The sequence below is a fragment of the Leiobunum rupestre genome, chromosome 4, assembly GCF_980474605.1.
Source record: "Leiobunum rupestre chromosome 4, qqLeiRupe1.1.hap1, whole genome shotgun sequence".
NCBI lineage: Eukaryota > Metazoa > Arthropoda > Arachnida > Opiliones > Sclerosomatidae > Leiobunum > Leiobunum rupestre.
Window position 1 is genome coordinate 42,806,545 of NC_143387.1, and position 127,400 is coordinate 42,933,944.

The window sequence follows — 127,400 nt, forward strand, 5'->3', positions numbered from 1 at the left end:
CGACATTTATTAATTTACATAAACAATAATGGCGTTCACTTTCTTTAATTATAAATAATTATAACCTAATTGTTGCTTCAAAATTTATTCGAACTTTTTTTTTCCATTGGAAAATCTTAAACACGTCATTTTGATTTTCATTATTGTATCGCGTGCAATTTCTTTAAGCTTTTAATACTAGGTGGTTTTTTTTCGCTTGTCCGAGGACAAAAAGTGTAAACTTTTTACCCTAAAACGTTTTATTCGCCTGTTCTCGGGGTAAGATTTACCCGGTCCCGAATTTTGTTCGATTGTACCAGAGCTCTAAGGTTACACTTTTTACTCCTCCTCGAAAGGAGGTGTAGAGGGAGTAATCTAGCTTTGTCGTCTGCTTAAAAGAAAACATGACTCGTTTAGACCTCTTCGCATGAGGTAAGCTTTTTGTAAATAACCTTTAACCTTTAACTACTTCCTTCTTACTCCAACTCGGTTTTTTTTCGTCAAGATAGAATTGGAGTAAAATGACGTCATAGGGCTACACTTTTTAACCTGCTCAAAAAACCGAGAACAGGCGGGAAAAAAACCACCTATTGATTATTAATAATCGGTAAAAGAATTAGGTATTGAAGTATTCCTCCAAAAAAATTAAACAAAATCGCCTCAGACCTTTTTCAGACTAGGCTATATGTAAACTAATGTTTCTTTCATACATATTTCGGTATAAAAAGTTAACTTTCGTTTATTAAACGAAGACTATGCTTAGGTTTTAGGCGCCATCTGAAAAGGGTTTCAGGAATAGTCTTTTGGTTATCCTCGAGGAGTGTCGGCCATTTCAATTCGCAATACATCCAGGCTGCTATGCTAAACAATAATAAACGAACCGCGCTCTTGGTAAATTTTTAAGCATCGCTCACTTATATTTATAGCCAATTAAAAGTAAGTTTAAAAAAAAGCATAAAGAAAATCTAATTTATAGTATTTTAGTCGGAAACCCACCAATATTGAGACGTTTTGGTTCCGAGTGCTTGAAACGTTATTTTTGCTTTTCCAGTTCAGAGAGAAGCATTTTACGTCATAAGTGTGTTTTGAAAGCGGGTGGCCCCCAGGATGGGCAACCAATTTGAAAACGTTTAGATACGCGGTTGAACAATATCTTCATCTCGCAACATGAAGGTTAGTGTTAAGATTAATAACTTTCCCAAGTCACGCTATTCACGACGCAGCTGGCCCCTCGAATCTGCCATCTTCATAATGATCTTGAAAAGGTAAGCGATGTTTAACACGTTCTTCGTAGTTTCCCCTGAAAAAGGCCCTAATTACTTATTGGTCGGACGAAATATTCCACAAAGAATTGCGACAATTAGTATTTGCCTTAAAATCAAGAATAAAATCAGAATTGTTTTTAATTCATATAACCCAACCTTTTTATCTTCAGAGATCGTAATGCGTGTTTTTCGACGTGTTAAGTTCGAGTTCGGTCAATTCCAAAAGTCGGTGGGGTAAAAATTACAACTTTCGATTTAGTTTACCCTCGCTTCTGCAATAGAAAATGTATATCAGCAGAAGTAATAGCAGACTAAACCGGAAATACAATCTCAGTATAATACCCCCGATTTTCGAAATCGAACTATTTTCCGACGATTTTCAATTTTGTAACTTAACTTTATGATAATTTATTCCAATTATCTTAACAATGCTTCGAAATTTAATTTAAAAGTAAGGTTTAAGCGTATGATTTTTTTACGTTTTTTTATCATATTATCAAGTCTTATGTTTTTTTATGTTATTTACATTTCAGTCAACTATTCCTTGGACAGCTATTCTAAAGCGAAATAAAACTTTTTTCTAAAGCGAAGTATCATCTTTTTTCTAAAGGGAAATTAACTTTTACTTAAAGATAAATAATATCCCTTTTCTGTAAAGCAAAATAAACGTTTTCTATAAAATGAAATAAATGTTTTCTATAAAACGAAATAAGCTATTATTAAATAAAATTTTCTCTAAAGATAAATACACCTTTTCTCTAAAGCGAAATCACCTTTTTCTGTAAAAATTTACGTTAAAGCAACTTCTTGTCGCGTGGATAATTCATATTCAAAGTAAGAAAAATTATTAAAATTAAATTAAACAAATCATTTTAGTTTAATACGAAGTTAAACGGAACTATTTTCAAGTTCAGACCTGAACATGTTTACACCTTTTTAGTTTTATATTTGAGTAATTAGTTAATTTGTAGAATTGATTTATTCTTCAAGTATAAAGAGGTGAGAGATTTAAAAATTAAATGTGAAACATCCCCTTTTTCAATGAAATAAAATAGGTTATTACAATCATTATATAAAATATCTAATTTTGTTTGCTCGAATACAATGAAGTATTAATTTTTCTTGTATAAAACCTTACTGCAGAAAGTCCTTTTATTTTGTTGGTGGTTTTACTTGTCGGCCACTTCTAGTTTCAGTAAAGGTTCATTCAAACTATCCAACTTTAGTCAGCTGACAAGCCGCCCGATTTTTGTCTGACCGACAAGTCCGGTAATGTGAATGCTTCACCTGATAAGATTTTTGTCTGGGAAGCTTCCGACTTTGAATCGGGAAGACAGGCGATTAAAATCAGGCAGACTAGCGAGTCAGGTGGCAGCAGCCAATAGAAACCGAGAAAAAGTGACTTCAATGCGATCACGTGTGAAATCGGACGACGTTAAATTTAGGTTTTAGTTTATAAACTTTTCGACGTATTGATCCTTGTGTGGATAAAGTTTGATAGTAAAAGAAACCGTAAGTTTTATAACTATTTCTTTCCCTTTTAAATTATAACAGAAATAATCTAATTGTTCGTTCTTTTTTCACCCTTTGTTTCTTTACGATCAAAACAATACCTAATAAAGCAATTTTCTTTTTGTCATCAGACTCCATATTTACTCTCACTCAAAACAATAAATTTAACCAGCCACAATATTGAGCCGAAGCCAACATTCCCAAATCAGAAAAACAATCTGACAGCTTCTACCTAAATTTCCATTCTCTGATTGGTTAATGATATATAAACGACCTCATGCGTCTAACGTTCGAGCTAAACTACCCGACAATACGCATCCAACACCAAGCTGACGAGTTGGATAGTATGAACGCGAAAGCTGACCTGACTAGTCGGGCTGACTAGTCAGACAGACATAGTCAGGTGACTAAAGTTGGATAGTGTGAATGCGGCTTAAATATGCACTAAACATTTTATGAGCCGCTTTCAAATGGTGGTCGCCATCTTTTCGGGTAACCTTTTTTAAACCCCCTCCCAAAATGGGATGAGAATAAAATTGAAGGTGACCTTGGGAGGGCCAATTTTTTATCATCACAGGCAGAATATGATGAATTAACCAGAGATTAAAATAATTAAAAACCACTGTTGTACAATTGACGACGACGCTGGTGTTGGCGTCGAAACGGCCGTAGCTGTGTTTTTTAATAAAACCTTTTAATTGTACAACAGTGGTTTTTAATTATTTTAATCTCTTAATAATGTACAAGAACTGTCCTTTTATTAGTTTAGATGAATTAACCAGACAATAATTAAAAGTAAATGATTCAATTATTTGAAAGACATTAAAAAAAACCTGTACTACAACCAGTGACGTAGCTGATATCTAACCCACAGGTCGATAGGTAATTTGGGACCCCTGAAACCTGTGCGCATTGCGGGGTCTGCAGGGGCCCTATTTACGCCCCTGGTTGCAAGAGAACTAAGCTACTGCATCAACAAGTCTATCCAGCTTTAATATAAGTTTCAGATCGAATGTGTTCGTGTGTTTGATCGCGCTCGTCAATAACCCGAACCAAAAAGGCTGGGGCAACTCAGGTTATCGCTTGACGTTTCTTGCCCTAACAGTTTCAGAGATATATAATTCTTCCTTTTCTGGGCCCCAATTGCCCAAACTGATATTCCGATCGCGATCATATTTATTAATTAATGATTTCAATTTCTTGCTTTAACGATTTTGGAGATAGCTAATGCCCAACTTTGTGTGCCCCAAATTGCAGAAATTGCGACCGCGAGGTCTAATCATTTACTATCTATTAATGCATCTTTTACGTTTATCACCTTAATGGTTTCGAAGACATATCACGACCAATTTTTTGGGCCCAAATTGATATTCTGTCGCCAGGTATCGTCTTTTCCTATTTATTAATGCAATATTTTCTTTTCTTGTCTTAACTTTTTCGTTTTGTGTGCACTCATTTCCTATCTATTAATGCATAATTTACATTTATCGCCCTATATGGTTTCGGATATTTTTAAGGCCCTATTTTGTTGGACCACTGATATTGCGCCGGCAGGCCTTTTTTTTATCAACATCTCAATCGCAAACACTGTACAAGAAATAGTGTGACTGGCTGAGAAATTTGAAGTTCGCCGAAATTGCATGGTGGAATTAGGTATGGCAGGTAGAGTGATTTTGGAAGAGGCATTGATAGGTTGGCCCGATTAATAGTCATGGAAAGTGTTGAAAATTATAACGACGACGACAACGCCGTCACATAACTACGCTTCGGGTAAAACGATAGTTCCACTCTGAATAGAGTACGATGTGAAACTAAAAACGCACTTAGCGGATATATAAGCCAACTACAAGGGTATCATTAGCACGTGATATAGTTTACCCAAATACAAGGGGGAAGGAAGTATAATTTTCCAACTAAACGTAATTCTGTTGGTTCTCTAAAGGCCCATTTTGTTGTGTTAAGCCTTATTTAAAATTTATAAAAAATTAAACATTCATTTCCTCCAAAAACCAAAAATTGCACTTCATTTTACATACATTGGCCCAAAAATTGAACAAAAAATACCAGGAGCTACTTTTACCGAAATTATTTTTCGCAACCAAAACAACCCTAGGTGGCACTGCAACGCTTTGCTTCCTACGATAAATTAGAAAAGCGAGAGCGTCGCGATAGGATCGCTGGGGTCCCTGCTTATGACTTTCAACACTGCCCGTAGAATGTCGTTCTCTTCGTATGCACGTATAGATTTAATCTTTGTCGAAGATTTTTGAACACATTGGTAAGGATGTCCGCCAACTGGTCTACACTTAATACGTATGTACAAAAAAAAGTAGACATAAACCGAAAGTCTTTAATTTGAGACTTTCCGCCCCCCCCCCCTTGACAATGGTTTCTAGTTACCTGGCTCTTAAAAATATTACTTCTTGGCAATTTCTTTGAAGATGTTTTATTGAAGCGTCTATTATATTATGTATAATAAAATAAATTATTTCTGAGGATTTTGGAACCTTAAAGGCTATTTTGAACAATAGCCCCGCCACATGTTTTCCACAATTTAGTTCCACCTTACCAACGTACTTATTAAGGGGATCTTAATGGTGCAAAAGTTATTAAGCAATAATGAATTTTAAAGATGTACGAACCGAACGGTTCGGGGCGTAGAATTCACTCCGCGGCGAAGAGAGCTCGCCGTCGGGTGGTTTTTGCCCTTTCGAAAATCAGCCTTTCTTTATTTGTTTGGAGTGGTAACAGCACCAGTAGGACCACAATATTCGTGAAATATGCTGCTGTAGTACACGTGGGGTCTAAGGATTTGTATAAAGGGTTATAATGACGGTGGGCTACTATACAGATAGGAAAGAAACATTTCACAAACCGTATTCATTTTCCGCTAACCATGTCCGATACCGGGTCTTCGCGTAGTTCCGAAGATATGCTGTTAATTCTGGCGACGAGGAGAGTGATTATAAGCGTTATTTAACACAATATAAGTATAATTATAAAGTCTTTAATCAGTATGAAATCCACGATCTGGCCAAGGATCCGTTAAAATTAATCGAGTGGCTGCAAAGCCTCAACCTAATTGCGAAAGATGTAACTTGTCCCAAGTGCGACGACTAAATGGTTCTTACCAAACATAGGAATACCACCGATATTATTATTATTATTATTGAGTGGGGTGGCAAGCCAAACACTTTGACCTAAGGTCCATTGTGCATCCCCAAACTGGGTGACTTAAATAAGTCCTATTTCCGACATAAAGCTTAAAATCTGCCCGGCCGTGATATTAGAGACGGCATACGTCTCCAACCGATGCATACCCAAATGCTCAAACCTCTGGGCTGCATAGTAATCGCAGCTACAGAGTACATGTGAGGCAGTTTCCTCCTCAGCTAGACAAGCTCTGCAAATCGGGTCATCACTGACCCCAATAAGCGTTAAATGTCTGTTTAGATGGCAGTGGCCTGTAAGTAGGCCAGTCACAATCCTAATACTGGACCTAGAGAGCGAGAGTAATTCTCTGGCTCTCTCCCTAGAAGGGCCAAGAGTGAACTCTTTGGCCTGCCTTTGACCCTCAATTTCAGACCATTGTCTGAGTTGACGATCTGACATAAACTTGGAGATCAAGCCGCGTACAAGTCCTCGGGAGATGGGGAGAGCAGGTTCTGGACCAATGAACCCAGCCCTCGCACCTTCCTTGGCCAAGGCGTCGGCCCTTTCGTTCCCAAGATGCCCCTTATGCCCAGGTACCCAACAAAGTTGAACTTTATTGTGCAACCCAAGAGTGCAGAGGAGATCTAAGCAGCTAAAAACCAGTTTAGAAAGAATACTATACTGGCTGAGAGCTCTAAGAGCAGCCTGGCTATCTGAATAAATCTGGATAACCTTCCCATGATACCCCTGATGTAAACAGTAAGCAACACAGGAGCAAATGGCAAAAATTTCAGCCTGGAATACACTAGTGTGTATCCCTAGGCTTTCATAAAAGCCAAAATTATTAGTAAGGCAATACATCCCCGCACCAGTGCCATAGTGGGTCTTAGACCCATCAGTGAACCAGACGATCTCTCCTCTGGTACCGAGGGTCAAGTGACTCCACTCCGCACGGCTAGGGAAGTTGACCTCAAAAGGTTTACTAAAGTGGAGTTTAGTAACCATCAGATCAGAACCCATTGTTAAAATCGGCATCTGATTGGAAATATCTCGGAAGAGCTTGGTGTGGCTATGCTCCCAATTATTAGCCTTCCACCAGCCATTTTGGTTAAGCCTATAGGCACCTAAAAGGGCAGTTTCCTCAATAAAAAGGTGGAGAGGAAGCATATTCAGGAGTATTTCCAGAGAAGCGCTTGGGGCTGTTCTCATGGCTCCTGTAATGCCGACACAAGCCAGCCTTTGCAGAGTGCGCAGATCAAACTGCACAGTCCTTAAAGTAACCCTTGGCCACCAGACCACAGCTGCATAAGACAGGATAGGTCTGATGATCATGGTGTACAGCCAGTACACAGCCCTGGGGCTTAAGCCCCAGGTCTTGCTAACTGCACTTCTAGTTCTCCAAAATAACATTTTGCCCCTCTTGACTATGTAGTCAAGGTGTGGTTTCCATGTTAGTTTGCTATTCAGGATGACCCCGAGGTACTTCACCTCGGTGCTCTCCACTAGGTCCTTTCCAAATAAGGAAATACCCTCAAACATACCTTTTATCCTTCTACGAGTAAAAGGAACCAAGACAGTTTTATTAGGATTAACCATGAGGTTGACCTCCCTGCACCAGCTCTCAACTGATGCTAGGGCCCTCCTCATTACGTCCTTCACTGTTACCGGGAATTTCCCAGTAATGATGATAGCAATATCATCGGCGTAACCGAAACAGCGGCATCCTCCCCTGTTCAACCTCCGAACGAGTTCATCCACCACCAGGCACCACAGAAGGGGAGAAAGAACGCCCCCCTGTGGGCAACCACGACTGGTGGAGACCATAAGGGAGTCACCCAGCAAGGAGGATGTCACTTTCCGGTCAGTTAACATAGATTTTATCCAAAGGCACAATGTGTCATTGATACCAAACCTTTTCGCAGCCTTAAGTATAACTGCGCTGGAGACCTTATCAAAGGCTCCCTCAATATCAAGAAAAACTGCTAACGCAATTTCCTTGTGCTCAATTGCTTTTTCCAGGCAGCTGCTGATACCATGCAGGGCGGTCTCAGTAGACCTGCCCTTCTGGTAGGCATGCTGCGCAGCCGACAGAGGAGAGTTGCAAAGAACCTCCTCTCTAATATAGTTGTGCTAGGTAAATGCCCTAGAGCAATACAAGCCCTGTAGATTCTCAGCAGTAGAGGGCATAGAATGTCACTGCCCTCCTGTAAGAGGATAGGAAAAATCCCATCCGGTCCCGGGGACTTATAGGGTTTAAATGACTTTACAGCCCATATAAGTCTGGAATGCGTGACGACCTTATTCGCCACTGCCCAATCTTCCCTTTTGGTTCGATTGATCCTCAAAGGGCGAGTGTCAGTGTTACCATTGCTCGTGAGCTTAGAGTCCGGAAAGTGTACATCTAACATATGTGTCAGAGTGTCCTTACCGGACGTGGAAAAACTACCATCTTTCAACTTAATGGTGTCAAGATGCTTAGTATTATCGTGTGCCAAAATTTTCATTAATTTGGCCGTACTGGGAACATCCGCTATGTTCTCACAGAAGTCTCTCCATGAAGCCTTCTTGGCATCGCGGATAGACTTGTGGTAGGTGGTGAGGGTGCGTTTATAGGCATCCCAATCACCCCCCTTCTTTGCCCTATTGAAGAGCCTACGAGTTTCTTTGCGCAGCCTGCCAATCTCGTTGTTCCACCAAGGCACCAGCTTTGGCCGGTTGGCAGGCTTTGCCGGACAGTTGCGGTGATAGGAGTCGATAATGGACTGTTGAACGCGTTCAACAGCTAAATCGAAATCCAACACCGATGACAGCCGTGGCTTATCACCCTTCAGGAAGAAATTTAAGTCTTCCCTGTAACCGGACCAATCTGTGCCCCTAGGGTTACGAATAGCGGTACAAGCCCATACAGGTTTTACCAGAATATTAAAGCAAATGTGTCTGTGATCCGACAAAGACGGTTCGTTAGACACATGCCAGTTCTTGATTTTATCTGCGACATTTACTGTACACAGTGTGAGATCAATGACCTCACTTCTGTTAGAAGTAACAAAAGTTGGTACATTGTTCTTATTCAAAATGTGAAGTCTGGTACTAATCAGATATTCCATTAAGTCGTTACCACGCTGGTTGCAGTCCGAGCTGCCCCAGATTTCGTGGTGCGCATTAGCATCGCAACCGATGACCAGCCTCCTCCCCGAACTCTCACAGTAGTTGACCAATCTGGTCACCCCCTGCGAGGGAGGGGGGAGAGCATCGTCGTATGGTAGGTATGCCGATGCCATAGTAACCTCCCCACCATCCGTGATGAGCTTTACCGTGGCAATATCCCTGGAGGTGTGCATCGAGAGCGGAAGGGCATGAATGCCCTTGCGTGTCAGTGCACAAGCCCTGGGTGTAGCAGAGTTATAATCATAGAATATATAACCTGCATTTTGGAGACCAAGTATCTTTCCATTGGCAGTCCATGGTTCCTGTATGAGAGCGACGTCGAAGCTCTCCTTTGCGAACCTCCTACAGAGAACTGCAGTGGCTGCCTTGCAGTGGTGCAAATTAATTTGCAGCACCTTTACACTCATCTTGGTTTAAGGTGAGCTCGGTTGCTGGCCTTAGATGTCTATTCAGACACAGTGGTGGTTGTGTTTGTGGAAACCCCAACACACCCACCGGTCCGAATTACATCCCTAGCCTGCCCCCCTGTTGCACCCTCCAGTGGTACAACCTCATTAATCTCGTCGGTGTCCGACAAAGCAAAGGCCTTTAGCTCCTCCACGAGAGTTTCTTCCATTGGAATGTCCTCTCCGGAGTCCCCGCCAGCCAGAGCCTCATCTTCCATCCTTGAGATCTCCAAAGCAGAGGGTTCGACTGAACCACCCTCCTTTACAGGATCCACCGGAGCTGTCGGGTCAGGTTCATGAAGTATCTTAAAGATACCACTGTCCAGACCCGTTAAGGCTCGGTGTCCTGCCTCCTTGATAGCCTTAACCGACTCTCCATCCACCTGGAAGATCCAGCGGATGGCAGTCGGCTCATCGGCTTTATTTACGACCTTCCAACATTGCGTATTTAGCGCGTTGTTGTAGGTCCTGAGTCTACGAAGGAGGACATTGCCATCCTTGGTGTAGACGTCCTTGGTGCGGAAGGCTACCTTGAAGGGTTTCGGTAGGTCGACGGCCTTCATTACTGAAAGCCGTGACCCCCGGAGACCAATTCCTTCTGGTCAAATCCTCCCACCAACCAATCCTCTGTAAACGCATCCTTACAGAGGTAGTGAATGGTGCCTCCAACCAGTTCCCGAGATGGTCTTCACAGGATAGCCTTCTTTAACGATGGCCATCTTTGTGCAGCTTAAGGTTTCACTATAGGTTTGGTCGTGAGACTTCACCTTTTTGGAAACCTGAGACTGGGAATCGGGGGAGCCATTTTCCCTGGAACGTTTTGAAAGTGATGGCGGGGGGGGGGGGGGGGTCGTCCTTACCAGAGACCTCCTCCTGCATCAATCTTTCCCTGCGGCGTCAATTCCGCTTTTGAGTTTTATTGAGGGGCTTATCCCCCTTGAACCCTTGCTTCAGCGACTGGTTCTTGCCAGAGGCAGACCCTTGAAGGCTAGGCCGGGTTCTTGTAGGGGAAAGTCCCCCATCAAGGTTAGAAACAGGGGGGTTAACATCCGAAGATGAACCCGCCTCTTGCTTTGGGTTGGGTCCTTTCGAACCCGCCCCTTGCTTTGGGGTGGGTCCTTTCGAACCCTCCCCTTGCTTTGGGTTGGGTCCTTTCGAACCCTCCCCTTGCTTTGGGTTGGGTCCTTTCGAACCCTCCCCTTGCTTTGGGTTGGGTCCTTTCGAACCCTCCCCTTGCTTTGGGTTGGGTCCTTTCGAACCCTCCCCTTGCTTTGGGTTGGGTCCTTTCGAACCCTCCCCTTGCTTTGGGTTGGGTCCTTTCGAACCCTCCCCTTGCTTTGGGTTGGGTCCTTTCGAACCCTCCCCTTGCTTTGGGTTGGGTCCTTTCGAACCCTCCCCTTGCTTAAGGCCGGGTTCTTTCGAACCCTTGCCCGGTTTTTGGTTTTTTTGTTTGTTTTTATTGTGCTTCCATATTTGGTCCCACGAGAAAAGAGGAAAGTAAAAAGTCACCGCCCTTAATCCTCTGTCCGGGCGGAAGGCTAAAATACAACGGGGTGTCGCCTGGTGCCCCGAGGGGATCGTTCACGATACCGTATTTACGCTTCCCCGGTACCACTCAGCCCTCAGCACGATACCTCACACCTTAGCTTAAGGAAGAAGCAGAGCCTTAGTTGGCCAGCATGAAGGGTTTCCCCTCCACCTGTTACTCCCTTCCACCACGAAGAGGTACAAGGTTGCAGTTTATGGAAGGGAATACCACCGATAAGTATGTTTAGCGTTGCAATAAAAGACGAAAAGTGCCGAAACAAAAGGAGTCCGTCAGCTGTCAAACCGAAGTTTCAATACGGGCTATTGTTTAAATATACCAAATTAAAGACCAAAATGTGATTTATCTCACTTTTCTGCCGCCACTGTGGACCTTTACCAAAAGTGGATCCACTTTTGCCTAAACCAATTGTCGCACATAATGTTGATGGACTGTGTTTCGTGCTACGGTGGAATTCGGTACATCGCATTAATTACTTTGGCGACGCCAATGACATTCTTGATGCCCTCGGTTCAGACGATGTTCTTCCCGGCTTCTGTTGTTGAGAGTGCAACAGATTGTTGCTTCTAGTTGGTCCAAGAGACCAAACCCATAAGACAAACGATCACAGACGTCGAACATCTGGGTTCTATGGTATTGTTCCTCTCAAGTACCGGAAGAAACGTTTGACAACATTCGAATCAGCAACCGTACGTGTAGCCATTGGGTGCTTGCGTCGTAAGCATACGTCATAACTAAGTCCTGCGTTGAAACGGCCGCCATGACATTAACTTGATGTCACAGATCACGAGGCCAAACGCCACATAATCCCGCGAAATAATACGGTTACCGCCATTTGTTCCTTAAAGGCCAACGTGTTCTGCTATTGGCCGACCACCAGGGTATTTGTTTGGAAGGTAAGTAAATTTAAAGGGTGACAGGCAGAAGAAAACCTAGGCCTTTAATGCCATGGCAGACCCATACACGTTACCATGGCAACGAACACAAGCCAGACCTACGAGCAAGCTACGGATTGAATGCCCAATAATTTCCCACAATTTTCAACATTCTTCGTAGCTGATAACTTTTTAGTCATTGCTTTGTGCCATTCCACGTGATCGACTCTTCTACCGGTCTTTGGAAAAAAGCAGAGGTGGGCAAAAAGTTGCGAGCGTTCGGAAAAATGAGCATATAGAGTTTTAAACACGGCTTGCTCAAGTGAGCGAGTACTCAAGGCAAACGAGTTTATTTTCTCTATCTCTAATTGAGAAGCCTCTGGGCGAGCGCCGAATAGTTCGCTCCGGCGTTGATGGCTGACGGCGCGCTGAGGGAGATTCTCCCCTCGACGGGTTAGTTCCCTCACTTTTAAGCGCTCACCGCGCGCTGAGCGAGATCTCCCGATCGTCGGAATAGCCCCCTCACTTTTAAGCGACGCGTTAGTACCCTCAGTAGAAAGCGCTGACGCAGCGTTGAGGGAAAATTACCGAGAGAAGGAATAGTTCGCTCAGATTTGAGCGCTAGCTACGAGCGGATTTTGATCATGGTGAGCGACGGTAAAGTTCGTTTACGCAAATCGCTCACAGCGCGGCGAGAAAAAATTTCAAAAATCAAACATTAAACTATTACTCGGCTATGGGTTTATTATTTACTTTTTTTATTAATAAAATGAAGGGTACTCTAAACGTCGGGAGTTAATGATATCTCCGATTGAATAAAATTCAAAGGTTCTTCCGAATTTATCCAACGATAAACTAGACTGCAAATATTCCGTTTAGTGTTAAAAGAGCTTTATTAAATATTAAAAGCCACAAATTATAACAATAAGCGCTAGTATACATTCTTTTGGTCTTGACAAACTTGGCAGGTGAAATGGGCTACGCGGTACGCGTTTCTTCATTTTTAGGGGATTGTGGCTCGCGCTACTTTAAAGGAAAATATTAGCGCGCTCTCAACTTAAATTAATGATCGGTACCATAAAAACAAGTGGACATTTACTAACCCCTAATCCAACTCATTTGTAAATCTCCAGAATTTAATAGACAGTTTTAGCAACTACCTACAGGGGCGGTGCCAGAAGATTCTTAGGTGTAGGCTAATAATGTTTATCATTTGTGGGCCCCCTGTTCCTCAATATTGGACTTAAAATTAAATTTTGCAAATTCAGGTAATTTATTTATTATTTGATATTAGTGCGGTTTTTAAAATTTTACAGTATTAACTATCATCACATATTTTATTTGAATTTAAAAATCGACTTGATGTGGCCCCGTCAGATCGATTTGTGGGCCCCTATTTGAACACAAAAGTAGGCTATAGCTCGGGTTGCCTACCCCTAACGCCGCTCCTGACTACCTACACCGGGATTTTATTCACAGTGAACGACGACAGAGTTCGTTTACGGTAAATCGCGAAGAGCAAACATTTCAAAAATTAAACTTCACATTTGACGGTATGAACAAGTTAATAATAAGATTATTTTTAATGTATATGTAAAATATAATACAATATCTTTGCATATAACCATCTTCGATTTTGTCCATTGTTTATGACATCGACAAAAATAACCATATCATCAAATGATCAAGCTAATTGCGAAGATTCACGGTTTTTAAATAATAATTTTTTTCAGAAAAAAAGGGAGGGGTTGGAATTAATATAATGGCCAGCCTGTGCCAATATTAAAACTGTTTTAGTTCCAAATTGAGGTAACTCGATTTACGCGAATTTTCTTTTTTGCCGTTTTTCAAACTTCCTTTACACTAAAAATATAAATATTACAAATAGCGGCCAATGTATAGTTACAAAGTTATCGATTATTTTCCATTTTTAAAAAGCATTACGTTATAATTTTTTTTCCAATTTAAATAATATTTTTTAGATACCTGGTTTTGAAACTAATAGCGTTCTTTTCGTTTTTATTTCACACCGAATTTTAGAAATAATAAAAATGTTTGAATAATTCTAATGTCTAGTTTGTGCGGGTAACAAAAATCAACAGTGAAGAAGCTGTCAACGATCACCGTCAAGCTCAGCATGTGGGGAGTGGGGACCCGCTGGCTGCCGGTGAGTATGAACAAGGAATAAGGGGGGTGGCATTACCAAGGTAACCTATTTAAAGTTACAATAGACAGTAGGCTATAATCACTATGCTGTAAACATCTGTGTCGCGCGAAAGCGATCCAAATGTAACGACTGACGATTACGATAAAAATTACATCATTCTTCCGAACTTCAAAAGGGCGTTATTTTATTTCTGGGGGGGGGGGGGATTTCTATTTGAACTTGTAATAACTTACACACAAATATTTTCTTTACATTTTTCTGTTTTTATTGCTTACGATGTTACACTTTATATACAATATTGGAAGTATTTCAATAATTGATACCTACAAAGATTCTCAAAAAAAATTGTGTGGATCGTGTCATTTTCGCCTAATTTGGTATGCATATGTTTCTTAACAATGAAACGAAACCAAAATTAGTTACAGACATACGCCAAACGAGGAGGCAATGAACACCGCTAATGCCCCACAATGGAACATTTTGAAAAAAAAAGGATCCACCGTGGAACTTCGTATGTCATTAGAAAGTGTTCATCTTGTAAAATACGGAAGCGAACTTAAAGCCTGAAACTGAATAAAAAAACTCAAGCCACAGTCGAAGTACTATAACTCCAAAACTATGGACTCGAAAAAATTAAACTTCGAAGGCGAGAAAAATTATGAACAGCTAAAGCAAAAAACACGAAAAAATTAAACTAAGGAAGGACCGAAATACGAATCGAAAGACGCAGACTTGAGAAAAGTCGACAAGAAACTGTAACGAAATGAGAAAGGAACCTACTATTTATACTATTATTGTAGAAAGGATTACGAAGCGAGGTATAAGTATAGGAAACTTCGAAATTGCCCTAGCATTGGCTAAGACCCAAGGGAGGGGCGACTCATTGGCGTCAGTTCGGAATTCTGGCGTTGACCCCCCGTCATATGACGTTAAGAAGTACACGCTATTGTTGAAATTGAAAACTGCGAGAATGAAGAAAATGGGTTCGATGCTAAATAGAAAAAACCCTCCATCGACTGTCCCCCTATTTTAATATTTTTGTCAGGTGCAGTAACGAGTAAGTGGCGCCCTTGCTGTCTGGAATGGGCAGTGTTGAAAAAAAAAAGCCCAAAGTGGGAAAAAAGGTTTGCAGAGCCAAATAGGATTTTATGAATCGGGCCAAGCCGCCAATTCAATGCTTTTGAATTAACTAATATTATTCTAATGTCTGAATATGTCGGCTATAGATTCCAAGGTTCAATAATATCTAATCGGCCCGATTAGTCGCAACTTAGTAAATAGTAACACAGAATAAATAAATATTGTAAATAAATGTAGTAAAAATAGCTAATAATACCATTAGTTAATAATATTGTTACATAAGTATGACACGTCTTATTCTTTATATGCAAAACGTTTACTGATAACTAGCCACAAGAGACACTCTATACAGGGTCTTTTTTTTTGCTCGGAAAAGTGTTTTTTTTCAAAAACTATTTATAGTACCGATTTCAAATTTGGAAGGTCAATTCTCTATACCGGGGGACATCAGTTTGAGAAATTTGAGCGTTTTCGGTAATGTTTTTCACCAATTTTGAAAAATTATTTTTCGACCACTAGGTGCGAGATAAAAAATTTCTATTATAAAGTTGTAGGCCGTCATCGAAAACCCTTAAAAATTGTTCACTCGACGAAAAACAATTTATTTATCAGTGAAAATTCGAGCTTGAAAAATTTACAAGTTGGTGAAGCCAAATTACGATTGTTTGAAACGATAATTGAAACCGAATTACCTAATCCAGTTGAAACTTTGGTTAAAAAAACGACCGGATTTAAAAAACACGAGGCTATAGGTCAATCCTAAACATGCATTGGGTATTTAAAGGAAAACTTTGGGAGATTATTATCAGTGTTTGATAATATTCCGAACTATGCCTCGTTATTCAGTAGCTGAGCGTACCGAGATAGTTGCCATTTACTATGGAGAAGCAGCGCAAAACCTTAGAAGAGTGACTGAAATCTTCGCAGAAAGACATCCAAATGGAGCACCATCTGTAAATACAGTAAGACGAGCAATTCACGATTTCAATCAATTTGGTAACTTGCAACCTAGGTTTCGCGGATTGGGTCAACCGGATTTAGACTTCGAGAACAATGTACTCGCGTACTTTGTGGCATATCCTCGTCACAGTTGCGCTAAAGCCGCTGCTGATTTGGGTTGTTCTGCAAATCGTGTGTGGAAAATTCTTCATAAGAATCGCTATCACCCATACAGAGCTACGCTCCACCAAGGACTAATTGACGGAGACCATCAAAGACGTTATGAATTTAGCAACTGGTTACTAAATGCTGTCCAAGAAGATAGACAATTTTTGCGCCATGTTTTGTTCTCCGACGAAGCGTCATTTTCTAGAGATGGGCCCTTTAATCATCAAAACAGCCATCTTTGGTCTGACATCAACCCACATTGGGGTTTTGAATATCATCACCAGGTTCAATTTGAACGGGTCAATGTTTGGGTTGGACTTGTTGGAAACCGTTTGTTTGGTCCCTTTTTCCTGCCGACGAACCTCAACGGCCAAAGGTATTTACATTTTCTACAGAACGAACTGAGTGACGCAATCGACGACCTTCCATTGGCTGAAAGACGTCAGTTGTGGTTTCAGCAAGATGGCGCCCCTCCGCATTTTTCCCGGCAAGTAACTGAGCACCTCAACAACGAGTTTCCTGAAAGGTGGATAGGGAGAAATGGTCCAGTGCATTGGCCAGCAAGGTCACCTGACCTAACACCGCTGGATTATTTTCTCTGGGGATTCGTTAAAGCAAAGGTATACGCCATGCCCATTGAAACTAGGGAGGAACTCATTAGACGAATAATCAGTGCTTGCCGAGACGTCACACCAGAAATGGTAGAGAAAGCGTTTGAGAACTTAATTGTCCGCGCACAAACCTGTGTTGCAGCCAATGGTGATATTATTGAAAATGTTTTGTAAAAATTTATGTGAATAAAATATCTGCATTTAAAAACCAAACGTGTACATTTTTTCAAGTGTGAAAACTCTACTACGTTTGTATTAGACTTGTTCCCTTTTCAATTATCGTTTCAAACAATCGTAATTTGGCTTCACCAACTTGTAAATTTTTCAAGCTCGAAGTTTCACTGATAAATAAGTTGTTTTTCGTCGAGTGAACAATTTTTAAGGGTTTTCGATGACGGCCTACAACTTTATAATAGAAATTTTTTATCTCGCACCTAGTGGTCGAAAAATAATTTTTCAAAATTGGTGAAAAACATTACCGAAAACGCTCAAATTTCTCAAACTGATGTCCCCCGGTATAGAAAATTGACCTTCCAAATTTGAAATCGGTACTATAAATAGTTTTTGAAAAAAAAACACTTTTCCGAGCAAAAAAAAAGACCCTGTATAGAGGGCTTCTCGTGTATGACGTGCCGTTTATCAGCATCTCGCTAGGGGCGATTTTTTACCGTGATGACGTCACTCTGTAAATAGCTTTTAGTGAATTATTTCCATTAAATTATGGATTTATGATATTACGTAGTATTTTTATTTTTATTGATTAACGTTTTCATGTTAGTCTATCCGTAGTCCAGAAAAATATACTTTGGAGCTAACGTTCCGTAGACGCGGCCCGAATATACATGGTTTTCTCCGTTTTCCTATATACTTATTTCGGTTTCAGAAGGGCTAGTTTTGATCTAGTCTATCTATGAAGCTATACGACTCATTTTTAGGGGGAGTTCAGTTTAGCGAAAAGTATATTTATATATGTATATTATAAGTCAAGCCTAAATTAGCGAGTGAATGCCTATTTCGGGGAAATATTTGGTTAGTCATGTCCCGCTGCGACTAAGAGACGTTTCCTATGAGTGGTCAACCTTTGCCTTTTCGTTAAGATGCCGAAAGAGACGCCTTCGTGTCTGGACTCCACCTGCGGGTCCCAAAATTGAAACGATTGGGATAGTTTGGAAAGGGGTTGAGGTTCCACCCCCCCCCCCCTCTTTTCAAGCTTCAAGTTGAAAGCCGATCGCTAAAACGTAAATACAGCAACTTAGTTTTACATATAGTTATTATTATTGTTACTAATTATTGATAATTTTTGTTTTTTTATTTCTTAGGACGATTTACAGAAAAATATTTTGATATTTTCTGTAACGAACAAGAACTCGCCCAAAGGCCAGACGAGCTGATGAATGCCAAGTTAAAGAACGGGGCAATGGAATTTGAACTCCAGTTGTATAAGGAGCAGTTGGACAATGCCAACAAAGCCCCCTAAGTGGCTGTAGCTGGTTGTTCTTGCGTAAAGGTCTCAAAAATTCAAAAACCAGAAGAAGCCAAATAATTGGCTAAAACCAAAACGGTCCTTTTCAGGACCACCTTCGTTTGGTCTAAAGACCATTAGACTGTGTGATTCTAAAATGCTGAACTATTGAAACTAAAATATATTCGCTGTTTTAATTGTTCCGTATTTTACAAGATGAACACTTTCTAATGACATACGAAGTTCCACGGTGGATCCTTTTTTTTTCAAAATGTTCCATTGTGGGGCATTAGCGGTGTTCATTGCCTCCTCGTTTGGCGTATGTCTGTAACTAATTCTGGTTTCGTTTCATTGTTAAGAAACATGTGCAAACCAAATTAGGCGAAAATGACACGATCCACACAATTTTTTTTGAGAATCTTTGTAGGTATCAAGCAAGAGCGAAGATTTAAATAAATATTGAAATACTTCCAATATTGTATATAAAAACAGAAAAATGTAAAGAAAATATTTGTGTGTAAGTTATTACAAGTTCAAATAGAAATCCCCCCCCCCCCCCCCAGAAATAAAATAACGCCCTTTTGAAGTTCGGAAGAATGATGTAATTTTTATCGTAATCGTCAGTCGTTACATTTGGATCGCTTTCGCGCGACACAGATGTTTACAGCATAGTGATTATAGCCTACTGTCTATTGTAACTTTAAATAGGTTACCTTGGTAATGCCACCCCCCTTATTCCTTGTTCATACTCACCGGCAGCCAGCGGGTCCCCACTCCCCACATGCTGAGATTGACGGTGATCGTTGACAGCTTCTTCACTGTTGATTTTTGTTACCCGCACAAACTAGACATTAGAATTATTCAAACATTTTTATTATTTCTAAAATTCGGTGTGAAATAAAAACGAAAGGAACGCTATTAGTTTCAAAACCAGGTATCTAAAAAATATTATTTAAATTGGAAAAAAAATTATAACGTAATGCTTTTTAAAAATGGAAAATAATCGATAACTTTGTAACTATACATTGGCCGCTATTTGTAATATTTATATTTTTAGTGTAAAGGAAGTTTGAAAAACGGCAAAAAAGAAAATTCGCGTAAATCGAGTTACCTCAATTTGGAACTAAAACAGTTTTAATATTGGCACAGGCTGGCCATTATATTAATTCCAACCCCTCCCTTTTTTTCTGAAAAAAATTATTATTTAAAAACCGTGAATCTTCGCAATTAGCTTGATCATTTGATGATATGGTTATTTTTGTCGATGTCATAAACAATGGACAAAATCGAAGATGGTTATATGCAAAGATATTGTATTATATTTTACATATACATTAAAAATAATCTTATTATTAACTTGTTCATACCGTCAAATGTGAAGTTTAATTTTTGAAATGTTTGCTCTTCGCGATTTACCGTAAACGAACTCTGTCGTCGTTCACTGTGAATAAAATCCCGGTGTAGGTAGTCAGGAGCGGCGTTAGGGGTAGGCAACCCGAGCTATAGCCTACTTTTGTGTTCAAATAGGGGCCCACAAATCGATCTGACGGGGCCACATCAAGTCGATTTTTAAATTCAAATAAAATATGTGATGATAGTTAATACTGTAAAATTTTAAAAACCGCACTAATATCAAATAATAAATAAATTACCTGAATTTGCAAAATTTAATTTTAAGTCCAATATTGAGGAACAGGGGGCCCACAAATGATAAACATTATTAGCCTACACCTAAGAATCTTCTGGCACCGCCCCTGTAGGTAGTTGCTAAAACTGTCTATTAAATTCTGGAGATTTACAAATGAGTTGGATTAGGGGTTAGTAAATGTCCACTTGTTTTTATGGTACCGATCATTAATTTAAGTTGAGAGCGCGCTAATATTTTCCTTTAAAGTAGCGCGAGCCACAATCCCCTAAAAATGAAGAAACGCGTACCGCGTAGCCCATTTCACCTGCCGAGTTTGTCAAGACCAAAAGAATGTATACTAGCGCTTATTGTTATAATTTGTGGCTTTTAATATTTAATAAAGCTCTTTTAACACTAAACGGAATATTTGCAGTCTAGTTTATCGTTGGATAAATTCGGAAGAACCTTTGAATTTTATTCAATCGGAGATATCATTAACTCCCGACGTTTAGAGTACCCTTCATTTTATTAATAAAAAAAGTAAATAATAAACCCATAGCCGAGTAATAGTTTAATGTTTGATTTTTGAAATTTTTTCTCGCCGCGCTGTGAGCGATTTGCGTAAACGAACTTTACCGTCGCTCACCGTGATCAAAATCCGCTCGTAGCTAGCGCTCAAATCTGAGCGAACTATTCCTTCTCTCGGTAATTTTCCCTCAACGCTGCGTCAGCGCTTTCTACTGAGGGTACTAACGCGTCGCTTAAAAGTGAGGGGGCTATTCCGACGATCGGGAGATCTCGCTCAGCGCGCGGTGAGCGCTTAAAAGTGAGGGAACTAACCCGTCGAGGGGGGAATCTCCCTCAGCGCGCCGTCAGCCATCAACGCCGGAGCGAACTATTCGGCGCTCGCCCAGAGGCTGCTCAATTTAGCCCTCTCGCTGAACAAGAGCAGCTGGAATTCGAATTTGAAGCGCTCGCTCATTACTGCAGGATTTTCAAAAACGAGTGCTCACTATTTTTGCCCACCTCTGGAAAAAAGTGGCATATCAAGTACGGTCTTCTTTAGTTTTGAACTATCTGAAAACAAAAAGTTCAAGAACGACTATTGTGGTTGGCTTTATCTGGAGAACCTGATAAACTTCTGGTCCCTATTCGAAATCTCCCCCCCTCCAAAGATCATTACCTGGTAAATCGGAGTGGTTTGCAGCGTCATTCGAATCTTTATCACCTTATGTGGTTGGCGCTATTAATAACGCGATGATTTAGCTTAAATGTACAATGACTTAATGGCGGTTTAAGCTTAGGCACACAATGGTCAATAAAAAAAATTTCAGAATTCTATCAAAATTTTATTTGATAGAGTAGAAAATATTCAAAAATTTACAACTGTAACACTTTCGGACTTATGATTTTACACAAATAACAGAAAACTATTCAATCAGTATATTTTAATTGTTACGAAGTATGATAAATTTAAGTAAGGTAGTTTTATAATTATTTGCGATATCAGTTTTCCATAATACCTAAAGTGCAAATAACTGGATATGAGTTTTAAACAAATAAAAGCTACATTTTAAAAGCCTTCTTGATATTTCCTTGAATCCAATTTGGTTTGAATAACTTCTAATTGGCGTTTCGCTTCACACTGGGGGAAATTCCTCATGTCATAATAGTTGTTGGCTATTTTCAAAAGCCTTAAAAAAATTTTAAAAGTTTATTGACAAAACACCATAAAAATTTAAGGTGAGGTAAAATGGCTTGTGTCTCTGACATTAAGAAAATTTTCAGGGAGGTACACATCCCAGATTCCCAGTGGCATTAAATGTACTTCAGTCCCAAGTGATGGTGCTTTGTTTGATAGCACCCCTCTCCTTTTAAATAATTGGGATCCTACAAATCCACTTAACACTACAACTAGCTTTTGTGCCCTCATTTGGTTGTTAGGGTTTGGAGCCCATATAATAAATATTTTATTTATTTTGCAAGAACCCTTTTCTACCAAGAAATCTTTGGTACAAATATCCAGCAGTCTTTGACCAAATTGGATTGAATTGAATTGAGTGGAGCCACTACTTAAATCAGTGGTTATATCATTTAACCAAACCAATCCTTGACACAATTGAAGCTGGTTGCAGTTTACAAACCAAAAGAAAATTAATATGCAACATACCATTCAGGTTTGATATCAGTCACTGTCCTGATGTAATTCTTTGTTGTTAAGACAAATTCATTATAGACCACCCATTCGGGTTTGTGATCCAAGCACGTTGATGGATGAAGTTGGACCACTTGATTATCTTTAATCGTCAGATAATGACCGGTTCGTTCTAAATGAGCTACTTGCATGAAGAAACCAGACACTATGGCTTTTCTTATGTTGACATAATAATCTTTGCTGGTGAATTCTGTCGAAGTCCTTCTTAAATTGAAGCGATCCATGATACGTGAAAGTTGTTGTCTGACATTATCAGCACTTTTCAATGAGCGGTAGTTGACGAAATTATCATAACACCATTGGGGATTATCATGGTCTAATTTTCAAAATCATTAATAAAAAACTAAATTAGAAACCAAATTTAAGAAATTATGATTGGCTTTTCATAAAATTTATGCTCAGAGAAACAAGTCCACACAGATATTCAGGTGACGAAAAATTTAACACATCATTGCTTAGAAATTAAATTTAACTATAAAAATAATGATAGGTACTAACTTTGTTTAAATGCGTGATACACATTTAGAAGGGTGAGATGATCCCCGTCTATGTGAGCGAAGAGCATCTTGGCTTCATCAGCAGCTTTCTTAGCTTCGTTAGGTCGAACAAAACACTGCGGAACTGATAGCATTGGATGGGGGGGTCGCAGCCATACACCAAGTAACAAAAATGGCGAGAACCAAAGAATGGTTCGACACCAGGAGAGGGAAAGAAAGGAGAAAACAGAAAAGAAGAGAGAGCAGCCGCGACCCCGCGTCCATCGTTCCTTAGTTCAAAATAAACACCACAATAATAGGCTCATAAAGCCCACGACAAGTTCATCAAAGTTTATACAAATTTAAGTAATTAATAGGGTTATATAATTCATATTTTAATGTGATTGGTCATTTCAAGTTTGACGATATATATTTCAGTGATTCCCAAAAATGGAGGTATTAGAGAATATTTTCTCTGTACGGTGAAATTTCACGGGCCCCTAAATTTTACCAACAGGTAAACTAATTTAAGCTCTATTTCATAAAGTTATGAAGTGCAGCAATATTTTTAAGCAGAATTTTAAAAAAATCAGGATTAAATTTTCCGATTTGTTAGGTCTCAATTCACAGATTAAGGTAGAGAAGTATTAAAATTTTAATGAAACCTTTAAAGTACAGTATTACAAACCAAGGTACGTCAGATTTTTTTATTTTTATTTTTTTTTGATACTTTAGATGATACTGAACATTTCTGTGACAAAATTATTTTGTGGAAATAAAAACACGCTGAGATATTAACTTTTTTTAAATTAACGTTTTCTAACCCCATTTCCCGTTAGTGGTATAGTAAGATACACAAAATATAGCGATTCTTTATAGGGTGGGGACCAAATACATTCTATTTTTTCTTGGTAATATGTCCTCTACGTCGCGATGCTAGATGGCCCATCGTGATTAGCAAGAATGGGGTTGGGGTGGCACTGTGTGTTCGGAGATAGGTGCTTTACCAAAATTTGCAGAGGGGCAAGTGGGCAGTATAATGAAAAACCGGTGTCCACAAGAATCGTAAAGAAGGACTTAAGGCTCACGCTAAAAAGGGACCTTCTTCCTTCTGGTCGAAGGAAAAGTTTAATCCCTGGGCACAGTAATGTTCCGCAGTTGCGCTAAATGTCATGGGGAAAATTGGTATTTGGTGTTTTTGAAGGCAGCAGCTACCTTGTACTCCCCTGATCCTTGACCACGTAAAACGTTTTTTTAGCATTTAACTTACGCAATTTTAAATTGGGAAATGCTTTACTTTTATTGCATATTTATTTCGTTTATGCCCATCGCGTATCCTACTTCACCTACAACAATTAAACGGGCCGAATTTTGGCAAAAAGAAATGCTGAACACTTTAATTTTACAAAATTAATATCTCAGCGTATTTTCATTTCCGCAAAATAATTTTGACACAGAAATGTTCGGTATTGCCCGAAGTATAAAAAAAAACCAAAAAAAAGACGGACGTGAATAGGTGTTGGTATTTTGCCTAAACTTGTTTCAAAACTTAACGAGTACCCAAGCTGCTGACCACAATTTGGGAATTACTGACCTTACTACTACTTTAAAATAGGTAAAAAAAAAACCCTAAATAAATACATTGAAAATGTTACCTTGTTAACAAATAGAGTAACTCACCCGAAAGCATAGCTGTTATAGAAAGTGCTTCGTTGGAACAATTGTAATCGCAAGATGCAATTAACATCTTTGCTAGTTGAGGATCTAAAGGAAATTCTGCCATGATGGCTCCCAGTTCCGTCAATTCCCCATTATCATCAAGTGCAACCAAATAATTTAGAAGTTCCAAGGCTCGCATGAGAGTTTCGGGAGCTATGAAGAATAATGAAAATGGAATTCAATACAGAAATTGTTTCGACGCTTTCATGCCTTAACACCAATTTTCAATAGGTGTTTCCGTAAAATATACAGGGTGTTAACTAAAAAACGATACAGGGCCAATAACTCAAAATTTGTTTTAGCTAGGAATTTGAAATTTTCAGGACACATAGAACATGAAGGGGGTCACTTTAAAACGGAAATTGGCAGGACTCATTTAAAATTTATCTCGAGAGCCATTAGAGATAAGAAGTTGGTTTCAATTAGAAGTGTTTTCCCATCACATTTGAGGTCTAAAAAGCTTTGATACCACTTAATTTGACCAATAACCATTCTAGGGAATTTAAACCAAAATAGGAAAAAGTCTGAATGTCTTTTAGCCGATGCAAACACCATGATGAAAGCCTTTCAAATTGGAACCATTTCTCCTCTCGAGACCTTGAACCATATGTCATCAGAATTTACAAATTCTAAAGACGCCATACCAGATGAGTATGTTTAGCAAATTTTGATACTCTAGCATGAGTATTATTCGAGTTATTAGCCGTTCAACCTGGTCTCTGGTACATTAATTTTATCACGACCTTCATGTTTTTGTAACAATTCTTTCGATTTGTTACTTTACACCTAAAATGTAAAGAGGAACACTTTTCTAATTAAAAACAAATTGGGATCCCTAATGGTTCTCGAGATAAATTTTAAAAGACCTTGAAGACATGGTCTGTTGTCTAGTCTGCACGTTTTATGTGTCCTGAAAGTTTAAAATTCCTAGCTTAAATACATTTGGAGCCTTGTATCGTTTTTCAGTTAACACGCTGTATAAAAATGTCTGAAGAATAAAAATGTTTCTCTTGCCATCACTAGCCCAAGTTAAAAATTAGTTGCTAAGCGAGCACAATTCTAGCACAGGCTTTAAATTTAAAATTCTTCGCGATTCAATGGAAACACTTATTTCAGTAAACTTTGTTCAATTACTTACACCCCCTAAATAAAAGTATCATAGCTATTTTTTTTTCTTCATCTTTACCATAACTTGGTGGATTTGCGAACTTACCTGGCGGGTCCATGAAATCGAAATGAACCAAATCATCAATTCCTAGTTTCTTTAGTTGTAAAACGACCGATCCCAAATTGGACCTCAAAATTTCTGGATACGTTTGGTCCTGCATTTCAGTTTTATAAGCTTTCTCCGTATATAACCTGAAACATTTGCCTGGTCTCGTTCTACCGGCTCTACCAGCTCTTTGTTGGGCACTTGCTTTACTAATTGGAGATACTAGAAGAGATTCTACTCGAATACGGGGATTATATACCTGCGAGAAGAAATTAAAGAGTTTTAGTACTTTACTAAAGATAAATAAATATAAAATCTTACTTTTTGTTTCGCAAAACCAGGATCTATTACAAAAACTACACCATCTATGGTTAAAGAGGTCTCTGCAATGTTAGTGGAAACAACAATTTTTCGTCCAATAGCTCCGTTAGGCCTGTTTGGAGGAGCGGCTTCGAATATACGCTGTTGTAAATTTGGTGGTAAGGTGGAATATAATGGGATGCATTTCAGCTCCCCAACATCGGGACCAAGATTATCAATTTCACGTTTAATTCTTTTACACGCTTCTTCAATTTCCTGCGTAATTGTAATAAATTTCAGAAAAAAAAGAACACATTTTCAACTGAATTTAGAAAAGAAAAGAGCTCTTTCTGAAACACACATACCTCTTGTCCAGTTAAAAACAACAAAACATCTCCTTCAGTTTCCTCACACATATGAATTTGAATCACAGTTCGTATAGCAGCTTCTAAATAATCCCGTTCAGGTTCTGGAGTGTAAAATATTTCTACAGGGTGAGTTCGCCCTGGGACATTCATCAGTGGTGCATGATCAAAATAATTCTACAATAAAAAACATTTTGCAAGTCTATAAGATAATTCTGATTATGCGCAATTTTTATTTACTTGAAATTTTCCCGCATCCAGTGTGGCGCTCATGACCACTATCTTAAGATCAGGTCTCTGAGTTACAACTTGTTTTAAAACACCCATTAAAATGTCTGTAGCTAGTGTTCTTTCATGAGCTTCATCCAATAATACTACTCCATAGCTTTCTAATAAAGGATCACTCATAGCTTCTCTCAATAACATACCATCAGTCATATACCTTTCAAATTAAAGGAAATAATTTAAAAAATGCTTGAAGAATCTACTATTATTTTTTCAAATTATTTACTTTAAAATAGTTTTTGCTGAAGAACAATCTTCAAAACGAATGCTATAGCCAACTTCCTGACCTAACATAACATCCATTTCTTCAGCTACTCTCGCTGCAACACTCATTGCAGCTACCCTACGGGGTTGAGTACAAGCAACCCCCTTTCTACCAGTTCGCCCTCTCAAGAATTCCACACACCATTGCGGAATCTAAATAAGGAGTTAAATTAATATCCCTTCACTTGACTGGAATCCTTTTTGAGCTACCTACCTGCGTAGTTTTGCCAGAGCCTGTTTCACCAACCAATACCAAAATTTGGTTTTTTCCAAGTAAATCCATGAACTTGTCTTTGTATTCCCATACAGGAAGGCCAATTCTTTTCCTAAAATGCTCATAATATCGAGGTGTATATGGTAGCATTGTGTAAGCATTAAGGTTTTGCATTGGCATTGGTGACAATGTCGATTGAGTTGTGCTAGATTTCCTTTCATCACGACTATCTCTATCATCTTTGCTGTGCGAATAGTCATTTGAACTGTTAAAATAAATAGAAAAACAAAAAGTTGATAATATCTTGAATCTTTAGTTGTATTATTCCATCTCTAATACAACAAGTACTAGCTACAGCTATAATACTATACGTTTTTAATACAGCTTTAATACAATTAGGGTAATCCAAGATGTGGACTACAGGCATAAACCTTGGATTAATAATACTCTTATTATTAATCCAAGTATAAACTCAGAACAAAGTCTACAGTCTACAAGGCTTAAAATACAATTGTGAAAGGCTTAGATTACCGTTTTTTACTAGATCCGTGGTCTCCAACGTCAATTCTGTGCCTCTTCGACATTTTAATCCAATCGCCAGAGAAATAATAAGGGTAATTTAAAAATTTGAAACTCTAGGGATCAAAATAAAAACTAGATGACATTTAAGAATTAATACTCATTTATAAATAACAAATTAACAACGCGGTTCGCCGCTCGCGTGTTAAAAGAGAGTGTCTACATCCACACCCCGTGGATCTAGCCAAAATTGCTACTCTCACACCCCGTGAACGTAGCACGGCGGGCTGCTTACACGGGGTGTGAACGTAGAACGATGCTGCAGCGACATCCCGTGGATATAGCTGAAGTTCTACGTCCACCCAAACGTTACCTGCTATAACTACCAAAGGCTAGAGTACCATCGTATTTCATTGCTTTTAGTGTCAGGTGGTAACACATTTAGTGTTTTCTATAATAAAAAATAATCAACTGTAATAAAATACATTTTTAAAAGGGAATCATTTAAACATTAACTAATTTCAATACATTTTTAAAAGGGAATCATTTAAACATTAACTAATTTCAATACATTTTTAAAAGGGAATCATTTAAACATTAACTAATTTCAATACATTTTTAAAAGGGAATCATTTAAACATATTAACTAATTTCAATATGAAAATTTATAACGTATGCCTACATAACAAAATAGTAATCCAAACTTAGTTCGTTTTCCTAATATAATATAATTAGTTATGCCATTTCTAATTAATTATAACGTATGCCTACATAACAAAATAGTAATCCAAACTTAGTTCGTTTTCCTTAATTAGTTAAAAACTAAAATAAGCAACTGTAATAAAAATACATTTTTAAAAGGGAATCATTTAAATACTTATTTTATAACATATTAACTAATTTCAATATGAAAATTTATAACGTATGCCTACATAACAAAATTATATAGTTGAAAATCAAATAAACAACATAACTTTCACACCCCGTGAACGTAGACAAATTGCTACGTCCACACCCCGTGAAACTCCGAAATTCGGTTTTTAATGCGTGAATTTTGCCATTTAATTTGCAATTAACTGATAATTTTTGGCAATACGAAGGAACAATAAGTATCTTCCTTAATTTTAATTTCGTATTTAATGCATTTTAAGGGTTTTTAGAATTAAATTGCGGGTTGCAGTAAACGTAAAAGGGAAATTAATAACTTCACACCCCGTGAACGTAGACAAATTGCTACGTCCACACCCCGTGAAACTCCGAAATTCGGTTTTTAATGCGTGAATTTTGCCATTTAATTTGCAATTAACTGATAATTTTTGGCAATACGAAGGAACAATAAGTATCTTCCTTAATTTTAATTTCGTATTTAATGCATTTAAAGGGTTTTTGGAATTAAATTGCGCGTTGCAGTAACCGTAAAAGGGAAATTAATAACTTCACACCCCGTGAACGTAGACAAATTGCTACGTCCACACCCCGTGAAACTCCGAAATTCGGTTTTTAATGCGTGAATTTTGCCATTTAATTTGCAATTAACTGATAATTTTTGGCAATACGAAGGAACAATAAGTATCTTCCTTAATTTTAATTTCGTATTTAATGCATTTAAAGGGTTTTTGGAATTAAATTGCGCGTTGCAGTAACCGTAAAAGGGAAATTAATAACTTCACACCCCGTGAACGTAGACAAATTGCTACGTCCACACCCCGTGAAACTCCGAAATTCGGTTTTTATTGCGTGAATTTTGCCATTTAATTTGCAATTAACTGATAATTTTTGGCAATACGAAGGAACAATAAGTATCTTCCTTAATTTTAATTTCGTATTTAATGCATTTAAAGGGTTTTTGGAATTAAATTGCGCGTTGCAGTAACCGTAAAAGGGAAATTAATAACTTCACACCCCGTGAACGTAGACAAATTGCTACGTCCACACCCCGTGAAACTCCGAAATTCGGTTTTTAATGCGTGAATTTTGACATTTAATTTGCCATTAACGGATAATGTTTGGCATCACGAAATTCCAGCAACTTATGAATTACTTCTCACGATTTTTGTATGTCCATTGGATATCATAAATAAAAATCGATTTGGATGTGTTTTTTATATATGAATGGGATATTATATGAATATCCATGTATTCTGGGGTCCCTCGGACATATTTGGATATCATTAGAACATCTGAAGGGGATTAGTGTTTGCTGGGTAATTATAGTTTTTTTTACATTTCTTTTATAATTTAATTTTATATATTTAATACATTTCATAACTGTTTGTATAAACCATCACTCATTGGTTGCCTGCAAAGCTCTTACGAAATAAATATTATTATTTCCCTTGGTATATAATGCTTCCGTATTCTTCAGAATATCTTAACTTTAACTACCGAAAGGCGACTAAACAGAACTAAATATAAAACAAATTACTGCTAGCTTATAAACAAGTTATTTCAAATTCCCGCCTAATAATTCAAAATTGTAGATTTCTCTAAATGTGAATTAAAGCCTCAATTAACTTAGCTTAGCATTCATAAACGAAATTTTGAGGCGCGTTAATGAAGTAGTTAAATTTATATACAAAGAAAAGCATTTAATCGTCAAATTAAGTTTAGGCGCGATTTTAAAATTTGAAATGTCGGCGGGAAATTTGAATTCGGGAAAATGTATGTGTTTAAAAACTATGATTAACGACTTAAATTGGCTTAATTTTTCGATATATTATCTAAATTAAACTCAAACTGGGATTAGTATCGATAAAAAACCGAAGATATTTAAATAAAAATAGTCTAAGCCCGAACTCGTATTTTTAACTTTTAACAACAAACATAACAGGATTAGAGGTTTTACAAATAAATATGTTCGATCCTCAAATATTTTCATTCTTCGCGTTTTAGAATTTTTACTTATTTTTTTAAATTTCGGTTATAGTTTCATCTCAAACAAGTAGACTAGACTGATTTATTTAGTTTTACATTCAATATTATTAATTTTAAAGCGGTTTAACCATTAGAATTCAAAATTCCCGCCAAATTTTCAAAATTTTCGTTTCGCGGGTTAGCTTAAATCTGCAATTAATAGAGTCTTAGGATCTCTAATTACCATAGTTAGTTGGGTTAGTTGGATAAAATTTCTATCGTTTCCGTAAATCGTGAAATTTCACCCTTTTCGACGGTAATAAATTTCTCTGGAAAATTTACTATTCCTTTAGATTCCAGCACTAAATAATATTAACTAAATAGTTTAGAGGCTAAACACGTACTTTGAGCGAAATTTCGCGTTTTATGAAAACGATAGAGAGGCTTCAAACTAGCCCAATTAATTTACAATTGAAGAAGTAACTATTTATAGTTGTTATATTATATTGGTAAATATAAATAATTGAAAACTAATTAACTTATTAAGTTAATATATGTATAACGCGTCAAGTATAATGACTACATGCACAGGGCCCCCAGAGGTCCTATATTTCCTATAAAATCCTATATTTTCAAAAATGTCCTATAACATCCTATATTTTTAGCAAAATCCCTAAAAAGTCCTATAAAATCCTATAATTTTGATATTTTGCCCATTTCAAATCCAACCACTCAGTTAAATGGCTAGATAAATTCCTATACAAAGTCACTCTAGTCTATACTTTTGTTATTGTTAACATGGTTAGCTACTAGTATATATTTGTGATGAAATGGTTCAATAGTTTCTATTTTTCAAGTGAAAATCAAAGATTTATTTCACTAAATATAGATTTTGTTTTTTAAATTCATAAAGTTAGTAAGTGAAATAACATATTTAGTCCTATAAAATCCTATAATTTGAAAAAATAGTCCTATATTTTTATAAATATAATCCTATAAAAAATTTTAATATTTGAGTGGGGGCCCTGCATGCATGCTACACGCGATTTATAGGTAATTGAAATTCGGTAAACAACAAAGTTTAATTATTACTGATTGCAAAAATAGATGCTGATTCAATGAGCTTGGTATGCATTGGAAACTGCGTGAACGTATCATTACAGCCAATTGTAATTGATGAATTAAATATTTCGGTATTATTGTAATCATTACTAATGATATGAAACGTAATCATTTTCCAAGATTAATTTTACACAATTCTTAATAAATTTAATAATCATTTTGGTTAAAATTCCTTGATATTTTATAATTATAATTAAAAAATAAATTATTTCTTTAGCAATACAAATTAATAATTTATAGATGAGCTGAAATAGCCGCAGTGGTATCTATCGTTTTCCTAAAACGCGAAATTTCGCTCAAAGTACGTGTATGCCAACTTCTCCTCGAGCAGCGAAATGCGGCAAAAGTGACACTTTTACAGGGGTTCTATAGCGAAGGCACTACTAAGCTAAACACTGGTGGTAAGCTTCACTCGACACGCTTATCCAATGCGTGAAGAACGAAATTACAGGCGTTTGTCCAATTTTTAAATGCTATTTTCTAGCAGATTAATTTTTTGTTTCTACTTCTTTAGCCTCTAAACTATTTAGTTAATATTATTTAGTGCTGGAATCTAAAGGAATAGTAAATTTTTCCACAGAAATTTATTACCGTCGAAAAGGGTGAAATTTCACGATTTACGGAAACGATAGAAATTTTATCCAACTAACCCAATTAACTATGGTAATTAGAGATCCTAAGACTCTATTAATTGCAGATTTAAGCTAACCCGCGAAACGAAAATTTTGAAAATTTGACGGGAATTTTGAATTCTAATGGTTAAACCGCTTTAAAATTAATAATATTGAATGTAAAACTAAATAAATCACGTCTAGTCTACTGGTTTGAGATGAAACTATAACCGAAATCTAAAAAAACTAAGTAAAAATTCTAAAACGCGAAGAATGAAAATATTTGAGGATCGAACATTTTTAATTGTAAAACCTCTAATCCTGTTATGTTTGTTGTTAAAAGTTCAAAATACGAGTTCGGGCTTAGACTATTTTTATTTAAATATCTTCGGTTTTTTATCGATACTAATCCCAGTTTGAGTTTAATTTAGATAATATATCGAAAAATTAAGCCAATTTAAGTCGTTAATCATAGTTTTTAAACACATACATTTTCCCGAATTCAAATTTCCCGCCGACATTTCAAATTTTAAAATCGCTCCTAAACTTAATTTGACGATTAAATGCTTTTCTTTGTATATAAATTTAACTACTTCATTAACGCGCCTCAAAATTTCGTTTATGAATGCTAAGCTAAGTTAATTGAGGCTTTAATTCACATTTAGAGAAATCTACAATTTTGAATTATTAGGCGGGAATTTGAAATAACTTGTTTATAAGCTAGCAGTAATTTGTTTTATATTTAGTTCTGTTTAGTCGCCTTTCGGTAGTTAAAGTTAAGATATTCTGAAGAATACGGAAGCATTATAAACAAAAATAAACAGTAATATTATAAATGAGGATTAATTAAAAATTTTAGAGATCCTTAAGCTTAAATTTAAATTATTTCATCAGGAAGAGCATACCATCGGGAAAATAATAATAAGTGTTTCTTCAAACATCATGTATATTTACATGAGCAATATGTAGTCCTTTCGGTTTTGTTCATCAACACGAACAAGCTGCTACAGTACCAGTCTTCAATATATTGAAAAACATCGATGTTTTGCCTTTATATAGGAACAAGTACTACCAGCAACTTTGACCCATATTGGGAGTAATTTCATCCATGGAAAATTCCAAGCCCTTCGTTATATATCACGGGTTAAACAAACCAAAGTTCTCTGATTTGTATTTGTCGTCATTTGTAACAGAGGCTAACGTTCTGATAGATAGTGGACTTATAATAGACGTTGTGCAAAAATGAAATGAAATATTTGGGTTTATTTGCGATACCCTGGCAAGGGCATTTATTTGTAAAGTGAAAGGCCATAATGGGTACTTTGGTTGCGACAAATGCATCCTGGCAGGGTTAAGACGTAGAAAATGGCACTGCTTCCCTTCAGTTGAATTTGAGTTACGAACTTACCTTAATTTTAGAAATAAATTTCAAGAAGGACAGCACCACGGATCTAGTATTTTGGAAAAACTAACTAACATTGAAAAAAAGGCCAACACCCGCTCCATATTGGTGCATGCTAAAACCAATTTAAATTATTTAACCTTAAGTGTAAATGTACGTATAACCGAACCTTTTGATGTTGCTGAAGCTTTTATATAACCATCCGCACGAATTAAGTAAAAATAGATGCTGCAATCTCATCAAATATGGAGTTTGTATCAATCAACGAATATCCTGTTCACCATGTTCAGTTTGACCAACGTAAACTTAATGACGACGAACCACCACCGAGAGAAATTATTTGTTGTCATTTAAATGGAAAAGAATTTTCTTTTGAAGTTGATTCTGGCTCTGAGGAGAAATACATTCGTATTCCAAACACGACAGGTATTGAGCCATTCTCAAAGACGTTAAGGTCAGTTACTGGGGAGTTTCTGGATGTATTAGGAAAAAGCACGGTCTATGTTGAATACGACAATAAAGAAGAAACATTACCACTTTTGGTTATACGCCACAATCAGGAAAATCTTTACGGAAGGACATGGTTATATTCCAAACTCGATGTGATACCATCTGTATTAAGAAAACACGAGCGTATTAACGTAGTAACAGCTCCACAACAACGTTTCTTAGTAGATATTCTTCACAAACAAACAGAATTATTCTCTGAAGTGTTAGGAGAACTAAAGGGTGTCAAAGTATGATTTTTGTTAAAAAAAGGATCTTATGCCAAAATTTTGTCACGCCAGGCCAATTCCGTATGAAGGAAGTTGTGGAAACAGAAATACGATGATTGGGATCTTTAGGTATCATCATCAAAAGTGTTTCACATTCAGCATTCGCTGCCGTTGCCAATAAGGGAGGAGGCTTCAAGTCCATTACCAGCAGAGTACGTGTTTATGGTGGAGTCTATCGACAATACGCACATACAACTTTTGGGAGAATCTACAAAAGATGATACCACATTGCAGCTGCATGACAGAAGGATGGCCTAGGAAATTCATGAATAGTAATCCTAAATTAATCCCATATCATTGCAGGCGTACTGATCTTTTCAACATCAACGAAATTAATTGTGATGGGAAACCAGGTAGTAATTCCTGACAAACATCGAAAAGAATTTATACAGGAATTACACAGCTCACATCAGGGTATAGTAGCCATGAAAGAGGTGGCTCGGTTAAAAGTATGGTGGCCAAACATAGATATTGACCTTGAAACAACTACAAAAGAATGTAAAGTATGCCAACATGTGCTTCAATGCCACCAGCAAGATACAAGGCTTGGCCGGAAGCAGAAGTTCCATGGCAGCGGGTGCATTGCTAATTTAATAAAGCTTCCCTTTATGATTGTAGTGCGAGTTAAATTAATTAAGACATTACACAATCCTATGGAAAGAAGCCAAATTAGTCCCTATCTTTAAGTCAATCTGGGAAAGATGAAAATCCCAACTCATATATATAGAGCTATCTCTATTCTACAATACTTATCAAAAATTCCTGAAAAAATAGCGAACGACCAACTGTTAACCTGTGATACAAAATGATATGCTTCATATGGTAATCAATCTGGTTTTATCCCTATGCTATCAACTATTTCATGTATAACCTAATTTATACGAGAACTTACAAAAAGAGTTAGATAGGAATAAATTTGTTAGTATTGTTTTTCTGGACTTATCAAAAGCTTTTGATTGTGTAAATCACAAGAAGTTTTTAAGTTTAATTAATTAATGTAATGTGTCTCCTGATGTCTCAAAATGGCTCAAATCATATTTATCAAATAGAAAGCAGGCTGTCAGTATAAACGGAATTAAATCTAATAAGATTATTATAATCTCAGGTGTCCGACAGGGAAGAATTCTTGGCCTCTTACTTTTTAATATCTATACTAAATCCTGTATAAATGTTTAAAATCCTCAACATCTTTCGAGTATGCGGATGATAATTCACTACTCGCCTCTGACGAGTTAGTTGATACTGCTCTATTGAAACTACAAGATGATTTTAAGTCTCTTGGTAAAGAACTCGATCAACTGAGTTTAAACCTAAGCTTAACAAAGACTGTATTAATTTTATTTTCTCCCTTAAAAAATACTGAAAAATTAAAAAGCATAACCCAGTTGATAAAATTAAATACTTATATATTTGGATGAAAATATGACTTGGAAACCCCATGTAGAATATACTATCGCGAAATTAAACCCAAGAAATCTGGTGCTTATACCAACTACTACACAACCTTAAACTCGAGTCAGCTATTCAAGTATATAATGTGATAATTCAACCAGTTTTTGACTATGGGTCAATCTTTTATAACATGTGTACGAATAGCCACTTAAAAAAACTTCAAACCAGTGTACCAAAATAATTCAACATAAAAGTAAATATGACTCTGCAACAACATCAATTAATGAATTGGGTTGGCTAACATTAAAACACCGTTACGACCTTAATTTACTTATAAGTATAAGGTTGACAATATTATTTTTCCAGACAATATTTTAGCTATCTTTAATGACGCTTGTTCACATATTTAGGAAAACAAATATGGAATAAATTACCAACCAAACTAAAAATTATTACTAGTCTGAACTATTGAAACTGAAATAACTAAATATGTAAAAAGTACTTGATTGCCCATTTCAGGTAATTTATATAGTAATTTAATATGTACGGGACCTCATTGTAAAATAGTTTTAAACTGAACTGAGATTTCCTTTTTGCCAAGGCAAATAAAGACATTATTATTATTATTTCGTAAGAGCTTTGCAGGCAACCAATAAGTCATAGTTTATACAAACAGTTATGAAATGTATTAAATATGTAAAATTAAATTATAAAATAAACGTAAAAAATAAAAACTATAATACTAATCCCCTTCAGATGTTCTAATAATATCCAAATATGTCCAAGGGACCCCAGAATATATGGATATTCAAAGAATATCCCGAACATATCTAAAAAACACTTCCAAATCCATTTTTATTTATGATATCATAAGGTCCTTATGATAGACTTATGATGATATCCAAAAATCGTGAGAAGTAATTCATTAGCTGCTGGAATTTAATCTGCTAAGTAGGCAATAAATTAAATTTACACTTGACTATAAACCTGATGAAGGTTACCAGCAGTCTGCAGTGAATGATGTAAAGAAAACAATATCAGAAAAAATGTATGATTTAAGGCCTTTAAAAAAAGTTTTAAAAGAAAAAAAATAAATACATGACTTTATAAATTTTAAATACAATTCATTTACAGGAACTAAGCAAAATGCACGTTCAAACATGAATTTCTGGTATTAATGAATTGGTAGGGATAGTTAGAGGATATTGTAAGGATAGGGGAAAGTAAGATAAAACCTTTAAGAGCGTGTACCAGTGAATATAATACCATTAGAGGTAGTCAATATCAAAAAAAAAAAAACATATGGCACCATGTGGGAAAAAACTACTGTTATTTTTGTAAGGGGGATCCAATATAATTTAGTGATAGGATGGGAACCGTGTAAATACCTTAAAGAATAAGTGACTCAGGAATGTCATCAAGAGGTGTAATGTCTCCAGTTAAAATGGCATTCCACAACTGACGATTATCTATTGACATGTGTTTCCCCACCAATGTAATTGTAAAAGTAGCGTATTACAGTTTTTAGGAAAAATTGAGGATCTGAGGATCTCTGCAGATCCGCATAAAAAATAAACCAATTTGAAATCCTCAAAAAGTATATTACTAAATATTTTTACTTTAAACTTAATAAATAAAGACCAATTTGAAGTAAAGCATAGGGTTCATAATAAAACATAAGATTTAACCAGAGAGATTAAGATTTATTCATTGGTATAAGGTATATTTACAACTGTGCCAAATATATATATAAACAATTGTAAAAAACTAGTCCAAGTTTTTTATTATACCATACACATTTATTTTTTGGGATTTTAATTCCTTATCCAATAGTAGAAAGTTGTTGGTTGCAATCTCAGTGTCTGGAAATTCATCATGGGGAAAAAACTTGGACATCACCTGCTTGAACACCTCAGAAGTTGTGCAGATACCGTATGGCCAAATGGGGTAGTAAAAGTACATAAGTATGAGCTAGCATTGGTTATAAGTCATTCTACTTGCCAGAAGGCGTTTTTGGCCGAGGGGTAAGACAGTCTCAGATAATCTGTACACTGAGTTCGTGCATTTAACACTGTTAGAGGTACATATTTTCAAGAGTTCGCGAGTTCCATTTAGCACTGTCAAAGGTACGGCAGTGTACACCGAGTTCGCAGAGTGTCTTACCCCTCGTATTTGGTATCCAAGACAGAAAAAAATTACCTTCCATGTAAATGTGTGAAGATCAGTTGGGCAGTGTTGATTAGCCAGGTATGTTGTCTTATGGCCGGATTCAATTTTTGTCGATCAAGGCCAATGCCTATGCCTCCCTTCGGATGTACCCAGTCGGTTGGGCCTTGCACTGAGGTAATTATCTTACTGGGAGTTTTCCGATTCGATCAAAAACTTACGGGTATAATTGGTGTATAATTTCCGTTAGGTCTTCCTGCATTGATGCGTCTTTGGTAATTGTTTCATGTAGATGGAGGGATATACAGTCGTAATAGTGATTTCTTTATCAGCTGTACTAGTTTGAGAATTTCCCAGTGATATGGCACCCAGTATCAGGGTCATACTGCTTGTAGTAACATAAAAGTATTAAACACTTAGTTTTCGCAAAGGAGGCACACTGAATCTCTGCTGCACATAGTATTGGAACACTGACCGGTAAATGCTATAATTCTGCATGTTGGCTGCTTAAGAGTTGGTTTGACAGTGATGTAATTTATTATTTTACCTTTTATTCTAGTTACTTAATTTAACTGTGCTTGATAGCTTAAATACATTATACTTTAATAATAACATAAGATTATTCTTTTACCTTCTCTTCTGGTTACAATTACATGTCTGTTCTTTTTTCATACTTCTTTCGCCCCATCTGGTGGCTTAATATACAACAGCCGGGTAAAGCAACATAGGGATGAGAGTTAAATTGTTAACTTGTGAGCCTGAATCCAATTTAAATGAAATTTTCTCGTTATAAATATAAATTGGTTCATAACACTCATCAGAGATGACTAAAGATGCATTTCCTGGTAATTTGTGTGGAGAGCCATTATAGTATGCAGTGATAGGTCTGAGTATTCTATATCCTGTACTACAGAAGGGGTTTCCCAAAAATTAGAGTACCCATATCGGTGATCCTAGTTGTAGGGTGGAGGTTGGCAAAGGTTGTTCCACATCCAGGTTGGTGACAGACAAACGGTGTTCCGTATCCTCTGCGGTATATGTGGAAAAATAAGTTCAGTATCATACTTCAAATAATGCGATGATAATTCTTCGGCATTCCTTCAGTCTGAAGAGCTGCAAGAAATTGTGATGAATTAGATCGACACAGGCTTGCCCAGTGCCCTCGTTTTTACCGTTGTGACAGATGGAATCCGTGGCTGGGCATCTAGTCTGGCGAAAGTGCAGCAGTCCAGTTTGGGCAATGGTTGTGACGATTAGCTGGAGGGAGATATCTTGAAGGTCTTGATGGAGGAATGGTCTTCGTGAGTGTTGAAAACCGTGTCTAGTTCTGTAAGGATGGCACTATCCTCGCCCAGAGACGGAAGCTGGACCACACAGATGAACATTAGCTGGAGCTTGAGGGGTGTATTGTTGTCAAATGTGGTGTCCTCGGTTTAAAGCATTGACAGTGTCTGGAATAGAACTATGTGAAATAAAGTTATCTTAATTGTGTACGAGATCAGCGTGTGCAATAGCCGTTTCATCCTGTTAGCACATAGTTATTGCTTGAGCAAGGGCTAAATTCTGCTTGGCCCAAAGAGTTTTCCAAAGTTCAGAATGGTTAATGCCTGCAAGGATTTGGTAACGTACTAGTGAATCAAACAGTTGGGCGAAACCACAGTTCTTTGCTTGAGAATGTATATCAGCCAGGAAATCCCCAAATGGTTGGTGTTCAATTTGCTTTGTATGAAAAAATTTATATCGATAGTTATCAGCGTTGTTATATGGAGCATAATGGTAATCAAATAATAATAATAATAATAATAATAATAATATTAATAATAATAATGTCTTTATTTTGGATATCCCCTTCAGCGAACTGATTTCCAAGGGGGTCCAGAGCTATTTTACATTTACATTTATACATAAATAAAAAAAAATATTATTAAATTAAATGTTTTACAAAGTATACACACATTCAATTTGTGATAGTTGCGTTAATTCTTTTTTTAAACAAATTAGTTCCCTTGATCTCTTGTATAAATGAAGGAAGCTTTTTCCATAGTGTTATGCCTCTGCTCTTGAGGGAAATATTACGAAGTTTCGTATCTAGTTCTTCAACATAAAAAAATTACGCTGGCTACCTCTGGTTTTGTGATGATGAATTGAATTTGGTTTGTGAAAAAGTTCAGAAATATAGTCTGGGACCAGATCATTAAATATTAGGTACATAAAGACCGTAAGATGTAGATACCTTTGCTGATCAAGAGGAAGAATTGATAATTGGTTTCGGGCCGTAGTAGCGGAAGATCGTCGAGGCTAACCGTTAATAATTTTACATATATTATTTTGTTGTATTTGTAGTTTTTCTAGTTTATTTGATGAGGCAGAACCATAAAGCACATCACCATAGTCATAAATTGGTTGTATAATAGAATTAAATAGCATTTTTAACGTTGCTACATCACGGCTTGGTCGTAAAGATCGAATAATCCAAGACCTTTTATTTACTTTTTCATAAGTATTAATTATGTGTTGACCCCAAGTTAAATGTTCATCAAATTCTAAGCCGAGGTATTTAAATGTTGTCACCCTTTTTAGTGTAGAATTAGGGAGAGTCAGAAAACCGTCCAAGTCAAAAGAATTTTTCTTATGAAAGAGCATAAAGAATGATTTGGTAGAATTAAGTACTTGTTTTCTCTGGAACGGGTTTTCCTGTAGCTTAAGAAAATTATCATCGAGATTGTTAATTAAAAGTTGAGGGTCCGGGTAGAGGCACTAAGAGTCTGATCATCGGCGTAGAGTAGTAAGGTGCAATCCTGGGATATGGCCAAATGTACCCCATTAATATATATCGAGAAAAGTATTGGTCCCAGATACTTCCCTGAGGGACCCCATGGTTAATTGGAAGAAAAGTGGACGAGTGTTCTCCTATAGGTCTACTCTTTGCATTCTGCCCTTTAAGTATGATTCAATCCAGTTTAGCGATTCCTCAGAGAAACCAAGGTTTTTTAGTTCCGAAAGAAGTATTATGTGATTAACTGTATCGAAAGCCTTGAGGGGATAACGCTTGGGCGATAATTATCTGGATCCATAGAATCTCCTCCCTTATGAAGTGGAATCACCCGTCCAAGCTTCCATTCCTCAGGGTAGCTTGAGGTTTTAAAAGAATTGTTTATTATAGAAAGAAGAAAAGGGGCTAATATCGGACCCATTGCCTTCAATAATCTTGGGGGAATCAAATCACGACCAGTTGCTTTATTAGGGGCGATACGCTTCAGTAGTTTAATCACTGTCTGCATGTCAATTTCATTAAAGGTAAATGTTACATTGTTGCTTAGAATTGTGGTTGGGATACTTGTAGTAATTGTCAAGACTTGGTTTAACAGACATCTTTCCGCAACCGTAGTAAAATGTAAGAGGAGAGTATTTGTTATTTGTACGGGTGAAGTGTATAAGTTGCCACTTTGGTCCTTGATTTCAGTTTTGTTACTCTTTGATCTAGGCTTGGTGTGCCGATTCAAGATTTTCCAAGTTTTAGCATTATTTCCTTTGCTTTTATTAATTTCATTTTTAAAATATGATTTTTTAGCAGAACGTAGTTGGTTAGTCACTTGGTTTCGAAAGATTTTATAAAGATCATTATGTTGATTATTATCATTAGGATTTCTTCTGTGGCCATGGTGATTTCTTAGGTGCATTAGTTGCTTTATTTCGTCGTTGATCCACGGTGGGAGACCGACGTGCACCCGAATAGATCTTTGTGGAGCGCAAATATCTAAGGTGTCAGTTACTGCGGATTGAAGATTCCAACAGAGAGATTTAGATTTATCTTTGTTTTTTAGTTGACTTTGTAAGGTGACAACAAAGTTTTCAGGATTTATCAGCGATAAGTGCCGGGTCTTGACAAATTTAGTTGGTTGTTTAGATAGGGTAATTTTTCGAACGCAGTATACAGGTAAATGATCAGAGGCGCAGAAAGGAAGCACGCCACTATCAATGATTCGAGACGGGTGACTTATATAAATATGGTCGATTAATGTTCCGGATATTGGTCGTGTAACTTCTTTAATTACTTGTTTTAAAGTTGCAGTGGCTACTTAATTGGAGAACTTTAGTGTTGTTGGACTTAGATCGCGGTCTAAGGTCGCAATTGAAGTCTCCCAACAGGACAATTTCACCAGGAGCATTAGTTAAAAATGCAGCGTAGTTATCGTCTAAAGTAACAGGTTGCGGGTTGGTTAGATTGCCATAAGCCGTACGGCCAGCTGGGGCCAACAATATATAAAAATGTGCTACTTGCGTTCCTGGATCCTTAGTAGATAACCTTGAAACAGTCGCTTGTAGTCTTCCCATGCTGCTGCTGGATTCTTTGTCCCCAGGTTGAAGTATTCTGGGCCTCAGAATGTAGCAGACATAGCCATGTCAAAAGGCGGAGCTCCACGCTTGGTCAAGGTACAGAAAATGGAAAATGTTATTTGAGTGGAAAGTTTGGGAATTACTTCTGACAACATGAAGTTAAGTATAGGGTTCCTAATAAAAGATAGGATTTAATCTAGGAGCAGATCGCCAAGCTTTAGAGTGGCCTAGTAATCATGATTAAATCATTTCAATCACGATTTTATCTTTTCAATCTCGATTTCATATTCTAATTTTTAATATCAATGAACTTAATGAAATACCCCGTAAAATACTAAGACAAGTGATTTTCTAAGGGTTTAATAATAATTTTTCAGGTAAATATCGAGTAAATATACAATTTTTATCACAGCAAGACCCTAAATACATGTATCAATTATTGTATATAGATTTTAAATCGAAATTTAATCATTCCAATCGATATATAATCATTCTAATCGAGATTTAATTTTAATATATATATAAATATAATTATTTTAATATACTGTTAGAGTATTAATTTTTTACTTCGCAGTTGTTTGTAAACTTTTATACAAATACTTTAATTCAATATTAGGTATAGTTTTTAAATAAAACATCGTTATTAATTTCATTAAGTGCCATTAGCCACTCACAATAGAGTAATGTCAACTTAACTGAAAAAAGAATAAAAAATTTTCCCTGTACTCTATAGTGAGTGTTACCACTCTTCGCCACGGGGAGGCTGCACTTGGGAGAGCATAATACGAAGATTAATTAATCTCAAATCCTACTTTTTAAGTGAAGTAAAAACTGGGGTAAAAATAATCTCCTTTTATAATAAATTTAAGCAACTAAATAAATAAGCATTGAAATATAAAACCATTCCCAATGGATATAGAACTAAATTTACTGTACATAATCAAAATCATTGGCTAACTGTCACCAGAGTTACGAAAACCTAGCTCTAACATTTAAGATTAATTTGACCGTGATACACTTTAGGCTAATTATTTGCGACATATCACACTACAAAAATACTGGGTATCTTTCTTATCATATAAATGCATATCTTTACGTTTAACTCCAGTGCATTTAAGATGAAACCATTTTTTACACTTATTACATTCTACTAGTTTTTCCAGATATTCATAATGTTTGACAGTTGATTTAACTGATGGAATAAAAATTTGTCTACAATTATCAGTACAATAAAGCTCATATACGATGGGGTTAATCAATTGATTTTTACGTGGCCTAGTGTTTTTAATAATTTCTTCGGGTTTCTTTACTAACCTTCCTTCTAATAGACAATCTTTAACGAAAGCTCTTATGTCTTTTGGCTCAATAAATTTTGAGGACTTAGGGTCCAAACCAGCTGCTAAGCAATAAGCAAATGCCAATGAAAATGGGCCACAACCAGTGGCGTAGATAAGGCCCCCGCAGACCGCGCAGTGCGGGGGGGCCCCGGAGCTTTAGGGGCCCCCTAATTTCATATCAAAGTATATACTAGATACCGGATAAAATTCCGAATATAGTTTTGCGTGGGGGCCTCGCAGGTCTTAGCTACGCCACTGGCCACAACTATGTCCATCAGATTGACGATCAACTTGGACCACTTCCATAGATAAAGTTTCCTTTGGGCATTTTAAAATATTACATATTTGTTGCAAAAACTCGATTGGAAATATACTAGGTAATGAATTGTAAATCTTTATCTCCCCAATATCACACCCTATGGTGGAAACAGTTAGCCAATGTTGTTTTGAGCCACAATGTAAAACTTGGATCATATCCTTAGGAACAGTTTCGAAGCTTAAACCAAAACCATTCATAGTATCCTGAAAACAATTTTTGTCTGGGTAAGCTTCCTTTAATAATAAACTAAATGCATAAATAATCCTATTAGTATACCACTGTGTTTCACTATGTAATATTTCTATATCCTCTACCGTAAACTGAACTCCTTTTACAATTAAACTATCTATGTTGGTTTCACTGTCATCTAATAATCTAGGTTTCTTACCAATAGATCTGCTTATAGTTGAAACTGCCCGACGTTTATTTACATTAATTATTTCCTGAATAGGCTTTGGTTTAGCTGTATTTCTGCTTCTGGTCGAACCTTTTTTTGGTCTCCCCCTGGGGTTTTGAACTATAGGTATTTTAATTAATCTCTCTTGGATTGTAAGTGTGCGGCATTTGCTAATCCCAGAGGACAGTCTTAAGACTGTCCTCTGGGTTTAGCAAATGCTTGTCCTGTTCCATAGTCAATTGAACTATATTCCTCGAGTAAATAACTATCTACATTCCAAACTACATGGTTGTCAAAACCCCCCTGATAGCATTCATCGTGCTCTATTACAGAATTCTCTTCGCTCTCTAAATCCTTACCCTCCTCATCACAATCACTCCCACCATTATCTAAAGCTAGGTATGGTATGTCCTTATTTAGTTCTAAAGCTGTTTTAAGTTTCAAAAGTAGATCGAAAGTTTCAGAGTATTGTTTCATACCAGATCGAGAAGCTAAATTATGTATTTCATTAATAATAGGTTTTAATTTACTGAATTTTTCATTTTGTCCAAGTACTATATTCTTTCTAATTTTAGCAGGTTTCTTTGAAACGGAATAGATTGGGAAACTACTGTTATTTAATGCACTGCTAGTATTACTGTTATTGTTTTGCCATCTCTTACCAATGAGGTTTTCAGTAAACTCGGCCATTCCTAAATGTTTCCGAGCAAAAAATATATGCCTACATGGTAGCTGATTTTGATTATTAAATGAGCATGAGCATTCGTCTATCTGATTGGTCAATGTATATTCAACCCCCTTTTTACTTTTAACTGTAATTGGTTCATTGTTTTCGTGTAATGTGTAAGAATCAGCTGAATTTCCTGACTCTAACTGTTTAAAAACCATTCGCACAACTTCAGCTGAACAGCATGCCGCAATTTGTTTGTGAACAGTACTCTGTATATACCTAACATCTATAAATTTCTTAGTCTCCCTATAATTTTGATAACTTATGTCATCCTCAATGGCTTTGGTAAATTTAATTAAATCTTTAACTGTCTGTTCTAGCTTATTAGTGGACTTAAGAATTAGTTTTAATTTTTGATTATGACTCTCTAACCTATTATTAGTGTTATTACCCAAGTTTGGTTTGTCTTGACGAAATGCGTGAGCCCAATTTTCCTTGCAACTATCCCAATTCCTTAAAAAATATGAAAAAAAATCTTCGCTGGCAATCTCTTTTAAGCTACTTTTATGTTTGTCATAATTTTCTTTTTCACGTGCCATTAACGTACCCTCAAGATGTGTGATTAAGTTTTTCCTATCTTTATGATTACCTTGACTAACCCTTTCCTTAAAGACCTTTTTGACATGCCAAGAACAAAGATTAATTGTGGCTGCAGGAAAATGTTCTAAAACTACAGCTTTTTCTATTTGACATTTATCTAAAACTACTATTTTCGTGCCTGTTGCAGTAAATGGGTTATTTTTCACAAAAATTGATATACATTCCCCAATAAACTCTGTATTTTCCTGCCTAACAAAAAAATAGGCGACTGGCCTGCCTTTTGTAGATTGATCTTCACATAGTAAGACATACAGGGGATATCCTTCTACATTAACTTTATACGTGCCATCCATAAATAGAATATCATGAGACTGTTCACACAAATCGCGCATGCTTTTAGTCTGAATTATTAAACTTCTAAAATTCCCATCATCGTCCATATTTACTTCCCTCAAATCATTTTCTCCCAAGTCTTTCCCAAGTATGTCTATTAATATTTGGCCCTTACTTCTACCATTATTTTCTATGTTAGTTTTTAACTGTTTATGATTATAAATATCTTTCCTAAGTATATGTTTTCCACTATCTTTATTTAAACGCTCTTGAATAACTCTAACGGGAACCTTTGATTCTAACATATCATTTACTTTTTCTACTTCCTCTGCATTTAATTTTCTTTGCTTAGGGTTAAACTTAAACGATGTTTCATCTACAACGTGATTATGTTCTAAGCAAGCTGTATTAATGTAATATTTTTTATCTGCTCTGCGAGAAATGTTTATTTTCATAGGACAACCAGTGGAATTAAAGGTTTGATGCGGTCTAACACCGGTACTTTTACTAACAAGATTCTTCTCATCTCTCCAGTTGACGCATTTATAAGTTACTTTATCACACTCTCCCCCTTTCATAGTACTACGTACTTTTGATATTGAATGATAATTCTTTTTAGCCCACTCATCTAGCACAGTTTTAAGGCTATCTATTGTTTCAAAACAGGCACCCCTATATATAACCGAATCTTCAACACCACCTCCCCCATATAATGTAAAATTATTCTCTAAACTACAAGATCTCACTGTTTCACTAACTATGCAATCTGACGAAAACACTGGATAAGCTAAACTATCTGATGGAAACATAAAGCAACCCCGGCACTGAGAATAGAAGTAATAACAAATTACTGGCAGAAGAAAACCCACAACCGAAAGGTAGCTGAAAGAGATTAAAACCAAAAATATTAGTAAACCCAAAAGTGTAAGTACTTGCCAAAAAGAAGCAAAATCCAATCCGCAGGAAGGCGTTGATGCAGGGACTGTCCCACTGGCAGGCAACGGCTGAGGAGGTGCTGTGGCAGCGACTGTCCCTCTCTGAGAACCACTGGCAGGCACCGAACGAGGAGGTACTGTTGCCGACACTTGACCTTGAGGAGAAAGTGCTAAAAGAGGAAAAAAACGGGAGCCATAAGGGCTCGCTAGGGGAAGAGAACTGGACACACCACGGGGCTTGGACGAACGAACAGGTACAACTGACCAAGAGTCAGCGTACTTAGGAGAGAACTGACACGGAGGCTTAGGTTTAGGAGCAAGGGATACAGAAGCAGATGCTACCCGCTTAGAACGAGTAGACCTACTTGGGGGAGACGACACAAGACGTGGAAAGGGAGACAAAATTGACATGGGCAGGGGCCCATGCCAAGGAGAACAAGCAACGCCAGGAACGACCAGAGACTCCGCAACGCCAGGAACGACCAGAGACTCCGCAACGCTACAAGAAATACATGACTCGGCAATAGCCGGTACAGGATTACGTAGAATGGGTCCAAGGATGGCAGGTCCCATGTACCTAAAGGTAATATTAAGCCGTGGAAGCTCAACATTCTCCCTAGGCACACAGTGCTGCCAAGCTTGTTGGCATGTTCCCTCCATTACCAGGAGAGAACCCGCATTCAGCAATACATTGACACCAGAAGCACTTTTACCAATAGAACGTAGTTGAAAGGTTCTACTTACCCCAAAGGAGAGTGATGCAATGGTACTGTGGACACCACGCTCGTCGTCTGAATGCCATCCTACCGAGTCACCTCCATTCCTGTAGAGGTTGATGACAGCAGCATTGAATGAGACGCCAAGGCATTTTTCAACCAGAACCTTAAGGGAAAGCAATCCTTCTGGCCAAGAGTTATCAGCTTCATGATGAACCTTCCCATACCCATAGGGAAAGGAACCCCTATAGGCAACTCGACGAGGAACAGGCAAATGCAGCGAAAAATCTGCATTGAATTCTTTAGACAACAGTCTAAAAAAAGAAGAAGCTTCATTAGTCTCCATGAAATCAGGGTCCCATAGGACTGATGCTGGGGACATTCCTTTGGGAACGACCAAGGAAGTCCTACCAGGAACCAGCCCCCTGGGAGCAAGATGAGGACCAAGACAAAAAGCAGGCATATCTAATAAAAGCTAACTCCTACGCTCAAAATCCCAAACTAAACTCCTACGCTCAAAATCCCAAACTAAACTCCTACGCTCAAAATCCCAAACTAAACTCCTACGCTCAAAATCCCAAACTAAACTCCTACGCTCAAAATCCCAAACTAAACTCCTACGCTCAAAATCCCAAACTACACTCCTACGCTCAAAATCCCAAACTACACTCCTACGCTCAAAATCCCAAACTACACTCCTACGCTCAAAATCCCAAACTACACTCCTACGCTCAAAATCCCAAACTACACTCCTACGCTCAAAATCCCAAACTACACTCCTACGCTCAAAATCCCAAACTACACTCCTACGCTCAAAATCACTAACTACACTCCTACGCTCAAAATCACTAACTACACTCCTACGCTCAAAATCACTAACTACACTCCTACGCTCAAAATCACTAACTACACTCCTACGCTCAAAATCACTAACTAAACTTCTACACTACTATAAACGCAGTGCAAAAAAGCTCCAAAAACGCAGTGCAAAAAAGCACCAAAAACGCAGTGCAAAAAAGCACCAAAAAACTCCTTAGGCCAAAGTTGGAATAAATCTGAAAGATAACAATTTGAATCATTAGAAACTACAGATGTTACAAGAATTATTTATTAAATAAAAGTTTTCAAAAACATAAATTTTAGGAAATTACTTAAGTTTTATAAGAAATGGTATTAAGCAATACGTTTTAAAACCAGTAAAAAATTATATATAGACAATATTTTAACTATAAATGAAGGAAGCATGAAATACTCTTTCGAAAATCGCGAAAATGAAGTAGAGTTACCGAGTTTTGGAACTACGGTAACATGGACTAATTAACAACAGGGACGGTCCGGCCTGGGAAAAAGGTAAAAAGAACAAGCATCGACGCACTCTAGCGGTACTCGCGGGCATAAAAGGAAATGCTTGTATAGGCTGGTGATTCAAAATAACCGGGGGGGGGGGGGGGAGAGAAAATAGGGAAAGAAGCTTCCTTGGAATGCTTGGGCCTTGGAATTTAAAAGTTGAACCATGAGATTACCATGCGGTGCTAATATATTAGTCTTTTAAATTAATCGTCGTAAAAATTTAGAACGTCGAGCTTTTCCGATAGTACATATAGTAAAATATTCTGCTTACCGTCTGAAAGCAATTCCCAAATTTGTTACGGTAATTATTATCATCATAATATAATATTATTCATAAATATAAATGATTGTACCAAGGCTTAATAGTTGTTTACCTTTTTTTGATGATGAATAATTTCCGAGATAATTTCGAATCTATCTTAGAATCGGAGGTGGAAAAATATCATTTAACTATACCAATTATACTAAAATAATAACTATAATTATAGTTATTTAACGTGATAACATGGATGGTTATGAGAGACGTTTGGGGTTTCCTTTGTAAACAACAATCTGAAAATTCAAATCCCAACCGCTAAAACCGTTAAAAATCTGTTTCCTGTTTATGACGTTTGAATCACCAGGATAAAAAATATTTGCCAGGCAACGCTGCTGAACGCGTTAACACTTTTTTTGGGGTCTTTATAGGGAAATGTTATAGATCTGGACCGTCCCTGTTGTTAATTAGTCCATGACGGTAACGACTGGTCGTTAATGAGACCGATTTCAATGTTTTAAAAGGCAGAGTAACTAACCTAACTAGCCAAATCAGTTGAAAATTGGCTTAACAATCACGAAAGAAGGAAAACAAAACTGTTAAGGGGAAGAATGCTATTAAAACGGAGCGATTTACAAGAGGATTTAAAACGACCAAGTTGTTCGGTTCAAGGAAGAAAAAATTGCGGAGTGAAAATTAGCCTAAGTTGTAACTAGGAGTAGTAAACACAACACCCCTACCACTGTTTACTACTCCTAGGTTGTAAAGGGGACGGATATATTTGTTGTAAAACGTAAAGGACCTAGGGAGAGTAAATTATAATTAAATGCCGTTTTAATTTGACTACACGTGTCATGGGTTCCGCTACGCGGAAAGTGAACATTTGTCGTTCGAATAACGGGTTTCATTTGGTATTGTAGCGAGTTTATACGGATTTAAAAGGAATAAATAACATCCAAGTTAAAAATCACAATTCTGATTACGCAATAAAACATTCGAGAGTAAATTATAATTAAATGGCCGAATTAAAAGTTGAAGGGTTGAATTTATTAATTTTAAAACAAAAGAGATTAAAGGGTGTAAAAGGGCATATAGTATTATATAGAATTATAATTAAATACCCTAGTTTTAATTCGAATACACGTGGCGTGGGTTCCGCGCAAAGTAAACATTTGAATAAGCCGTTAGAAGAACGAGTTTTTAGCTTTGATACCGTAGCGAATTTAATGGATTTAAAGTACCGTAAATTAGAATTTAAATTTCTTTGTTTCGATTCAACTACACTGCGCCTCCTTACGCGATTGGTTAGACTTATTAATAATTATTAATCATGTAAAAGGGCATAGGCATAATAAAGGATGTAATTAGTAAATCAGAATTAAACGTCCTTTGTTTAATTCGAATACACGTGGCGTGGGTTCTGCGGAAATTAATAGTTTGGATTTATTCATTTTAAAACTACAAGGAGTTTTAAATATAAATAATTAAGGATGTAAAATGGCATAGACATAATAAAGGATGAAATTAGTAAATTATAATTAAACGTCTTTTGTTTAATTCGAATATATTACACGTGGCGTGAGTTCCGCGGAAATTAATCGTTTGGATTTATTCATTTTAAAACTACAAGGAGTTTTAAATATAAATAATTAAGGATGTAAAAAGGCATAGACATAATAAAGGATGAATTTAGTAAATTATAATTAAACGTCCTTTGTTTAATTCGAATATATTACACGTGGCGTGAGTTCCGCGGAAATTAATCGTTTGGATTTAATTATTTTTAACTCCTTGTGAGTTAAAATAATACCTAAATTATACAACCTAAGCTTACAGGCTATTTTAAAGTACCTATAAAAATTTAAAAGGGAATGGTATTAAAATATACATAGTTAAAAAAACCATTGTTAGAGAAGATTAAAAAATATACGTCTAACTTACTCAAATTCGGTCAAGAGAAGACAGAAACGTGGAAAAATATTTTTAAAGAAACGGCCAAACAATTAGAATTGAAAGAAGTTATTTCATTGGTCAATGCAAGGTCACGTGGTTGGGACTGTGAACGTAGCATACGAGCTAGATCCACGGGGTGTGGATGCAGCAAATTGACTACGCTCACGGGGTGTGGACGCAGAAAGTTGGCTACGTTCACGGGGTGTGAATCTAGACTCGGCCGTGTTAAAATTTTACCGGGAAACCAGGCGCACACAGGACGCTTCAATTGTTGCCTACGTTATTATCAAGGCCCGTGCGGCCTATTTTTCCACGATTATTTTTACGACATTTTAGTTCGCAAGGTTTCACCGCTTGGCGCGCTCCGAATCACTTCATTCTCCACCTTGATAGTTTAAAATGTTTTATTTCGCGGGTGATTTTGCAAGGTATTGAACCACATGTTGCAATGTGCAGAACGTTGGGAATTTTTTTATTCGAAAGCTTTGATGCTAGCAATCGTAAAGGAAGGTAATTTGATTTTAATTATGTTTTTTAATATGCTAATATGTTTATTTATTATTTTATTCTATAACGTTCTAACCTTATCGTTTTATCTAAACTAGAAATTATGGCATAACTATTATTTTAAAGCTTAAATATTCTACTAAAATATTACAACAAAGGCTTAACGTTAACTAATTTCAAAAATTGACTATTGCATAGGATTATAGGATATAACCAAACATGGTTGTATGTATTGTTCCAAATTGCAAAGCAAGTGAAAATTCAACCTATGGCAAGAAATCTAAGAAATTGAAGAAAAGTGGGGAGGATGAACCTGTAAGTGTCAGCTTCCATGCGTTTCCATGAGATTTTGAGACGAAAATGGGTGTCTGTGATATTTTCAACAAGCAACAGTGATGATGTATACAAATATTTACAAAAATTTGATCCCCCCAACCTGTCTACGCCACTAAAAATGTGTATAAATACTATTGTATCTTTATTTCTTTTTGTAGAAATAGCAAGCTCCTCAAACGCTGAAAAAATACCAAGGAGGGCAACTTCCATTTCACCCGAAGAACGAGATATGTTAGTCAAAGGGATGGCTAAAGATGTAAAAACTAAATTAACATCCGGTTTGCTAGGGACTCTTTCAAGAATGGAGAAAATAACTAAAACTGGTAATACTTTCATTTTATATTCAAACTTATTATTACCCATATTAATAATTCAAAATTGCACAATCGCTTTGATTGGAGGGTATATAGTTAAAGTTGCTGAAGAAAATTCTGAGTGCTGGGAGTGTCTGGACAAGCTAATACAGCCAGCCTCAGATTCACCTCTTCTTACTTTAATACGAGAGAAAGACAATGGGGGACTCAAGTATCCCAGCACACTGTTAATTAACTTGCTAGTAGAAGTCACGGCATTCATTAAACATTCCCTAGATATATTTCCTCGGGTCTACGTACTTAGTACATATTTAGAAGTCATTTATCCGTACTTTAAAAAACCATTAAGTTGTTCATGTGACAATGACAAAGTAACAAAATTGTTACTAGAGAAATATATTAGACCTCTTTTATATAATCACGCTCGTGATATATCTGATGTAATGGAGAAAAAGAAAGCGTCTAAAGGAAATCCTCTGTCGTGTAAAGTTAAGAAAGTTTAAAAGTTTAGTTTTTAACTGTTTAAAAGTAAAAATAAAAGTTTTAAAAGATCTCCTAATTATTCTGTCTCATAAAGTTAAAATTTTTGGTTTTAAAAAAAAACTAAAAATAAACTAAAATAGCTGTCAATTTACTAAATTTGTATAATTAAGTTTGTTTCAGCTGTATATTTTATCTTGCTTAATTTTCCTAATTTTAGTACAGCCAAATTTTCGAAATTTACAGAAGGCCCCTTATTTTACAATTTCAAGAAGAAGTGATTCAGAGCGCCATCTGTAGCAAACAAAATGAAAAAACAAGCCGTCGCGGTGCGTTATTGTATTCCCCTCTAATGGGAGCGTGCACGGGCCTTGATAATAACGTAGGCAACGCTTCAATAAAAGATACTTGGTTTGGTTTCTACCATTGAGTTGGGAATAAATAGAGGTACAACTAAATCTGGCTGGCGCAGGACCAATTTCGTTCAATATGGAGAATCTATCAACTATATCGTTCATCCGTGGCGGCATCTGTCTCTAGTGGTGGCAACTATATTGCAATAGAATTTTTGCGCGAATCATATAACTTTACAAAATATAGATGGCGCTACCGCCTAATTATAAAGATGAATTTCGTACAGTCTTCTCAGAACAGGTCCCACGTAACCATGGCAACCGAAATCGTAATTGTAATTCTAGCAGTATTATTCCCAATTCAATGGTTTCTACTCCCCTCTCCAAATTCATATGGGAAGGAGCTATTTCCGGTAAGGCAAATTTAAGCCAATTGTAGCCGCGTTTTTGCCCTCATGAGAATTTTGCGTCAGATAAGAAACGCGTCGGCTCACGTGTATAAGCACGGCCAACTTTGATTTCTCGCACATCTCTCTCGCTACAGCGGCCAATCTCATTCGTTGACGTTTCTGCAAAAGATGTGTATGACGTCAGCGCCCCTAGCGGATTATTATTTTTAGTATAGTTTTTACATAGGAGACAATATAACCACCTAGCGCGGCGCTGACCTCCTACACATTATAGTACAGTTTATAGGGGGAAAATCCTTGCTCGCGGAATTTCGACGAATGTGTTGGCCGTAGTAGCGCGAACAGCGCGTGATCAAAGTTGGCCGTGGTATAAGGAACATACTAATGTCAATTTTCGATAATATATTTTAAGGTAAAATATATAATATTACTAAAACTAAGTATAATAAGATAATATTGTTATTATTATCATCCTCTTATGGTATAAATAATTAAAATTATATGTAATATTTTTAAAACACCGGGCCATTTTAAAGCTTCTCATGGAGGCAGAGTTAATTCATTTCGTAAAAATTATCTTTTGGAAAAAGATGAAAACTCATTCATTTAGAACTAAACATATTACTTTTGCAGTACGGTATGCAACAAGTGTTTCCTTTTAACCAGGTAACGTTTTTGGCATGTTAAGGCTTAGCAAAAAACCGATGTTACGTTCGAGAAAGTTTCCAGCTTTCTAATATTTCAACAAGCACTATATAAATAATAACTTATGAGTCCTGGCTGTCGGAAATATTACTTCTTGGCAATTTCTGGGATGATGTTTTATTTAAGCAAAGAGTATAAAAACTACGTAACCTAGAGATATAATGACGGTCGAAAGCAGTAAAGGAAGTTGTAGCGACCGGGGGGGAAGGCACTCAGTGAATTTGCGCTTCAAATTTCGGTACCGCAGCGCCACTACGGCAGTATTTAGTACAATAAATAATAAAACCGGAGAAAAATGGCAGTTACGGTGTTGCGGAGGTGCTAAATTTGGCATTTTGGATATTTAATTGTCTAATATCTGTCAATTCAAAAAAAGTGACAGTAATTGGTTACTGTTTCGTGATTTTTTTAGTTAGAATTTGTGGATTCGTTGTTTCGGTGTTTATTTTCAAAAAGTGAAGAATAAGTCGTTTGTTCTCTAACGTTGCCAAGTCCTAAAGCTAACCAATTCCTTAAGGAATTTTCCAGAATGTTGAACTAAATCAAAATGATTGCCACTTAAAACTGCCGTAGTGGCGCTGCGGTACCGATATTTGAAGTGCAAATTCACTGAGTGACTTCCCCCCCGGTTGCTACAACTTCCTTTACTGCTTTCGACCGTCATTATATCTCTAGGTTACGTAGTTTTTATACTCTTTGATTTAAGCGCCTTATTACCAACAACAGGAATCCATAACGCTACTTGGAATGAATAACGGATTTGATTCCCCGCCGTTGTGACGGAACATAACAGGCGGAGTTTATATGCCGCAAGGCATTTCACGTCACCGAATTTTACGTCGTTTAAGGCGGTATAAACGTTTTTGGCCCCACCCAGAATGTTCCGCCACAAAATACCATAGGGGATATGGGGAGATATTCATTCCAAGTAGCGTTATGGATTCCTGCCAACAAATATCGTAGTCACCCATATAAATAAATATTGCAAAGTGTTATTGATTCGTCGGGGCCGTTTTCATTTCCTCTAACACCAGAGTTCAACGAATTTAGCTCGCACTACATAACACAATGTTTCAAAGAGCAGAAATTTTGTCAAAAATTAAAAAATGATCCGTTACAAGTAATATTTACATTTTTGTAATAAGGAAATAATGGAGATTGACGTAAAGTATTTAGATGTGACCCCTAGCAGCGAATTCACCTTCCCTGAAGGAACCATGGACACTTCTCGCGTAGCCTTCTACAACACTATCGTAAAAGAACGACTCATGTTTCGGGGAATTTTTTTCGTGCGCTAAAAGTAGAAGGGATGTCACGTGTTCAAGCAAATTTTCCGGGGCAAGTCACGAGAGCTTTACGTCACTAACGAACGTGTGACATTATATCAAAGATAATTTTAACTCGTACCCTAGATTCGAATACTGAGAGCTTTCCCATTGACGGTTTTGTTACGAAGCGTTTACCCTTTTCCGGCACGTGACCTCAGAAAAATCGGGCTCCATCGGTTGCGGTAAGGCGCAAACCATGGAGCGAATTTTTTCTGAGTTCCAGCGGGAAGTGGGTAAACGCTATCGGCAACGCGCGGGAGAGTGATTTCGAATCTAGGGTACGAGTTTCAATTATCTTTGATTATATACACGGTATTTTCCTGGGCGCGTCCATGTTTTATTTTCCCCTTTCAGCCCCATCCTAAATTACGGTAACCCAAAGAGTGGATGCTAGACTCCCCGCTGGGAGTAAAGGCAATGGTCGACGAGCAGGAGGTAAGTAAGAGTGGTAAAATAAAGGCGCGAAAAAGAGTGTATTGAAAAGAAAAAACCGCTATTATAATTCAAAATGCTCGAAAACGGAGGCACGTAGAATTTCTCACGTCACGTGACATTTTATTTGCCTCTGAAGTGAAAGCCAACGCGGCCTGGTGAGAAAATCGCGAACTAGCCCCATATGAGCTTCTACGGAACTTTAGCGTAAACTGAAAAGTGGCCCGAGAGGTGTCCTCGAGTAGTTCGCCCATGACGGAACATATTATGGAAGAAGCGAGCGAAGAACTAGAGAATTAAGAGTGCCTGACCATACCTTAGATATATAATAAAATAGACCCCCGATTTTACACCTAGCAGTTGTAAAAACTTCGGAAAGCGCCTTCTATTGGTGACAAGATTAAATAAGAAATTATATAATCAAACGTGATTTCACGAAGGTCACGGCTGTCGAGAAAATTATTCTTTGGTAATCTAATGAAGGTGCTACTTAATTTAAATTATGCAAATAAATATATTAATTCGTAGAAAATGAAAGGTAGACATATCGAAAATTATATTATTTTAAAATAAATAATGAAAATTAAATTAAAATAAATATTAAAATATAAATTTGAAATGTAAATAATATTTGACCGAGGCTTAAAAAGTAGGTTAATTGGTTTGAAATTTCAGAGCTCTAGAGCTAACCGTTCTAGAGTTTTTAGGAACGGCTAAAAAGGACAAACTTTAAGACTTATAGCTATAGTCCCCTAGGAGGGGTATTACAATCACCGTGTCTGTCGGTCTGTCTGGGCTGCGAACTCATTTTCGGAGCAAAGTGTAATCGCTGCGTACGCAGTTTCTTAGAATTGGGGAAAAGGTTTTTCCAAAAGCGCCCTCTTTTTGTCATTGGGTGTATTATAATTTTCTTTTGCGAATTGTTATTGTACGTGAAGAATCTTCGATGTTTGGCGCGTTTAGTTAGAAATCAGGCCCTGGACACAGAGTTGAAATTTCAAAGCTCTAGAGCTAACCGTTCTCGAGTTATTAGGAACAGCTAAAAAGGACAAACTTTAAGACTAAAGCCCAGTTCACACTATACAATTAATTGGGCCACTTAATTGAAACCAACTAATTGTAAGCAAGAAAATTTTAGTGTGAACAGAAAAAGTTGGAACAATGGTTACAATTTTTCTGTTCACACTACTGTTCAATTTTCTTGCTAAACACGAGTAGAAGAGTATAACATTTTTTCAACTAAAACTTAAAAACTAAATTTAATTTAAATTAATATTGAAAATATACAAAATGTGTATAATTAAGTATATTTCAATATCCATTCATCAATTAATAATAATAATATTTGTGGAAATTAATAAGGGGTGATCACCCTTACCTCCATGGACGTGTTTTCTTATCGGCTTTAAATGTGTGATACATTTTCATTAATGTGTGCGTTATAAGCCGGGAATTGTTAACGGTAAGGTGTTTTTGGTTTTTTCTATTACAATTTTCATTACCGTGGGTATATGGATTGACTTTTTATTGATTCCTAAGTATTAACTTGTTACTTATTTGGGTTATTATTATATATTTTTCTTGTTTGTTGATAATGTGGGGGATAATTCATGTCTACGATTTTTTATTTGCATTGATTTTTATCGGCTTCGTTGGGTTGTCGTCATGACCCCCGTAGTTTTTTATTAGTGCTTACACCAAGTGGTATGGTATTACTCTTAAGTACCCAAGACGCGCTGTTCTTTGGGACGTGTTCTCCCCCTTTTCGTGACGCCAGCACGTGAGGTGGTTCAGGGGGCCGTTGCGAGCGCGAAAAATCCTCGAGAAAATCGAAGAGAGAAAAATTTGAATTTTATTTCTGCTAGTGGCGCCCACTAGTGTGCCAAACGGGAATTAACGGGGCGGAGGGTTAGGCCCGAGGTTAGGCCGTTTCTCTTGTATAGGAGATTTTGGGGGAAAGAATATTCTAAACTAACCCCCTCTCCGCGAATCGAGCCGAGCCTCGGGAATCGAGAGGAAACTCGAGAGACATTCGTTTTTTTCTTCCCCTTCGGTTTTCTAGTAACCGAGCACTAAAGCGTAAGCCTACCGAGGCAATGGTTAGCATTCATTTTTTGTAGCAGGTAGAGGTAGTACTATTTTAGAGAGAAAGAGTTTGGCACACGGACAGGCATGGCCCCCATAGAACCCGTTCGAAGTTGGGTACTTACAAGGAGACATCCCGAAGTGTAACCCACCGATTTTGTTCAAACTCGGGGTATTGGTAGACCTTCATGTATCATGAAAAATCCTAAAGGGAATTTATTCAATGGACAACCCCCCCCCCCCCCTAGGAATCGGTCAGAATCCCATGTTATTTTCAATGGGAAAATTTCCATTTGTTGTTGTCAAAAACATTTTTCGTTGCCATGACAAAACGGTTGTCCATTGAATAAATTCCCTTTAGGATTTTTCAAGTTACATGAAGGTCTACCAATACCCCGTGTTTGAACAAAATCGGTGGGTTACACTTCGGGATGTCTCCTTGTTAGAGTAATACCACTTATGCTTTCACTTATAGTTTTGGTTTTCGCTTTAACTTTTGTTTTTCCATATAAATTTGATTGTTTAAGACCTATAATACAATTAGTTGGTTTTTCTCTATAAAATAGTATATTTTTCGTTTCGTGAGCGTTCTAATAATTTAAAATTTTGTATTTTCTATTTCTCATTTTGTTGCTTTGGTAATTTAATAACGTTTTGGGCCTAAAGTTGGTTTTTTGTTCTATTGATATTGGAAATTTGTTTAAGGCAATAACATTTGTAATATTTATAATTAAAATAAAAAATAATCTACTGGTTGGGATAGCACCGGGTAAACATTTGGAAATTGGTTTAATGCAATAACATTTGTAATATTTATAATTATAATAAAAAATAATCTACTGGTTGGGATAGCACCGTGTAAACATTTTTTTGGAGGACGCCTTTGAGGGCGAAATATCATTGAGTACCGTGTCCAGTAGTTAATACGCCCAAGGGCAAATTCTTCCGAGGATAAGTATATTTTGGCAAGCTTGCCAACTTGTTTTTCTCGACTTCCGAGCACGGGGACGTGGAGGGGGGTGTTCGAGGTGGAGAGGGAGGGAGGGAGGAAGGGGGTGGGGGTGACTGTTGTGGCTCCCCCTACCTCACGTGCTGACTCTTTGTTTCCCTTATCTCTTCTCTTGAGTTCCTTGCTAAGTTGCGCCCGTCCCGACCTTTAAACGTTTTTATCGGGTTAGTGTGAAATTCGTAGAAGGGGAGGTTTAATTGGGATTTTTAAGTAGTTCTCAGGACTTTTTGCTACGCGTGTTACGTTTTTGCTACGAGTATTAAAGCTAGTTTTTATATAAATATATAAAAGGTACAATACATATTACATACAAGTACTATACATTTGGTCAAATGGGAATTCGGTCGTATGGAAAAACTCATACAAGCGAATTACCATACGACCGAATTCCCATTCGGCCGAATCATATGATTTAGACGGATCTTAACCTATCCTAACCCAACGGTTTGAAAGAATTTTCGAATTGCCTCCAAAATTCGTCTGTTGCTGACGTCACCCAGATGAGCTACCAGTGATTTTCAATAGGATCTCATCTCAGTGACGTCACGATGTTCGTTAGCAACGAAGTTACCAACCTTAGCCCTTAGCAACCACAGCGTATCGAGGCAACCTTTTATAGCCTAAAATTAACTAACCTTGATCCTAACCTAACCTTACCTAAGCTCAACTAGAACTATAGCCTATACTATGTCTTTAGTGTCGGTTTGACTTATAAAACGTGCAATGTATTCTAAGTATTGGCGCCACCCCAACCCCATTCTTGCTATCACGATATAGCCGTCTAAAACGCAACCCAGAGGACAGTACCTAGCCAAACGCACCTAGTATTGTCCAATCCGATATTAATCCAACCTACTAAATCAGATATTACTTAATTCGGTTGAATGGGACCCCGCCAACATTCGTGCTATTTTTATAAATATATTGGATTGATTCGGTCGAATGGGAATTCGGTTGTATGGGATATAACCCTTTCAAAGCAAGTCAGTTATTAGATGTGTATGTTTTGAAGAGTTCCAGAAACATCAGGGTTTGATATAATTCCCAAAATGCCCCAACGCCGTGACACTAGGTGGTGGAGCGAGAAAAAAAGGTATTAATTTTTATAGAATTAGGTTTGATTCCATAATTATAGCATTGCACAATATGGTAGAAAACGGATAACCCGAGGAAGCCGCTGAGTGTTAATGGAAACTGTTGCAGTAGCTAGCTTAGGTGTAAGAAGGTCTGAACGGTTTGACGTAATTTGGAATGAAGCTGAAAGTTGGAAGAATCCTGCCATGTTCAGGTACAAGCAATGCCCTATTAACCCATGCCAAGGTCCCTAGGCTTCGAGCTTCTTTGGACCCCTAAACCCTTCAACATCCCCCTCCGAAATTGTGACGCGTGGGCCCCTGCTCTTGGTAGGCCCTATGTTTTAGCTTAATCAGTCTTATGGATAATGCGGCACTGGCTACCGGCTCTTAGCAGCGAACCTTTAAGTTTACGCAAACGGAAGATAATACCCAATGCTAGGTTTCCACTAGCACGCGTCATAATGTATTTTTCTTCACGTGCGTTAAAACTTTTGTACGTTCCAAAGTTGAATGACTCGCTTTACGCGCGCTAGTGGAAACCAAGGCTTACAGGAGACTAAAACATTGCGTCAATACTTCCATTACTGAAAGCGGAGCAACAGAAGCAAAAACCCTAACTGACAAGGAGACTACGCGAGGTGGTTATCACCGATTTTGTTAAAACTCGGGGGTTAGGAATACCTTATGGTAGTATGAAAATTCCCAAAGGGAAAAGTTGCAATGGGCTTTAGTTTTCCCCTGGCAACCAGGGGAAGGGTGTATCTCAGGATACTACCCTCCCTTCAACAAGTTCAGGTCGTGGGTTTGTCTTGGAAGAAACCGAGCCCATGTTGCTAGGGTCTGCCTCCGGCAGTACCCAGCATTAAAAGCCAGTGTCTACCAAAGACAGTACCCCGACGGAGGGAAGCAAGGTAAGTGCTTCCAATGCTCGTACTCGCAAGAGGAACAAGCGTCGAAAGACACTCAGGAAGTTGGCCGAAGACTCTTGAAAGGGTAACTCCTCTTCAAACAAGAGAACAAGAGAGTCGGATCAAGACTCTCCAAGCTCTCAACAACAGGCTCCCAAAAAGTCCAAGCCACTGAGCTTCAGTGAAGCTGTGGGTTCGATGCGGATGGCCATCATAAAAGAAGGCTTTCCCTCGAACTGCTTAACCGAGGCAGAAATGGGAACCATCCAGCGTGGAGTTCTGGAGAGGATAGACGGGATACCCTTGGGTAACCCTCTTCGTCAATTCCTGGTTTACCTGTGCAAGGATGACTTCACAGGTAAATGGTTAAGTCAGGAGTTCGACCGCAACGAACAGGTTCTCCAGGGAACAAGGCTTTTGGTAACAAAGGCCAGTGACCTGCCGAAAACTTTTAAGGTCGTTCTCCGAACAAGGGACGTCTGGACGAAGGACCCTAAAGTTCTTCTCAGGCGTTTTCAAACCTTCAACGGTGCGCTGAACACCAGCTGTTGGAAGGTGCTGGGCAAATCCGAAGAACAGGCTGCCATTCGTTGGATTTTTCTAATGGATGGTGAGTCGGTCAACGCCATCAAAGCGGCAGGATTTGCTGCTCAGACAGGTTTGGATAGGGGAATCTTTAAGATACTCAGTACCCCAAATCAAACTTCAGTCGTAAGTACTGTAGAGGGTGTGGTTAATCCTACACCTGTTAATGAATATGAGTCTCGGACGGTGAACCTTGGATTGCCAAGGGTAAAATCCTTGGTCTTAATAGTGCAGGTAATGTATTGCTTGTGTATTGGTACGCAAGGATTTCCGCTCTCAATCTATCACTCTAGGGATACTGCCGTGGTTAAAATCATTTCCCTACCGTTGATGGGAATGATGAACTCATGCTGGCATCTGCTTACTTTCCTTACGATGATGCTCTGCCCCCACCATCACAGGGGGTGACCAATCTGGTCAACCACTGAGCGGTCGGGAAAGAAACTCATTATAGGTTGTGATGCGAACGCTCATCATGTTATCTGGAGCAGCAGCAACTGCAAGTATCGTTGATCGTATGCAACATGCCATTATCGACTCCTACCACCGTAATTGTCCGGTGAAGTCTACCAACCAGCCAAGGCTAGTTCATTGGTGGAACCATGAGATTGGTAGGCTTCGCAAAGAGTCTAGGAGGCTTTTTAACAAAGCTAAGAGGTCGGGTGACTGGGTTGACTACAAGCACACCCTCACTGCATACCATAAGGCCATCCGCGAGGCCAATAGGGACTCGTGGAGGAATTTCTGTGAGAATATCTCTGATATTCCCAGTACGGCAAAGTTAACGAAAGTTATGGCCAACGATAAGACTAAACATCTTGACACTATTAAGTTGAAAGATGGTAGTCATTCTTCGTCGGGTAAGGAGACTTAACTCATATGTTAGATGCACACTTTCCTGACTCCAGAATTACTAACAGTACTGATTCTGACCACTTCCCATTAGGATTGCACGTACCAAAAGGGAAGACTGGGCGGTGGCGAATAAAATTGTCACGCACTCCAGACTTATTTGGGCAATAAAGTCTTTTAAGCCCTATAAGTCTCCGGGGCCGGATGGGATAATTCCCATTCTGTTGCAGGAGGGCATTGATATTATCTGCCCAATGTTGAGTAGAATCTATAGGGCTTGTATTGCCCTTGGATATATTCCTAGCACTTGGAAACTTTCTAGGGTGATCTTTATTCCGAAGCCAGGGAAATATAATTATCTCGAGGCTAAGGCCTTTAGGCCAATCAGTTTGACTTCCTTTTTTCTAAAGATTTTGGAGAAATTGGTAGACAATTATATTAGGGGGGAGGTTATTTCTCATACACCTCTCTCGACGGCTCAGAATGCCTACCAAGAGGGCAAATCAAATGAGACTGCCCTTCATGGCATAACTAACTGCATTGAAAGGGCTATTAACTTTAAGGAAATAGCGTTAGCAGTTTTCCTTGATATAGAGGGCGCTTTTGATAAGGTGTCCAGCGCAGTCATCATGAAGGCTGCAAAGCGCTTTGGCATTAATGACACTCTGTGTCTTTGGATCAAAGCTATGCTGACGAATCGTGTGGTGGTATCCTCCCTGCTTGGTGAATCCCTTATGGTCACCACCAGCCGTGGTTGCCCGCAAGGTGGTGTTCTATCACCTCTGCTGTGGTGCCTGGTTGTGGATGAACTTTTGGTGAGGCTAAACAGGGATGGGTGCCGCTGCTTCGGCTATGCCGACGATATCGCCATCATCTTTACGGGAAAGTTCCCCAACACTATTAGCGATTTAGTAAGAAGTGGAAAACTGGTGCAAGGAAGTTGATCTTACAGTTAATCCTAATAATACGGTTCTTGTTCCTTTTACTCGTAAAAGGTTGCAAAACTCTTTCAATGATATCTCCTTATTTGGGACTATTTTGAGTGAAAGCACGGAGGTGAAGTACCTTTGTGTTATTCTTGACAGCAAACTAACGTGGAAGCCTCACCTTGACTCTATAGTTAAGAGGGCTAAGATGGTACTTTGGAGAACCAGAAGTGCAGTTAGCAGGTCATGGGGACTTAGCCCTAAAGTGGTCTTCTGGCTGTACACCATGATCATCAGACCATTGCTCTCCTATGCTGCAGTGGTCTAGTGGCCTAGAGTCCGAATCAAGACTGTGCAGAGCGATCTGCGCACCCTACAAAGGCTGGCTTGTGTCAGCATCACAGGAGCTATGAGAACAGCCCCAAGTTCTTCTCTAGAAATTATCCTGAACATTCTTTCTCTTCATCTTTTCATAGAGGAAGCTGCTGCTATGGGAGCCTATAGGCTCAACCAGAATGGTTGGTGGAAGGCGAATATTTGGGATAATAGCCACACCAAGATCTACCGGGAAATTTCAAGTCAGCTACCTGTCTACCTAATGGGTTCTGATTTGATGGCTACGAAGTTACGTTTTAGTAAGCCTTTCAATACTTATTTTCCAAGCCGTACGGAGTGGGCCAATCATAGTACCCTCAGGACCAGAGGATAAATCGTCTGGTTTACCGATGGGTCTAAGACCCACCCTGGCTCTGGTTCGGGGATGTATTGTCTTACTAGCAATCTCGGCTTCTTTGAAAGCCTTGGTGTTAATGCTAGTGTTTTTCAGGCGGAAATTGTCGCTATTTGCTTCTGTGTTGACTTTTGTCATAAAAAGAAGCTTCATGGAAAGGTTATCCAAATTTATTCGGATAGTCAAGCCGCCCTCAAGGCTCTCAACCAGTTTCAGGTTTCTTCAAAACTGGTTTATAGCTGTTTGAATCTCCTCTCGGAGCTAGGCACCAACAATAAAGTTCAGCTCTATTGGGTTCCTGGCCATCGGGGGTACTATGGTAAAGAGAAAGCTGATGTCTTAGTCAAGAAGTGGGCAGAGGCTGGGTTCTTTGGTCCTGAACCTGCCGTTCCTATCCCCTCTAGCATAGTACGCGGCCTTATCTCTAAATCCATGACTGAACGTCAACTCAAGCTTTGGCTTGAGATGGATGGCCAAAGGCACGCTAAAGAGTTTATTTCGGGCCCCTCTAGGCAGAGAGCTAAGGAGCTGCTCTCGCTTTCCAAATCTAATATCAGGTTGGTCATTGGCTTACTAACAGGTCACTGTCTCCTTAACAGACATCTTTACCTGATTGGAATCAGTGATGATCCAATCTGTAGGACATGTCGGGCTGAGGAGGAAACCGCATCTCATGTGCTTTGTAGGTGCGATTACTACGCGGCCCAAAGATTCAAGCATCTTGGTATGCATCAGCTGGAAACTTCTGATTTCTATTATATGCCAGCCAAGAGGATTCTCCGGTTTGTGTCGGATATCGGGCTCTTTAAGTCTTAAGGTTTGGGGTTGCACAATGGACCTCTGGTCGAAGTGCGCGAACGGGCATGTCCATAGCCCTTCACCCCCTTTCACTAATAATAATAATAAGGGACGTCTCAAATAATCGAGGTTCCGACTGAGGGAAGGAGGTTACTAGTGCTGGAACACCGGAGTAAGGGACGCCTTGAGTCAGTTAAATAGTAATATTTAATAGTAATACTTGCAAAAAAGGAAAGGTTAGATAAATTAATTTATCAAAACTGCATTCATTTTATTAGAATTACATATAATAAAATAGAAACCAAAAAATGTTAATATAAAAGTAAAGCTTTAAAAATAGTACTATATCCAAGGTTCCCATCCGCTATAGGTTCTTCCTAAAATTTTTGGGTCTGTTGCTTGATTTATGAGACATAAAACCTGCAAAAATTTTAATTTGGTTTGTTAAGTGTGGGTCAGGAAAAGCAACATAGCTTCATATAGCCTGAAGTAAAGCGGATCTCAGACGATTTGGGTTTGAAAACATTTAAAAAATACTAACTTAGATTATATGAACCATTATAACATACCTGTTGTTTTGTGCTCAGATTTTCATCTCCGAGCTGGGCACGAACATCAGTTTGATAATCGCCTCTAGTGACTTTCAGTATTTTTTCCAAAAGTGGTGTGTTTTTAGATAATGAATAGTTTAATCTCAATTCTTCACTAAAATATAATAAAACACAATTATCCAAAGAAAAAATATTTCGAGCAGTGGCGAGTTGGCTTATGGAAAAGCCTACCCCACACCAAGGTTTCGGAAAAGTTGGCAAAGTTGTTTTGGTGAAATCAAAATTTTTCACTTTTGTTCTAAATACACAATTCTATAGTATAATTTATTTGCCCCAAAATACTTGCCAACTTCGAAATTTGGTTTCTTCCATTCCATAAAAATTAGTTCACTATACTCTTGTCTTTAGAAAAAATTTATATACCATGTAACAACTCTAGGATTGACACCATTTAATTTTCTGTGTGCGATTCCTATTTTTTCTTTTGCATATAAATTTTGACTCTCCTCTGCGTTTTCCAAGAGCTGATTTATCCTCTAAAAAATTTTAAAAACCAGCCTCAAAATACAGTTAAAAAATTATCTGCCACCTAATATAAATAACTCAAAATTACTAAACATTTAAAACTTACTTTCCATTCAGTTGTAGGTGCTTTAATAAATATTTCCATAATATCAATAAGGATATCTTGATTACTTCGTAAGCATTCAAAAGTATGAACCATTGTATTGTGAATTAAACCATTTACTCCAAATGAAGCCATCAAGTTAGTGAATTGTGGTGTTAATCGAAATGGTATTAATTCAGGAATAGGAAGTCTCTGTTAAAATAATAAAAATCACTGTTTTACAGTAAAATTAGAGAATGACAGTGCTGGATTTAAACAACTTGAGGCACAGTGCTAGGAGACATTTAAAAGCCTCAAATTATAGGGTAGAGGCCGAGGCTGAGGCCCCTCCTCTATGATATGAAGCCCTGTTCTGCTGCACCCTTAGTATAAGTAACTCCCGCACTGAAGACTGATGATTAACCTGTGTAGCTGAACCAAAAGCATGACCAAAATCAATTCCAATTTCTTCTCCTGTATCAGTGTTTAGCAAAGAATTACTCAAATGTCTATCACCAATGCCAAATATCCATTGCGATATACAAATAACAGAGTGATACTTGGCAAACTGAGTTCTTAGTCTCAAGAATGCATCTAATGAGGAACTTATTGACAAAAATATTCTCCTGAAATATGTTGCAATTAGTTTTTTTTTTACCTTGGGATGTAGCCTGGGATCCATTAAAAAATTGTAATTTTTGTAAAGTTTTTGATACACAATTTTCTAAACTAACTACAAAAAATGTGTACAAAATATGTTTGAATCCAAGGTTGCATCAGATTATCAATTTACAAATATTGAGGTATTATAGAGTTAATCAAGATAGATGGCTGAAACCCATAAGTGTAATAAACCCACTTCCGGAAAAAATATAATTTTGACAGACTGAAACTTATGGACATTTGAAAAGACTGTGAAATAGTCAAAATGTAGTGAGCTGATAAATTCTCAGTGATAATCAAGGAGAATTGAGATAGCACTATAAACTAAAATGCAACATGAGAACCACACAGATAATTAGCCCTATTAATCAGTTCATTCTCAACAAGTTTTTTAGTTGGCGCCATAAAACTCCACATTTTTAAAGTAGGCTTACTCCCGAAGTGGATTTACGCCAAATTTCTGATAGCATGTAATGAATAGAGCCTAATTAAAAAATTATCTACTCATTTCATGTTACAACAATCTTTGGGGAGGGCTGAAATTTTGATTTCGTAACCCTTTAGTGCAATCGAGAAATGGACCATAATATAATATAAAGTTTTGGTAAATTATCCATTTCTGGTTTCACGACTGGGTTGGCACCCGTTGATTAAGCCTTAAATACCTCGTGTTAAGATGAAAAAATTTGTAACCTGAACAAGTCAAAAGGGATAAATTCCTTTGCTGAGTTGTAAAAGCTGATGGTTTCTTTGTCAGTGCGGTATAAAAAGGATAATTCGAAATCATTTTTATTTTTCAATTGGCATTTTTCTAAATCCTTTCTAGCCCATTCACAAAATTTTGTCCTGATGTACGTTCTACAGAAGTCATAAAAATTTTCATTATTTGGTTTTAGCAAAAGTTAAAGTCAATGGCAGTATTAGGTAGGTTATGTTAATTTAAATGTTTTTATTTAAAAATATCAAAACCAATATCATGGATGGTAAAGTGGGCGATAGCATTTATCTCTGAATCAACAATAAACCGATTTTTTAAGAAATAATATTAGATTATATTAAGTTCAGTCCCTTATCTGCTTAATATGCAATACTGCAACTCACCGATCATATTCTTTCTCTTTCTCAGTAAGATAGTTTTCAATTAATACTTTCAAAGTCATTGTGTTATCCACCCATTGAATAAGACCAAAACTATCCAAATACAAAAAAAAATAATAAATAATTTTCATAAATATTAAAAATAGCAATATTTTAATACCGAGAGGTCAGTGGAATAACTTTATATGTATGGAGTTTTAAATCTTCTGAGGCACAATGTGAATCATTTATAAATATTCCATTCATTATTTCGAAACCTTTTTCTATCCTCTCATCCTGTCTGAGATCTTCACCAAACTTAACCAGAAACGGGTACTCTTTTTCATTATTCCCACAAATAACTATTTTTCGTGGAAGTTCAATTGAGCTTAAAATGTGAACCTTTGTAAATAAATATTATCGGTATTTTAATAATAAAATTGTTGTTGTTTTTCATTCTTAATATCATAATTAAACAAACATTTTCACCAAACCCAGCAATTTTAACATGATATTCCGGCATTGGTTTTGATTTCCCATTGTACTGACCTAATATTAAGAAATAAATGAAGAAACTTAATTTTAAAAAATCATGCATTTCTAATAGTTTGCTGTATACCTGGGACTTCAATTTCAGATTCATTTTTAAACGAATGGAATTTGCTGAGCCAACTGGAAAACTCATTTAATGAAACTTTGGAATTTGTGTCTAATTTCATTTGATTAAATACACGTAACGCTTCTTGTAAATCCTTTCCAAATTATAATAATTATTATAACAATGTTATTATTATTCTTAAATCATTACAATTTTTATAAACTATAATATTAAATAAAATTTTGTCCATTTAATGTTTGAACAAATGAACATACTTTACGTTCTAAATCACACAACTTTTTCAGTTGGTCTCCGTATTTATTAAGAGCTTCTTTTTTATACTTCTGTTCAAAAATTTTATGGTATTCTCCTCCATGTCCACCAAATGTATATACATGTCCTGTAGTTCCTACATTAAACACACTATCCCACATTTGTTGAACCACCAACCTTTTTGCTTCTTTAGAAGCATTTTGCATTTCTAATTGGAGCAGTTCAAGTATACCATCCTAAATGACAAAAGTGGAAATGAAATATCTCTAAATTAAGTGAACATGGAAATCTCTCCTACTTTCAATATAAGATGAGGTGTTCGTAAAAATTTCAGAGCTTCCATAAACTCATTTACTAACTCCAATTCATTTAATTTTGCTTCTAACCTAATTTATTATTATTTTTATAATTGTTTCAATTACTTTTATTTTCAAATCATAAATATATACTTCTGAATAAATGACTTGTTGGCCATCTGTTGATTCAAATTCTCAAATGCAACTTTGAAGGGGTAAATCAAAGCCTACAAATTACAAGCATTTGAAATTCAAAATAATTCGTGCAACAGCTTTACAAGAATAAGATTATATGAATTCCCTAAAAATATGAATTACACACATTGGGATACGTAATGGCAATTTCCATAATCAATGGCTGAACCCAAATAGAATTAGGTTTGTAAAGAATAGCCAAAAGGTAATCCAATGATGACAAAAACATCCAACATGGTATTTTACTGGCATGTTTCTCAAAAACAGTAACTAAGTATGGTTGGTTTTCTATGAGCTGCAAAACTCTGGGGATCAGTATAGCTGCTTGATTATCACCTGCCTGTAAGGTGGCAAACAGACATTCAACAAAAGTGCAGGAATAGAGTTTAAAGGTTTTCTCATTAATTACTGAAATTCCTGTAAAAAGTTTCAAAATTTAAAGATTTTTTCTGATAGATAAATATTAAAATACTACCAAACCTTCAATTTCTCTTAGACGCTTATTGCAAAAACTGACTAGATTCATTGTTGTGGTAGTTTTGCTATCCTTTTTACTAATATTCATTTTGGTATATGCCAAAGCCTTTTTAAGGCGATCAAAGCTGGCTTTTGAAATATTTTCAACCATCTAAAATTAAATTGAATAATAATAATCAATTTGTAATGCTGGGAATTTATATGAAATGGTGAACTTATTTAAAAATTATAGAAAAGTAGAAATACCTCCAAAAAATTATTGGTCTCAGATGAAAATCTTTCCAAAAAACGTTTGGCATTGTTCGATTGTGATTCCATATTGCGCAAAGCATTGGGATGGTTTTTAATTTCTATCCGAAGTTGGTTGAAATTTTCAGCCACATACATCTGATGGCTAATCTTATTTTCTAGTTGGGTGTTAGATATGTAGTCCTTTTCCAGTTTTTCTGTAAATTTAGTCAATGCAATGTTACTTTACTAATGATATTTTATGGTTAATATCCACCTAATTGATGATTAATAACTAATAATGTCTCAAGTCTTTTTTCATTTAGCTGCTTTTTAGCTTTCAGTTGATGAATTCGGCAATACATGTGAATACAATTCACCCAAAACTCTGAGTTAAGGTTCTGATCATTTCGAATTTTCTAAAAGTATAAAAAAATATACTAATAATAGTCAAGAAAATTTTATAACAGAGTTACTTCAGTAATCCATTTTATAGTCTTATTTGCTACTGCAATATTGTTTTGAGAGCAGGCACTTTCTACCATCTGCAATCTCATGTTGATAAGTCCTCGTGTAATTATTTCTTTATAGTCAACTGAATTATCACTAGTATCCATATCATCAGACATTAATAAACTATCATTTTTTATATTTGCGGTAGATGTTACTGAGAGCACTTTTTCTAAGTAAAACTGACTGTTTCACATATGAAAATTCAGAAAAAAAAAACCAAATCCATAAATGAAAACAGTATTATCAGAATCAAAATATTCCATTCTTACCGATTTAAAATGATGTTATCCCAGATTAAAGTGGGATTGTTGAAAGTGGGTAGTCTTTGTTCCCACTTTTGAACTAATTTAGGCAGATTTATATTTGATGGAGCTTATATAAAAAAAAGTAATAAAATGTTTACTAGGAACAAATAAATGAATGAGTGAATAAATAAATAAATATATTACATTTAATTTCATTTAAAAATTGGTCTAACTCTGATAGTTGTTGCAACTCCATAAATTTCTTTTCTCTAGAACCATCTGTTAGAACACTTAATCCAATCCAATCCTTATAGTTAAAAAGTTTCATCATTAGCACAAGAGAAAATATTTGAGAATAAAATTTTTGGGAGGTTCTATTCTATAATGTTGACAAAAATTAGATAATTTCCCTCCAATTAGCACCTTTTCCCATTTTAATTGCTACACCTAGTCAGAATGCCACGTGGTTCTTTAAACATCTAAAAATTTGTGGAAAACATAATAATAATAAAGATGTGTTGTTCAGGAAATACAATACACTTATTGGATCCCTGTGTCTTGTGCAACAATAAAATAAAATGAAATTTTAAAGAGAGAAACCATCAAATTTAAATGAATTGCATTTAAATTTTGGGAAAAAAGAAATTTGTGATAAACCTAGCTAGAGCAATTGACTTCCTATAAATCTTAAAATTTAAATGAGTAAAAAACCACTGAGTTCCATAGTTCTTTTATCTCCTCTTTGGAAAACAGGAAGCTCTCTTTACTCAAATCTTGTGTTAAAATATCTCCAATAATAAAAAAAAAAAAAAACAGGGGAGGAGAAGAGTGCAGCCCTCAAGAGGATACTAATATTTGGAATTTAGACCATTTTTATCAATTATAGGGTCGTCTAAGGGCAGAGGTAGGGTCGATGGAGGTAAGTGTGATCAAAATATTTTTTTTTTAGGAGTTTACTGGAAATTACTCCTAAACTAAAAATATCATGCTCTTAAGAATTGGTACCATTTATATGGCCACTGTATACCACACAACTACACAATATTGATTCAAATATTATTCAATTTAACTCTTGTTACTGATCACACTTACCCCCAAAATGCGGGGCAAGTGTGATATGAAATTACATACAGAGGTTAAATACGGCGTCCCATTAGTCATATTTTTTTGTTGCTCTAAAATAATATCTTCGTGTTTAGAAAACCAAATAGCTGATATGGACTTGTGTCCATCATGGAATGTAACAATCGTAAACTAGACGGAAATATGTTCTATACATGTCTTAGTATTATTTTTCAGAGTTTTCCATTTTCAAACCTGTGGCGTTTTCAGGGGGGTAAAAATTTGAATATTTACCCCCTTTAATCTAAATGTCTCCGTAGCTTTTGATAGGAACATCGTATAATAATTTCAAATACATCCTTTTATAGGTATTTAACTACGGAAACAATCGGTATGTTCAGAGTTGGACAAAGGGGGTGTAAAGGGGGCAAAATATGGTCGAGTTTTTTTTCGAATTTTCATCCCTTTTGAACCAAAATGTTCTTATATCACGTAAAAGGAACATCACATAATGAAATTTAATGTATCGTTTTAAAGACAATTGTTCAAGGAACAATATGTTAAAATCAGGGTTGAACAATGCGGGGTAAAAGGGGAGTGAGAAAAATAGAAATTAGTTCAAATAACACAAGTTTTCGCTTTTACGCAAAAAAGCCGCGTAGCTCTGAATAATAATATTATCCCAGTGTAATACCGAAAATAATGCTATAGAACCCTCACTATATTCATATTTTAACAAAGAGATGGAGGAACTTTAATAAGGCTCGTTTCAAGCCTTCTTTGAATCTTTCAACATTAAAAAAAAAAACGAAGGAACGACCAAATAGCGGATTTCAAAGAAACCAGTTGAAATGTAAATTTACATTTAGTTAGTGCACAAGTTTAATGCAGAGGTTTCACAATCTGTTGTAATAATTTTAAAATTCAAGGTACACGTAGAAAAAAGAAGCGATGGCGTGTAAGGTTTATTCTCTTAACGAATGTTCACTTTCTTTTTTACTTTTGGATTTTAGTTAAAAACCTTACTCAATTAACGGTTAAAATTTTAAACAATACTATTGTAAATAGTTAATAAACTATATCTCATTGATTACGTAAATAGTTCAGTTATACACTTGCTAAGCCGTCACTCGTAAAGTCGAATGTTATTATACAGTTAAGGTACAGGAATCGAGTATATTTCAATATATAGTTGGTGCATAACTGAACTATTTAATAATAATAATAATAATAATAGATTTATTCATTGGATCATCATATAAGTTTACAACTTCTTTACATAAGAGTCCAGTTACTCATTAATTAAATTAAATTAAAATTAAGAAGAAGGAGAAATTTCCAACAAGCGTCACTAAAATCACCATAATGTAATCAATGAGATATAGTTTATTAACTATTTACTTACTCACTACTTTTAAAACTTACAGGGTTGTTACTTAGTCAAATACCTATAAAACGATGTATTTTGGAGCACACCCTTTTTGTGTAAATAAATGATAAGTCCTACCTTGTGTTTAATTTATTAGCAATATTTTGTGTGAAAATGAATAAACCTTAAAATTTAAAAACATTATTTTGACCTTAATAATCGAGATACCATCAATTTTATTTTAACGTATATTTTCTCTCTATAAGTAGGCTTTTAGCTAAAATATTTAATGAATTTCCAGTTGACCCTTTTTCTGAATCAAACATCAAGTACTACCCCCCTGATGAGCTCATATTGCAAAAACTATAACATCTATAAAAAAATTGACCTCAATACCGACTTTATATGGTCCTTTTAGCCTGGGATACCAAATTTCGTATTTAAAAAACCAATACCAATTGAGATATTCAATATAATATGAAGACAGTGCGCAAAATCTATTCAAAAAAAGTCAAATTTGAAAAATTCATAACTTTTGAAATTTTTCAATTAGGGCCCGCATGCTTCATACATTTCCATACGAGTACTATATAAACCCACAAAAAAAGTTTGGTTGAAATCCGCCACTATCGAGCAACAAACCCTGTCGATTTCAGAAATAACTACCCTTTTAAAAACTAAATTTAATTTAAATTAATATTGAGTAAATTTCAATATCTATTCATCAAATATTTTATTATAATAATATATTGGGAGATAATACGGGGTGGTCACACTTACCCCCTGATCACACTTACCTCCATTGACCCTATATATAAATAGAACAAAATCACATACCTCTAGAAAATGCCTAAGAGACAAGTCACTAAAATACTGTGACTGATTATAATTCTCTTGAACTAAATAAAGCAAGGCTAATTCTTCAGCATATTTACTCTGAGAAAAAATTCCTATATAAATCCATTTCTATTATAAAAATAACATTAATAATTTCTACCTCAAAGATAGTCTTTTTATCTTTGTCTTTCACTGATTCATCTATAAAGTTGAGCAATGACTGATTTGGTTCACCATCTAAAATTCCCTTCAGCTTCGATTTGACAAGATAGGGCAAAAAATGATCCTATTATATAAAAAATGCTATGACTACAAAATTCAAACTGGGCTAATTATTTAAATGAATTTAACCCTAGAAAATGGATCATTCCAAACTGATGCCATGTCTTTAGAATCTGGCAATCTATTTAAAACAGCTTTTTCAAGCTTATCCCAACTTGTTAAGTGAGTGTAACACTGCAATACCAGTAATTGGGTTATAAACGTCCACTGATATTTTGTGTGTATATATAATATCATAAGTAACAAATAACAATAAGTATGACAATTAACGAGATTTACAACCAAACTGATTTTCATAGTTATTGCATAATCAAGATGTTTTCTCAGCACAGAGCCCTCTAGTGTCTAAAATATGCGAGACTTCCACTAAGCCAAAATATCTGGTTTCCGATAGATAGGCGGAATATTAGGCTAAAATGATAAAAATTAAAAACGTTTTTCTTAGCGCCACAAACTCATGTTTTTTTATCACGCATGATTCGCACCCGGGCTTCAAAACAAAGCCAAAGCCCTTCGCTTCTCCAGAACGTGCTCTCCGATATTAGGCTTAAATTTTTTTCAAAAAGTAGTCATCCAAAACGGTAAGTCTCGAGTCAAAGTCACAGCTTGAAGAGCGTATCAGTGCCGAAAAAAGGTTCGGTTAGTAAATTAGCATTAAAGCAATAGGAAGTGTCATACTTATTGTTATTATGTTACTTATGATAATATATGTATATACGTATAACCTGCAATATAGAATCTTCCCAATAATTGATCTCAGCTTGGTCCGCTGCATCTGATGACTCTTCATAAAGCTTTAATATTTCATACAGACATTTAACGTTTTAATTAACATGGTAATACACAATTATAACACTCTCCAACCTTATTGTATATACTACATGCAGCTCCATAATCTCCACTAATTTCCAAATCAATACCCTGTTGGGTCTCCGGCTGAATTTTTATGGCTATGAATTCAAAGTTGCAGTGATAAAAAATTAATCAAAAATTACAAAAATTAACTAATCATATTACCCATAGAAAATATGCTTCGAACCATATCTTGATTATTTAATGATTTGTAGAGTCTAATTTAAAAAGTGATACTAGTATAATTTCAGTGGAAAAAAATGAAAAAAATATTACTCTGCTAATTTAATCCATGAATTTGCGCCATTTTCAATATTATCATCTAATTTGATTTTTTTACCAGTGGGTGGTCCTGTTGACTCATTTTCTAAAGACAACTCTTTTTCTAGATTTGCTTCTAACAATAATATTCCTAAACAAGTTAAGGAATAATTAAGTTACATTTGGTTCATTAAATTATATCACTATCTAATTATACCTGTATTAAGTTGGTTACTGCTTAAAGAACTATCAGCAATTGTCTCAGGTGATACGGATACATTTTTTATTATGTAAAATAAAACTTCCTATCATATAAGAAGAAATGAAATTTCATCCTGCCATAATTACGAAAAATTCATACTTGAGAAAAGCTAATAACTGATGGAGTAAACTGTATGCTATTTGAGAGTATATTATTTAAAGCATCACTCGTATTTTTCAAAAACAATTTATATCGGTCACTTTCTCTACTATTTTCCAGTTCAGAGACTATAGCCAAAACCATCTTAGACATCAGTGTCTTGGCTATCTTTGAATCAAGCTGTATGCAGAGAAAAATAATATTCAAATATAAGACTATAATACATAGATTTGATCGTAAGCTACAGTTAGCTAAAAGGATTACTATACAACCTGTGCAAGAGCTTGTAATGGTGCAATGAGGGTGCTTAAAATGTAAATTTAAATTAATCAATGATACTTGGAGACTGATACTTTTGCTTTAACATGCCTGTGTGGTATTTCAATATCAGGCAGTTCCCCTATGCGATACTGTCGTAATAATTGAACTTGAGCTTCTCTACGGATTACTTGATCTTTTTTTGTTTCCTATTAACAGAAATAACTACTCAACCTATGAACCTGCACGGAAGAAGTTTTTTGTCTAGAAAGTACCTCTCGCATTTGTTTTTTTCTAATTTCAGCTTTTATGAAATATTTCCGAGTTGACTCTTGGTTTTTGAGAAATCTACGTCTTAATCGGTGAAAATCTGATTTTGAATCTTCTATTTTTTTTACATAAATGTTTAATCTATAATTTCTTGATAGTAATATAATTTGTAAGATTCACCATTTGGATCTTGAACAATGATAGCCTTCATGGCTGGACCTGGGTCAGAAGGCAGCATCCTTCTTCCAGATGTAAACAATAAAGATGATGATAAAGAGGACTCAGTCATTGTTCCATCATTGGCAAAAGTATCCATTGAAGATTGTGTGACCCAATCAATTACTTTTCCTTTTAGATCTTGGGTGGGTGCAAAAACTTTATCATTTTGTGTTGCTCTGACTAAAAGGTCTTCCAATGACCCAGGAACACTACTGATATTTGACACACTATCTGAGAACATAGGAATCATGGATGTTGCGGGTCTGCGCCAAGACAATGCTATTTTATAGCTCTGAGGAAAATAATTTATACATTAAAAATAAATTCAGAAATATTTGGCAAGCTCTAATACCTCAAATTTACTCTTCGAAAGCGGGGTATCATAAATTTTTCGGTTATAATCAGGGCTTCTAGATGTCATTTCTAAAAACAGATAACTGGAATATTGTAAAAAATGTTCCTCTGTTAGGGGAGAGTACATGTTCAATAGAAGTGCTTCCATTCTTGAAATGGTCTCAGTAGGTAATTGAGTTTTGTGGCTCCAAAAATTACAGCACATAATTCTTAAAAAAAAATACATGGTTACAGTGTTAAATTGCAAACTTTATAGTAAGGTTTCACTTACTTTAGTCGATTTTCTGAGTCAGTTAAGCCTTGAAGCAATATTCCTTTAGAGACTTTTAAAATTTCTTTATCAGATGAAGAACCTTCATTTACATATTTATCATACAAATTTATCAACAGAGTATAAAGCGCTTCTCGACAAACTGGGTTTCGAAATTTGAAGAGGTCTTTAACTAGTGGGAGAACTTTTACCAGTTGATCAGAATGTGTTTTATCCACAATTTTGGTAATAATCTGTAGCACCAATAACTTTTCATTCTCTTCACTTGAATATTCAAGTATATGCAACAATCCTTTAGTTCTTAACTCTTGAAATGCATTAGGTAGTTTTTCAATACGCCCTCGTAATGATTCAAGTATCTTGGATAGACTCTCTTCTTTGGATGTAGGTAACAAAAACAGCAACTTTGAGAAGAAACTGCAAAACAAATACAAAAGTAATAATATTCTACAAAAATTCAAAACCACTAAGAAGTAATACCTATCAACGAAAGGGGGGAAATGCAGACAAACATAATTGATGCAAGTCAAAAACTGCAACTTTTTCTTGGGATTATTATTCATATCCTGAAGTATAGTCACCAAAGAATTCAAGAATTTTTCATCGATCAAGTCTTCTTTTTCTTCCATATAGGCTAGTATCATTCCAGCAACTTCACACGTAGGTGCATAAATTTCTTTTTTACTTTCTGCATGAAGGTTGCTAAGAAATGTTTTCAGAAAGCTAGTAGCCAAAAATTAAGTTTAAGTAATTACTTTTACAAAATCTGATGTTTTTACGTAACAATGCTATTTACCTATCACGAGAAATATTCATAGCGGTCATAATGAAAATTTTATTTGTAACTAACACTCCTAATAATTGAATTCCAACAATTTTCATTCGCTTGTTTTCATTTTTTAAATAATCCTGTATGATTCTACCAACACCATAAAAACTTTTATATGATAGTTTACAATTTTCTGCCCAGCCATAATGAATTTCACATACCTATAGTCTGGTGCTAATTTAGAGTTCCAATACTCAACAGCTACTTTTACTATATCCAAATTTCTTCGAAATATTTCCCTTCGTTCATGAGCACATTTTCTCATAAGAAATGCAAGTATATTAGATGCGGTTGAGGAATTAACCTAGGTATAAAACAAATTAAATTAAACAAAATATAGTTTTAAATGTAGCGTTCTAATAACATTTACATCAATCTTGGCTAAATGAGACCACTCCAACGATAAGAGAAGCGCATCTACTAAAAATGGATCTACTTCTGATCCATAGCCCCCTTCACTCAACAATTTAAGAAGCACTGCTGAGAGCTTTCCAGCATAAGGTCTTAACAACTACCATATACTTATTAGTATTAATAATTAGTTATTATATTTATAAGTAAAAACCTCACATTTTCTGTCAATACAATCAATCTAGTTAAAAATAATTTGATATTTTTTGTCACAGATGGTTCTTCTAATTTTTTAACCATCAAATCCAAACATTTTGGAAGGGCTTGATTATAATCCTTTAGTTACCAAAAAAGAAACAAAAGTGCTTAAAACTAACATTTAAAATCTAAAATGGTAGTTTAATCTTACTAAGGGTTCTGAAGCAATTATCTTTCTTTTGGCTAACGTATCAAAAAGAGACACCATATTTTGCATACATTCATGACAATTTAGTTCATCCATTTCCAATTCAGTTTTATTGAAACTTTCATTAGTATCCTTAAAAAGAGTGAAAATTTAATACAAGATTACCTGTATATTGTTTATGCATATACCATTAAATCGTCTGTTAGTATTTTTTCAGTTTCAGATTTCCTCTTTTTTGAAAACTTAAAAACCTGGTGAGAATATGTAAAATATTAGAAATCAGGAAAACCACTTCAGTTATGTTTAAAATACTTGTTGACTAGAAGAGAAGTCAAATTGGCTTATATCTTCATTCAGGCTACTTTCAGATAGATATTTTGAGGAGAGGTAATGAGGTGAAGACCAGAATTTTTCGCTGGTTTTTCCAGAGTCACTGACTCCTCTGATAGAGTGTCTTAAAACTGCCACTTTTTTATTTATTTCATTATCCTTAAAAAGATTTTAGTTTTTAAATTGCATTTTAAAACTGAATTCCATTGAGCTACTCCTTTCAGTGGTAAACTATGGACACACAGATTTAATGATTTTTCTAAAGTTTGATCTATTTATGTATTTTAGTATTCTCTAAGTGACTAACAATTATAAGAGTTCTCTATAAAATTATGAAAATTACCTCTATTTCAGTTTCAAATGCATAAGTTCTTCTTAAATCAATTAATTGATCCCAAAGAACTTCGCCCTATTTATAATTTTTTTTTATAAAGAGTAAAGTAATGACAAAGTACTAGCACTGCAAAAATTACTTTAGTTAGATTCTCTTGGAATAAAAATACCGAATAAAATTTTTCCTCAGTTTGTGTGCAACAAATTACTGCTGTGATTGCATTATATCCTTAAAATAAAAAAAACATCAGACTTCCTTCATGTTCAATTTATAAACATATACCTGCACAATGATATTGCCGGCCTTGTTCTTTTAAAGTTTCACTAAATGTTGTATCTTCTTTTTTGACGCCATGAGCAATCCTAAACAAAGATTAAATCAAAATTTTTGTGTTTGGCTTTTCTTCTAGCATTTCTAAGAATGGAAATTTGTGTGTACCTTGTGATATCAGAAGTTAGCTCTTTCCCCGTTAGTGCCTTCCCTTCGCAATAGGCCATATTTATTTCAGACTCTTTACTTGCTATCGTTTCTTTTTGTAATCGTGTGTATAACAAAGTCATGAGATCAAAAGCACAACATTTTTTTTGCAAACAATATTTAGTATCAGTTTCTGGATACTATTTGAAAAACAAATTAGGAGCAATAAAGATAAAATTTCTGATAAAAAACTTTTGCTTACTTTAATTAATCTCACTTTTAGAATAGCCATTATTTCAATTATGAAGAGAACAAAAAATGACTTAAGACTAGTTAAGCTAGTTGTTCTTAGCAATGGCAGCAAAACTTGCTTTACAATCTGTATACGAAAATCATATGATCGGTTTTCATTTTGCCATAACCTATATGAAGCTTTTAGGAGATCAAGTTGAACATCAGGGTGTTTTCTAAAGATTAAATATGAAAAGTCATTGACTTTGGTAAAAATTATAGACAACAAACAAATTTTAACTCTGTACCTCTTTAAAGTTTGTTGAAGGCATAGCTGAAATTCGTATGACAGTATGTGATCGGTTTCGCGGCACATAATATTTGTTATTACTTCTAATAAAGTACTATTTCCAGTGAGAGATAGTGCTTGGAAGAACTTGAATTTAATTATAATTATTGATATAAGAATACATATATTTGAAAACACTACTAAAACACACCTTTTTTAAAACAGATACATAGTCATTTCTTTTAGCACTGCCTTCTGGAAATTCTTTACTATTTAATGGAAAATTATTTGTTGTAAAATAGTCTATGTCATTCCTATTATTAAAAGAAATAACATTATTCAATATATTTTTAAAAGTATATCATTTTCGTATATACTTCAAGTTTTCTAGTGATTCTTTGTTATTAATGAAAAATGGTAGCAAATCCAAAACTTGACTCTAAAAAGTCATAAATTATAACAATGAGAGCAAATTTACTGCCTTAGAAAAATTGGCAATAATTCTTACTTGAAATCCTAGATCGGAAGAGTTTCTTTTCAAGAGTACGGAAAATGATTTGAATAGCTTAGAGTACCAACTATTATCAGTAATACTAGCCTAGTTATAAAAATTATATACAATTATGATAATATTTTTAATGTTATATGAAAACTAAATAATTTTTACATTTGAACCCAGTAACAAAACTTTCGTCAAAATATTTAAAGCCAAGTTGGCTTGAAGTTGTGTCGTTGTATTTGGAAAAAATAAATAATTCATAAGGTCCCAAGATGAGAGCATAGCTTCAATTACATTATATCCATACCTAAGATCCAATAATAGTGATTATATATATTAAAATGGAATATAATAAATTATAGCCATATACGTTTTTCGGATTTCTCTTTCCTTTACAACAAATTCCAAGAAATTTATCATTATAGTTATTGAGTTAGATGCATATGTACTTGAAATATTTTTGAGAAGTTCGTGTATAGTTTCTTCTGACTTCTGGGCCATTATCAAACAAAAGTCTTTTTTGAATGACAAGAAAATTAATAATCTGTCTTCAGATGACATCAGATCAACTAAAACGTTTTTGACCTTTGGGGCAAAAAAATCTTAATACCTCTAAATATAGTGCATAGTAGTATTAGTAAACTCAAGAAAATAAATTTACTTCAAAATATTCAGAATCAAAAAGGAACTGTATCAGTTGGCTCATTAATTGAAGTGTATAAGGAGAATGTTCTATGGATGTGGTATTCTGGCAGCTCCATATCAGATTCATTATTTTTTGGTTAACAGAGTTATCAGTTAATTTGAAACCTAAGATTTTAGTAATAAGTCTCAAGCCTTTAATAAGGCAATTTAATTTTAGAGAATCAAATGAATGTTCATCAAAAGTAACTGGTAGACATCTATCTAAGTTAAGGCCCTCGTTCTCTGCAATGAGGTGTTGTACGGTGACTTTAAATTTTTCCAAATGAATATTTGGAAGATATTTTTTTAAGCAATTCAATAAGATAATAATCTAAACAAAAACGGTCAGGTTTGAGTTCTACCAAATTTTAATTTTGTAAATGTCTTACTTCTGAAGGAAGATTAAGAGTTATTTCCAAATCCGCCATATCAAAACCTAGGATGGAAGGTGCCAGTATGGCTAAAACCAATACATTCCACAATTCTTTGTTAAAAAGCCAGTTATTTCTACTCAAAAAATTATACTTCTCAATGATTGTAGTTATGAACGTCAAAATTCTCACAACAATAGTTCCTTTCAAACTAAGATTAAAAAAAGTCATTATTATATTTGGGTTCTAAAACAAGAGGCCAATTTTTACAATCTTAACTGGTTAAAATCCATAACTTCTTTTGGAGAAAATTCTACTTTTACTGAAGCTTTCTCAAAATACTGGTCTAAAGAAAAGGGAGCTATTTCTTCAAGGAAAATTTTAACGGAGTTTATGAAGAGGCTTTCAGTATCAACATCTGGAAATACAATTTGTGAATGACTATGGTCAAATGTAATAAACTGGGGAAAAACAAGCAGGCCTCTAAGCGATTAAAATTTGTTTTTTTTTAATAAAGATTTAATTTGTTGAAATACAACACCTGATAATATTTGGTTTATGACTTTAGAGAATATTTGCTAGCCTTACTAAGCAAGCCTCATATGAGTTGCAAAGAATGTTTTTACAAAGTCAAATCCAATTACTAGTTAAAATTTAAAGCAAGGACAGCCTATCGTATGTTTATGTTTAAAATGGTCTCTACAGTTTGCAAAAATTTTGCCTATTTTGTATTTTAGCTTTCTGAGAAATGTAACAAACATTTTCACAATTGAGTTGGCGCTAAGGAAGTTCTGCTCAATTTTGCCCATCAATAGTACAACAAATTATACAGAGATAAAGTACCAGTAAATATTTGATTATATTTCAGTAAATCTTGACCAATTAACCAACAATATGCTTCTACGCAAGCCATAAACTGTTCCATCCATTTATATAAAAATGGTGCCGACAAATTTTGGTTTAAATCTCTTAGACATCTATCCAATTTCTTCTCATGTCTAAAATATTCCATAAACCATAAGTTTAATCACTGCTATAAGGTAATTATTTATTAAACTCACAAATTGCGAAATAGATTTCCATCAAACTTATACAAGTCCTGTATGTAACTCTTTGCTGTCTTATATTCTAAAATGGTAATACACAATCATACCGTTATTGTAAACAAAACAATAAATATTTAACCTTTGAAATGTGGTGATAATTTTGTCACTAATTCCATACATGTATGTCTGCATTCTGTTTTAGTTGATGATGTACATGATAAAAGAAATATATCAGGGAACCATATGTCGCATTTTCCAAACGCCTATAAAAATCAAAAATTACTATAAATTTATACTCTTGCGTTTTAAATTTGGGTAATCTTACGCTGGAATGTCAACTTCTATGTGAGGTTTTTCCAACACAATAGCTTTCTGAATTAAAATTCTTTCCATATGCTCAATAGCTATTTTGCATTGAGCTTGAGTCCCTAGAAAGTTGTAAACAATTATAATCAATGTTTTTCTGTTGTCAAGAAATATAATTATGTCATCTCCTGTTAATTTGTAACTTGAGGTCAATGCATCACGCAGTGATAAAAATTAAGCCAATCAGTAAAGCTTACTCTAATACAATATAGTGCTAGGCTTACCTAAAGTTTTGAAATCATGATGTGAAATTGCAAGCGAGTCAATGAAATGCACAGTTAACTTTAAGGCATATAATCTTATAAACAATTCTTCTTCTCTACAAAAACCATATGATGAATCAATCATGGGAAATTTAAGATAAATCCTACCTGAATATAATATAAATATTATTGAAAGCCAAACTAGAGGCCAAACGTTTAGCAGAATTTGGGTGTAAGGCATAGTTACATATTCTATTGACTACAGATTTAATACCATAGCCAGCATTTTGCAAGTTCTAAAGTATTAGTAATTAATAATGGAACACCTACAGAAAATTTCAATATTAACCTTTGCTGAAGATTGTTTTATTGACCACTTCAGAAATTCCCTTAAACATGTTGCAGAGAAATCTCTAAGTTTTGAATCACCTTCATGCGTTATGCCATCCTGATTTTAATCATTTAAATTTTAAATAGCACAAAATAATTAAATTAGACTTAAAAATCAATGGATCGAGTTTTCTCTTCTCTACCCACAAGTTTTCAAGCAAATAGATTACAAACCCAAATTGCATTGCTGAGAGATTTAGTCTCTTCAGATAGTATGTTGATTTTATTGGTGAACCAGCGAATAAGTTGGAAAGATAAAGGTTCAAAAAGTTGTCTTGCAGTCTGAAAATAATTAAATATGAATTTTAAAAGTAAGACTTAAGGTAGTAAAAACTCTCACATCTTCAACATCACATGCTAATTGAAGTATTGCAGGAAAGACATGATCATAAAGTTTAGACATGGAATTCTGAAAGTAACATATTTCAGCCAAAAACTGAATTTATAAATAAGCTAACAGTTTGACTAACAGGCATTTGTTTAGCTGCTTCATGTGATCCTTTTCCAACCATAAATAAAATTACTGCATGAAGTGTTTCACAAGCGGTTACTCTTGTTTGCCTAATTCCAGAGTACAAAGCAAGATTGACAATTTGATTCAGAAAATCATCTGAAAATATTAAAGTTAAAGGAAATAGTTCTGTAGCACAACAGATTCTAGTTTTACAGTAAAACATATTTACCTAAATAAATATCAACTTTTAAATCCGCAAAGGGTATAGCAAACTTTAAGTGTTTTCGGTTAATTATATCCCATGCTATAGTAGTTTTCTTTATATCCGAGCTATCAACTTGGAGTGCCATATTACTATACTGACTGCCTAATGATCCAAGAAATTTTACTACAGTAAACTTGAAATTAGTCAGTTTAACATCTTCAGCCTTAGAGAAAAACCTTTTAGTAAGTAAATACTACATTTATAACAAAAAAATTTAAAATACAAATTTATCTTCTTGTCGGATTGTAGATTTCTTAATAATTTCACTTTTGGCCCCACGGCTTTTGCCTCTTTTCTTGATTTCATAAGGCATTCGATTTGATTTATCTTATTAAAAGGATAGTACTAATTTAGATGTATTGAAAATTTCATGATCATATGTTTTAGCCACATAAATACCTTCCGTAACACCAGTTGTTAAATATTTAACCAGATAAGGCAAAACATTGGGTAAAAAATCAGCTTTCAAACTTTCTAACGGAATTTGGATACACCAAACTTCTAGAGCTTCAAGTCCCAAATAAGCTAAAGGCAAATAGTTGAGTCCCATTTTAAAAGCAGTCTAAATTTCATTTAAAACAACATTTGTCTTAGAGATTATTGAATAACAATGAAACCAATGATAAAAATTTAAACAACGATGTTAGGCATTACTTGGAACACAGTAATGAAAGAATTTATGTCAGAGGAAACAATTTCAGTTGGCAAAGCTAGGATTAGTTCTAAGCAAGAAGCTAACAGGTCATCTTTGAACTGATGAAACCTTGCAAGAATCTCTTTGGAGTATTTGTTCAAAATACTGAAGAAAGCACGTCGCTCTACAAATTTATCATACTCCTGCAAAAAACAATTTCCGTAACTTCCTGTTATTTAATTGTGCTGTTTGGGTAAAATTGAAACCTTACATTAAAATATTTTATCTTTGAGCATATTTTCAAGCACATTGCTGTCAGTTTATAAAATCCACTAACATGAGGTAGCCTGTAAGTCACATGAAATGTAAATACATGATGGTAGCTTAATTTAAATAATTAACCATTAAGGCTTCATAGAAATATTATATTAATAATACCTGCTTGATTCTTTAACAATTTCCAGCCCAAAACTATACACCCATTTTCCAAATAATTTAACATTCTTTTTCAGTAGAATATCACTATAATTAAATTATTACATTAAAAATTATAGGAATAGTGTATAATTAAAATTAAAAATCCCGGCAAACCGTGAAAAATCCACTAAATTGATGAATATTCGAAAATCTTTTGGATTTACTGCTTCTAAATTCAAAACAGGGTCAGCAGTTGCTAAATATTCTACTTCTTTACTAGTATCTCCCTCTTTTTTAACCTTTCAATAATTTCAATTATAAGATTTTGAATGAGCTTACTAATGTACCATATCTACCAGCGGCTTTTTAGTTGCAGAGAGGTTGAGTTTTTGAATTATCGAAATAATTGATGAAATAAATTCATCATATATTTGGAGTAAAAGCTCTCTTCGCTCTTCCAAATTGAAGGATAAAACATTATGATCCTACACAAAAACCGTTATGTTAATTTTCAATAGCAAATTAAAGCTTAAAAAACTATTTTCTGAAGTAATCTTAACCTTCATTGATAAAACATCAATAAGTTGTGACCATAAATTCAAATAATTTTGATATGTTATAATTTGTTGATTCATTTTGAATTTTTCTTCCAAGGTATATCCATCAATATCTTTGAACGCTTCAGATTCTGCTACAAGTGAATGAGAGCAGGTCCTTATCACGCATTGATACACTGAAATGTTGAAATTTCAATCGCAAAACGGTTGGTATAAATGAAATTTGTTTTCTCATTTAAAAAAAAAATGGTCAAGCCCAAAGTAAACAAACGCTTGGGAATTGATAAAAGGTACTATTGATTTAAATAACTTTAATTTTTTTTAAATTATTGATTTAAATCAAGTATTGGAATATGCATATACTATTCAAAATATGGAAAAACAAATTAAAATTGTGAAGATATCAAAGCAGATATCATAGCCATGTTTGACATATCTATAAAAAGGGATGTTAATTAAACGTTAATACTATCCTCTTCAGCATAAGTTCCATAATAGCATATAAGTTTAACAAGGTCTATTTTTCAAAGACATTTTTTTAAATATAGTTTGTTTTGCCAATAACAACAAAAATTATAATGTGGTTACAACTCTCCGTCTTTAGAACTGAGAGGTAATGATGCCCAACAAATCTCTACCAACAGCCTTTTTAGAGTAGAAAACGCTTTCAAATTTAAATGTAATGCGCACTCTGGCAAAATTAATAATCAAATTGCAACATAAAATTAACTAATTAACGCTTCTGTAGATAGTTATTTTGGAATTTTGGGACTAAATGTGTCTTGGAAAACTAACCTGGCAGTTTTTATGTTACTTACGCCTATATTTTTAAAAATGAAATTAAATATATGATAAAAAAAATGCATTTTAACTCACAGATTTGATGTAAAAAATTCTGAAATTGCTTTTTCTTTGGTTTTAAAGATAGGAACAAACAGAACAAAGATTTACAACAAAGAAATTGAAAATTGCTAGCCATATAGGGATAGTGTTCAAATTTAAAAACAATAATTTGTTCTAACAGAGATAAGTGGACGTCAGATATCTGGAACAAACTAAGTGTTAGTAGCTGTACTGGCATGACAAAAATCCCACACTTAGCAAATTAAAGAGCAAGTTTTCAAATACTTTCTTCTACCAATACTAGTAATAATAAAGTGTTGGTTACATAAAATAATAAAGATTATATTTTATTCATTAAGAAGCAAGCACAGCAAATTTAATAAAAAAAACGGTTACTAAGTAATTTAGTTCATAAGAAAAAATAGTTTGCAGAATTTCATTGGTTCACTCCAGGAGCTAATTGGAACCCATGTGTTAAATATTGGCATATGTTTCAAACATTAGCGAGTACAAAAATTGTATTTTTATAAATAGCTCTAATATTATAGCAACTAAACATTTTTGGTACATAATTTTCTGTATGATTAGACACTACTTATGTCCGGTGAAACGACAATCTCAGAAAATGAGATTTGTTTAGGATTTCGGGAATTAAAAAATTATGTATTTAGAAGCCGAATTTTAAAATAAGTGACATTTTGAAAGTAGACTTATATAGTCCTTAAGTTTTATTTCTATATCAAGAATTTTTGCAACCAACACTTTAATTAGTAAATGAAAATAGGTTGTGACAAAATGATTCCTATTTCTTCAAAAGTTATTGTAATTAATGGTAAATCTTACCAGTTTTAAAACTAGGAAAAAGTAATTTTGGGAAATTTTGTTCACAACCTATTTTAATTTTTATGATTTTTCTAAGTAAATTTTCACATTATATAATTTCAGGACCTGAATTTTTACTCACTAATATTTAAAAACTACTTTTTTTGGCTAAGTGCTAAGAGACTGTTTACTATACGGTATACCTCATCCATTTCTTTAATAATACTAGATAGTGAATCAATGAAACTAGGCAATAAGTTCATTTTTTCTTCCAAAACAATACTGTCACTAATTATTTGTAAATTATGAAATTAGAAAAACACTAATAAACGTATCTAAAAATGGGGTACCTGTTTTTTAAGCATTCAGTACGTTGTAGGATTTCAATGAACATATACTGAACAAGACCTTCTTCTTTAGGGAAAAATCTACATGCCTGCATATACATTAATTTAGTTATCCTAATTCATCTTACTTAAGCCAAAATGATTAATTCTATAATTACCGGAGCAAACAATCCATAGCCTCTAATGGCAATTGACACATGGCGATTTTCAGTAACCGGTTCTTTGAAAGTTTCTTTGAAACTTTGTACAAAAAACTGTTTCCAATTTATTATAATCTGCACATAATCACTAATAGCAAACTCAAGTCCAGTAACTTACTTGAAACATTTGTGCACAATTTTGATCTCCTTCTTTAGCCTTAGCAATTAAACTTTCCGAAATCTGAAATTTTTTACTAGTTATCATAGATTTCCATCATAGTCATTAAATACAATGAACCAACTAACCTCTCTTAAAAAACTCTCCATAGCTGAAAACCCATCTAATCGTAGTTCTCTATTATTGTGTTTACTCCATTTACTCAAACAAAAATATATTTTTCGATAATCAGCGTATAAAAAAATTGAAAACTGTGGGCAATGTTTCGCTAGCAGTTGAAGAGCAGCTATATATGGAATGAAATATTTTTTTTGAAGTGTGACAGCAAATAAATAAGGGGATGAAGAAGTTCTTGGACTTGGTTTGGCTAGCACAAGGGGTAATTTTTTTAATATTTCCATCCCCCTTTACTCTTTACGAAGGATTTTATCTACCATAGTAACAAGTAGTTTGCTTCTTTTGGGGCTTTTATAAGACAAAACTAATTTTGTGCGTTCAAAAAAATACATACTACAGTTTTAATGAGGTTATATTCATTTTAATTTCTAAAATATTTGTTATTGGTTAAAAACTAATCACAGTGCAATAGTTTGGATATATTTGGTATTTACAAATTAAAACCCTTAATTACTTCCTAGAATCTTCAAATTCAAACCCTTAATTACTTTCCTAGAATCCTCAAATTTAAACCCTTAATTACTTCCTAGAATCCTAAAATTTAAACCCTTAATTACTTCCTAGAATCCTCAAATTTAAACCCTTAATTACTGACTAGAATCCTTTAGAGAGACCCAATTTAAAAAAAGTGCTAGTTTTCTAGCAATTCTATTGTGGTTATTTACATTGGGTGGAAATAAATCGCATAATTACAATACTACAATGTGAATAAAAAGTAAGATTTGAAAAATTGTAATGGTAAAGTTAATTCAATTAGCCTATTAGCAAACTGTAAAAGTTTTACTAATAAGAATAATAATCAGATAAACCTTTTTGATGATTATTAAATTATTATACAAAATCAAATTAATTTTATATGTAATCTCCCTGCAAACCAATGACTTAATTAAATATTAAATTAATGAGCAGAAATATAGTTTTTGCACCTGGACAGCCAACTACCAAGAACCAACAGTAAACAGTAAACAGGATAAAAGGTACTTACATCGATATATTTCATATCTAGCCAATAGTTCTGTAGGATTTAGAACACTAACTACATATCCATAGATCAATTTTGATTTCACAGGATCTAAAACAAATTAACAGTTTAAAATTTTGAATCCTTGCTGCATTAATTTTCCATTTTTGGCACCTTCTTCAGCACTAACTGTAAAGTTGTGAAGATAGCCAGTAAGTCCTTGAAAGCAGCCAGTTACTGTGGCAGTATCCAACTTTTTCACTTTGGATGTCAATTGTACTTTCAATTCATTCAAAAATACTGCTAGAATTCTGGTGTTTTGTTCAATCATATTTTCAGGGTAGAACTGACTTAAAAGACCCAAAATACTATAGATTTCTTGTTTTACTGTAAAAAGTATTTTATTTATAGAAACCCATATAGTAAACGTTACATACATTTTGAAACAAACCCAAAGGTGCAAGTTTTGATGGTTGTGACAGTTGCAGAAAAAGATGCTTAACCTTCTCATTAATTTTAAATGCTGAAGACACATTCGTTCCATGGTAAAGTTCAAAAACCTAAATTGTTTGTGATAAAGTCAGTAGCTATTTCAGAACAGATCTACCCAAAAGTGGCCACCGTTTTGATCTTACTTTTCCTGTAACAAGTAAACTGTCTTTTCTAACTGCAGCCGTTGGGCAACGAAGAAATAAAGAAAAAGTAATATCCTATGGAATAAGGCATTTATAGAATTTCAGATGTCAATCTAGCAACAATTAGTGCATAATGGACGTAACCATTAAAATCATGTATTCACAGATTTTTGAGCTGTAGACATTTCACTAACTGGAACTTTCAAGGCCACATTTCTCTATATAAGTCCAAGTCAGTGGCAAATAGTGGAAAATTGGCCACACATTTATGCGTAAAAGCTTAAAAACTAGCTTGGTTGACATTTTCCAACTAAATATTCTACAGTTCTCTTTATATTTCATTAGCAAGAATACAACACAAATGTACATAAAATGTTCATTATTGGTCAGTAAACTCATTACTGTCCAGATAGGAAATTTCCACTTCTTTCCATATTATTTGCAACCTCGGAAACCCTGGGAAAATGCCACCAGAAACAAACTGAAGCTCATGATAATTTTTTTGTTATAAAACAACATTCAGACGTTTGAATGATTATGCCCACCATAAAATATTTAAAAATTTAATAAGGTCTGTACCTGGACATTCTCTGCAGAATCCACCAACTTATCTTTGAATCTCTTAAAAAATTCGCTTATTATAACAAGAGCTTTACTTTTGGCATTATCAAACTGTAAATTAAAGAATTAAAATTTTTGACACAAAAATCAAGTTTCAAAATACCACCAGAGTTAAAATTTACATCAGCACATGAGTTTTTCATTTACTGTACAGAATTGTTCAGGTTAACCGAGAATGTGTACAGCTATAAAAATTAAAAGGGCGTGGTTTAACTTCCATAAATCATGAGGCAAACAGGGTGCTGACTTTGCTGAGTGCATATTATCTGTTCACATGATTACATTACTCTAATAATAAAGCACTACATAATTAATTATCATATAATACAAACACTTAAATTTTGAAAGCAACGTGTCACCAGGTATTATAACAAAATTGAGTTTACGGAAATTGGAGTATCATGGTAAATGTGGTTAGACTAAATGGAAATATATATATAGCAATTCATTTCCTGTTTTTGTTACGCTCAAGCTGTGAAAATTTCTTGAGATTGGCACATGTTTATTAAATTACCTAAAAACAGGAATATTTTGAGTTACAGCATAGAGAAAGAAAGAAGGGGAGATATTAAAAAGGGGGCGACGTAAACTCCATGGTAACACACATCGCCATTGAGCATGAGAATGCGTGACATCATAATATGTGGGAAATTGAAACTTTCCAGAGAGAAAGAGAAGGTGTCATTGTGCCACGTGCGTAGAATTGGTATAAAATAAAATAAAGCAACACTAGATATACTAGTAATGAAATAAAATTTATACCATTCCAAAACATAAAAATAAATTGGTGGAATATAAGAAATGGATTGGCGCTTATGGGAGAACCAATTTCACACCAGTAATTATTAAAAAGACCAACTATGTGTGTTCAAGGCATTTTTTGGGAGGAAATTGGGCCCACGGAATCAAATCGTATACCTCTACCTAATTTTGGAGTTCCCGATTTTTTGGTATGTAACATTTAAGTACCAATACTATAGTTTTGAAAAACGGTTTTATGTAAATTGAAATTGTTTCATTAGGGTTACTAAGATTATAATGGTGCCTATCCGTTGGATTTATCTATGGATTTATCAAAGACTGAAGATCCAAGTGAAGTGAAACAAAAAAGTAAAACACTATAAGATATATATTTCTCAAAATTTAAAAAATACAGGTTAGTATCATTAGGATGATTACATTTCAATGTCATAGAAATCTTACAATGACAATACTTCATTATTATTTAGATCTTAACACATTTTTTTTATGGCCAAAGTAAAATATGATGAAGAAATTGATTTATCTGTAATAGAAACCATAAATTTTCTAGTCAAAAACACCCAAAAATCATTCTTAATTGATGTTCTTTCAACATTGAGTGAGAAAAGTATCAAAGATCAAGCTTCTTTCAAAATTCATACCAGATTTTTGAAGTCTTCAGTTAAAACCAAGATTGAAGTCATAAATTGTTTAAAAAGTATGGAGGAGTACAATAACCTAGATAGTTTTGGAAAATAACTAACTGCAAATGATTGGCTTAGAAGGTTCATTGATGAGGTACTTTTTGTTAAGTGGGTGAATCTGAAGCCAGACATAGCTGGACCTAAACAACAAAACCAAAACAATATTTAACACCATTAGAAGAAACTGCCAAAAACGAAAAACTAGTGAATCACATTTGTGGGGTTATAATAGGCCGTGGGCCGAGGATCAAAAAGACGCTTAGTTTTTAATTCATCTTATAGGCTTCGCATACAAAGGTTTCTCAGTTTAGCCATGTAGTACGAGTAACTCTAAGTCAAAAACCGCGTTTTCCGCATTTCTATCGTGGTTCAGTGGGCGAGGGTGGGCAAAGGTGGGCGGTAAATCGGAGGATCGTTTATCCGTTATTTGCGCGTGATCTACTTGGGCGATTTGGATAAACGTTACGTCAAACGATAGATAACAATCTTGGCTTTCTCCCATTTATACATTTATTACCCATAATGCATTGCAAAATGAAAATATTCGAGTTTGAAGAAATATTTCAAAAATATAATGTTCAATATTATAAAAAAACTGCATCATAGAATAAAATAAAAAAAATAATATATTTTGTTCTACATTTTCCTTGGTCTAAGTGTAATTTTAAGTCATAGAACTTAAAAATCGCCTTATTATAAAGCTAGTAATTAATTTTTTAAGTTAGACCCCATACACAGAAACAATATCAAAATTAACATGGAAATATTGAATTTAATAGGAAAAGGGTGAATTTTGGCACAAACCTAGTGCCTAAGATCTTAATCAAAATTCTAAAAGCCCTCCAGGGTCCGAGGGATTTTTCCCCCTTTCCGCCCCCTTCTGTAAAATATGACTATTACACGGATGGTTTATATCATATCTTTTGATCTAACTATCATACAATGTTGTTTTAGAGCTCGATCGATAGAGAATTAGCTAGTTTGTTTTTCAGTCCTAACCAATTTAATCAGTACACACAAAAACAATAAAAGTGTTTTAATAATTTTATCCCCATCACTGCGTCCCCTCCCCTTTTTTCAATTCCCTTTCATCACCCGCTCGTGGGAGTGACTGGGTCATGGCTCTATGTTTCCATCTAGTGAGGAGGAGGTATAATACACCGTGTCTAAAAACCGCGGGAACTTAAAGCAGAGATGTCTAACAAAGATTAATTATTTAGGAAAATGGGTGACACTCGCGACGATTGCATTATACATTACGATGATATTGCAGGAGAAATAATACCATTTTCAGAAAATACCTTTCAACAAGTACGGACATACGCGGAGAAATGGTCACTGTACAACGTTGAAGTACAAGCCAACGAAGATCATTTATCTGATTCTTCAGATGATTTAAGTTAGTGGGGCCTTATGATTTATATTTTAAGTTGTATAAAGCAAATAAAAAAATGTGCTTTCTCAATAATTAATGTTGGTTTCTACCTAACCTTTGACGTTTTAAGTATTAAAACAGGAGTATACAAACTTCGAATCTTTAGCATTTGGCGATCTCGACCTCCAAACGTTATATCTCGAAAATACTAAAATCTTATACATGTAGATAAGAAATAGTTTGAAAAAATTTGGTGATTCAGACCTTCCAAATGGTGATTTTTAAAATTAAAATGTTGGGTACCCCTGTTTTAAAAAATAATTAAAGCTAGCGTTAATAAAATTTTACACGTCATCCTACTTTCTTCGATAACTTCAACACTCTCTCTCCCACGTAGTAACGAAACCCTAAAACCGGAACCGCTACTTTAATCAATTATATTTTGGATTTGCAATTTATGAAAGAAATGTTTGGACTACGCCTTTGATTAAATTCGTTGAGATTGAAAATAGGTTTGGTTACGTAAATTAAAAAGCAAACTAGCTAATTCTCTATCGCTCGACCTCTAAAATGAAATTGTACGATAGTTAGATCAAAAGATATGATCCAAACCGTGTAATAGTCATATTTTACCGAAGGGGGCGGAAAGGGGGAAAATCACTCGGACCCTGGAGGGCTTGTGGAATTTTGATTAAGATCTTAGGCGCTAGGTTTGTGCCAAAATTCACCCTTTTCCTATTAAATTAAATATTTCCATGTTAGTTTTGATATTGATTCTGCGTCCGGGGCCTAATTTCAAAAATTAATTACTCGCTTTATAATAAGACGATTTTAAAGTGCTATGACTTAAAATTACACTTAGACCAAGGAGAATGTAGAACAAAAATTATTAATTTTTTTATTTTATTCTATGATGCAGTTTTTTAATAATATTGAATATTTTATTTTTGATATTTTTCTTCAAACTCGAATATGTTCATTTTGCAATGCATTATGGGTAATAAATGTATAAATGGGAGAAAGCCAAGATTGTTATCTATCGTTTGACGTAACGTTTATCAAAATCGACCAAGTAGATCACGCGCAAATAACGGATAAACGATCCTCCGATTTACCGCCCACCTTTGCCCACCCTCGCCCACTGAACCACGATAGAAATGCGGAAAACGCGGTTTTTGACTTAGAATTACTCGTACTACATGGCTAAACTGAGAAACCTTTGTATGGGAAACCTATAAGATGAAGTGAATGATACGGAGCCTCGGCCCACGGCCTATAATAAGGAAATTGGTTAAAAGGTTTGAAGAGCCTAGGTTTTTTGAAAATACTATATTAAAAATTGGACAAGGAGACTAAAATTAGGATAGAAACTTTTATTATTTTTTATTTGAAATGTCAGTATTATGGTTACATCAAAGAATGGTTGGGGCTAAGTCAGCGAGCGACTTGTGCCCCAGGTAAAAGATAATTAGTAGGGATTAAGATTTTTCAAAAACATTCATAAACAAACCGAATTTTTTTTCAAAGATACTATCTTAATTAACAACAAAATGAAATGTAGAAAAAAGGCTACACAAAGTAGCTGTCGAGGGGTAAGACACTCTGCAAACTTGGTGTACACTGCCGTACCTTTGACAGTGCTAAATTGAACTCGCGAACTCTTGAAAATATGTACCTTTAACAGTGCTAAATGCTCGAACTCGGTGTACAGATTATCTGAGACTGTCTTACCCCTCAGTAGCTGTAACTGAAGAAAATAATATTTTATGGGGTAAGTCGGCAAGACAGACTTTTGTATAAGTGATACTTTCGCTAACTGTAGGGGGTAGCTCTTAGGTCTTTCAATCAGCGAAAATTTAATGAATTAAAACCAAAAATATTGTGCTGAACAAAGACATTAGACAAAAAGTTATATATTTTACATAAGTAAAATGAACGTTTAGAACTTGATCTAAGTAGAAATTATGTTTAATTCAGAGAAAACGGCATGGTATTAGAAGATAAAACTTATTTTATACAAGACGTTTCGAGCCGAGGCTCTTCTTCAGTCGTTCGTTAGTTTTAATTAAAACTAACGAACGACTGAAGAAGAGCCTCGGCTCGAAACGTCTTGTATAAAATAAGTTTTATCTTCTAATACCATGCCGTTTTCTCTGAATTAAACATAATTTCTACTAATATTCACCATGGTAAATAATAAGTTTAATATATTGATCTAAGTACCTGATTTTAAAGCTATTTGTACAATTTGTAGTTGCTGATTTAAATGACGTTCCTTTTAAAGGCCGACTACATAAATCTTCGGGTTACTCTGTCTTTCACTGGAAGTAGGCTGACTGCATGGCACACGTGTATTACAGTAAGCCTACTTCCAGTGAAAGACAGTAAATCGAAGATTTAAGTAGTGGGCCTTTAAAACAATTAAACTTCCTCCTTTTTTGAAAATGTGTTTTTTTTTTAATTTTTGAACAATTCCTGTTTGTGGGTTCTTTAATTAAGGGATTAAATTTTTTAAATTCCCTTTCACTGTATCCACAGCTAAGTAGGTCAGGGTTTTCGTGGCTACTAACAGCTTGCCGGGGCTTGCCAAAATGGTGTTCAAGGGGATTTCGATTAAACTTATTTGTTAACACAAACGTGTCACCCCTATTTATGAGGAATTTCACTGCTCCTATGATAGAATGCACTAATAAACCAATACTTATCATTATTATATCACTTAGGGTATTATTAAAATCTAGGGTATACGCCCTGTTGTATGAATTCCATCTAAAGTTTCCCGACCTGCTCAAAAGCATAAACTTATTTTTTCTGAGATACATCTAGACACGCATTTACTTCATCTTTCCACTCCTTCAAGTAGCCCAAAAAATTATCTCCCAACTACTAATATCATTGAAATGGAAAATAAATTAAAATCCTAATACCTGTTATAAGAGTTAAATAAAATAATACTTTAAGGGCCCCTTCCAGAGACGAAAAAGTTTTGTTAAACAACAAAAAAGGGGGTGTGTCTCGTTATTTTACTAAACTTTAAAAAAACGCGTTCCAGATACCTTTTAACGAAACCAAAAGTTTAGTTATTTTATACGAGAGGTCAGGAGCTTTTGTTAACGCGTTTGGAGGCGAAAATAATGAAAAAATGCCGACGGAGTTTCTTTGAGCTAACGTGATAAACCCAAGTGCAGACAATATCGAAAAACAGATGTCTCGCTTAAAATAATGTATCGTGAGTGACCCAACTATGAATTGATTATAAAAAAGGATTTTTGGCACTTATACCAAGGTTTCTTAAATAGACTGGTTGACCGACTCCGTCTGAAAAACCCCATGTAAAAAAAGGGCGAGCTTTCCTGCAATAGCCCGGGTATTGAGATCAGAGCCGTCAATTGACTTTTGAAATTGTTAAAAGTATATTAAATTAGCTTTAACAATTTTTAACATGTAGTATAATACGTATTGACCAATTAACGAACGTTACGTTTAGTCACGTAACTACATTTACAACTAGCTTATAAATGATCTGGCAAACCTGTATATCAACTAGATCTCATGAGGTTTTTTTTGGTTGGTTGCTTAGCTGCACTCAGTTAGAAATAATTATGTATATATGATTAACTAGTTTTATTAAACCTTTTTAATAATGTTCAAGAGAGTCGTTTTTGTTACAACACATTACCCTAACAGAAATAAACTGAAGGTTCAAGGTCGTCAAACAGACATGTTTTTTAGCATAAACGCGTTCGTTTACCGCGGTTTTTCATGCTATTAAAAATGTTCAATTAAATAAATATCAACGTAAATGATAACGTCGAGTATAAAATTAGTTATTTTTTATCTTATACCTCTATGTTTAGTTTTAAAATACAAAATGCCTAAATGCTGGGTGTTAAATTGTACAACTTCAACCTATCCGAGAGTTAATAGAACACATGGCGACCAAGAAAACTGTAAATATCATATTCCACATTTTTTTGAAGCTCCAAAAGATTTGGAAAGGCTTGCTAATTGGCAAAATATATTTAAAGAGAAAAGCCTAGATATTTAATATGCGAAAAACATTTCAATGAAGAGGACATCATAAAGGAAAACATTCATGTAATTAACAGTGAAACTGTAATAACTCCAAGGGATAGGTGGCTACTTAGAAAAAATGCAATACCGCTTCCCAATGAATGTAGAGAAAGAGAGCCTCGAAGTCAGCCTTTACATAGTATTACAAACTCTCCAAAACCACAGAAATCTCCAGACTTAAAAAAAAACTTGACGTATATCTGATTTGATCCAGTTTGTTATAATACAATATCTGACCGTAAGCAGTTAAGATCATCTTATATTAGAAACACAGCTAGACTCACATCTGAAGATGGAGTTTTTTCTAATGAAGAACCTTTACAAGAAGTTATATGCTGTAAATAAAAACAACAAGAACAAGATTTAGAAAACCCATTCAAAACAGAAAATTTCGTAACATCCCAAAGCTCTACCAATTTTCCAAAGGTTGATTTAAAAATAGGCCAAGAACTTAACCAAACAAAGGCTAAAAGTTCACCTAAAAAAGCACAAAAAAGAGGTAATAAAAGTTTAATTTTGAAGTTGTTTCAGAATTTTTAAAAGAACCACACAGTTGTCGCTTAATGCTTAGATTTTATAACTTGAAAAGTAATATCTTACTCAAAAATAAAATTATTAAAAAACTCAGGAAGAATATAAAAGAATTACAAGCAGATAAAGATAAGTTCGAAGAAAATTTCAAAAAGTTGGAATCGCTACCAGAGAAACAAAAATTAGTTATCAGTGAAGCTGTTTCCAATAGTTGCGTAAAGTCTGCAACTGGTTTTAGATACTCAACTGATTGGATTTTAGATTGTCTACTAATTAAAATTAAATCTTCATCATTATATGACTTTTTGCGAACAAATAACTATCTCCCTCTACCATCTGTGTCAACTCTCAACCACAAAATTAAAAATCTGGAGGCCAAGTTTGGTTTTGATGATAACATTTTTGAAACTTTATGACACAAACTTTCGACATTAGAAGGGAATGAAAGAAGAGGAATGCTGTTATTTGATGAAATGCAAACGAGTCAACACATTGATTTCAGACCACATGAATGCAAGATTATTGGCAAAGCGGATTACGGTGAAGTAACATATGAAAAGCATGAAAATATTAATGGAAACCACGCTCTGGTTTTTTTATTTTAACCATTTCTGGGAGGTTGGATTCAAACTATTGGTGCCTTTTGTACAGTCAATGCTGCACCAGCTGCAGTTTTGAGTCAACTCATACTCCAGGCAATTTTAAAACTACATAAGCAGGAGTAATTGTTGATGGTGTGGTAGCCGATGGACCTGCAAGTAACCGATCAGCATTGAAGACTTTAGGATTGTCTACAGTAAATGGTGAAATTAAGAATAGCTTCTCTCATCCTTGCGATGAAAAGAGGACTATTTTTTTTGTGATCCTCCCCATGCGTTTAAATGTGAAAGGAATAACCTCTTAGCTAGTGAAGTTTTCATTGTAAGTTTAAATAACAAATTCCCATAGAGATAGTTACGACATCTGTTAATCATGGATGACACTATAATTGGCGCATATTTCAAAAATTTTAAATTCAATATCAATGTTGTTTACAAGACTCACGAAGGGATTGTTAGTATGGCTCACTATCGCCAACTTCTAGATGCAGACAACAACATGGCAAACTCCCTACGTGTGGTTCCTAAGCTCACCGCTGGTCATGTTAATCTAAATGCTTTTCAGAAGATGTCTGTCAGATTAGCAGTTCAGGTAGCCTAGTTTTAAGATGGTTTTTGTTGGTAATTGCAAAGATTTATATGAATATTATTTTCAGGTTTTCAGTAAGTCTACTGCAGATGGAATGGAATTTTATCAAAACCAAAAAGTACCAGGATTAGAGGATGCCACGCATACCATCGCTTTCACTCGTCGCATGAACAATTTTGACTTGTTAAATTCCGAACTTCCTAAAGAAGCAATATGGAATAACACAAATGGAAAAATCAAACTGGAGGTATCTAATGCAATGCACTATGTACTTATTAGCCTGCAGTCTAAATTTATAAAATTCCAGACTCCAAGAAAATCTAAAGTGGTTTGAAAATTGGGAGTCTTACCAAAATAACCTACCGAAGAACAAGAAAAAATATTTCTTAAGTAAACAGACTTGCGAAAGCTTCAAGACTACTATTCAAAGCACAATTGATTAGACTAAAAAACTACATTCAGAAGGGTTCAAATATGTACTTACAGCAAAATTTAACCAGGATCCTTTAGAAGTAATAAAATATTTTTTTCAATTAAATATGGAAGTAAACTAATACAAACACTTTCCTATTTCACCGGTTTTTTGGAATGGTTAGGCAATCGTCAGGTGATGACCATCCCACCCCCAACCAGTTCTTGTATATCTATAGGCTACTCTCAGTGCGATCTTTAGTGAAACCGCCAAAACAAGCAAATGTAGAGTTCAGTGAAACAGAAATTTTCTCAGACATAATTAACTTGAAACCAAATTCAGAGAGAAAAAAATCATTGTAAATGATAGAAGACAAACTGACTGAACTGATGGAAAGAAACATATTTGAAGAAGAAGCCTGGCCTGATATGTTCTTCGAAGAAAAAGAAGCATTTGCTAGTTCCGATGAATGTTTGCAATATTATTTACGAGGATATGTAGCACATAAATGAAAAGTTCACGAAATGTAGCCAATGCTTGGACTCTCTAAAAGACATCTCTGGAAATTATATGCCTGAAGCTGCTTTGGTGAAACTGAAATCGCATGGCGGTTTAGTCTGTCCATCTCACTCTCTTTATGGACTTTTTTATTTAATTGAACAGTCAGTTAAGAAAATAAGTGTGGACATAAAAGAGGATGCTTTTCAAACAATTATTAATAATGTATTTGAATCGCCTGAACTCCCAAAAAATTTAGTTGGATGTAAAAATCATTATTTAGGTGTTACCGCAAGGGCCCTCAACTTATATGTAGTGTCTAGAATTCATTTCATATGTAGAAACATGAATCGCAACCTACCAAGTAGAAACAAGAAGCAAATCCTCGCTAAACAATCTAAACTCACATAAAATGCCCTTAAACAATGAAATTTTTAATATAGAATTTATTAGTATATATTTGTAAATAAATACAACAGCAGTCTTCTCTAATCTAGCTAAAAATAGCTACTATACCTTTAAAATTTTGTAATTATTAAAAAAGTTGTAATTTTCAGCATAAAGTAAACGCAAGTAGTTGCGTATATTAAAATGTATTTTCCTTATCTATATTTGGAGTTTAATTAATAAAATTATTAGAAAATCATTTAAAAATGTCTTAAAACCGAGCCGAGAGTGAATGTTTCAGGATAACTACCGTAAAAATTGTAGGCCCAATAAACCTGCTCGGGCGCATTTTCCAAAAATCTTCATGGTTACAGACGCGAGCGTCATCTACTAGCGTTTGAAAACCGTATCTTAAATGCTCAACGCTAAAACAGCCAAGTCGGTCAACCAGTCTATTTAAGAAACCTTGCTTATACCAATCAAACATTTACCTGAAACCGCATTTATTGAGCTACAAATGGGAAACTAACTTGTTGAGGTTAACGGTAATAGTTAGTGTAGGGGCTGTTGGCTCGCGTGGCATGAACGGCTAGCCGCCGCCACCCTGTAAGACCCATTATTGGTTTGAGGCCCAAAAGAGCCGCAGGGTGCTAGTGGCGTCCCCACAAATAATCAAGAACTCGAACGATTTTTCTAACTACTCGAGTCCCTGAACGGGTTTTTCTAACTACTCGACCAAGCAAAATTTTCAAATAATCGAATACTAGAAAACACAACTCAACTACCCAATTTATTTTTTATATTTTTCAAATTTAGTTTTTTTCTAGGGAAAGGGTAAAAAGTGGCGCCTTCCACAACAGTAGTATCTAAATTTCTAAACTAGAATTAGAAACTAGCCTAATTCTACATTAAATTTATGAGTACCGATTACCAAACTTAGTTAAGCCTTTGCCAAAACCATAAACCACGAAACAACGTAGTAACTATGAATGGAGAAAACATTCTACTAGTCTATGGTTCGCTCTCTCTCTTGACTGTGACGTAGTTGCGCACAATGATGCACATTATCGTACAAGCTTTAGTCGGTAACCATGGTGCTCAGCTGACGCCTAATGATAGCTTTTTGCAAAGGCACCATCTCTCCCCTTCCTTCTTGCGCTTTAAAGGGAAATTAAAGTAGAGTTTGGGGAAAAAGTGAAACTGTGGAAGTATTTAAAAAGGCATATATGTGGCACTTTCGCACTATGCTGAAGGTTGTAAATAAAACAGTACCATCCAATTTGAAAACAGTAATAATTTTCCCCAGTCTCAAACACCATTGCTACACATTAATTGGTTATGGTCTTAAATTTAATTACACTGATGTTTTAGATATTACCTCGACAAATTTGGTTGCATTCCTACACTAATTTCTTATGATACAAATTAAATTTTCTTGCAAGGATGCTTTAGCTATGAGCACAATTTTTTAATTCATAGAGTAGTGTTAGTGCCACGTGCGACATCACATATGTCAACCATGCTTTTTTCCATAGAGAGAAAAACACCACAGTTGCCTATGTGTTAGTAAATTGGAACTCTGCTGGTTAAATTAATTATATGGATTTTTTACCTTCTTGTAGGTTGCCGTAACATTGAGAAATTTCAATAAGCCCAAATCATTATTAAATAAAACTGAACATGCATTTCCTATATAATTTGAAAAAGATCAGAATGATAAAAAAACAATGAACTTAAAATTTGAATAGAAACATGAACTGATTATATCTAACCTATATCTTTCTCCAAAAGTGGTGTACTAAGACATATTTGCTCTATGCTGTTCAACAAATTAGATGCTGTTGATACTTCTGACTCTTTATGGTCATTGATTTTTGTAAGTTCAAGTAGTTCAAACAAATATTCTCTTAATCCTTCCATAGTAATCTAATTATGGAAACGGCATAATTTGAAATTACAACTTGAATGTACATTTGAAAAAGGAACCAAAACAAGGGAAAAGGTTTTCTGCACTATCTGCAGACTGCAGCAGCAGTTGTCCGAATTTAAACTTTCCTTTTTAGTGCCGATGCAGTGCTGCCACATCAAACGAAAATATTCATTTTTTTACGTCTACGTCGAAAACTCGAAATTCAATAGTGACCGGTTTCCCGTAAAGTGGTCCACAAACGTTTCATATCGTCTGCAACAATTTCTGGTTATAATATACAGTAATTTGACTGCTGGTTCATTATTTGATAGTTATTTTTTAACGTTTTTAGATTAAAATAATTAGCTTTTAAACAAACAGCATGTTAAATGGCTGAAACTTATAAAGATGGGGTTTTAAGCCATGTTAGTATTGAAAAACAGAACAGAATATTTAAAATTATTGTTATTGGAGACTCTAACGTTGGAAAGACTTGCTTAACTTATAGATTTTGTAGTGGCCATTTTCCTAATAAAACTGAAGCGACTATTGGAGTTGATTTTAGAGAAAGAACAATAGAAGTTGACAACGAACAAATTAAAGTTGGTTATATTTTTTGGGGATTATGGGAGCCATGTAGTGTTGCCTACAATCATGTTTTTTAAGCATCTAGGATATAGGCTGCTTCATTATGAAAAAGATTCATTTACTTTGCTTAATGAGGCATCCCATTCAATATTGCTTAACAGTTATTACAATTTAAGGCAGCTTTGATGTAAGAATAGCTCCTGCTATTTTTTTTTATTTAAAAATGCATACGAAGGTTACATGTGAAATTTACTGTGAAAAATAATAAAATTATTAAAAATTAAATATAATAAGCGTTGAATATCTACTGCTGACGGAGGTATAGGTTAAAATGGGGTGTTGGGTGTCACATGTTTTTTGGGTTAGTTTCTTTCATATCAGGACCGCAAATAATTAATATTTCACAATTTAACTAGTTAAATTGTACGATTCCAGATGGCGCAACTACATAACATAAAAATGCAGTTGGTGGGGCGTCCTAGTGAACATTTGGAGTCAATACTTAGTTTACGAGTCTGTAAAGAAAAAAAATGCCTGTGATCAGGACCCCTCGGCAGTCTTTTTTTTTTAACATTATTTAGCCATTCCATTACTCCATTATAGCCATTCAGATTGAAATGCCTTAATTGGGATTTGACAGACAGTGTGTCCAAAGATAAAAGAATCCTCCTCATTGACTTAGTTTTATGTTTATAATTACATCATTTAAAACCAGCAACTACCAGAAAAAAATGTTGTTAGGCATTAACAAAAGTAACAAATTTACCCTTACCAAAAAAATAAATTGTCTATAGGAACTTGGTTTTAAGTTTGTATTTGAGACAAATAGAAAATAAATACTAACTAAGACCATACTTAAAAACAACTTTACACCAACTAGACTACTAAAAACCAACTAATTACAAACTTAAAAAAAAGTATTTTCCTGCCAACTTAATACAACATATTTAACTAAAGTTAAAGGGGTAATAAGTTGTATTAAGTTGGCAGGAAAATACTTTTTTTTAAGTAAAGTTGTTTTTAAGTATGGTCTTAGTTAATATTTATTTTGTATTTGTCTCAACAACTTATTTTTTTGGTAAGGGTAATGGAATTAAATAAATTGAAAATGGTTCTAGCACCTCATAAAAAGGGATAAAAAAACTAATATTTTATTTTTGGAGTACCGTTTATTTAAATTTAAACATTTACGCTTGGGGAAAATCATATATGGTGGGAATAATTAAAGCATCTTTTGCTGGGAATGTTGGTCCCTAATTAAAACCATATTTTGTAACAAATTTGTGAAACATTTTAGAGTATAATTTAAGTGGTTTCCATTTATTATGACCAAGAATTACACGTAAATGTAAATTTATTACTGATGTCTAGTTTCTGCCTTATGTGGACTAAACTAATAACGGTGACATCATCTTTAAATGCCACTGTTGTAATGCTAGTTTGGTGGCACTGCTGTAATGTTAGTTATTCTTTAAAATATATTTAAAGCAGAAAATTTTAAATATTCCTAAAGTACTATTGAAATTTTAACCATCTGATATAAATCAGCGCAACACTAGAAGCTTTTATAGAGACCCAAAGCTCAAACTTATAACAGAATGGTGTCTCTTACTGAGAAAAATTATTATGGAACAATTCCAAAATTTATTGATTTTTACTTTAATTATTTGACTATTTTTAGAACCCCCCCCCCCCTTTATGCTCGCAGAGTAAGCGCTTTCCCCTTAAAAAATCTAATCAGATTGGTATCTCATTGCTTAATTCCTAAAACTGAAAAAAAATTGTTTTATTAATAAAGCAAATAATGTTTATTGCCTTAATTAAAGGCGATTTAAACCACTGATTATGTGATACAAAAATTTGTCCAAATTGTTAATATAGACAACTTTTGAATAGCTTCAACTTTGGGACACAGCTGGACAAGAAAGATTTAGAAAAAGTATGGTTCAACATTATTACCGAAATGTACATGCTGTGGTATTTGTATATTCTGTTACAAATATTGGATCATTTGAAAGTCTCCCACATTGGGTGGAGGAATGTGATCAACATCAACTTACAGCTCAGGCAAGTGAAATGTGCACTGAGCACATTTTCACAATGTCAAATGCATGCATGTAATATAATACAGTTAAGAATTCTAATTTCCATTAAATTTTAGTAAAAATTAGGAAAAAAAATTGTAATAATAAGGAAATTTATTTTAATTGTAAAACTACCAAAAATAAATTTGGCATTCAGTTAACCATTATTCATGAATAAGACTTAAAAATTTATTTTTGGGAAAAATTGTATTGGCATTCATTTTCATAAATTATGGATGATAGATATTCCAATAATTTTACAAGTTAGGAAAATTCTGAATAAAATTGTCGATGAATGGAAGGGATTTAAGTTACGTAATTATTCAAATATATGTTCCTTAAAAATAAGGTAAATACAAGACATAACCATTTATTTTATTACAAATATATTTGAGATATTACAAATTCCACAAATGTTAGTATAGAAAATAACCCTCGGGGCCAGAGGAAAAATCGTCTGGTTTACCGATGGGTCTAAGACCCACTCTGGCTCAGGTTCGGGAATGTATTGTCTTACTAGCAATCTCGGCTTCTTTGAAAGCCTTGGTGTTTATGCTAGTGTTTTTCAAGCGGAAATTGCCGCTATCTGCTTCTGTGTTGACTTTGGTCGTAAAAATAAGCTTCATGGCATTATCCAAATTTATTCGGATAGTCAAGCGGCCCTCAAGGCTCTCAACCAGTTTGAGATCTCTTCAAAGCTGGTTTATAGCTGTTTGAATCTCCTCTCGAAGCTAGGCACTAACAATAAAGTTCAGCTCTATTTTGTTCCTGGCCATCGGGGGTTCTATGGTAATGAGAAGGCCGATGTCTTGGCCCAGAAGGGAGCAGAGGCTGGGTTCTTTGGTCCTGAACCTGCCGTTCCTATCCCCTCTAGCATAGTGCACGGCCTTATCTTCAATTCTATGACTGACCTGCAACTCGAGCTTTGGCTTGAGATGGATGCAAGTCTTTGCCCTTCTCCCCTTTCATTAATAATAATAGTATAGAAAATGAGCACTGTTATATGATTAAAGATAATTCATGGTGATATTTTGCCCTATTAAAATTTATTTGGTCTACCATCTACCTTTTATTCATCAACAAATTAATCAAAACCTGACCCCCATTTCTATTTAGTGGCGGACCTCTTTCAAAATTTTTTTATTAAAAGCTAATTTATTTACTTCCTATAATTTCGTTTAAAAGGTTCCAAGGATTTTAGTGGGAAATAAATGTGATCAAAAGCCTGTTCAGTCTGTGTCAACAAGTTTAGCTCAGCGTTTCGCAGATTCTCATCACATGCCATTATTTGAAACATCAGCGAAAGATGATTCTGAAAGTGACCATGTAGAGGCAATCTTTTTGACTTTAGCACACAAATTAAAGAACTCTAAGCCTATGATGCCACCACCATCTTTGATATCCCGTGAACCTTCCTCCATTGTCATAGACAGAAAACCATCACATCGAAAGGCAAATTCATACGAGGAAGAGGGAATATGTGCATGCTAGTTTCATTTAGTTTTTAGCATGACTATGTAATGTATTACTTCACAATTTTTGTAATTGATAAAAATACATTAACTATTTAAACAGGTAGCTCTTGCCAGGTGGAAGAGATCTTACTAAAAAATTGTACCTTTCATTTAAAATTAAAGATAAAATCAAAACTAACTAAATACCTGCAAAAATTCACCAAAACAACAAGTTATTTGAAAGATTTGTTTGTAGAAAGCCAGTGTTATACAAAACATTCCTTGAAGGTTTAACTATAATATAAGAAAATTCAAACAGATACCTTTTAAAATCCAAATTCTTAATAATTGGCCCTTTCCCACCTTGTAATCTAGTTGTATGTATAAATTAAATTATTCTTGAGATATTCACCTCGTATTTTAAATATTTTATTTAATAATAATAACAATAATCAGCTAGGCTACTAATTTTCCTTTCACTTGAGGGGCTTACCGCTATCATTGTCTAAAATGATTAATTTAATCACTTTGTAATTGCTTAATTCCTATATTATTCTGTAATCAACCCGTAATCACTTTGTAACCACTATAGTTGATTACTGATTGCGTAGTCTGTGTAAAAAATCATTTGAAGTGTCTAGCCCCTTGCTCAGAAGTTTAGAATAACTTTGGGGGAAGTATCTACCTACAAGGTTTTACTTGTAACATCCTTTTGACAGACTGAAACTCTCGATCAGATGTGCATTATTAAAAAGACTGAAAATATTGCATCGATAAATACGCATTTTCCATTTTCTCAACATGTGTGACATATAATTCAAGGCAATAATTATGGCAAAATCACGAATTTTGAAAATACTAGAAAACTACAGTCTGTTTCCAAAGCCATTGAAGACTAGTATTGAACAGTTAGTTCTTGTGAAGTGATTGCTGTAAAAGGATGCCACAGGTTTTTAACAAAGATAGTAGAGAGAGAGTTATAGATACTTAATTCACCCCTAAATGTGTATTGTAAACTTCTATTGTCATTGAAAAGAAAAAAAGTTATATGAACAGAAACTCGTATGATTGTGCCTAACTATCCAATGTTAAAATTATCTCCCTTTTAAAAACTACAATAAATCAACTTATCAAGGGACCATAAAAATTTCTTTTTAGCTCAGACTAAAATTATTCCAAAGAGTTAAATTTAGATTTTTGTAAAAAAGAATTTGAAAGCAGGGAGTGAAGAGCAGTTAGGAGTAAACAGGTATAAGAAGTAGAGAGAAGTATGTGCGGCCCCCAAATGACTGACTAACATTGTACTTCATATTTTCCTAAAAAAACTGAAGCGCCTAATGGAGTAAATTTTAGAGGAGGACAATAGAAGTTGATAAAGAACAAATAAGTTAGTTCTATTTCTTTGGAGCTTATGGGAGCTTGCTAAGTTGCTTAGAATTTTTTAGTCTTGTCTTTCTGCTCCATACATCCAGTAGAAAAGACTGTTGTTGTAAGTAATGTGGACGTATTTACTACTTACAAAATTTTACATCAGAAGTATTTCTGCCCACTCCACTTTACTCCCTGGAAAAGAATACGCTATGAAAGTTTTGATCATATCTATTTAACTTTGATGTAATTTTATGGGAGAATAAACTGAATTAAAGTAAATTTTTAGTTGAATTGTATTGTTCCGAAGGATGTATTCTAGCCTATAATTTTTTTGTTTTCATTTGTAATATTGGAGAATATTAAACTTAATATAATGTAGAATAGTATTTTTAAATTTATAGTTAATTTTTTATATGTTATAGGTAACGTAGAGAGCGAACATTATTTTCATTAAAAGAACAGAAAATAGTCACCATATGCTCTTTGATATAGCACTAAATTGATTTTGATATCTGTTGCACTTGGCTATTATATTTGATAAATGATCAGATAAAAGGAATGTCTTCCAAATTTCGCCCCCCATCAAAACGTTTTAGGTCTGGTGCTCAAATTTGGCACCAAAACAGACTAAGAAGTCTTGGAAAATATGGCGGAGAATTCACATAGCTGAAATGTTGGAAAGTACTTGCATTACCAATGTATGCATATCAAGGTGCTCAAGCCTTTGAGCTACATATTACAGTGAAAAAAGGAAATTGAGAATACATTCCCTCCTAAGCAAGTCTTGTCTTGCAGGTAGGATAATCACTAATACCAATGAAATGAATATGACTGTGGAGTTGGTTGGCAATGCATTAAAAGGAGGAAAGTTACAAAATCCATGCAAAATATAGGTAAAAATTCCAAAATTTTCCATTCCATAGACGTTTGATAGAAAATTTGGATTTTTAAAACTTCCAAAATCCCACACGCTAAAAAAGCAAATGACTTCAAACCCCTCACCAAATATACCATAACCTAATCAGTGGCGTAGACAAGGGACGGTTTCTGGGTCCAGACCCCCCCTTGGGCCTACCTTTGACTGTACTAAATTTCCCCTTCTCAACATTCACATACTTCGAGCCCCGCTTGACGAATTTCTGGCTACGCCACTGAACCTAATACAAGTTCTAGTATTAGTTATCCTCTTGGAAGAACTAAAGATAAATTCCTTGGCTTGTCTTTTACCATTCGTCTTAAGCCAAATTTGCTTTTGTCATAGTCATTGTGAATTTTTTTACCTACAGATTGAAAGTAAGTCATCTCTGATTCAGTAATAAATGGAGCCTATTAAAACTTGAAAATGCGATTGCGAACTTTTGTTTAACTGTTAGTCTGAGCAAAAAAACCATTAAAGAATAAATTACCATTCTCTGCCTCTTCAGCATACCTACCGTTGGCAATTGCAAAGGACAATTACAGTGTGCTCCTGTAAGCTGGGCGACTCTAAAAATTACATTTCCGAGTTAAATACTTCAAATAAGAAAGGAGTCAAATTATCGATTATAAGAAAATATTAATTTTCAATCATAATTAAATCTAACAATGACTAATTAACCAATTTTTCCAGCCCAATTTCTGGAGAATGGTGAACCTAATCAAATTCAAATGATTTCAGTTATAAGCAATAAGCAATGGGACGTACATTGGTTATAACTGAAATAATTTTAATTTTAATTAAAAATTAAGCGAGAAGGCATGGTTGTTTACTAGCATTGACTTCTGTCTTAAGTTTATGATAAATTTCAGTCTGCAAAATGGAAATAATCTCAAAGAAAAATTCAATGTTTAACATTTTATTGAAGAAAATTTCAGACTCCCCAAAGAGGGTTAAAATAATATATTAACATGATGATTTGTTTTAGACTCAAATTTTACATTTTTAAACAAAACATATTGAAGGAAATGTTACTATATAAGTATATAGTAGCATCACATGCATAATTTCCCTACTGGGATTTATTATAATAATAAATATTTCCAGAGAAATTTCTGTTTAGCCAAGTATCACAATTAAATGAAAGTATACACTTGTTAACTGAATTGAGTAAAATTTGATTCAAAAGTAAGTTATTTGGTTCTTTGGCAAAATTCACCACTACTGGTAACTTACATGTATATACCAATTCACAAATTTAACATTGACAGCACATATTTACCATATACCCATTCCACACATGGTCTGAGAAAATTTCAAAATTCAAATTGAATTACACTGACAATTTTAGTAATTAACTTTTTTCAAGGTACCAAGAAATGCAATGGTGTTACATTTTAGTGATGTTCTATTGTTTGCAAAGATCTCTTAAGTGTAATTATGTATTTCAAGATAAATTTTGACTAAAAAAATCACAGACCAATATGCCATTCACTAGATCATATTAAATTTATTTGCTAGTATAACAAGAAAAACCAAAAATTATTTGAGGAAAGTCAACATAGTAAATTTATAGGAACAGATATATATTTCACCCAGTGAAAAACAATTACCCAAACCTCTGACAGAAGAAAAGTTACAGATAATCTCAAAATATTTCAAGAAGTAATTTTCTCAAATTTCAGCCATATTTTCAAATTAATCAATCTGACTAGTCAAGTATATCAACTTCATCCAGTGGCAGCGCTAAGGGTAGGCTGACGTAAACAGCCATAGACTGTTCAAATGGGATCACCGCATTTTATTTCTTTGGTACTCCAAAAATAATTGTTAAAATATCAAAAACTCTGTGAAAGAACTGTAACAAAATCACTCCTTAAGATTAATTTCATTTCTTTGTACAAAAAAACAATTGAAAATTAAAAACTAATAATTCTATAATAGCGGCCACAAAATTAAAAAAAAATCCTAGTGCAGCTACTGAGTTTATCAAGAAAAATTGGAATGTATTATATTTGTAAATATTAAAAAAAAACCCAAGAAAATCTGACTAAAAAGGTGTGACGAGATATTTTAGGAAACTATACTTAAGTATTTTTAACCCTTTTTCACAAGAAGTAAATTTGATGCATATTCTACGCTTTTACTAATAATATTTGTAAATCTATTAGTATCCATCCGTCAATATATTAAGTAAGTCAAAATTAAAATATTTTGTATTTTTAATTCAATTTTCTTACTGTGTGCAGTGCTATAAAAACAAATCAATGAAAAGCGACTAGTATATTATTATTATTATATCTTAGACCAGCCCTCATTTTCCAATCGCATTGTGAGTTGAGCAAATATAGTTGCACTGTGTTTAGCAAACCACAATTACTGCATTTAAATTTTCGACATTTACTAAATCATTTTTTTAATTATTAAAATATGATAGGTGACAGAACAAATAAAATTTCTTTCAGGGGAGGTGCAATGCCATAAATATATTCTTGCAACTAGACGGTTGATGTATTTTGGTAGCCTTGAGCTTAAAATGTTTAACAATACTGAAAGAAAATTTTTACGCTACAGCTGTTTAGCTTTCAAGTTTTTACCAAGATTTCCCCTCCTTCCCAGATGTATAAACATCCTAAAGAAGGAATAGCTCCTTCAAAACCTTTTTAAATATTATAATGAATTTTCACACTTTTTACTTCTCATTGTTAATGAATTTAAGATACAATATGCAATATATAATGCAATATTTGCCCAACACGCAATTCACAAGGACTTACAGACAGGTCTCTCGAAGGGCTATAGCACCCTTAATAAAACATATCAAAATGATTTACAGACCCCCTTCACCAATGTAAGAAAATAGAAGCAAATTAATAGCATGTCCAAAATCTAAAAAATAAATATTTATGTTTAGGAAAAAAAGAGCATTTTCGGGGCTTTATATGTGTATATAAATAAAATCTGGAGGAATTTGTCATCCTGAACATCACTTATTTTTTATTTAAATTTGATTTAATGTAACTATGTTTTTAGCTGGTTGATGAAATTAATTGCTCTTTATAAAATAACTTTTATAATAGTATCAACAACCTATTTATGCAATTATCCTATTTCTGTTCATTCAATATTTTCTACGTTCAGTTTGTTACCTCTAAATAGTATATTTTTCCTTCATACTTTAAAAAATACACATACCACCTTAAATGATAACTGGCAACCTCAATAGAGACAATAGGTTTTAGAACTGAGAAGCGAATAATGACAAGGTGTCATGTTCAGACTAAAGATACTCGTACGTTATCTGTTTACAACAGTGGGTTCTTAATAGTTCACATACATTAATAAAAATGCTACGGCAATTTTATCAGTAAAGGTGGCATATTATTTGTATAATTTTATCACTACAGGATTATTACACTTTGAAACCTGATGTATTTTTAGACAAATCATAAAAAAAGAATTGCCATAATATTAGCAAGTGCATACTTTAAGAAAAAACTAAAAATCCTAGTAAATTAATAGTTCTATGATAGAGTTATTTGAAATTGACACATTTTTAGTCTTTGCTTTTCTACAGAGAATACATAGTAAAACCTCTGCACTAAAATAATTATTCCGTGTGGTGCCTTAGCTCTGGTGAAAGGTTGTATAACACCAATTAAGGGGTTAACCAAATTTAATCATTTCATTTTCTGGTACTGTATTTTCGAAGTAAAATAAAATAAATGGAATGCATCAATTTTAAACTTGTAATTGATGTTAAGCTAAACATTATAAAAGTTCGGAGCATAGATATAATGTTACAGTTTTAGTTGTCAAATATTTTTTTAAATACAAGTTCGTAGCTTGTGAATACACAAACTTCTTTCAGTACAATGCACATTTGGCTTCAATGTAAATTTAACAGATCCAAAGATTTCATGATGGAACATTCAGAAATTATTTTGTTACTGGCCATTGTCACATTGCCAATGCTAGTACCGCAGCTTAAAATGAAAGCAAAGAAATTTGACAGTAAACCTGCTGAGTCACGATAGATGGCTAGTCCTAGCCGATGGTACAAAATCTATGGAATATTTGTCAGCTACATTATCTTTTTCTAGTGGAGATGCTGTAACAGACAAATATATAATAGCTAGGTTCAGGGTTGGCAGAGAAAAATTTTGATTTTTCAAACCAAAAGTGGGAAAACATAGAAATGATAATTTACTCATCAAAATATGTTTAGCTTTACAAAAGTAAAAAGCATTAGACTGCTGTATATAACTTTCTCTATTAAGATAACTATTGATTTTGCTATTTTTCAATCTGTTTTGTAATATAGCCAGTTTTTAAGATTTGCTAAAATAAGTTTGGATGTTGAAAACCAGCTTTAATTTTCTACATGCCTTTTTGGGAAAACAAAACCAGCACATAAAATGTACCAAATCTTTAGAGGCCAACTACTGCAATAAAATATGCTTTTGAAAAATCTTGATAAAACCCAATAAAATCATGTTTTAACCAGAAAAAAATAACATGAATTTTTGACAACAGATAGATTAAAGTCATCAACCACTATTAATAGTATAGTATAGTTTCCAATCAATATTAAACAACAAAATTTTACATATTGCTCTATAAAAACCTTAAAATGATAAACAAGAAGTCAATTCTAACAATAAATTTCATTTACACAAGTATTCTAACAATAAATTTCATTTACACAAGTAGTTTCCAAGTTATTAAATTAAATGTCTTCAAGATTCTGAAATTTACACATGTATTGATGAGAACAAAGGTGCATTGTCAATCTAAGTGTAAATGAAATTTGGTGTTAAAAGATTTTATAATTTATCAAGTTATATAATTTTGAACTGATCTTAGTTATTGCGAAACTAGCTAGCAATGCCACAACTGATACTAGAAGGATTAAACATGAAAACTTTACATTTGTATTTGGATTCAATTTTTACCTGACTTATACTTATTACTACTTTAACATACCAGGTATATTTTAAGTGTGGACGGTACCAGGGATAGTTCTTAAAATATATTAGACATTTGTGTTAATTCTGACTAATAATACTGAGAATATACCTTGACAAATCCCGATTCTGGGATAGTAGTTAAAATAAAAATTGAGGGTACAAAAATTGTAATCCAGATGAATGTTTCTAATAAAATACGCATAAGCTTATTCGAGATACTTTAAGTGAATCTTTCCTAAAAAGATAGGAAACTTTCTAAGTGAGATAAATATAAAAATTAGGAAATACTCACTCTTTTTGTGCAATTCAGTGGAAAAAATAAAATTTTATAATGCGGTAATTAATTGGAATGGACTTCATATCAACAAAGAAGGAAGCCTTATATGATCACGCAAAAATTAAAATGTCTTTAAATATTTAAAAATTAAAACTGTACAAGAAACTTTGTCTTGAGTCTTAAAAAACCATCTTATAGTCACACAAAGTTTTGTTTTTTCCCACATGGGAATACATAACTGTAAAATAATAGGACATTGTCTTCTTTCATCTTTTATACGTCAAATTTAAAATGTTCTAAAAATAAAGTGACCAGAGTTATGGGAGCTTCGCATGTGTCTTAAACCTATGGCATTTAAGGCCTAAAATTTTGTTTAGATAAAAGCTCGTCTTTGCAACTCAGCCACGTCACAATCACAAAAACACACTGCAAAAAAATTTTCAGGAGAATTTACAGCACGTGTGTTCACTTTCTTCGCCATGTTCGGAAAATGAAGAAGTGGCCATTTCCATATTTGCTCCACTGCGGCCATAACTGGTGATTCGAGCTTCTCGTGTTAACCTAATAGCAATTTCGAGAAAAAGCTTTTCCACATTGTCAGATTCTTTGGCTGATGTTTCTATAAAGTACATATCATGCCTACGGGCAAATTCTTCTCCTATTAAACAAGGAATCTCTCTGTCTTCCCTATCTGTCTTGTTCCCTGGAGGTAAAGGAAAATCACTGTAAGCCCATTTAAATGTGGTTTTACTCATATTTTTATGCTTATTATATGTACGCAATAAATGGACTATACACTGTAATTATGGGTAAATAGACCACACTGAACAAGACCCCCCCCCCAAATATATTTAAATAAGTTGCTCATATAACCCTTCGACGGTCGACTCGCCTTTGGGAAAAAACGCTCGCGGCTAAAGAACAGTAGCCACTATATGTATAAAGCGCATAAATGTTTTTTCGTCCCAAAATTTTACCATTATACTGTCAGACTTGTAAAAATCCCTGAAGAAGGAGGAAGAGTTCCTCCGAAACGTTGGATTTTTAAATAAATAAATTGTGAATTCTAAATAAGTTATGATTAGCTGCATCCAATGGCATATGGAGTAATAAATTTACATTTTCCCAACATTGACAAGCAAAAAATGGCAGCACCTTTCAAAGGCTCAAATAGATACACTATCCTCATGTTGAAGCCAAAGTGCAAAATAAGGGCTCGCTTTTACCAGTATTTAGTATCTACCCAAAATTAAAGTATAATTTAAGAAAACAGATATCCACGATTGGAATGTATACCATCAAAAGTGATATAACTACCAATAACTTGTCAAGGTAAACATTGAAATGAATGTATTCAAGAGGAAAAGGGCACAAGAAAGCGTTGGAAAACAGGATTGGAATTAATTGTGGTTAAGTAGTAAAAATCACTTTATTAATTTCTCTGAACAGTTTCTTTTTTTGAAAACTGGAGGTCCCGGGAACAAGTCTATTAATTAATTGCTATGGTACTCACTGATATAAAAGGACCCTTTTTGTAAGTTTTAGGAATTAGTCCCAGAGATCGGCAGACTCTGGGCTCTAAAGAGTCCGAGAGCTATTTTTGGGCGCGAGCGAGAGCTCCACTCTTCCGGAGAAAAGAGAAGAGCGTGAGCGCGAGCTCCACTCTTCGGGAAAAAAGAGAAGAGAGCGAGCGCGAGCTCCACTCTTCCGGAGGAAAGAGAAGAGCGCGAGTGCGAGCTCCACTCTTCGGGGAATAAGAGAAGAGCGCGAGCGCGAGCTCCACTCTTCGGGAAAAAAGAGAAGAGCACGAGCGCAAGCTCAGCTGCTAAGAGTAAAAGAGAAGAGCGCGAGCGTGAAATCAGCCTCTGAAAAAAAAGAGAAGACCACGAGCTTCAGCTTCTGAGATAAAAGAGAAGAGCCCGAGCGTGAGCTTCAGCGGCGCCCTTAGAGAGCGAAATTTAAAACAATTGATTCCCGCCTTTCTTCACGAATCACATCACGTGGTGCTTTTTCTGAATGTGAATTTCCCAGAATCTATCAGCCTCTGAGAGAGGGCGCTTCTCATTACGAGCAGTCTGCGAGCTCTAGCTCTTCCTCTTAAAAGAGCGCGAGCATGGGCTCGCCCTCTTGTACTAAAAGAGAAAAGCGCGAGCGTGGGCTCACCCTCTTGTACTAAAAGAGATGAGCGCGAGCGTGGGCCCGCCCTCTTGTAATAAAAGAGATGAGCGCGAGCGTGGGCTCGAGCTACTCACTGTGAAAGAGAAGAGCGCGAGCTCAGAAATTTGGTTTTTGCCTATCTCTGGGAATTACTAGTTCCGAGGTAATTATAATTAAGAACAAAAACAATGAACATTTCTATTTAAACCTGGTTGAGTAAATACCAAGCGGGTAGTCACTTAAGTAGTCAGGTGTACAAATCATAGGTAATCATGGAAATTAACTTTCAATAATCACCGTAAATCACTGGAAATCACCGAACAATTATGAGAAATCACTGGTAATCACCAAACAATTATGAGAAAGTACTAGTAATCACCGAATATTTTACGAAAATCAGAAATCAGGTGTACAAAATATTTACGAGTGACTACCCCCTCAGTAAATACATGTAATAAAATTTTAAATCAGATTTAAGCTTTCACATGTATCTACCACAGATGAGTAATATAAACGACTTACCAACAAGCACCCTTAGAACTTTTGGATTTGCATATTGCTCTATTTCTCTAAGCCAATCTGGTAGACAATCAAAAGTAGGCTGACAACTAATATCGTAAACTAAAATCAACGCATGCGCACTTCTATAGTAACTTTGTGTAATGGATCGGAACCTTTCTTGTCCAGCAGTGTCCCAAATTTGGAGCTAAAACAAGTAAAGCGATATCTTCAGTTATTTGTACAAAAGAATTATTTCAATAACTATTATGATATACTATGGTATAAATAACATACAATTTGTGCAGGCGATGCTAGAGCTTTTACCTCACAGGGCAGTCTGAGTTTTGCCTCCTCTCACAATACTTTTTTGCTAGCAACATTGCCCCCAAAAGAGTTCCCTCCTAGGTGGACTAACCCCTAACTACGCCAATGCATATAATACAAGTTTGATACTGAAGCTTGGGTTTCTCGAAAAATAATTAGCCTGTGATTTTTTTAATAAAACCCCATTTCAGAACTTGAAAGAGTAGAACTATTACGCTTCATTTCAAATGGTTTAATCCATGCGTATTATTTATTTCATTGGTATTGTTTATTTATAACTGGTATAATTATGTTGCATATGACTGTGATAATAAAAAACGTTTTTACCTTAACTTTTTCTCCATCTATTTCAACTGTTTTAATAAGAAAGTCCACACCTATTGTTGCTCCTTGACCTGGTGGGAAGAGCCCCTGCAAAGACCAAATTCCATATCAACACCCAGAACAAAGTGGAAAGTGCATTAAGTGTCTAATCGTTATGTCAGAGTTTAGATCCTTACACTTACTATTGCCAATAACCTCTGCTAATATTTTTTTGGGGTAAGGGAAAAGGATTTGGAGGGATAACCTTGTGACAGTTAAGAAATCACAATATCTACGCGTAAGTGGTTGAACCACTCACTCCACTAATGTAAGAAAATTAAACAGAACTGAACAGTAAAAAAGGTCATATTTTTAAGAAAATTAAAAGAAATGTATTAACACTAAAAAAAAATATTTTTATAAACATACCCTTACCAAACAATAAGTTGGATTTTAGTTTGTATTTAGTCGGCATACACATTTTAGTTGATATAAGTATAGGCTCAAGTTGTCAGCATATTTCAAGAAACAAGTTAAAGGGGTAATAAGTTGTTATTAAGTTGGTGGTAAAACACTTTTTTCTTTAAGTTGGTTTTTAGTTAATATTTAGTTGGCATTTGTCTCAAATACAAACTTAAAACCAACTTTAAGTAGTTCCTAGACAACTTATTTTTTGGTAAGGGTAGTCTACTACACACGTATCCCATAAAAGGTGGAACTTTAAAATATAGGGTACTCTACAGTAAAAATTTGGTTCACAAGTGATGGGCAACAACATTCAACATAAATGAATGCACCTATTACTAAAAGTAAATATTTCATACAAAAAGGCTCGGACTTATGGCTTTTAAGGATAACCTGACATTTATTGAGGGCTTTAATTTTAAACCCTCCCTTTGAAACTAAATATTTAAGTGCTGTGCCATGTTTTGTTAAGGCAAATAAATATTTTCACTTTTATGAAATGTTATTTAATTTATTTAAGACAAAGCACTCAAGCCATTTGCAGGTAATATTAATTATTTAAGTTCACAGTATCTGTCAAAGAAAATTAGAATAAAATAAAATTTTATGAGCAATGAAACATATCTAGTGCTAAAACATTTGCAGACAATTTTTTAATACAACTATAACTGCCGCCGTATGAAGAGAAACCCACCAAAAAATTTGATAATCAAATTAAGACATTTTGAGTTAAAAATATTACTACAAAAGATTAGCACCGTATTATGCCAATTTTACCTGGGTAAATCGTCTCACTAAACATGTTTTTCCAACACCTGCATTTCCAATTAGTACAACCTTGAACAGGAATTTATAGTCCTCCATTTCCTTTTTCCTAATACATTAAGCCTAAAAATCAATAAATATAAATTAAGTATATAAAAAAAAAATATTATTAATGTATATTATTAATTCACTATAGTTTTTGATTAGTTTTTTGTAACCCAGCCACCATAATTAATGGTTTTAAAAGTCGCTTGATGACTTAGGCCTAAGGTGGTGCCTTGAGTATTAGCCTAGCTGATTATTATTATTAGAAAGTACCAAACATTTGGTAGTTGTTACTACTTTAATGGTTGCTCAGATCATAACAGGAAATTATATATGTATACACTTGAAATTCCTAAATGATTCCCGTAGAAACAGACGTGACTTATTGCAGAGATATATTAGCTTAGCTGATTATTATTATTATTATTATATTTAGATCAATTTCATAGTGAAAAACATAATTTCTCCAAGAACTTCAATGTGAGAATGTTGCTGTTTATTTTAATAGCAAGCATTTTCCATGAAGAGCTTACCACCAACCAGCCACCGATAATTGGCTTCACAAGTCACTAATTGACTTCGGCCTGTGTGGTTCCTTGGGTATTAGCTTAGCTGATTATTATTATTATTCTTAGTGACGCTGTACAGCTAATAAATTTCATAATTTGTTACATCTTACATTCAATGTAGTATCTATAGGTGCATTCACAGCGTACTGAGGATGGAGCCTTAGACATTCTAAGTGTATACAATACTGATTATCACTAGTTATAGTGACAACAAAAATGATATTATTGATGTGGGTCACTTTCTACTGAAACAGTACTATAAAAAATACAATTAAAATAATTATTTTTCCTATTCTGTGTGCTGTTTAAAAGAATATAATAATTAAAAATTACATTAAATATTATCAAAATTAAAATTAAAACCTACGATAGAAAGATAAAATTTAAAAAAAGAACCAATTCAATTTTGTTTTTAATTATTATATCTTACAAAAATTACAATCAGCACAAATCATATGTGGAAGTATACCTTATGGATCTATTAAATTTTTTAACACAATTTTATTATTTTTCATAATTATTTTATTATTATTATTCAATGATAAAAATTCTGTGGTTCTAAATTTTCTTTTGTACATACGTTCAATGAATACACCCTGACTAAATTTATAAAATCATATTTGCTTGGAATTGATAAAATATTTAAAACCATACTATCGCTATACTCCAAAGCAGGCTTCTTGCATCTAGTTACGTGTAACTTCATTCGGCCTATTATACAACAACCAAATTTCCACGGTTCAAAATAGCCCTGATATTCAAATAATAAATTTAACAGTTTTTCTGGTTTCTTCCAAAATTCAATACCACAGAAAAAATACTATTATGATGTTATAATAAGTAATACCTATGCAAACTGCTTAAATATTTGCAATACATCTATACCATTAAATATTAGGATTTAATACTTACTAAAATTAAGGGATATGTAAAATAAGAGAGCAGTGGGCTTTGTTGATAAAAAAAATTTTATAGTAATAAGAAACAATTACATGGGATGATGGGAAGCACATCTGATACTTTACACAACTCTTATGATGTAGCAATCAAAGTCTGATACTTGATCTCATCCCTTATCATTTGTCCATTATAAAAATCTTACCAATACATAGGATTTAATAGAATGAAATTAGTAAAGATAACGGAACTTACAATTACAGTAAAATTATACACCAAATGGACATATGATAGTTGAAGCAGTGAAACGTACCAGACTATTCCTCCCCACTGGTTATTTCGGACTAAGTAATAACCCTAGTTTTATCCATATATACATCATGGTCTAGTTGTCTAAATGTAACCTCTGGTAGCTTTGGTACTCTTTATTAAAGTGGATGTGATACACATGCAGGTAATTATTAGGTACAAAAATCAGGGAAAACAATTATAATTTCAATATAATTTCTAAGTAAGGAATATAGGCTAGATCAATACCTGGTATATATCAATGATAATTTCATTGTGTATGGTTTCCATAAAGATGTAAATCGAATAATACATTTTGTAAAGGTGATATTATTAATATTCGATAAAATACCATATTAAATATACTCGAACTAAGCCTACACTATCGTTATGGTTCAAGAACTAACAGCTTGCCTAATATTGACATTTAGGGTTACTCGTTTCTGCCTTCTCTAAAACGGTAGCAGTGCTTCCATTTCGGCAATTTCACTAAAAGTGAAATAGGCATGGAATTAGGCATAGAAATCCGATTTCTATGGAATTAGGTGACCAAATATGGATCAATTAAATTTATACTTTCTTATTCACTTATAATACCTGGATGGAATTGACCTAAGTCGTTCTTCGGATTGATGAAAGGAGTTCATAATCCACTGAAATTACAATATAAAGCGATAACGAGTAACTAGCTAGAACCGCTTTAAAAAAAAAGTAACGGAATACCATAATACGCTTCCTGCGTAGTGTAAACTTTGGGCAGAACCAGCTGTCAGAACTCAAAAGTGTCACCGCTAACTGGTCGAGTTTTCGATTGCATGTAAGACGTTCCCTGCTCATTCAAAACTCTCTCTACGCAACAATTAGCCTTTTCAGTTTAGTGGTCAACGGGAGAAGCAAGAACTAGATGCAAGAAGCCTGCTTTGGAGTATAGCGATAGTATGGTTTTAAATATTTTATCAATTCCAAGCAAATATGATTTTATAAATTTAGTCAGGGTGTATTCATTGAACGTATGTACAAAAGAAAATTTAGAACCACAGAATTTTTATCATTGAATAATAATAATAAAATAATTATGAAAAATAATAAAATTGTGTTAAAAAATTTAACAGTTTTTCTGGTTTCTTCCAAAATTCAATACCACAGAAAAAATACTATTATGATGTTATAATAAGTAATACCTATGCAAACTGCTTAAATATTTGCAATACATCTATACCATTAAATATTAGGATTTAATACTTACTAAAATTAAGGGATATGTAAAATAAGAGAGCAGTGGGCTTTGTTGATAAAAAAAATTTTATAGTAATAAGAAACAATTACATGGGATGATGGGAAGCACATCTGATACTTTACACAACTCTTATGATGTAGCAATCAAAGTCTGATACTTGATCTCATCCCTTATCATTTGTCCATTATAAAAATCTTACCAATACATAGGATTTAATAGAATGAAATTAGTAAAGATAACGGAACTTACAATTACAGTAAAATTATACACCAAATGGACATATGATAGTTGAAGCAGTGAAACGTACCAGACTATTCCTCCCCACTGGTTATTTCGGACTAAGTAATAACCCTAGTTTTATCCATATATACATCATGGTCTAGTTGTCTAAATGTAACCTCTGGTAGCTTTGGTACTCTTTATTAAAGTGGATGTGATACACATGCAGGTAATTATTAGGTACAAAAATCAGGGAAAACAATTATAATTTCAATATAATTTCTAAGTAAGGAATATAGGCTAGATCAATACCTGGTATATATCAATGATAATTTCATTGTGTATGGTTTCCATAAAGATGTAAATCGAATAATACATTTTGTAAAGGTGATATTATTAATATTCGATAAAATACCATATTAAATATACTCGAACTAAGCCTACACTATCGTTATGGTTCAAGAACTAACAGCTTGCCTAATATTGACATTTAGGGTTACTCGTTTCTGCCTTCTCTAAAACGGTAGCAGTGCTTCCATTTCGGCAATTTCACTAAAAGTGAAATAGGCATGGAATTAGGCATAGAAATCCGATTTCTATGGAATTAGGTGACCAAATATGGATCAATTAAATTTATACTTTCTTATTCACTTATAATACCTGGATGGAATTGACCTAAGTCGTTCTTCGGATTGATGAAAGGAGTTCATAATCCACTGAAATTACAATATAAAGCGATAACGAGTAACTAGCTAGAACCGCTTTAAAAAAAAAGTAACGGAATACCATAATACGCTTCCTGCGTAGTGTAAACTTTGGGCAGAACCAGCTGTCAGAACTCAAAAGTGTCACCGCTAACTGGTCGAGTTTTCGATTGCATGTAAGACGTTCCCTGCTCATTCAAAACTCTCTCTACGCAACAATTAGCCTTTTCAGTTTAGTGGTCAACGGGAGAAGCCCATAAACTGCTGGATTTTCGTCCAAAGACCAAACTATTACGCAGGCCCCTCTCTACCATTGGGCTAGGTAGGGCTAAGCCCTAGGGCGCCGCGCCCGGCAGGGGCGCGTCGTCTCCACGGAGGGGCGCCATCTGGCCCTTAATTTTTTTATATTTTAATTCTAAATTATTCAATAATATATAGAAGGGCGCCTAATATAATTAGCCCAGGGGCGCCTGAAAGCTAAAGACGGCCCTGCGTATTACGTCGCCTTGAACGTGGTGAGGAAAGTGCTCCCCCGGGATGAACTAGCGAAACCCAAAACCGCCGACTCCACTACTCCAAAAAAATAATTTTTCACCGGGATAATTTCTATCCTGGTCTTCCTGTAAATAGCGTAACAAATTATGCAAATTCTGTAAATTTTAGTGTAACTCATGATTACCCCGTCTCCATAACTAACAGCTCTCAAAATCCCCAAATCGTGATCAATACCGCCATACCCAGTGCCGTAACTAGGCAGGTGCGACCCCAGAAGCCAAGTGGGGCCCATGAACGAAGTTAAAAACAAATGTAAAATTATTTTTTCGAAGCTGTGGTGGCGTCGAGATTATTTGGAAATAAGTAGGCCCTCATTTTTATTATTCTTAAAGCTCAAGATGGCGAGTTACCGTCTACATTTCAATTTCTTTGTCCATCAGAAAAATGTCAATTATTTTAAGGGAATTTAAAAGTTTTAAAATGCTAGTTTCATTTTTTTGGCTGCCTTTCAAATTACCAACTAAGCCGTCACTGAAAATCAACTGGACCACTTAGGGCCCTATAGTAGCAGGAAATGAAGCTAAATGTTTTGAGACAAAATTGAAAATTCAAACATTGTCAAATATTTGAAAGGGAATATAACGTCAACGCGTTATTTGTGGAAGACCCCGTCACAATTTTAGCAATACTTCACGAAGTAGCTCCAAAATATTTAAACCCATGGGCCTCTAAAAGTTTAAAAAATACCCACTTGGTCCTCCAAATGTGACCGAAAATGATTTTCAATTTTTTTTTAAATTGGTCATCTAGCCCTCTAAAAAAGTAATCCCATTCAATTTCAATTTCCAATAGTCCTAATGGCCCTTACTAAACGTTATCTTTTGGACCACCAATACTCGAAATCAATATTACCTGAGTACACTACCAAAGGCAAGTTTAGTGAGAAAAATTATTGTTCAAGAGGTCAACGAATCCGGTGGATTCCACTCTGTAAAAGCTGACGAAACTCGGCACAATGCGGGAGTAGATCAGTTAAGTTTTGTATTCGATATAATCAATTCGAAATAGGTGTCGTAGAACGATTTCTAGTGTTCACAGATTTACACAAGTTTGATTCTGAGAGTATCAGCTTGGCAATTATAAATATTTTAAAAGAATGTGGTTTCAAACTGGATATATGTGTTGCACAGACTTATGATGGGGCTAGTGTAATGAGAGGACATGTAAAAGGATTGAATGGACGCTTCAATAAAAGATACTCGGTTTCTACTCCCCTCTCCAAATTCTTCTGGGAAGGAGCTATTTCCGGTCGGTCGGTTAAACGGTTAGAATGGCTAGCCACAAAGTCATATTTAAGCCAATTGGAGACGCGTTTTTGCCCTCTTGAGAATTTAGCGTCAGATAAGAAACGCGTCGGCTCACGTGTATAAGGAACATACTAATGTTTATTTTCGATAATATATTTTAAGGTAACATATATAATGTTTTTAAAACTAAGTATAAGAAGATAATATTATTATTATTATCATCCTCTTATGGTATAAATAATTAAAATTATATGCAATATTTTTATAATACCAGGGAATTTTAAAGCTTCTCATGGAGGCAGAGTTAATTCATTTCGTATAAAATTATCTTTTGGAAAAAGATGAAAACTCATTCCTTTAGAACTAAACATATTACTTTTGCGGTACGGTATGCAACAAGTGTTTCCTTTTAACCAGGTAACTTTTTTGGCATGTTAAGGCTTAGCAAAAAACTGATGTTACGTTCGAGAGAGTTTCCAGCTTTCTATTCACCAAGCACTATATAAATAATAATTTATGAGTCCTGGCTGTCGGAAATATTACTTCTTGGCAATTTCTGGGAAGATGTTTTATTTAAGCGCCTATTAATGAATTTATTAATCGGTTTGCGCATAGAAATCTCATAGGTAACTAGAATGCTGCCGTGTAACAGGCAAATGGGCCAAACGCCGTGGCAGACGATAGCCAGATCTCAGCCAATCAGAGCTCAAAGAGTGGTTCTGCCAAGAATTTAATGTCACCAGAGAGAATGACGTCACCTATCTCCCGCTATAGTAGCGGATCCAAGGAGGATTATTATCCTCCTTGGTGGAACCACTCTACGGCCTCTCATTGGCTGAAGGTTCAAGGCGAACTGGCGTCAAGCTCGGCCGTAGGCGGCAGCATTCTAGTTACCTATGAGATTTCTATGGGTTTGCGTACAGAAAAACGCGTCCTTTTAAAACAGGACGGCTCCGCTCAGGGAAGCTCAACCACATACAAAGAATACACTTTTGTTACTTTAAAAATAATAATAGCAGAACAACAACAAAAACTAGTATTAAAAATGAAAAGTAATATTAATATTAAAACAATTGAATTTAATTTAAGGCGATGACGCTGAAATCTTCTTTTGTAAAACACGAGTTTTTTCCCAATGCCATTTATTCAGGAGATGTTTGAGAAAAGGAGGGTTCCACTGTCTCCCGGATAAACCCAGAATATCTTCCACTGACAGAAAAAAGGACTCCTCCCTCCAATTTCGTATTTCCTCGAAACTATTTAATGACGAGCAAGCCAACAGCTAGCACGTGTTCCAAGTTTTCTAAGTCACACTGAACGCATTTTGTCAATGAGCCAAATAATTGAGCACAACGTTCACCGGTCAACAAGGCTCCTGTTCGAGCTTGCAACAGTAAGCCACCCGCAAAACTACCATCGTAGAAATCTTCGGCGCTCGGTTTCCCTTTAGTTTTATAGGCTTGCAGTGAACGGTGACCACCTACTTTCTTTTGCCAAATTAGCTCCGAGTGACGCTTCACATCTTGGTCAACGTAAGTGTTCCATTGCGTTTCAGACTGCGCTTTAGATCTTTCAGTTCCAACACCGTATATACGATCAAGTATAGCGGCTCGTCTTGTAAATCGGGTACTGAATCGGCTCAAATTTCTGGTAACTACATAGACTCTCTTCGCTAGACGGTGAGGAGCCATAAACTTTAAACGGCCAATGTACTTTAGTTTGGTACGCGCCTCCCGCTCCACCATGAGGCTCCATCCCATTTCTCCCGTAATCGCTACGTGCGCCGCCCTGGGCCCAGCACGCAAAGCGTATCGACCCACCTCGCGTTGGGCATACTCGAGAGAATCCGAAACGGTTTTCGATACATCTAACCGTTTTCCTCAGAGTTCCAGCCACTGAGTACAAATTATAAGATTTCTCCGCTAGATTACGAACCATCCACCGGAGTTTATTTCCTTTAGAAACTAAGCCGTTCTCCCATTTTTCAAGATAATTTATTCCCGAGGAAAATTCAACTCCCAAATACTTGTATGATTCCACAATTTCCAATGGGCTATGTTGGAGTAAAAAATCGCGATCGAAAGTTCCGGCCGTGATTAAAATAGGCAGTACATTAGACTTTTCCATACTAAAAGATAAACCTTTTTGATCAGCGAACGTCGTACACCCGTCCAAAAGTCGCTGTAAGTCCTCTCTGTTATTTGACATTAACACAATATCGTCGGCGTACATCAAACACGGAATTACAGTAAATTCGCCATCCACTAACTTTTCCACATCGTTGTACTTTGGGCTACAAGCACCCACTCCTAAGGCAGATAGTTTAACCGCAAGCTCATCCAAAAAAAACCGCAAATAATAACGGAGAGAGAGGGCAACCCTGACGGAGTCCAATTCGACAATCAATGGGTGGGGTCGTGACTTCGTGAAGAGTATAAGCTTACGTGCAACTTCTGTGCAAGCTTTGAATGACCTCGAGACTGTTCATAGTAACACCTTTCGCTCTAAGACTTGTCCACAACCGGTCCCTGTCCACACTATCGTACGCCTTAGTAATGTCGAGAAAAGCCAAAAACACATCCACATTCCTATGCCTTGATATTTCTATTAGTTGAGTTAAAACAAACAGATTGTCAGCTATTCTGCGATCTCGTCTAAAACTACCTTGAGCCTCATGTAAACAGTTAGCTGTCTCGAGTTCGGTACTCAGACGCTCTCGCAACAACATAGCGTATACCTTGTACAAGACGGGCGTGACTGATATCGGTCTGTAAGAGTTCAGGTCATCTTTCGGCTTATCT

At 34.9% G+C, this 127,400-nt stretch overlaps 5 protein-coding genes, 1 long non-coding RNA gene and 1 other non-coding gene across 9 annotated transcripts; 1 reads left to right on the plus strand and 6 right to left on the minus strand.

The window, feature by feature from the left end:
* Positions 1 to 21,326: 21,326 nt before the first annotated feature.
* On the minus strand, positions 21,327 to 27,843 carry Dhx15 (DEAH-box helicase 15). Its single transcript, XM_090172042.1, has 11 exons — positions 27,581 to 27,843; positions 27,050 to 27,314; positions 26,798 to 26,988; positions 26,527 to 26,728; positions 26,287 to 26,463; positions 25,943 to 26,197; positions 25,622 to 25,880; positions 24,370 to 24,561; positions 22,712 to 22,834; positions 22,169 to 22,529; positions 21,327 to 21,692 (listed from the first exon to the last, which is right to left on the minus strand). The coding sequence occupies exons 1-11, from the start codon at positions 27,631 to 27,633 to the stop codon at positions 21,572 to 21,574; spliced, it is 2,199 nt and encodes a 732-aa protein (XP_090028168.1). The 5' UTR covers positions 27,634 to 27,843; the 3' UTR covers positions 21,327 to 21,571.
* Positions 22,607 to 22,670, minus strand: LOC149947889 (small nucleolar RNA SNORD36). Its single transcript, XR_016480734.1, has one exon. It is a non-coding gene; the product is annotated as a small nucleolar RNA SNORD36 (small nucleolar RNA).
* A 16,627-nt stretch (positions 27,844 to 44,470) lies between the features above and the next one.
* LOC149947890 (uncharacterized) lies at positions 44,471 to 51,310 on the minus strand. The gene is made up of 2 exons (XM_090170980.1): positions 51,083 to 51,310; positions 44,471 to 48,590 (listed from the first exon to the last, which is right to left on the minus strand). Exon 2 carries the CDS (start codon positions 47,996 to 47,998, stop codon positions 44,471 to 44,473), a length of 3,528 nt encoding a protein of 1,175 aa, XP_090027106.1. The 5' UTR covers positions 47,999 to 48,590; positions 51,083 to 51,310.
* A 13,866-nt stretch (positions 51,311 to 65,176) lies between these two features.
* Positions 65,177 to 102,750, minus strand: LOC149947891 (DNA-dependent protein kinase catalytic subunit-like). The gene is made up of 88 exons (XM_090170981.1): positions 102,527 to 102,750; positions 102,367 to 102,443; positions 90,803 to 90,895; positions 90,224 to 90,298; positions 90,040 to 90,148; positions 89,763 to 89,975; positions 89,613 to 89,699; positions 88,579 to 88,736; positions 88,451 to 88,513; positions 88,291 to 88,386; positions 88,136 to 88,221; positions 87,989 to 88,073; positions 86,997 to 87,165; positions 86,124 to 86,296; positions 85,920 to 86,048; positions 85,738 to 85,862; positions 85,585 to 85,668; positions 85,418 to 85,493; positions 85,167 to 85,349; positions 84,912 to 85,074; positions 84,736 to 84,839; positions 84,477 to 84,675; positions 84,264 to 84,403; positions 84,134 to 84,202; positions 83,968 to 84,075; positions 83,753 to 83,851; positions 83,572 to 83,699; positions 83,425 to 83,519; positions 83,160 to 83,262; positions 83,013 to 83,097; positions 82,850 to 82,916; positions 82,068 to 82,206; positions 81,807 to 81,999; positions 81,395 to 81,748; positions 81,104 to 81,318; positions 80,902 to 81,040; positions 80,743 to 80,832; positions 80,612 to 80,673; positions 80,446 to 80,548; positions 80,254 to 80,381; positions 79,977 to 80,181; positions 79,736 to 79,914; positions 79,580 to 79,659; positions 79,437 to 79,525; positions 79,307 to 79,372; positions 78,946 to 79,122; positions 78,822 to 78,884; positions 78,637 to 78,765; positions 78,447 to 78,563; positions 78,247 to 78,387; positions 78,038 to 78,180; positions 77,844 to 77,966; positions 77,528 to 77,770; positions 77,048 to 77,464; positions 76,775 to 76,985; positions 76,384 to 76,714; positions 76,209 to 76,318; positions 76,045 to 76,142; positions 75,948 to 75,981; positions 75,676 to 75,855; positions 75,532 to 75,619; positions 75,330 to 75,465; positions 75,219 to 75,271; positions 75,066 to 75,151; positions 74,927 to 74,995; positions 74,271 to 74,375; positions 74,080 to 74,205; positions 73,920 to 74,018; positions 70,856 to 70,958; positions 70,676 to 70,778; positions 70,370 to 70,589; positions 70,171 to 70,312; positions 69,912 to 70,111; positions 69,669 to 69,816; positions 69,316 to 69,605; positions 69,147 to 69,220; positions 68,996 to 69,083; positions 68,700 to 68,933; positions 68,446 to 68,578; positions 68,308 to 68,375; positions 68,008 to 68,228; positions 67,851 to 67,940; positions 67,443 to 67,607; positions 66,511 to 66,712; positions 66,111 to 66,299; positions 65,903 to 66,015; positions 65,498 to 65,633; positions 65,177 to 65,348 (listed from the first exon to the last, which is right to left on the minus strand). Exons 1-88 carry the CDS (start codon positions 102,672 to 102,674, stop codon positions 65,271 to 65,273), a joined length of 11,907 nt encoding a protein of 3,968 aa, XP_090027107.1. The 5' UTR covers positions 102,675 to 102,750; the 3' UTR covers positions 65,177 to 65,270.
* A 225-nt stretch (positions 102,751 to 102,975) lies between these two features.
* LOC149947892 (ras-related protein Rab-33B-like) lies at positions 102,976 to 108,473 on the plus strand. Its single transcript, XM_090171471.1, has 3 exons — positions 102,976 to 103,265; positions 105,148 to 105,318; positions 106,521 to 108,473. Exons 1-3 carry the CDS (start codon positions 103,053 to 103,055, stop codon positions 106,824 to 106,826), a joined length of 690 nt encoding a protein of 229 aa, XP_090027597.1. The 5' UTR covers positions 102,976 to 103,052; the 3' UTR covers positions 106,827 to 108,473.
* Positions 108,474 to 112,046: 3,573 nt separating this feature from the next.
* LOC149947893 (uncharacterized) lies at positions 112,047 to 113,599 on the minus strand. The gene is made up of 2 exons (XR_016480316.1): positions 112,748 to 113,599; positions 112,047 to 112,707 (listed from the first exon to the last, which is right to left on the minus strand). It is a non-coding gene; the product is annotated as an uncharacterized LOC149947893 (long non-coding RNA).
* Positions 113,600 to 113,827: 228 nt separating this feature from the next.
* Rab30 (RAS oncogene family member Rab30) lies at positions 113,828 to 121,130 on the minus strand. Of its 3 annotated transcripts, XR_016480286.1 has the most exons (6): positions 120,887 to 121,130; positions 118,851 to 118,961; positions 117,633 to 117,716; positions 117,003 to 117,186; positions 114,063 to 115,026; positions 113,828 to 113,978 (listed from the first exon to the last, which is right to left on the minus strand). XR_016480286.1 is itself a non-coding variant. In XM_090171425.1 (5 exons), exons 2-5 carry the CDS (start codon positions 118,935 to 118,937, stop codon positions 114,764 to 114,766), a joined length of 618 nt encoding a protein of 205 aa, XP_090027551.1. In that variant the 5' UTR covers positions 118,938 to 118,961; positions 120,887 to 121,130; the 3' UTR covers positions 113,828 to 114,763. The 3 variants fall into 3 exon arrangements, 2 of the variants coding, with proteins under 2 accessions (XP_090027551.1, XP_090027552.1); XM_090171425.1 differs by having other exon boundaries at positions 113,828 to 115,026; XM_090171426.1 differs by lacking the exon at positions 120,887 to 121,130 and adding an exon at positions 120,365 to 120,388 and having other exon boundaries at positions 113,828 to 115,026.
* Between the last annotated feature and the right edge of the window lie 6,270 nt (positions 121,131 to 127,400).

Bases quoted from the DNA above. Each gene is read 5' to 3' on its own strand.
- Dhx15 (XM_090172042.1), bottom strand. From the start codon at position 27,633: ATGTCGAAGAGGCACAGAATTGACGTTGGAGACCACGGATCTAGTAAA. The intron at 26,989-27,049 runs GTAGGTAGCTCA...CTCCTTATTTAG, and splicing joins GCTCTGGCAAAACTACGCAG to ATTCCGCAATGGTGTGTGGA. The intron at 26,198-26,286 runs GTATGTGTGTTT...ACAATTACGCAG, and splicing joins TGTTTTTAACTGGACAAGAG to GAAATTGAAGAAGCGTGTAA.
- LOC149947890 (XM_090170980.1), bottom strand. From the start codon at position 47,998: ATGCCTGCTTTTTGTCTTGGTCCTCATCTTGCTCCCAGGGGGCTGGTT.
- LOC149947891 (XM_090170981.1), bottom strand. From the start codon at position 102,674: ATGGAAGGATTAAGAGAATATTTGTTTGAACTACTTGAACTTACAAAA. The intron at 84,676-84,735 runs GTATTTTAAATT...TTTTTCTCTAAG, and splicing joins TCCGACAAGAAGATAAATTT to GCTGAAGATGTTAAACTGAC. The intron at 77,967-78,037 runs GTATGTGAAATT...TGGTGTTGGTAG, and splicing joins AAATTAGCACCAGACTATAG to AATCATACAGGATTATTTAA.
- LOC149947892 (XM_090171471.1), top strand. From the start codon at position 103,053: ATGGCTGAAACTTATAAAGATGGGGTTTTAAGCCATGTTAGTATTGAA. The intron at 103,266-105,147 runs GTTGGTTATATT...ACTTTTGAATAG, and splicing joins TTGACAACGAACAAATTAAA to CTTCAACTTTGGGACACAGC. The intron at 105,319-106,520 runs GCAAGTGAAATG...TTCGTTTAAAAG, and splicing joins AACATCAACTTACAGCTCAG to GTTCCAAGGATTTTAGTGGG.
- Rab30 (XM_090171425.1), bottom strand. From the start codon at position 118,937: ATGGAGGACTATAAATTCCTGTTCAAGGTTGTACTAATTGGAAATGCA. The intron at 117,717-118,850 runs GTAAAATTGGCA...TGGTCTTTGCAG, and splicing joins TAGTGAGACGATTTACCCAG to GGGCTCTTCCCACCAGGTCA. The intron at 115,027-117,002 runs GTAAGTCGTTTA...CTTTACCTCCAG, and splicing joins AGTTCTAAGGGTGCTTGTTG to GGAACAAGACAGATAGGGAA.